The 120678-nt window shown below is 37.5% G+C and overlaps 2 protein-coding genes and 1 pseudogene across 13 annotated transcripts; 2 read left to right on the top strand and 1 right to left on the bottom strand.

The window, feature by feature from the left end:
* Positions 1–11839: 11839 nt before the first annotated feature.
* LOC103552489 (zinc finger protein 569) lies at positions 11840–77619 on the bottom strand. Of its 5 annotated transcripts, XM_070557481.1 has the most exons (6): positions 77151–77619; positions 75724–75894; positions 43438–43495; positions 22700–22826; positions 22301–22399; positions 11840–15118 (listed from the first exon to the last, which is right to left on the bottom strand). In XM_070557481.1, exons 2-6 carry the CDS (start codon positions 75726–75728, stop codon positions 13311–13313), a joined length of 2097 nt encoding a protein of 698 aa, XP_070413582.1. In that variant the 5' UTR covers positions 75729–75894; positions 77151–77619; the 3' UTR covers positions 11840–13310. The 5 variants fall into 5 exon arrangements, with proteins under 5 accessions (XP_070413582.1, XP_070413583.1, XP_070413585.1 ...); XM_070557482.1 differs by lacking the exon at positions 43438–43495; XM_070557484.1 differs by lacking the exon at positions 22700–22826 and having other exon boundaries at positions 77151–77521.
* Positions 77620–80319: 2700 nt separating this feature from the next.
* On the top strand, positions 80320–81284 carry LOC103558437 (small ubiquitin-related modifier 2 pseudogene; annotated as a pseudogene).
* A 5161-nt stretch (positions 81285–86445) lies between these two features.
* ZNF570 (zinc finger protein 570) lies at positions 86446–111237 on the top strand. 8 transcript variants are annotated; one of them, XM_008531423.2, is made up of 5 exons: positions 86446–86994; positions 87812–87895; positions 91408–91534; positions 91860–91955; positions 104993–111237. In XM_008531423.2, exons 2-5 carry the CDS (start codon positions 87863–87865, stop codon positions 106348–106350), a joined length of 1614 nt encoding a protein of 537 aa, XP_008529645.1. In that variant the 5' UTR covers positions 86446–86994; positions 87812–87862; the 3' UTR covers positions 106351–111237. The 8 variants fall into 8 exon arrangements, with proteins under 8 accessions (XP_008529645.1, XP_008529644.1, XP_008529643.1 ...); XM_008531422.2 differs by having other exon boundaries at positions 86561–86994; positions 87724–87895; positions 104993–108964; XM_008531421.2 differs by having other exon boundaries at positions 86583–86994; positions 87702–87895; positions 104993–108964.
* The last annotated feature ends 9441 nt before the right edge of the window (positions 111238–120678 follow it).

Genomic DNA, 120678 nt, shown 5'->3' with positions numbered 1-120678 from the left:
GAGTTCCCTGTATCTCTGTCTTTAATGCAGGGCCTTTCTTCCAACTGTACAGGTATAGGATGTCCTCAAATCCTGTCCTTCCCATACAAGAGATGAGAAACCTATCCTTGACAGCTCTTTGCTGTCACTTGTTTGCTCTGGAAACTTGACTCTCTTGAAATCAATAGGATATTTATGGTGGATTAAAAATTGGCTGCAAATCATTTGACATTTTTCCCATTGTGAAGAGATATCTAATTCATCACCTCTTGAATCTGGGATGCTCTTAGTGGTCTTCTTGACCAACAGAATATGCAGAATACTTCAGAATATGCAGAAGTAATTTTCTGGAACTTCTGAGCCTAGGTCATAAGAAGCCTGGAGCTTCTCCTGTTTGTCTTAGAACACTCACTATTGGGATGATCTATTTTGGAACCCATCATACTGTGAGGAGCTGAAGTAACACTGAGGCCATGTATAGGTGTTCCTGTCAACTGCCTCCACTGAGATCCTAGTCAACAGCCAGCATCAACTGCCAGCCACATGAGTGAGTCATAGCAGATGGCCCAAATTTGATGAAAGACATGAAACTACACATCCAAGAAGCTCAATGAACTAAAACAAGATAAACTCAGAGATCCACACTGGGGCACACCTCATTTTATTGCGGTTTGCAGATATTGTGGTTTTTACAAGACCCTCCACCAGCAAAAAGATTTTGACTCACTGAAAGCTCAGATGAGCATTTCTAGCATTTTTTAGCAATAAAGTATTTTTAAATTAGGGTATGTACATTGTTTTTTTCAGACTTAATGCTATTGCACACTTAATAGACTACAGCATAGTGTAAACATAACTTTTATATACACTGGGAAAGCAAAAAATTCATGTAACTTGCTTTATTGCAATATTCACTGTATTGTGGTAGTCTAGAGTCAAACATGCAATATCTCTGAGGTATGCCTGTATAATAAAATTATCAAAAGACAAAGAGAAAAATCTTAAATCTTGAAATCAGCAATAGAGCAGAGACTTGTCACAGACAAGGGATGCTCAATAAGATTAACTGCTGATTTCACATCAGAAACCATGAGGGCCAGAAGGCAATGGGATGAAAAATGTAAAGTGCTGGGGACAAAAAACCCTGCGAACCAAGAATTCAAAATTTGGAGCCAGCCATGATGGCATGGTGGTTAAAGTTTGGCACTCCTTCGGCCGCCTGGGTTTTCTTCCCTGTTGCAGAACCACACCACCCCTCTGTCAGTTGCCATGTTGTGGCAGCTCACACAGAAGAACTAGAACAACTTACAACTAGGATTTACAACCAAGTACTAGGGCTTTGGGGAGGAAAAAGAAAGAATTCAAAATTGGCAAAACAGTCCTTCAAAAATGAAGGAAAAATTAATATGTTTCCAGATAAACGAAAGCTAAGAGAATTTGTCTCTATTAGACCTGCCCTGTAAGAAAGACTAAAGGGAGTTCTTAAGGCTGAAATAAAAGGACATGAGACACTAACTCAAAGCCATACAAAGAAATAAAGATCACTGATAGAGGGAACTTCATCGGTGTATACATAAAAGCTAGTATTATTGTACTTCTGGTTTGTAACTCTCTTTTTGTTTTCTATGTGATTAAAAAGACAAATGCATACTATAAATCTATGTCAATGGGCATATGATGTATAAAGATGTAATTTGTGAAGTTAAAACATGAAAGTTTGAGATGGAGCTGAATAGAAGCAGAGTTAATGTGTTACTGAACTAAGGTGGTATCAATTCAAACTAGATTGGTATAAATTTAGGGTGTTAACTGTAATCCTCATAATAACCACTAATAAAATAACTAAAAAATAAATAAAAATGGAATAAAACTGGTAGACTAGAAAAAGGCATTATTAGAAAAATTGAGAAACAAAAATCATATAAGATGTATAGAAAACAAGTAAACAAGTAGCAAAGCAGCAGCAACTCCTGAATGATCAGTAATCACTTTAAATATAAATGAATTAAACTTACAAATTAACAGAGGAAGCAGAATGAATTAAAAAAATAAAAAACTTGATGCAACTATATGCTGCTCACAAGAGAGTCGTCTTATACCCAGAGACACAAATAGGCTCAAAGTTAAATGATGGAAAAAGATATTCCATGCAAATAGCAGCCAAAAGAAATCTGGAGTGGCTATAATAATATACAAAATGAGTTTTAGGTCTAAATTGTTACAAGAGACAAAGAGGAAATTATATATTGATAAAAGGGTCAATGCATCAAGAAAGTAAATTATGTAAGCACCAAACAACAGAGCCTCAAAATATATGAAGTAAACATGGACATAACTGAACAGAAAAATAGTTTTACAACAATAGTTGGAGACTTAAATATCTCACTTTCAATAATAGATAAAATCTTTAGACAGGAGATCCATAGGTAACTGGAGGACTTGAACAACACTAAAAACCAACTGGCCTTAACAGACAGATTTGGAACACTCCACCCAACAAAGCAGATACACATTCTTGTATCTTGTATCTGCACATGGAACCTTCTCCAGGATAGACCACGTGTTAGGCCATAAAGCCATTCTCTTTTAAAACAATTGAAAGCACACAAAGTATCTTCCCTGACCAAAATGGAATGAGGTTAGAAATAAATAACAGAAGGAAAACTGAAAAATTCACAAATATGTGGCAATTAAACTACCACTCTTAAACAACCAAATGGTCAAAGAAGAAATTACTGGAGAAATTAGAAAATACTTTGAGATAAAGGAAAATGGAAACACAACACACCAAAACTTATGAGAGGCAATAAAAAGCACTGCTCAGAGAGAAATTTTTAGCTGTAAATGCCTACATTAAAAAAGAAGACAATCTCAACCTAACTTTACACCTTAAGGAACTAGAAGAAGAGGAGCAAACTAAACCCAAAGCCAGCAGAAAGAGGAAAATACCAATGAAAGCAGAGAGAAACAATAAACGGAAAAAAATAATCAATGAAACCAAAAGTTCGTTCTTTAAAAAACTCAACAAAATTGACAAACTTTAGATAAACTGTTTAGGAAAATAAAAGAGAATATATAAATAAAATCAGAAATGAAAGTGGGGACTTTACCAACCTTACAGAAATTAAAAGGATTATGACAGAATAATACAAACAATTGTACACCAACAAATTAAATAATCTAAATTAAATATACAAACCTCTCAACACACACAAATTACCAAAATTGATTCAAACAGAAATAGAAAATCTTAACAGACTTAGAACAAGTAAAGATATTGAACTAGTAGTTCAAAACCTCCAAATAAGAAAAGCCCAGGACTAGATGGCTTCACCAGTGAATTCAAACATTTAAAGAAGAAATAAAACCAATCCTATTCAAACTCTTCCAAAAATAGAAGGCGGGGGGGAATAATTTCTAACACATTCTACGAGGCCAGCATAATCCTGATAACAAAGCCAGACAAAGATACCACTAGAAATGAAAGATGAATATGTTTTGTGGGTAGAGATACAAAAATCCTCAACAAAATAGCAAACTGAGGGGCTGGCCCCGTGGCTGAATAGTTAAGTTCGTGTGCTCTGCTTCGGCCACCTGGGGTTTCGCTGGTTTGGATCCCAGGTGAGGACATGGCACTGCTTGTCAGGCCACGTTAAGGTGGCGTCCCACATGCCACAGCTAGAGGGACCTACAACTAAAATATACAACTATATACTGGGGGGATTTGGGGAGAAAAAGCAGAAAAAAATATTAGCAAACCGAATCCAACAATACATTAAAAGGATTATATACAGCATGATCAAGTGGGATTTATCCCAGGAATACAAAGTTGGTTCAACATAAGAAAATAAATCAATGTAATACACTACATTAATAGAACAAAGGGGGAAAAACCCACATGATAATCACAATTGGTGCAGAAAAAACATTTGAAAATATTCAACACTCTTTCAAGATAAAAATGCTCATCAAACTAGGAATAGAAGGGAATTTCCTTATCATGATAAGGGACATTTATGAAAAACCCACAGCTAACATCATCCCCAATGATAAAAGTCTGAAAGCTTTTTCCCTAACATCAGGAACAAGACAAGAATGTTTCACCACTGGTATTCAACATTATACTGGAAGTCCTAGTCAGAGAAATTAGTCAATAAAAATAAATAAAAGGCATCCTAATTGGAAAGGATGAAGTAAAACTGTCTCTATTTGCAGAGACATGATTCCATACATAGAAAATTCCAAAGTAGCCATATAAAAACACTAGAGCTAATAAACAAATTTAGGAAAATTACAGAGTATGGGATAAGCACACAAAAATCAGTTTGTTTCTATACACTAGCAATTAACAATCCAAAAAGGAAATTAAGAAAATAGTTCTATTTATAATAGCATACAAAAGAATAAAATACCTAGGAATAAATATAACCAAGGAAGTGAAAGACTTGTAGACTGAAAACTATAAAATGTTGCTGAACAAAAGACATAATTAAATGGAAAGACATCCATTTTCATGATTGGAAGATGTAATATTGTTATATTGTCTGCTCGGGCCGCCATGACAAAATGCCACAGACTGGGGGGCTTAAACAGCAGAAATTTGTTTCTCACGGTTCTGGAGGCTGGATCTCCAAGATCAAGGTGTCCACAGGCTTGATTTCTCCTGAGGCCTCTCTCCTTGACTTGCAGATGGCTGTTTTCTTCATGTGTTCTCATGTGGCCTTTTCTCTGTACATGCACATTCCTGGTGTTTCTTCCTCTTCTTAAAAGAACCCTATTCCTACTGAATTAGGGCCCCACCTTTATGACTTCACTTAACCTTAATTGACTCCTTAAAGGCCTTGTCTCCAAATACAGTCACATTGTGGGTTAGGCCTTCCAAATAAGAATTTGGGGGCATGCAATTCAGTTCATAACAACTGGTAAGATGGCAATACTTCCCAAAGCAATCTACAGATTCAATGCAGTGCCTATCAAAATTTCAGTAGTCTTTTTTTTGCAGGTTGCAAAAACTGACTCTCAAATTCATGTGGAATTTCAAGGGGCACCAAATAGTCAAAACAACATTGAAAAAGAAAAACAAAAGTTGGAAGACTCTCTCACTTCCCAATTTCAAAACTTACTTCAAAGCTACCATAATTAAAATAGTGTGGTACTAACATAAGGGTAGACATATGGACCAACGGGATAGAATTGAGAGTCCAAAAATAAACCCACACATCTATAGCCAAGTAATTTTTGACAAGGGTGCCAAGACCATTCAATAGGGAACAAATAGTTTCTTCAAGAAATGGTGCTGAGACCACTGGCTAACTACATCAAAGAATAAAGATGGACCCCTACCTCATTGCATATACAAAAATTAACTTGAAATTCACCAATGACCTAAATTTAAGAGGTAAAAGTATAAAAGTCTTAGAAGAAAACATGGGGTACATCTTCCTGACCTTCGATTTGTCAATGGACTTTCAGAGTTGACACCAAAAGCACAAGAAACAAAAGAAAAGATAAATTAGAGTTCATAAAAATGATGAACTTTTCTCTACGAAAGGACTTTATCAAGAAAGTGAAAAGGGAACATACAGAATAGGAGAAAATATTTGCAAATCTCCTGTTTGTTTTTGTTTTTTGTCTTCTGGTTGGATTTTTATTTGATTTTGGTAAAGAAAGAACAGGGAAATCAAGCTGAATTAAAACTTAAAAGCATCTCCTAAAAAGGTCTAGACTCACCTGGATCATTAACTAGAATTCTTCCCCCTCCCCCCCAGTTTTCCTGATATATAATTATCAGACCACATTGTGTAAGTTTAAGGTGTACAGCATAATGATTTGACTTCCACATACTGTGAAATGATTACCACAATAAATTTTGTTAACATTCATCATCTCATATAGGTACAAAAAGAAAAGAAAAAGAGAAAAAAAGGGTTCTTTCCTTGTGCTGAGAACTCTTAGATATACTATCTTAATTGGAGTTTGTACCTTTTGACCACCTTCATCCACTTCTCTCTCTCTCCACCCCTCACATCTGGTAACCACAAATCTGATCTCTTTTTCTATGAGTTTGGGTTTTTTTGCTTTTGTTTTTTGGATGCCACATATAAATGATATCATACAGTATTTGTATTTCTCTGTCTGATTTCACTTAGCAAAATGCCCTCAAGTTCCATCCATGTTGTTGCAAATGGCAGGACTTCCTTCTTATTTATGGCTGAATAATATTCCATTGTGGTATATATAGATATATATACCACAACTTCTTTATCCATTCATCTGTTGGTGGACATTTAGGTTGTTTCCATGTCTTGGCTATTGTGAATAATGCTGCAGTGAACGTGGGGGTGCAGGTATCTCTTTGACATAGTGTTTTTGTTTTCTTCAAATATATTCCCAGAAATGGAATGGCTGGATCATATGGTAATTCTGTTTTTAATTTTTTGAGGAACCTCCATGCTGTTCTCCATAGTGACTGCACCAATTTACATTCCCACCAACAGGACATAAATGTACCCTTTTCTCCACATCCTTGCCAGCATTTGTCTGTCTTTTTGATGATAGCCATTCTAACAGGTGTGAGGTGACCTCTCATTGTGGTCTTGATTTGCATTTCCCTAATGATTAGTGATGTTGAGTATCTTTTCCTGTACCTGTTGGCCATTTGTATATCTTTTGTTCAAGAGATTCAAATCCTAACACAACTCAGCTTGGTTGTGTCTCTGGTTATTTCAATTAAAAAAACACATATATATTCTACCACCACTCTATTATGCTGTCAGAATTTTCTTGAAATTCCCTATGTTCTTTTCATACTATAGATTAGACCTAAAACTGATTCCTACTTCACCCCTCACTGCTTCAATTCATGTTTCCTTGTGTACCCAATAGGCTAGATCAGCAAAATTCACAAGGCTGACTTCAATGGTCAGTTTGTATATGTGCCATAGTACCCCTAATAATGGTGTTGTGGAACTTACACGTGAGGAGACCTTCTTGGATGGTGTGCATGGCTCATGAGAAAATAAAATTGATAAAGAGCTTCTTACTTGGACTCATTTTGCTCAGTATTTTTTCAACTGTGGTTCAAGGAAGTAATTGCTGGTTATATCCCACAGTATTTATCACTGATCCTTCATGCTGTTGGCTTAAGAGAGCAAAGTTCCTTCTAAATTATCAGTCTCCAATAAATTCTTTAGAACTCAGGCTGCTGCAAGAAAAGAATGATGGGATTTTTCTGTAAAGATCACAAATAGTCCAGTAATGGGCCAAACTAATTTCTCTCTTTAGTATTATTGCTTCAGCTGTTTTTGTTGCTTCTTCTCTTATATTTTGGCCTTTAATGATCACCTAACTTTCTTCCAGTATTCAGCTTTAAAATCCCATTCCAGAAGCTAACTGCTCAATCATCCCAGAGGAAAAAGGAAAACCTCTTAAGATTAGGAAGAAGGCAAGGATGTCTTCTCTCACCAGCACATCATACTGGAAGATTCAGCCAGTGAAATAAGACCTGAAAAGTAAATAGAATGCATGCAGATTGAAAAGGACAAAATAAAAAACTGTCCCTATTTGCAGTTGACATCATTTTCTACATAAAGAATCAAAAGGAATCTACAAACAAATATCTGCCCCACCCCCCGCCCATGTGAAACTTAGGTTTAAATCTAACAGTGTATGTACAGGAGCTGAATACTACAAAGCACAGATCAAAGAAATAAAAAAAGATCTAAATAAATGAAGAGACATTGTGTTTATGGATTAGAAGGCTCAACATAGTTAAGATTTCAGTTTTCTCCCAAATGATATAAAGGCTTAATGCAATTCCTATAAAAATCTAAGCAGGATTTTTGAAAAAATAGACTGGGTGATCCAAAGTTTATATGGAAAAGCAAAGGAATTAGGATAAAGCAATTTTGAAAAAGAATAAATTGAGAGGAATCACTGTCTAGCTACAGTGATCAAGACAGTGTGATATTGGTAGAGGGATAGACACATAAGTCAATGGAACAGAATAGTGTTCAGAAATAGACTCACACAAGTAGTCCACCTGATTTTTTTTTTACAAAAGTACAAAACAATCCAATAGAGAAAGGATAATGTTTTCAACAAATAGTGTTGAAACAATTAGAAATTGTAGGCCAAAAAAAAGAATCTCAACCTAAATCTTACACCATATTAAAAAATGAACTCAAAATGTATCATAGACTAGGTAATTTTCATATCGAACTTTAAAATGTTTGTGCATCTGAAAAAAATGAAAACAAAACAAAAGCAACATTTTTAGGATAAAAATAAATGACGAAAGATTTGTGTCCAGAATATATTACAACACTAAAAATAAGGGAAAAAAGTAATGACTCATTAGGGCCACACCCAGTGGCAGTGAGGTGAGGTAAGTTAGCTCTCTGCTTCACCGATAGGGTAGTATCAGCCAGGATGAACTTCCACACCTGCCCAGAGGCAATGAGGTAGAACTAGGTGGTTCCAGGCAGTGCTTCTCAGCAATCGCTTCTCACCCTCTTCCATGTTATCAGGGCACAATGGGGAGCTGAACTTCTATCCCCACCCAACAAACTCTAGAAAAAAGGTGGTGCTAGTCAGCACTCTGTTTCCCCTCCTTCATCCTCTCCACTCCTGTTTCAGCTGGGCTGGATGGGGAGCTGAACTTCCATTTCTACCCAGTGAAAATGAGGTGGGTGTCAGTGCTTCACTTTTGCTTGGGTGGAGTCAGTGGAGCCCGACAGGGCACTGAACATCCACCCCCACCTGAACCTTCAAGCTACACCTAAACAGGGTGACTGCCTGCAAAAAGAAAGGTTAAATAGGATCTAGAGTCTCACAACACAGCATCCAAAATGTGTAGGATACAATTGAAAATCATTTATCATATCAAGAAACAGGAAAATCTTACACTGAATGAGAAAAGACAGTCAAGACTCATCAACACCAAGATGACTAGACTCATCTGACAAGGAATTTAAAAGAGCAATCATAAAAATGCTTCAATGAACAAATTATGCACATACTTGAAACAAATAAAAAAAACCCAAAATCTTAGCAAAGAAAGGGAGAATATGAAGAACACAATGAAATATTTTGAACAGAAAAATACAGTAACCAAAATATAAGATTCGAAGGATGTGCTCAAGAGTAGAATGGAGAGGACAGAGGAAAGAATCAGTGAACTTAAAGATAGAACAGGAGGGAAAAATATGCTGAGTCTTAGAAGGAAAGAAGAAAGTGTGAGGCTGACAAAGCATTTAAATAAATAATGGCAGAAAATTCCCCAACTTTGGCAGTAAACATAAGCCCACAGATTCAAGAAGCTGAGCAAACCCCAAACAGGATAAACTCAAAGAAATTCATGTCAAGACACATCATAATCAGACTTTAGAAAACTAAAGACAAGAAAAACGTCCTTGAAAGCAGCTATAGAGAAAAGACACATTACCTATAGAGGAACAATGATTCAAATGTCAGAGACTTCTTATCAGGAAACATGAAAGCCAGAGGAAGTGGCACGTTTTTCAAGTGCTGAAAGAACAGTCAACCCAGAATTCTATACCAGCAAAAAATACCCTTTAGGGAAGAAGGTGAAATGAAGCCATATTCAGATGAAGGAAAACTAAGAGAATTTGTTGTCAGGAGATCTACTCTAAAAGAATGACTGCAGGAAGTTCTTTAAGCATAAGATAAATGATAAAGTAAGGAAAGGTGGAACATCAGGAATGAGGAAAGAACAACAGAAAGAGTGAAAATATGGGTACGTTTAATGGACTTTCTTTCTCCTGTTGAGCTTCCTAAATTATATTAGATGGTTGAGGCAAAAATGACAACACTGTCTCATGTAGTTCTTAAGGTATATAGAGAAAATATTTAAGACAGTTAGACAATAAAGTTGGGGAATTAAAGGACCTCAGTTGAGATCAGGTTTAATGGAGAAAGCAAAGTCTCTTCCATAAATGATGTTGGGAAACCTGGACAACCACATGCAAAAGAATGAAAGTAGACCATTATCTTACACCATACACAAAAATTAACTCCAAATGGATTAAAGACTTGAATGTAAGATCTCAAACCATGAAACTTCTAGAAGAAAACAGAGGCAGTACACTCTTCAACATCGATCTTAGCATATTTTCAAGTACCATGTCTGACCAGGTAAGGGAAACAATAGAAAAACAAATGGAAGTACATCAAACTAAAAAGCTTCTGCACAGCAAAGGAAACCATCAACAAAATGAAAATACAACCTAACAACTGGGAGAAGATATTTGCAAACCATATATCTGATAAGGGGTTGATATCTAAAATATATACAGAAGTCATTCAATTCAACAACAAAATAACTGACAACCCAATTAAAAAATGGACCAAAGATCTGAACAGACAATTCTTCAAAGATACACAGATGGCCAACAGGCACATGAGAAGATGTTTGACATCACTAATTAATTATCAGGGAAATGCAAATCAAAACTACAATGAGATATCACCTCACACCCATCAGAATGGGTATAATTAACAAGACAGGAAATAAGTGGTGGAGAGGATGTGGAGAAAAGGGAACCCTCATACACTGCTGGTGGGAGTGCTAACTGGTGCAGCCACTAAGCAAAACAGTATGGAGATTCCTCAAAAAATTAAGAATAGAACTACCATATGATCCAGCTACTCCACTGCTGGATATTTATCCAAAGAACATGAAAACATGAATTTCCAGAGATATATGCACCCCTATGTTCATTGTAGCATTATTCACAATAACCAACACTTGGATGCAACCTAGGTGTCCATCGAGGGGCAAATGGATAAAGAAGATGGTGTATATATACACAAGGGAATACTACTCAGCCATAAAAGGATAAAATTTTGCCATTTGTAACAACATTAATGGACCCTGAGGATATCATACTAAGTGAAATAAGTCAAAGGGAGAAAGTCAAATACTGTACGATCTCACTCATAAGTAGAAGATAAAAACAACAACAAACAAACATCTAGAGACAAAAATTGGATTGGTGGTTACCCAAGGGGAAGAGCAGATGGAAGCAGGTGAAAGGGGTGATTATTTGTATGGTGATGGATAGTAATTATATAGTAATGTACACCTGAAATTTATGTTATAAACCAATGTTACCACAATATAGAGATAAATCAGAAAAAAGTAAAAAATAAAAATATTAAGAATAAAATAAATAAAAATAAAAATAAATGAAATACTGATACATGCTACAATATGGATGAACCTTGAAAACACGTTCAGTGAAAGAAGCCACTCACAAAGGACCACATATTGTATGATTCTATTTATATGAAACGTCCAGAATAGGCAAATCCATCAAGACAGAACAGAGATATGGGGGATGGGGGAATTGGGTAGTGATGGCTAAAGGAAGAGGGTTACTTTTGGGGGGAATGAAAGTGTTCTAAAATTGATTGTGGTGATGGATGTACAACCCTGTGAATATATTAAAATCTATTAAATTGTATTCTTTAATTGGCTAAAAAATATTATCTCAACAATTGAGAATTTCTTTTGTTTCTTCACTGCTTTCAACCAGGGAAGAACTTGTATTTGAAATAAAAATTAAATTTAAAAATTGACCTCAAACAAATGCTATATACTGCTGATTTTTATTATCCTAATTAACATTATCAGAAGCAAATTATTATTTTAATTCAGGTTTGGTTTGTGTATTAGTAAAGATAACTTTCCATAAATATTAGTATCTTATCAAAAATAAGAATAAATTTTAAAATTGTTTCTATAGGTCCAGATTTCCTCCACCCATCTGATTCTTATTTTATAGAAAGACAAAAATAAAGGCAAGAATATTTTAAAATCAACATAATTTTGACAAGATTTGTTACCACTGTCATATTTGCTTTTTCTTTTATTAAAGAAATATTACAGATAAATATAACAACTCCCTCCAGACCTTTCCCAGTTCCTAAAAGGCAACCAATGTCATATATGGATCCAGGATCAATACACAGTACTGTTCTTTGCATTATTAAATTTATACAAACGTTATATCATGTTTCATTGTACATTTTGCTGTTTTCTCTCAATATTATATATTGTGATCTATCCATGTAATAATTTGTATCTCCCCTCTAAAACTGTATTCTACCATAGAAATAATTACATCAACTAACCTATTTCTCTACTAATAGAAATATGTTATGTCCAATTTAGAGTAATACAAACCATGATGCAGTGAACATAGTGATAGAGATATATCTCTGCGCACATATGTGGGTGCCTCTGAAGCCAATACACCAAACTAGAATGGATTGTTCCATATTCATGTGTTTTTAGAGAAATCCTGTTACTCTAAATTAATATTCTATTTCCATCATAGTTTTAGAATTTTGCTTTCTATATTCTGGTCTTCAATCTACTTGAATTTTACTTTTGTATGGCATAAAGTAGAGCACTAACATTTTGCTCACATGAATCTTCCATTAATTGAACAGGCTATGCTTTCTGCAATGATCTCAATAGCACTATCATACACAAAATTCCCATGTCTCCTTCCTCCTAACCTCAATTTGTTTCCACTGATTGATTTACTCATCAAGAACATTGTTTAAATGACACTAGCTTTAAATCAAGTATGTAATATCTAGTAAACTGTGTCTTCTCTTTTGTTTTTAACATTTTTTCCAGCTATTTGTGCTTCTTTACATTCCTATGTGAAACACTGAATGTTTGTGAAATTCTTAAACTATAACTAACTAGTGAAAACTTTGAGTGGAAGTACTTTAAACTTAAACTCAAAGGTGTGTGAGAGAATTTATGTTTTTTAAAATGTCAAATCTTTTCAGACAATGTCATTTTTCTCAGTGATTCAGGTGTTCTTTTGTGCCCTTCAAAATGTTTTATAACTTTATATATCTCTCTCTCAAAATTCATTGTTGTGTTTATTCTTAGATATTTTATATCAACACATTTTCTAATAAACTACTTCTCATATAAAAGGTTATTTTATAGTTTATCTTTCTTCACAATTTTTTCTTGCTTAATACATTGGCTAGAAGCTCAAGTATGCTGATATGCTGACAGCAGATACTTTGTTTCAGATTTTAATGAGAATGCTGAATAAATATCATCGATAAGATGTCTGCTGAAGGTTTTTGATGACCAGCTTTGCATTATACAATTTGTCAGCTCTGTAAGAATTCTCATGTTTCACAAATGTGTGACTTCTTTGAAAGACTTTCCCACATTCATAGTTTTTTCCTCTAGAACTGATTATGTAATGTGCAAGGAGGTACTAATTCCTTCTGAAGGCTTTTCCATATTCACAATATTCATGGGGTTTCTATTTCTAATGAGTATGAATTCTCTGGTGTCTAACAAGGTGTGACTTTTGGCTGAAAGCCTTACCACACTCATTACAATGATAAGGCTTCTCACCTGTATGTTTTCTCATATGAAGTGTAAGAGATGAGATTTGAGAGAAGGCTTTTCCACATTTACTACAGTCAAAGGGTTTCTCACCTGTATGACCTCGTATATGTATAGTAAGGGATGAACTTTGGGAGAAGGCTTTTCCACATTTATTACATTCATAGGGTTTCTCACCTGTATGACCTCTCATGTGTACAATAAGGGAAGTTCTTTGAGAGAAAGCTTTTCCACATTCATTGCATACATAGGGCTTCTCACCTGTATGACTTCTCATATGTAAATTGAGCAACGAGCACTGAGAGAAGGCTTTCCCACATTTATCACATTCATAAGGCTTTTCCCCTGTGTGACTTCTCAGATGAAGAGTAAGGGATGCAATTTGAGAGAAGGCTTTACCACATTCATTACAATCATAAGGTTTCTCTCCAGTGTGAACTTTCTGATGTGTAATAAAGTTTTGCTTTTGGCTGAAGGCTTTACCACATTCATTACATTCATAGGGTTTCTCTCCAGAATGAATCTTTTCATGAGCAATGAGATTTGATTTCTGGCTAAAGGCTTTGCCACATTCCTTACATATATAGGGTTTTTCTCCAGTGTGAATTCTCTGGTGTCTAACAAGATTTGACATCTGAATGAAGGCTTTCCCACATTCATTACATTCATAAGGTTTCTCTCTAGTATGAATCTTCTGGTGGGTAATGAAGTTTTTTTTGTGGCTGAAGGCTTTTCTACATTCCTTACATTCATAGGGTTTCTCACCAGTATGACTTCTCATATGTACAGTAAGGGCTGAGCTTTGAGAAAAGGACTTTCCACATTCATTGCATTCATAGGGTTTCTCACCTGTGTGAATTCTCACATGTATAATAAGCATGGAAAACTGAGAGAAGGCTTTTCCACATTTATCACATTTATAAGGTTTTTCTCCTGTGTGGCTTCTCATGTGAAGAGCAAGGGAGGCAATTCGAGGGAAGGCTTTACCACATTCGTTACATGCATAAGGTTTTTCCCCAGTATGAACTTTCTGATGTGCAATGAGGCTCTGCTTCTGGCTGAATGCTTTTCCACATTCATTACATTCATAAGGTTTCTCTCCAGTATGAATTTTTTCATGATCAATGAGATTTGATTTCTGGCTGAAGGATTTCCCACATTCCTTACATGCATAGGGTTTCTCTCCAGTATGAATTCTTTGATGCCTAATAAGATTTGACATTTTAATGAAAGCTTTCCCACATTCATTACATTCATAAGACTGCTCCCTACTGTGAATTTTATGATGTTTAACGAGTTTTTCCTTGTGGCTGAAGGCTTTTTTACATTTTTTACATTCATAGGGTTTTTCTCCAGTATGAATTCTCAGGTGTCTGATGAGATCCAAGGTTTGGCTGAATCCTTTTCCACAATGATTACACTTAAACGGGGTTACTACAAGATGGGATGAGCTATTGCCAAATGATTTCACAGGTTCATTATATTTAAGGATTCTCTCATTATTACAATAGACAAAATTATTATGTTCTAAACACTTTCCAAATAAGTCATAGCCATACAGATTATGACTGGAAGGAAAAAAGTCTGAATTCAGAGTAAATGCATTTGCAAATTTCTTATGACATTCATTGACTTTTTCTTCAGTCAGTGGTTTTGTGAATTTATCTTCAAGTTGTGTCAAAAGTCTGTCCTGGATTTTCTGATGCTCCTCAATTCCCCATATTTCTCCTAAAACAGATTGCAAATAAATGTCACTTGTAACTTTTCCCAATATTAAAATATCAAGAAAATTTCAAAAAGCATGCTATTATGGGATTGATTCTTGGCTTAAGGCCTAGTTTCCCATTATTAAGCAAATTCGAGGCACATATATGTCCTATTTCCTAAGCTTTAGGAGATTCCAGGAAAGGAAATATGAATAGACACAGATATTTATGAATACAAATAGTTTTGATTGCTTTAAATGAGATCTGAAAGAAAACAGATAAGTTGCTGGGTAAAAGGGAGAACGAAGAATGTACAAATAAAGAAAGAAGCAATAATGACAGAGAAAAAACAAAAACAGGAAGTTAAAAAAAATCATAGAACTGTTTTGTAAGACTCTATTGAAACACACTTTTATAAACTGTTTTCACAAGCAATTTTCTGGAAAATGTAAATTACCGAAAGTAACTATTAAGATGTAGAAAACCTATATAGACCAATTTCCACAAAATAAACAGAAAAATATGAAAAGCAGTCCCCTAAAAACAAAACAAATAGAAAAGGCCCAGAGACAGTCACATGGGAATTTTAACAAACACATTAGGGACAGCTCTGATGCTATATAAGATTTTTTAAAGGAAAAAAAGAGAATTCCTTATTTTGGGGGGTGAAACAAACAAAATATTAATATCAAAACCTGAGAAAGATGACTATTAAAAAAGCAAACCAGCCACCAATTTCACTTATGACTATCAATGCAAAAATTCTACATACAATATCAAAATGACCCAGGAATGTAAGTATGTTTTTCCCCCAGGAATATAAGTAGATTTCTCCTAGGAATATAAGTATGTTTCAATAGTAGAAAAATCTACTACTGTAAGTAACTATATTAATAGGTCAAAAGTGAAAAATCAATCATCTCCAAAGATATTAAAAAGATGATAAAACTCAACATCTATTTTCCATAAAAAAAACCCTTTATAAAATAGGAATAGACAGACACTCATTTAACTTGAGAAAAATCCCAAAGCACTCACAGTACAGTTAGGAATAAAAAGAAGATGAGTGCTTATCACCACTATTATTACAGTGCTGGATAGTGCATTAAGTAAGAGAAAGAAATCAGAGGTATAGAAACTTGGAAAGGAAAAGTAAAATTAGCATTATTTATCAGCAATAAAACTATTTAAATCAAGTCACCTTTTTGAAAAATCATAAAAAGAAATTAATTCACTATGTATAGTAAGTTAAAATTCAGTTTCAAAAACCTTCATATATACAAACAACTATTTAGAAAATATAACAGAAGATTACACTTACAATGGCAACAAAAAACATGAAAAATCTAGGAATAAATTTAATAAGAAATGCCAAAAAATTAGAAGAAAACTTTAAAATGCACATAGAGATTTGAACAAATGGAAGGGTGTTATGGGTTGAACTGTGTGCCATCTCTAAAAGATCTGTTGAAGTGCTAACCCCCTGGACCTCAGAATGTGAAGTTATTTGGAAACAGGGTCACTGCAGACACAATGAGTTAAGATGAAGTCATACTGGGGTCGGGTAAGCCTCTAATCTAATATGACTGATGCTATAAAAAGAATGTCACATGAAGAGACAGAAGCATGGGGAGAACACTATGTGAAGACAAAGACAGACTCGAGTCATGTGGCTACAAGCCAAGGCATGTCTGGGGCTACCACAGGCTGAAAGAGGCTAGGAAGGGTCCTTCTCTTACAGGTTTCAGAGGGAGCGTGGCCTTGTTAAGACCTTGATTTAGTATTTCTAGCCTTCAGAACTGTGAGAATAAATTTCTGTTGTTCTAAGCCACCCAGTTTGTGGTACTTTGTTACAGTAGCTCTAGGAAGCTAAGACAAAAGGCATATCACATTCTTGGAAAAGAACACTGAACAGCAAAGGTGACAATTATTCACTACTTAACCTATCAACTTAGAGTGGTTTCGATAAAAATGTTTGAAAATAAAAGTGAGTAATAACTCAAAGGAAAATGATGCTGGGGTTGCCACCATAAAGGGGAAATGGGTAAGAGAAGAAGAATTACTTTTCAATATATATCCTTTTGTACTTTAAAAAATTTGTACTACAAGCATGTATTATGTATTTTTAAAAGTAAATAAATTTTCTAACGCTGAAGTAATAAAATGAGAACAAACAAAGGAAGGAAAAATTGGATGAAAGAGTTGTGAGATAAAACTGGAAGAGCCTACCTAGCATGACTGGAGAGAAAGTAAGTATAGAGAGTGGAGGAGAAAACACAGATTGAGAAATTGAGCTTAAATATGGCATGATAAATACATGAATTTATCTTTGATGCTACCCCAAACCACACTAATATGAGATATAGAAATAAAAAGGTATAAACGAATGAAGACCACACCTCTACCCTAGAAAAGATGGGAGATTACCCTCTTAAGAAATGGAAGCAGAAAGGCTCTAGAATCAGTGACCCCAGGCAGAGAAATAGAGAGAAAGGAACTGGCTCAGTCACAGAGAAAGGAAGTGAAAGTCTACATACTGAAAGGTGAGACAGTCAGTCCTCTGGTGCTGCTTAGATCCAAGATGGGAAAATGGAGAATTTTCTCTCTCTGTTAGACTGAGAATAAAGTAAGAGGAAAAGTCCTGTGAAGCTGTAAAGCAGATAAAGTGAGAGACATGGCTGCAGATTATAAATGCATAAAAGAAGGCAGAGTGCTAAACTTTTGGGTCACCTCAGTTCAAGGAAAAGCAAAAGATGCTGAGGGAGAAGGTAAGATTAGGTTGTCAAGGTAACATCCAAGCAGAAGTGAAAAAGAATTCCAAGGGGAAGGTCAAAATGTGACAGAAAGGACCTCATGTTTTAAGATGGTGGAATGAAAAAGTAACTGATCTCTTTTCTTCTCTACAAACAATGAGAATGAAAAGTCACTGATTCTTCAATGATCCTGGGGGGTGCTGTAACCCCAATTATAAAGAGTTAGTGTTGACAAATACAGTGCAGGCTGGAAAAGGGGCAGAACGGAAGTAAAAGGAGACAGCTGAATCATGCTGATCTTGGGCAGAGCAAGCAGCTGACTGTCAAGATGGATGTCACACCTTGAAGAGCAGAATTAATTACCCCATGATTACAACATTGAAGTTTGGGAGTGTAGACCTGATATCCCAAGATATGTCAGGGAAGCCAGGACTGAACAAGGAAACACTCTGACATACTATCTTCTTAGGAAGAAGTTTGTTGGGGTGAGAGCACAAGTTTCAGCTATGAGAAGACTTACAGCTTATTTTTGGGATGAGAAGAAATAAAGTCTAAACATACTTACACACACACAGTCGTGCAGAATAAAGGGCTTCAATGTGAAGCACAGATGCATTCATTACATCAAGGGTTGGCAAACTTTTTCTTAAAGGATCAGATAATAAAAGTTTTAGGCTTTGTAGGTCATATAGCCTTTGACACAACTATTCAACTTTGCTGCTGTAATGTGAAAGCAGTCATAGACAAGATGTCAATGATTAGGTGTGGCTGTGTTCCAATAAAACTTTATTTACAAACAAGTGGCTGGACTACAGGCCATAGTTTGCTGATCTCTGCTCTAGATCAGAACACTCATTTTCCTTCCCCAACATCATCCTTCTTTAAAGCAGGTCAAGGAAGAACTATTCTCACTCAAAAATGGAAAGGTGCTGGAATCAGATCTATGAAAAGCATTATAAGAGAAAGAAAAAAGAAACATTATATTAAAAAGCAGACAAAATGAACAATTATGGCACATAGTAAATTAAAATCTTGACTAGATGTATTGACACGAATAAAAAACAATGAAAATTAAGTTTATAGCATCTATAAATCAAGAGCTCAAAATATAAATTAAAAATTAACTGGCAGAACCAAGGAAAGAAATGGAAGAGAAAAATAAAACCAACTGAAATGAAGGAGACCATGCAAGTGTGGAAAAAGAGAGAAAGACTAGATAGGACTTTATTATTGAAAATTATGGTAGAGTAACCTCACATTGCAAAACAAAAAGAAAATGGATAAAAGAGAAATTATGATGCATCGCTGGGAGCATAAATCTCCAAGAACACCTCAATACTGTGCACCAACCACAGCTGAGCATCATATACAAAAAAATAAAACAAAAATAAACAACTATTAGCCAAAACCAGGTCTGAGAGAGGGAATTACAAAGCAAGCTGGAGGATGAGTCTGACCTGAGTACCTATCCAAACAAAAGCCCTGTTACCTGAAGTACAAGTCCCAGGTCAGCAATACGGAAGCGAAGCTCAAAACTGAAGTTCCTACAAAAAGCCAGGACCTCCAAAAGATGTTCAGCTGGTCCTCACTTGCTAATGCCTGTTTACACCCACCAGGAGCACATGCAAATCATCTTCAGAAGACAGCAACTTTAAGTGAGGACAATACAATTATTCAAATTGGGGGCCAGCCCAGTGGCATAGTAGTTAAGTTTGTGCACTCTGCTTCAGTGGCCTGAGGTTCACAGGTTTGGATTGTGGGTAAAGACCTACACAATGCTCCTCAAGCCATGCTCTGGTGACATCCCACAGACAAAACAGAGGAAGACTGCCACAGATGTTAGCTCAGCGACAATCTTCCTCAAGCAAACAGAGGATGATTGGCAACAGCTTAGGGCCAATGTTCCTCACCAAAAAAAATCATTGTAAATTAAGATTTAAAAAATTTGAATTCAAATCAGCAATCATCAAGCAGGCGAAGAAGCAGGTACAATAAATGAGTCAACAAAAACAAGATATTTAAACCTGAGGACTTAAAATACTGGAATTGTCAGATACAAAATACAGAAGAGCTATGCAGAGTATTTTTAAAGAAGCAAAAGATAAAAACAAACCTGAACAAGCCACAGAAATTATTAGGAAGGACAAGAATGACATGAAAACAAAAAACAAACAAAGTAAAAAGAAAAGAGAGAGAGAAATTTCTAAAAATACAAAATACTACTACTGAGAATTTTTTAAAAAGTGGATGAGTGAAAAAGATGAATAAATACAGTTGAAGAGAGTTAGTAAACTGGAAGATATAGCTGAAATAATTACTGAGACGGCAACACAGAGAGATAGGGTGGTAGAAAATAGCAAAGGAAATGAAAAACAATGTGGAGGAAAAAACAAGTAGGTCTAGTATCTATCTAATAGGAGTCCCAGAAGTAGAATGCAGAGAAAATGAAGGAGAGCCAATATGTGATAATGCGGGCTGAGAAATTTGCAGAATTAATGAAAGACTTAAGAACAGAACACTAGGGTAATTTTATAACAACAGATTTGAAAATACAGATGAAACGAATTGTTAAATATAACAGATGACCCTGGAACATCAATATATGATAAACTTTTACAGACACAGAGGAAATTTAAATATTTGTAGAAATTACATTGTTCAACTCTGTGAAAATTAATTTTAAAACCAGGATTAAATGGATAATTTTCTGGAAAAATATAACATTATAAAAAACTAGTGCAAAAAGAGAGAAAAAACATCTACACAGAACAGTTATAAAAGGAACAAAGAAAAAAAGGTGTCAAAGAACCTTCCCTCAATAATCCACAGGGTTCAAATAGCTCAACAGGGAAGATAAACCAGAATTTTAAGGGAGTTATACACCAACGCTATTCTAAGTGTCCCAGAACATGAAGGAAAGCTTCCAAATTCTATTTATGAAACCAGCATAACATTGTCTTCAAAGCCTGAAAAAGTTAGAACAATTATTTAAATTCATAGCAAACGTGAGGATGAGTCATTATTAAGAAATATGTAAACATAATTCACCCATATACATAAAAGGGAAAAAAAATCATGATAATCTCCTATAAGAAAAGATTATTATTTTAACTACAGGAACATTAAAAAAACTCAAGGTGAGGGGCTGGCCCCGTGGCCGAGTGGTTAAGTTCGCATGCTCGGCTGCAGGCGGCCCAGTGTTTCATTGGTTCGAATCCTGGGCGCGGACATGGCACTGCTCATGAAACCACGCTGGGGCAGCATCCCACATGCCACAACTAGAAGGACCCACAACGAAGAATATACAACTATGTACTGGGGGGCTTTGGGGAGAAAAAGGAAAAAATAAAATCTTAAAAAAAGAAAAACTCAAAGTGAATAAAAGTACTTCAAAGAGGAATGACCAACTGCAAAAAAATAATGGAAAAACATATAACAAAGGGCTAATAACATTAATATGTTAAGAGTTCACAGAAATTAAGAACACAGAAAAAACAAGCAAAAGATACAAACTGTTCATAAAGAAAGAAAGATAGATTTAAAACATATGAAAAGATGCTTGTCTTCACTCACAATAAAGGAAGTGCAAATTCAAACTATAAGTTATATTTCACCTATCAAATTGGCAAAGATTTAAAAAATGCTAACAGACTATGTTGGTAGAAATTGTTAGTACAAATATAAATTGTTACAAACTCCTTGGAGGGCAAAAAAGGACCTGGCAATAGCTATCAAATTAGAAATACATGTATGTATGTGTATGCATATATACGTATATATGTGTATGTATATATACACACATACATCCATGTATACACAAACATGCGTGCATATATACATGACAATGTAGCAGAATATGGGAGCTAACAGAAAAGGAGCTCTGACTGTAAAACTTTTCTTGAAGTAAAAGGGTTGTAGCCATTACTGGGGAAGTATGAGAGCAAAAGCTAAACATTACAGTGGGAAGTATGACTATGGGCACAAAACACGATGCTAAGGCATTTACAATGGAAGGAAGAAAAGAAAGTGGAGAGTAAAGGACTATAAATGTCAATAGGTTTATTTGAACAACTACAATTCCATGAATATCTGAATGCAAAAAGAAAGAATCCTATGTGAAAAGGTGGGCAGAGACACCGAAGATGCTAAAAGCAGAAAGATTATCAAAGTAAAGCTGGAAATGAATTAGGAAATGTTGATATCTAGCACACAGGTGAAAAGGCCAACTGATCCTTTAAGTTCTGTGGAAAGAAGTTCTAAGGATAAAAGCTAAGAATGTTATCTAGAAATGACATCTTACGTTTATAAAGAATTCACAACAATTGTCACCATAAAAGTCTACAGTCTTTAGGAAAACATCTTTGAAGAAGATTTCAGAGAGATCAATTACTCATGGATTAACCATCAGAGGGTCTGGCCCCTCTTCACCTGTCTGGTTCCCTCCCACTAACCTGGCCAGTGTCTCCTTAACACATCCACATCTTCCTCCACCCATGGTTCTTCTTCTTGCTCCAACTTGAAAATCACATCAGGTTTGGTGAATGGACAGCCTGTCAAAGAGAAGTGACATACGATTTTGGCATAAATACTAAAACAAAGAATCATTCAAGAATTGAGGCTGGCCCAGGGAAACTGGTTTTCTAAAGGACAAGAAACGTATGTTTTCTGGAGATGCTGCCCCCTGAAACATAACAGATGACGTTTTGTTTTGAAAGCTGCTCATTCAAGTGAGCAAAGGCATCTAAAGGCAAATTCACTCTAACACTTAAAGGTTCCACACATTTCAGAAAAGTGGGGGAAAAAAGGTACTTTAATCTCAGAATTTGAGTTATATAGGAAACTACCCTTACCCACTGTGATTAAGTTGTTATAGTTTTCTAGCATCACATTCCGGTACAGGTTCCTTTGAGCAGGATCCAATTGCTGCCATTCTTCCTGGGTGAAGTCAATAGCCACATCTTTGAATGTCACTGTTCCCTGTAACAAAACACTCCTACTCAATCTGAAGTCATCCATCTTAGATGATATGGACAAAACATATTGAACTGTGTTCTCATGGTATGCAAAGGTAAGAAGTCAGAAAAAAATTTACCTGGTTTTGTTATTTTCTAAAAGAAAAAAACCTCATATTAGCAACATCCTGTTAGTTTATGTTCATTCACTGAATTAGCAAGCAATATCTTTAATAATGACCATGGTTAAAGAGATCTTGGGCACCAATTTATACTGCGTGTGGAAATGGGGGAGTATAAACTGTACTCAAGTTAACTGGTTTGGGAACTCACTAGATGCCTGTGATTCGCTGAGGCAGGAAAAATGAAAACAAGATTTGGATGGAAGCAGAAGCAGGGAGAAAACGATAGCAAAATTTGAAGTACAGTAGGATATCCAACTGGAGATATACATTGATTTAGCAGTTGGACATACTGTTCACTAGATTGGGATAAATCCAGAATGAAATGAGGATTTATTACTTATAAGCCTATAATAAGTGTCTACAGACATGAAAAAGGGATATGAATGCTTAGAGTTCATGTATCTTGAAAGATGAGGGCTTTCTTCAACTAGACAGATGAAGAGCCAGACAGATGACAGAATCATACAAATACCAACAGACAAAGAAAAAGATTCATTAGTAAGTTTTTCTAATGGTCTGAATTAGAATTACAACCAGAGCTATGAGAAAACAGTATCAAGAAAGCTTTAGAATAAGTTTCAGAAATAACATGATGGTGACAAATTTCTTCAAAGCAATGTGATTTGAATATTGAAATATAATGCACTTTTCCCAGTTAAAAACTGAAATGCCCAAAAGTATATAAACATAAGAAAAAAAACTTCAATGGTACTAGAACAAAGAGAGCTGTCCATATTTCCTACCCTTTGAGGAATTTCTACAAGAGATGGAGTGAGATAAAAAGAAATCACCAAGAGTTAATTCACAATCAACGTCTCTAAGAATTTATTTCCAGGTCCTAAAAGGACCCTATGAACATGAACACTTACTAACACTAACGGTTCAGAGTAGGCTGTGGGACTGATGAGGAATCCTCTTTTGGAACCCTTTTCTCTGAAGATCAAGGTCTTTGAAATAAATAGGTTTAAGAAAACAAAGATTATGGTTGAATAAGACATCCCTTATTTGTGTCCCCCCGTCACCACAATTTGGCATCCATCCATGGACAAAAGTGCCTTCATGGGAGCTGTGGGATCCAGCACCATATGCCAAGGAAACTACCCTTACCCACTGTGCTAAGGAGTCTCAACCACCCATATGCTGGGTAATAGGCAGACAGACTTCAGTCCTGGCTGCAGACCCTGCAGCAACCCATGAACTGACTCTAGCCCCTCTTGGTTGTGGTGCAGGAGCCCCTGGAAAAAAACCATCTTTGACAATCACCCATGAATGACAGAGCCTTTGTGGAAGTTCAGGTCTTCAGCAGAGAAGTTTCAGCACATCGCTGAGACTAAAAATACGAGCTTGAACTCATCAGAGAGGGTAAGATGAATGGTCTTACATTTTACTCACCTCACCTGTCCCCTGAGGCAGCACAGCTTAGGAAGATCTCACCTTGAGAGATCTTCTTGGCCTGTGATCTCATCCATGGAGGAAAGAGAGAGTGTGTGAGTGAGCACCTGGCTTCCTAGCTGTGCAGGACAGTGCCAAAGAGGCTCATTTCTCTCTCGCCCCACCCAGAGTACAGGATTCTGAACTGTATGACTGGGGGGGTGGGAAGACTCTGCGAGGGGGGCAAATAGGACTTTCATAGGGCATTAAAGGGATGCAGATCCCACTAACTGCGTTGTAGACTCTATCAAGAAGCCTGCTGGGTACACTTTACTTGTAGATACCCCCAACTGCCCCACAGCACCCCCAGAGCTCTGCAGGCTTGACACACACCCAGACCCCTACCCCGTAGCTGGGGCCCTGTGTGCACTCCTAATGGTCGTGGTGAGAGTGAGCTTTAGCAGATGGCTAGTGAGCATGTTGAGAGAGTCAGCATGAATTTGCAGGCCAGAGAAAGACCACAAACGTGAGCTCTACCACCACCTTTGGGAAAACAAAAGGGAGGCTGTCAGCAAGCACCCTGCCTGGTGTATTGCAGGAACAGGGAAGGAATACAAACTTTAAAAATCTGCTACAAGAGGGGCTGGCCCCGTGGCCGAGTGGTTGAGTTCGTGCACTCCGCTGCAGGCGGTCCAGTGTTTCGTTGGTTCGAATCCTGGGTGCGGACGTGGCACTGCTCATCGGACCATGCTGAGGCAGCGTCCCACATGCCACAACTAGAAGAACCCACAACGAAGAATGTACAACTATGTACTGGGGGGCTTTGGGGAGAAAAAGGAAAAAATAAAATCTTTAAAAAAAAAAATCTGCTACAAGAGAGCAAGAAGAGTGGAGCGGGTGGATCCACTGAAGCTCTGAGAAAGCCTCAGAATCACCAGCAGGACTGATGGGAGTTATTTCTCTCCTGAAAGTAGTTAATAAAGACTGAAGGAGGTGACTGCTATGTCAAATGCAAAGACAGCAATGCAAAACTTCAAGGAAGACAGAAAATCAAGGAAACATGATACCACAAAACGATCACAATAATCTTCGAGTAACTGATCCCAGAGACTTGGAGATCTGTGATTTACCCAGTAAAGAATTCAAGATAGCTGTTTTAAGGAAACTCAAAGAGCCACAAGAAAACACAGAAACACAATTCAATAAGATCAGGAAAACAGTACATGAACAAAATGAGAAGCTTAACAGAGAGAAATCAAAAAAAGAACCAAACAAAAATTCTGGAGCTGAGGAATACAATGAATGAAATGAAAAATGCCATAGAGAGCATCAACAGCAGAACGGATCAAACAGAAGAAAGAACTTGTGATTAGAAAACAGGAACTATGAATTATCCAGTCAGAGGAGAAAAGACTGAAGGAAGCCTATGAGAATTATGGCACACCACCAAATGAAATATATTCACATTATAGAGATCTCAGAATAAGGAGAGAGAGAAAAGGGGCAGAAAGCATATTTAAAGAAATAATGCCTGAGAACTTCCCAAATATGTGGAGAGATTTTAATATCTAAGTTCATCAAGCTCATAAGTCACCAAACAAACTCAATTTAAAGAAATCCTCTCCAAGACACATTAAAATAAAACTGTCAAAAATCCAAGACAAAGACAGCATCTTAAAAGCAGCAAGAGAAAAGAAGCTTGTAACTTACAGAGAACCCCTATTAGGCTAACAGAATTTTTGGCAGAAACCTTACAGGCCACAAGAGAATGGGATGATATATTCAAAGCACTGAAAGAAAAAAAAGCTGCAAACCAAGAATATACTATCCACCAAAGTTGTCCTTCAGAAGCAAAGGAGAGAGAAAGACTTTCCCTACAAACGAAAGCTGAGGCAGGTCATCACCACTAGACCTACCTTACAAGAAAGGCTGAAAGGAGTTCTTCAAGCTGAAATGAAAGGAGGCTAATTAGTAACATGAAAACATACAAATATACAACATACTAGAAAAGGTAAGTATATAGTCAAATTCAGAAAATAACTGTAATATGATGCTGTATTAACCACCTAACTCTAGTATAAAGGTTAAAGGACAAGAGTATTAAAAATAACTATAGCTACAATAATTTGTTAAAAAATACATAATATAAAAAGAGGTAAATTGTGACATCAAAAACATAAAAAAGGGAGTAAAATGGTAGTTTTTGTATGTGATCAAAGTTGTTAAGCTACCAGTGGAAAACAGAATGTTCTATCTATACAATGTTTTATGTAAGCCTCATGGTAACCACAAAGCAAAACCTACAGTAGATACACAAAAGAAAAAGAGAAAAGAATCAGAGCACACCACCACATAAAAGAATTCACTCACAAAAGAAGACAGCAAGAGAGGAAGAAAGGAATGAGAGGACTACAAAATAGCTAGAAAACAATGAACAAGATGACCTAAGTCTTTACCTATCAATAAATACTGCAAATGTAAATAGACTGAATTCTCTAATCAAAAGTCACAGAGTAGCTGGATGAATAAAAAAATAAGACCAACCAGTATGTTGTATACCAGAGACTCACTTCAGCTTTAAGGACATATATATAGGCTCACAGTGAAGGGAAGGTAAAAGATACTCCATGCAACCAGCAGAAAGAGAAGTCAAGAATACAATCACATTTACAGTCACAATAAAAGAATAAACTGTCTAGGAATAAATTTAACCAAGGAGGTGAAAGACCTATATAATGAAAACTGTAAGACATTACTGAAAGAAATCAAAGAAGACATAAAGAAATGGAAAGATAGTCCATGCTTATGGATTGGAAGAATAAACATAGTTAAAATGTCCATATTACCTAAGACAATCTACAGATTCAATGCAATCCCAATCAGAATCCCAATGACATTCTTCACAGAAATAGAACAAAGATTTCTAAAATTTATATAGAACAAAAGACCCCAAATAGCCAAAGCAATCCTGAGAAAATTTTCTTCAAAATATACTAAAAAGCTATAGGAATCAAAACAGCATGGTGCTGACACAAAAACAAACAGATCAATGGAACAGAATTGAAAGCCCAGAAATAAAACCACACATCTATGGACAGCTAATCTTTGACAAAGGAGCCAAGAACATACAACAGAGAAAGGATAGTCTCTTCAATAAATGAGGATGAAAGTAGACGTTTATCTTACACCATACACAAAAATCAACTCAAAATGGATTGAAGACTTGAATGTAAGACCTGAAACCATAAAACTCATAGAAGAAAATACAGGCAGTACACTTTTTGACATCAGTCTTAGCAGTATCTTCTTGAATGCCATGTCTACTCAGGCAAGGGAAACAAAAGAAAAAATAGACAAATGGGACTACATGAGACTAAAAAGCTTCTGCAAGACAAAGGAAATCATGAACAAAAGAAAAAACAACCCACCAACTGGGAAAAAATATTTGCAAACCATATATCTGACAAGGGGTTAATTTCCAAAATATATAAAAAACTCATACAACTCAAGAAAAAACGAACCCGATCAGAAAATGGGCAGAGGATATGAACAGAAATTTTTCGAAAGAAAATACATAGATGGTCAACAGGCACATGAAAAGATGTTCAACATCACTAATCATTAGGGGAATGCAAATCAAAACTACAATGAGATATCACCTGACACTCATCAGAATGGCTATAATTAACAAGACAAAAAATAACAAATGTTGGAGAGGATTTGGAGAAAATGGAACCCTCATACACTGCTAGTGGAATGCAAACTGGTGCAGCCACTATGGAAAACAGTATGGAGGTTTCTCAAAATACTGAAAATAGAAATACCATATGATCCAGCTATCCCACTACTGTGTATTTATCCAAAGAACTTGAAATCAACAATCAAAGAGGCTTATGCACCCCTATGTTCACTGCAGCATTATTCACAATAGCCAAGGCATGGAAGCAATCCAAGTGCCCATCAACTGATGAATGGATAAAGATGTGGTATATATATACAACGGAATACTACTCAGCCATAAAAAAAAAGACAAAACCATCCCATTTGCAACAACATGGATGGAACTTCAGGGTATTATGTCAAACGAAATAAGCCAGACAGAGAAAGACAAACATTGTATGATTTCACTCATATGTGGAAGACAAACATATGGATAAGGAGAACAGACTAATGGTTACCAGAGGGGAAGGGGGAGGGGTGGATGAAAGAGGTAAAGGGGCATATACGTATGGTGACAGATAAAAACTAGACTCTTGGTGGTGAGCATGATACAGTCTATATAGAAATTGATATATAATAATGTACACCTGAAATTACACAATGTTATAAACCAATATGATCTCAATAAAATAATTGTTTTTTAAAAAAAGGTACCCATGCAATTGGAAACTAAAAGAGAACAGAGGTAGCTACACTTACAACAGAAAAAGTAGATGTTAAGCAAAAACTATAACAAGAGACAAGGTCATTATAAAATGATAAAGGGGTCAACTCATCAAGAAGATATAACAATCATAATTATATATGCACCCAACATTGCAGGACCTAAGTAATAAGCAAATACTAACAGATCTGAAGGGAGAAAAAGACAACATACAATAATAGTAGGGGACTTCAATCCCACTTTTAACCATGGATAAATCATCCAGACAGAAAATCAAATAAGGAAACACTTGATTGACCAAATGGACCTAAAAGACATATGCAGAATATTTCACCCCAAAGCAATAGAATACATATTCTTTCCAAGTATATATAGAACATTCTCCAGGAAAGATGACTTGGTAAGTCACAAAACAAGTCTTAGCAAATCAAAGACTGAAATCATACCAAGTATCTTTTCTGGATACTGGAAACCAATAACAAGAGGAAAGCTGGAAAATTCACAAATACGTGGAAATTAAACAACACACTCCAACAACCAATGGGTCAAAGAAGACATCAAGGGGCTGGCCCAGTGGTGCAGAGGTTAAATTCGCAGTTGCGCTTCTCCGCAGCCCGGAGTTCGCCGGTTCAGATCCCAGGTGAGGACAAGGCACCGCTTGGCAAAAGCCATGCTGTGGTAGGCATCCCACATATAAAGCAGAGGAAGATGGGCATGGATGTTAGCTCAGGGCCAGTCTTCCTCAGCAAAAAGAGGATTGGCAGTAGTTAGCTCAGGGCAATCTCTGCACCCCCCCGCTCAAGAAGAAGACATCAAAAGGGAAATTAAAATGTATCTTGAAACAAATGAAAATGAAAACACAACATACCAAAATCTATGGAATGTAGCAAAAGTAATACTAAGAGGGAATAGCGATAAATGTCTACATTAAGAAAAAAGATCTCAAATAAACAATATAACTTTACTTCAAGTAACTAGAAAAAGAAGAACAAACTAAGTCCAAGTTAGCAGAAGGAAGGAAATAACAAAGGCCAGAGCAGAAATAAATGAAATAAAAACCAGAAAAACAATAGAAAAGATCAACCAAATTAAGGACTGTTTTTTGAAAGATAAATAATATTTACAAACCTTTAGCTAGACTGACTAAAAAAAAGAGAGAGGAGTTAAATAAATAAAATAAGAAATGAAATGAAAGAGGAGACATTACAATTGATACCACAGAAATACAAAGAGTCATAAGAGATTAGTATGAACAATTATATGCCAACAAATTGGATAACCTAGAAAAAAATGGATAAATTCCTAGAAAAAGATAACCTACCAAGACTGATTCATGAAGAAACAGAAAATCTGGACCAATAACAAGTAAAAAGATTGGATTAGTAATCAAAAATGTCCCACCAAAGAAAAGCCCAGGACCAGATGGTTTCCCTGGTGAATTCCACCAAACATCTGAAGAATGCTCACCAATCTTTCTGAAACTCTTCCAAAATACTCAAGTGGAGGGAACACTCCCAAGCTCATTTTATGACGCCAGCATTACCCTGATCCCCAAACCAGACAAGGACACTACAAGCAGACTATAGGTCAATATCCCTAAATGAATATAGATGCAAATTCTCAGCAAAATATTAGTGAACCAAATTCAACAGCATGTTAAAAGGATCATACATCATGATCAAGTGGGATTTATTCTTGGGATGCAAGGATGTTTCAACATATGCAAATCAATAAATGTGATATACAACATCATCAGAATGCAGGATAAAATCATATGATCATCTCAACAGATACAGAAAAAGCATGTTGAAAAAACCCAACATCATTTCATGAGAAAAACTCTCAACAAATTGAATAACACACTTCAATGTAATAAATGACATCTATGACAAGCCCATGGCTAACATCATACTCATGGTGAAAGACTCAAAATTTTTCCTCTAAAATCAGGAACAAGACTCTCAGCACTCCTATTCAACATAGTACTGGAAGTCCCAACCAGAGCAATCAGGCAAGAAAAAGAAATAAAAGGCATCCAAGTCAGAAAAGAAGTAAAACTGTTTTTGTTTGCGGATGATATGATCTTATATATAGAAAATCCTAAAGACTCCACCAAAAACTGTTAGAACTAATCAACAAATTCAGTAAAGCTGCAGGACACAAAATCAACATACAGAAATCAGTTGCATCCATATATTAACAACGAAATATCTGTAAAAGAAATAAAGAAAATAATCCCATTCACAATAGCACCAAAAACAATAAAATACTTAGGAATAAATTCAACCAAGGAAGCAAAAGATCTGTACGATGAAAACTATAAGACACTAATGGAAGAAGACACAGACAAATGTAAAGATATCCTGTGTTCATGGATTGGAAGAATTAATACTGCTAAAATGTCCATACTTCCCAAAGCCATCTATAGATTCAATGCAACTCCTAAGAGACTTCCCATGGATTTTTTCCACAAAAATAGAAAAAAAAGTCCTAAAATTTACACAGAACCACAAAAGATTCCAAATACCCAAAACAATCCTGAAAAAGAAGAACAAAGCTGGAGGTATCACCTTTCCTGATTTCAAAGTATAGTACAAAGCTAGTTATCAAAACAGTATGGTACTGGCATAAAAACAGACACATAGATCAATGGAATAGAACAGAGAGCCCAGAAATAAATCCACGCATATATGGTCAACTAATATTTGACAAGGGACTCAAGTAGACTCAATGGGAAAAGGACAGCCATTTTAATAAATGCTACTGGGAAAACTGGATAATCACATGCAGAAGAATAAATTGGACCCCTAGCTTATACCACTCACTAAAACTAACTCAAAATGGGTTAAAGATTTATAAGTAAGACCTGAGACTGTAAAACTCCCAGAAGAAAACAGAGGGAAACAGCTCCTTGACATTGGTCTTGGCAGTGATTTTTTGGATATGACACCAAAAGCCCAAGTGACAAAAGCAGAAATAAGTGCCACCACAGCAAACTAAAAAGCTTCTGCACAGCAAAAGAAACAATCAACAAAATGAGAAGGCAGTCAATGGAATGGGAGAAATTATTTGCAAACCATATATCTGATAAGGGGTTAATATCCAAAATATCTAAAAAACTCATATAACTCAAGAGCAAAAAAACAATCTGATTAAAAAATGGACAGACGACCTGATTTTTTCAAAGAAGACATACAAATGGCCAGCAAGTACATGAAAAGATGTTTGACATCACTAATCATCAGAGAATTGATGATTATCTCAAAATCACAATGAGATACCATCTCACACCCGTTAGAATGGCTATCATCAAAAAGACAACAGAAAAGCGTTGATGAGGATGTGGAGAAAAGAGAACCCTTGTGCACTGTTGGTGGTATGTAAATTGGTACAGTCACTATGCAAAACGCTATGGGGGTTGCTCAAAAAATTAAAAATAGATCCAGCAATCCCACTTCTAGGTATACATCTAAAGGAAATGAAATCAGGATCTGGAAGAAATATCTGCACTCCCATGTTGAGTGCACAATTATTCACAACAGCCAAGATACGGAAACAACCTAAGTATGTGTCTATGAATGAAAAGATAAAGAAGATATACAACAGAATATTATTCAGCAACAAGAAAGAAGGAAATCTCGCCATTAGTGATAAGATGGGTAGACCTTGAGGGCATTATGCTAAGTGAAATAAGTCAGAGAAAGACAAATACTGTATGACCTCACTTACATGTGGAATCTTAAAAAGCCAAACGCATAGAAATGAGAGTAGAATGATGGTTGCCAGGGGATGGGGGTGGGGGAAACGGGGAGATGCTGGTCAATGGGTATAAACTTCCAGTTATAATATGAATAATTTCTAGAGATCTAATGTACAGCATGGTGATTATAGTTAACAGTATTATATTATATACTTGAAAGTTGCTAAGAGAGTAGATCTTAAATGTTCTCATCACAAAAAAGAAATGGGGGCCAGCCTGGTGGTGCAGTGATTAAGTTCACACATTCTGCTTCAGGAGCCCGGGGTTCACAGTTCGGATTCCAGGTGCGGACCTACACAACCGTTTCTCAAGCCATGCTGTGGCAGGTATCCCACATATAAAATAGAGGAAGACAGCCATGGATGTTAGCTCACGGCCAGTCTTCCTCAGCAAAAAGAGGAGGATTGGCAGCAGATGTTAGCTCAGGGCTAATCTTCCTCAAAAAAAAAAAAGAAATGGTAATTATGTGACAAGATGGAGGTGTTAGCTAATGCTATGGTGCTAATCGTTTTGTAATATATATCAAATCAACAGGTTGTATACATTAAACTAACACAGTGTTATATGTAAATTTTATCTCAGTAAAGGTGGGAAAAAAAAGAAACCAAAGGCAAAGAGTTGGGGCCAGCCCAGTAGACTACCTGTTAACTTTGCACACTCCACTTCAGCAGCCCAGGGTTTGCCGGTTTGGTTCCCAGGTGCCAACCTACATACCGCTCATCAAGTCATGCTGTGGTAGCATCCCACATAGAAGAACTAGAAGGACTTACAACTAGGGTAGACAACTTCTGTACTGGGCCTTTGGGGAGGGGAAAAAAAAGAGGAAGATTGGCAACATATGTTAGCTCAGGGCCAATCTTCCTCACCAAAAAAGCATACCTAAAAAAAAGCAAAGCATTATTAAACAACTCCTGAAAATCCAGGAGGTTGTTGGGACTTTCCCTTAAAAGACCAAAATAAGCTTGGACAAAAGCACTTGGAGAGGAAGTAGGGCTAAGGAGAAAACAATGCAGAAAACTGGTCCTAGTATAATGGTTTTACTAGGTTTCAGTTATACTGAAAGACAAGAGCACATAAGATGAATTCTTTCCAATACTGCTTCAGCCTCAGATTTCTCCTCAGGAAGTTATATTTTCTCAGGAAGATGGATCAATAAACTAGTAAATAAATTTTAAAAACCAACACCACAGATTTGGCAAGAAAACCCTAATTGCACCCAGCTCAAGAGTGAGAGAATCCAAAAAGAAATCATTAAAATAAACGAATAAAATACTTAATAAAAATAATTTAGTAAATGTGAAAGCATAAATAACCTAAAAATGAGAAATCTAGAACTTAGATACATAAATCTCCATATTTAAAAGTTGATATTTTAACTATAAATAATGAATTAGGCGAATGTTTAATGAAGAAAAAGAAATTCAAAGAAATACAAAATTAGGAATAAATACTGAAACAAACTGAATCTCAATGAAAAATCTCAATGGAATGAATAATTTAAAAAGAAATAGGAGAACAACATTGATCTAAAAAGAAAAGAAAGAAATCCAGAAGAATGTGATACTGTAGCACAGACTATTACTCCTCTACCCCAGTATTTATGCTCCCCCTTTCCCAAAGTTTTGACTGGGCACATGGCCTCCTGGAATAAATAATCATTCTTTAACTCCTTGGAAACTAGAGATTTTTACATGTCCAAGGTTCTAGTCAATGAGATGAAAGCAGGAGTATTATGTACAACTAGCAGTAAGTGGGCTGAAAGGGATGAAGTATACCTTTTTCCCCAGCTTCCCCCTTCCTGTGGACTGCTAAGGAAACACAATGGCTAGGGCAAAGATAGTCATTTGGGACAAAGAGGTAGAAGGCACCTATTAGAGGACAATTAGGTAGAGAAACGAAATAGAAGGGTCCTGGTTCTCTACACATTGGAGATTTAGGACTAGCACAGTTTGTTGGTACCTGAACTTCTGTATGAGAGAGAAACAAAATTCTGTCCTGTTATCTGAGATTTCTGTCACAGGCAGTTAATAACACTAGGTAAATCCATATAGACATATAAAAATGTTCACACCAAAAAGAGAACATTTCAAAGTACCACCTTTGTGGCAGTCATGGAAGTGTGCTCTTAGATCCCCTTCAAGAAAACCAGCTGTGAGAAGCATAGTTGGTAAACATCCTCCAGCTGCTCCATCTTTGGTTCTACTCTTGAGTTCATGCTGAGACCATGCTATTCCCAAGCTACTTCCAGCCAAAGACTAAGCACAGTGAGAGTATGAGCGCCTGGACCATTTCTACTTGATGTGGGACTCCTCTAATCGGAAAGCTTTGGTCAGCAACTCTCCATTGGCCTGGCTGAGACTTTCTTGCAGCTTCATGATGGTCTGAGTTGGCAGAAGAAAGAATCAGTAAGCTTAAAGATCAACAGATTAACAGAAACTATGCAATGTGAAGAAAAGAAAGAAAAAAGAATGAAGAAAAATGAGCAGAGATGCAGAGAAATCTAAGACAGCAATAAGTGTATCAACACATGCATAATGTGAGTACCAGAAGGAGAGAAAGGACAGAAAAATATTCAAAGAAATTATGGTTGAAAACTTCCTGAATTTGATTTAAAAACACTAATATATATATCCAAGACACTCAATGAACCCTAAGCAGGATAAACACAGAGTTACAAACCTAAACACATCATAATCAAAATGCTGAAAGTAAAGATAAAGAGAAAATCTTAAAAGCAGCAAGAGAAAACCAATCCATTATCTACAAGGCAGCCACAAGAAAATTAACAGCTGACTTTTCATCAGAAACAAGGGAGGCCAAATGGCAATGAGACAACATATTCCAAGTGCTGAAAGAAAAAACACTAATAATCCTATATCTGGTAAAGTTATCTTTCAAAAATGAAGATGACTATACTAAGTTAAAGAAGCCAAACACAAAAGGTCATACATTTTATGATTCTATTATATGAAATGTATGGAATAGGTTAATCCATAGAGACAGAATGTAGATTTGTGGTTGCCAGGGCTGGGAGGAGAGGGGAATGGAGGAGTCAATGCTTAATGGGTATGGGGTTTTACTTTGGGGTGATGAAAATATTTTGGAACTAGACAGAGATTGTGGCTGCACAACATTGTGAACAGCATTGTGAATACCACTGAATTGCTGACTTTAAAATGATTAATTTTATGTCCTGTGAATTTCATCTAAAAATAAGTGAAATTTATTCCCAGATAAACAAAAATAGAGAATTCATTGCTAGCAGACTGGCCTCACAAGAAATAATAAAAGAAGTTCCTCAGGCTGAAAGGAAATGACAGCAAACATTAATTCAAATCCTCACGAAAAAATGAAGAGCTCAAGTAAAGCACTAAGCAGAATGCAGAGCACACAGTAGGCTTGTCAATTCAGTTTTATTTTCCTAGGCATTCTGCTCTATGTTTCTGAAGAAATGAACTTTTTATTTGCAGATGAAAACTTAACATAGCAACAAAAGAACAAGACGATGTGATGTTCTTCCTCTAGGGCTACTTTTCTTACTTCTGGATGGATGTCCTTTGTCATCAAGAATATCTCGAGACCTTCTGGGGCCATATTTTATATTACCTTGGGCCTAAAGTCAGCACTCAAAGACTCCAAACATGTGTGCCCAGTATACTAGTTAGGAAATGCTTTTTTAATGTATGTTTCCTTATTCCTCATGCCCCTTCTCCATTTTAGCTTTACTGAAAGAAGAAAGACAGAGGGTCAGATGGCAGGGGAAGATCATCTCCTTCGCCCTGGAGGATAAAGAAGAAAGGCTATGGAGATAGGGAGGTAGGCCGTGAAATGTTTGCTCAGAACTCCCCACTCCAGCACATTAACGTGGAATGAAAGAGAGGCAGTGAGTTAAGAGGGCAAAGCGCCATGGTCAAGTCGGGAGAAGGACTTCACTGTAGCCCTTGGTTCCCATATAGCATACATACTGAGTAGGGAGTAACAGGACGCTTGCAGAAGGCAAGGTGACCCCACAGGCTGCGGGCTATATGGAACCCTGGCACTCTTGGGAGGACATGACAGACTCAGAGAAGATTATGGAGGCAGCAAGACCCAAAGGAAGCCAGGTGAAGGGAGAGGCCCTTGGACCATGACTGAGCTGAGAAGTGTACCACAAATTCACCAGCTACAGAATGCCCAGAAAAAGAAACAAGCTAAACTACATTCATTAGTACTGAAAGCAGCCAGCACATATCCACGGAGGATCATAGGAGATCCCTTCCTCCCAAAGCTATGAAGCTCTTCTTCCATGTCTCAGACACCACCTTAGAGAGGACTGGGGTATGGAGGGGATCTTAATGACTGAGTAATTATTCAAAGAAACAATTTACGGATTGGACTAAGTTTTGAACCAGACTGCATTAAAAGTAGCTTTTTTTTTTTCATTCTAGTAATCAGAACTCATAAGGGATATCAGAAAAAATTTAAAAAATACACTATATTTTCAATGCACAGCTCAGTGTAGTATGAATAATTCTGTGATCCTTACACACATAAAATCATTAAAAACATAAAGTTAAGGGACAAAAAATTAGGGAGTATGTATGACATGAAGAAGTAAGTGACTTTCAGACAATGTTCAAATTCTCTAAAGAATTTATAATCACAAAATTTACTTTAATAAAACAGCACTGCCTTGGACAAGTCATAATTTTGAACATCTTGTCCAAAACAGCATTCACTGCGCACTTGTGGTAGGCACTGCAGGAAATCTGCTAAATAAAATAATAAGTGCTTACAAGACACTTATATCTTGGCTCCACCTTAACTTTTTTTTTCCGCTAAGGAAGATTCACCCTGAGCTAACATCTGTCACCAGTCTTCCTCTTTTTTTTTCGCTTGAGGAAGATTAGCCCTGAGCTAACATCTGTGCCAATCTTCCTCTGTTTTCTACGCAGGTCACTGCCACAGCACAGCTGACGAGTGGTGTAGGTCCCTGCCAGGGATCTGAACCTGCGAACCTTGGCTGCCAAAGCCAGTGCACCAAACTTAACCACTAGGCCCCAGCGCCTAAAAAGAAGTTTTTCTTTTTGAATCTTTTATCATTATCTTCCTATTTAATTGCATTGTGGAACATGTATAGTTTATACTTTTGAAATTTTCTGAATTTTATTCAGGCCCCTCCACCTTACCTTTTAATGCCAGAAGTCAACCTAACAAAAATCTGCTTTCAAGAAAGTCCTGGTGTCTGTCATGTATACCTTATTATAAATTAAATTAATGTATTAACTCTCCAGGAAGAAAAAAAGTACCCAACTGCCCCCCAACCAAGGTTACAGGGTTAGTTTAACACTCAAAAATTGATCATTGTAATTTACCACATTAATAGAAAAAAGGAGAAAATTGTTTGATCAAGATCGTATATAAAAGAAAGTACTTGACAAAATTTAACACCAATTTATGATAAACACTCTTAGCAGTCTAGGAATAAAAGGAAATTTCCGTCATCTGGAAGATTATTAACAAAAAAAACCTACAGCAAATATCATACTCACGAATGATTGAAAGTGTACCCCTAAGACAGAGAATGAGACAAAGATGACTGCCACCACCACAACTATTGCACAATATACTGAATGTTTAGCAATTCAAATAACAACAAAAGGGGGCATGAGGATTCAAAATGAAGAAAACTATTTGCAGATGACATCCTTGTAAACATAATCCAATTCAAAATAAAAATCTCAGCAGTTTCAACTGTGAAAATGGACTAATTCTAAAATTTATAAGGAAGTATAAATAGCCACAAATAGCTAAAGCAATGTTGAAGAAAAACAAAGATGGAGGAATCATTTGCATTAATCAGATATCAAGATTTATTATAATAAAGATATGATAATTAAGATAGAGTGATAGTGACATAAGAAAACAAATAAAACAATAGAAAAGGACAAAGTCAGGAATACATATACTAACATGAATTGTCCTGAAAACATAATGCAGAGTGGAGAAAAAGGGAGGTGCAAGACTGTAAGCCCATTAAGTTCCCAGTTATTTAAAATCCTAAAACACAGCAGCATTATGTAATGTTTATACATACAAATCTGTGTGGTAAAAATATAAAACCATGGACTCTACGGACATACTTAATATTCATGAGAGTGAGTGCCTCTGGGGACAGAGTATCTGCACTATTCTAATTATTTTATTGAAAAAAATTGAAGCAAAGTGACAAAATATTAACATACGCTAATTCCGGCTATTTATTCTACTTCTCCCTCTCTCTTCCTAGATTTTAAACCAATAAAGAAGGAAAGAAAGAAAAAGAGAAGACAGAGAGAGACATGAAACAGCAGCTCTGCATTAGCTCTCCTTTTCTGCGTTCTAACTCACTGACTTGAATTTTATTCTCACCAATTCCTTCTTCTATTTTCTCATTTTGTTTCTAATTTCTAGAGCTATATATTTTGTTCATTTTATGTTTATTAACTTTATTATTCAGCCTATAGGTTTTCTGTGCATTGATTTTTCTTTTTAGATGTTCTGTAACAAATCTTTATGTCCTCCTTAAGCTGAGTTGCTTATGATACTTTAAAAAGTGTCTTCTGGAAGTTTTTCTTTTTGAATCTTTTATCATTATCTTCCTATTTAATTGCATTGTGGAACATGTATAGTTTATACTTTTGAAATTTACTGAATTCTATTCAGGCCTAATATATGGTCAGTTTCTTAGTTTATTCCATATCTAAATAAGAGATATTAACTATTTCCAGGCTATAAGCTGTTCATTAATTAGCTCTATCAAATTATTATTGGTAGTTACATTCATTTTGTTGTCTACGTGATCCGCCTATCATGAGCTAAGACAGACCAATGAAAGGCCTCTATTGACACATTTCTTATTTTTCACGGTGTTCCTTATATGAATTTGCTGCAGTTTATTTGGTACAGAAGTAGTCCTAACTATTTATCTTTCTTATCTGCTGCTGCACTCATCATCATTTTAAAGCACTGTGCTTTTTGTTTGTTTAAAGCTTACTGTCTTGAATTTTATCTTACCTGACAGTAACGCATAGATTTTTCCTTTTTTTTTAACTGCATTTCCTGGCTTTACTTAAACAATGTTTAAAATTTCTCTGGGTCAAGAGCTTCCCATCTGTTAAATGAAAACGTTGGAATAGATGTTCTCTTAAATCTTCTTTGAATATTTAATCATTCTCAAAAGAAAAGGGAACAGCTAGGAAAGTGAGGAGATTCTTTAAAGAATCCTGGATTTTTTGACAGACTGAGAACTTAGAGAACTCTCTAATAGAAAATTGTGGTTTTCTAATTATCATACATTTATTTACTGCCTAGAATCCAGTTGGGAGTTTGCCTCTGATAGTTCACTATCTCAGGAAACATTACCTATTCCATAGTAGGCTTGTGAGGAATAATATCATACTCAGCATCTGCTATTAACTTTCCCATCTGGGTTAACAGCAACATTAACCACCTTTTTCCAAAAATGGAACTGTGGCAGTAAGTTTTGATTCCTCCTTCTTCTTCAACACCTAGGTAGAGTGTGTCAAGTTCTTTTAATGTAGTCTCGGTCAGCAACACCTCGTACATCTCCTATTTCACACAACATATTTTCACTATATGTTAAAACAATGGAACAGAAGGATTAAATGATTGAACCTTTTTTTGATAACTCAGAGGTGATTCGAGGGTCTTATAGGACTTGAGGTTTTCATTATGAATGTTAATTGTCACTGAGGAGCACGAGAAAATAATTCTTATTTGAGCCCTGGAGTTACGGGTTTTTAGTCAATATGTTACTGAGTTACCAGATGTGCCCAGCACTGGTTTAGGTCCTAAAAATACAGCAGTAAGAAAGACCTAAGTTCTAGCCCTCTTGGAACTTACACTCTACTTGGGAGAAACAAATGAAAACATAAACACGTGAATATGTCAGATAAGATAGTGTGATGGTTAATTTTATGTGTTAAACAGATAAACACATAAACACTGGGCCACAGTCTGGCTAAACATTATTCTGAATGTGTCTGTGAGGGTGTTCTACATGAGATTAACATTTAAATCAGCAGACTGAGTAAAGCAAATTGTCCGCCCTAATATGAGTGGGCCTCATCCAATCAATTGAAGACCTGAAGAGAACAAAAAGGCTGCGTAAGAGACGCCTGACTGTTTGACCTGGGATATTGATCTTTTCTAGTAGCTTTAATAGCATGTTCAAAGTTCCTGAAACTTGGTCTGTTCCAACAGGAGAAATATGGTAGCATCACTGAAAGACAGTGAATGAGGGAGGGTGTAGCATGAGATCATGGTAAAGACACAGGCAGAAGGCATATCATGTAGGGTTTTGTAACGGACAGTAAGGAATCTGAATTTTATTCCAAGTGTAATGGGAAGCCATTAGATGGTTTTAAGCAGAGAAGCGAATGCCTTAGGTTTTAAATGATTGCTTTGGTTGTTCCATGGAGAATGACAAGAATGGATGCAGGGAGACTAGTAGGCAGTTACTGAAGTACTTCCAGGTAAGAAACGATACGGCCTGAGTTACAGCAAGATCTATGGAAATGTTGACAAGTGATCAGATTCGAGACACGATGAACTTTTTAAAAACTGGACTAATCTGATGATTTTTTTAAAAAATCATTTTATTTGCATTTCATTAATGAGTGAGACACAGAGACAGCGGTTAAGATTAGAGGCTTCACAGTCATACTGCCTGGGACTGAAGCCTGATTCCACCACATCCTTCCCCTCTGCCCTCGAGCCAGTTTCTCAAATCTTTCTGTGCTTGCTTCCTCACTCGTGAAAAAAAAAAGGAAAACAGACTCCTTATGACGATTATATAAGGCAATCCATGTAAAGCTTTGATTAACAATAGACAGTAGTTTTATTATTATTTGCAATTTTCTTGGGCATTTGTTCTCTTTTATTTTTTCAATCATGAATTTCTTTTTCACCTCCTGTACACAGTTTCCTACTAGATTTTAATTTGGTTTGTAAATATGTATTTAAATACCAGACTGGGTCTGCCATATGTATTACTAAAATTGTTGCCAAGTTTTGCCAATTTACTTTATTTATGGTGATTGTATCAAAAAGGAAAATGTAATTTTTCTGAATGCAAATTTAGTTGAGCTTCTCTTTTATTGCCTATGAGTTTGGTATTATAAAAAAAGGCAGGCTAGTGAGCATAGAAAATACACTCGAGATGGTTGTCTTGGAGTAACTGGAGCTCTCATACGCTATTAAGAGTGTAATTTTGGACAACTACTTTGGAAAACTGTCTGGCAGTATCAATAAAAGCTGCTCTTATGAATAACCTACGACTCAGCAATTCTACTTTGGCATATATACAAAGGAATGTGTACATTTGTGCAACAAGAAAGTTCATAGCAACAATATTTGTAATTGTCCCAAAATAAAAACTACCTAAATGCCAATCAATAATAGAATAGATAAAGTTGTGGTTTATTCACATAACTAATATACAGCAATTCAATTAAATGAACTACAACTACCTGCAAGAATTCAACATGAATCTGACAAAGTATTAAGCAAAAGAAGCCACATACAGAATACATACATTATATAAAGTTAAAAGATAGGTAGAAGTAATCTATGGGGATAGAAGTTGAAGAGTGGCTACCCTTGGGGTGGGACTTATGACTTGCAAAAGTACACAAGGAGTTGAACGGGTGTTAGGGTAATGTTGTATTTCTTGATCAACTGCTTGTGCTGGTTACACAGGTGTATTCACTTTGAAAATTAACTGAGTTTGAGGAAAAAACTAGAGATATAGAAAAGCTGCTAGATAGGGACACATGGTCAAAGAAAGGTGCATCTTAGTATACCAAAGCTTTGAGCTGAGGGTAGAAAGGTGGTAAAATGAGATACGTTCAATAGCTAAGAGTGCAGGATAAATCTGAAAGAGAAAGATTTTAAAGTATGTGTAAAGAAAAAGGATGAATTTCTGAGGAAAAGGAAATATCCTTGAAGAGGAGGCAGACATTACTTATTCTAAGAGTAAAATAAAGAAGAAATAAGGAGCCATGGATTCAATGTATTAAAATGACAAGTATTCAGAAAAACCATGTATTGCAGGCATTGTTCTAGGGGCTGGAGATACAGCGATAAACCAAATAAAACATTCTCCCTGTTCACATTCTAGTGGACTAAAATTATAAGAATTTACAAGAAATTATTACTTTAGATTGTAGCCCAATCTATACCAAATGCCCATTAAAAAATATAATTATGTAAGGTCATTTGACAGAAAGACATCTCTTTATTTCTTCAGATATGCTAGTTTTTGTTTTTAAAAAAATGAGGTATGACACGCATAGAATAATGAGGCAAAATGTATTAATTAAGTATAAAATGACACATTTTTATACATTTATATATTTGTGTACCCACCACCCAGGTCAAAATACAAAACATTTTCAGCACTCCAGATGATTCTCTCATGTTCTTTCCCAGCAAATACTCCTTCAGGGGTAACCACTATTCTGACTTCTCTCATAGATTAGTTTTCCTAGTTTTCAAACTTCATACAAATGGATCCATATAGAATGAACTCTTTTATTTCTGGCTTCTTTCACTCCACGTGTTTGTGAGATTTTCCATATTGCTGTGAGTAGCAATATTTTATCCTTAAGTACAATGCCAATTATGCAATGAATTTCTGCTCTGGTTTGCTTTACCAATATAATAATGAAATTATTGAAATTGAAAGTGAAGCCCAGCTTTAATCTCTCTGAATGAATGCATTTCTGCATAACTATATTTCAACTCTTCCCTGGTCTTAATCTTCCAACTCTATTTGCTTTGAAAGTATGTTTTATCTATATAGGATTTTCCAATTTACTGTATGGATTACTCCAATCACCTTAAACTGCACTGTAGAATAAGGCAGGTAACAAATACACTATTAAAAATTTACCTGGGACTCAGTCATTTCCTCTTCTTTTTGGGAATGGACAGGGCCTGAGAAGGCAGCACTGGAGAAGAGAATAAAAGCCATTAGACCAGGGTGCTTTGTGGTTTCAGAAACCTGCACCCACAAGGTAAATTAAAGGTCACCCTGTAGCAAAATGATACTTGGATCCATCAGAAAAGCCAAGAATATTCAGACCACAGAGGTGCTAATAGGTAAAGGATGACTGGTATGCTCATGTGGAGCTTAGGCATAAGGTGGACAGAAATAGGAGTACAGGGGCTGGCCCCATGGCCGAGTGGTTAAGTTCATGCACTCCACTTTGGTGGCCCAGGGTTTCCTTGGTTCAGATCCTCGACATGGACATGGCACCGCTCATCAGGCCACGCTGAGGTGGTGTCCCACATGCCGCAGCTAGAAGGACCCACAACTAAGATATACAACTATGTACCGGGGGGATTTGGGGAGAAAAAGCAGGAAAGGAAAAAAAAAAAAAAGATTGGCAACAGTTATTAGCTCAGGTGCCACTATTAAAAAAAAAGAAATCTGAGTGCCTATGTGGGAAACATCCCATGAATTTATCAATAGCTCTGTATCAGAGAATGAATAGTTCACATGTAGCAAGAAGACACGTAGCTTCAGGAAAGCACATAACCAAGAAAACTGTGAAAATGCAAAACACCTAAGGTATTTTATTGTACTGAGACATTTAAAAAGATATATTAAGTAAATAAAATGGAAATTTATCCAAAATGGTGACACAATTGTATTTCAAGGAAGGAGTAAGAAGTTTGTGTGTGTGAGTGATGTGTGTCAGAGATATTGGTGGTGGTAAGAGAGTTAAATCTTATTTTCCATAGTGAAAAAAAGAAAGTCTAAATTTGAAAAGTGCCAAATGATAGCAGGATAAACATGTGACTTAGAAAATTGAATAAATAAATCAAGTCGCAGTTAAGGGTTGAAAGTGGTTCTTTCTGGGAACAGGAATTAGTGATGGGGGAAAAAGAAACAGCTATAGTTTTTCTTATTATTACGACAAGTCTAGTAGCACTAGCAGCACTATTCGATTTTTTTAAACCAACATTCACATATTATTTTTACCAAAATACACATTTAATCAAGAAAACACATACCATTGCAATAGATTCAAACAATACCACAGTGTGTAAGTAGCAACACAGATGTCTCCCCACCCCATGCTCAGCCCACTTCCCAGTTTTAATTTGATAGAGAAAAATTTATCTATTAATTTACTGTCCTGCTTTTTTTTGGTGGTTGTTTGTTTGTTTTAATGGTCACACATTTGAAGTTTTCTCCTAAGGCTCTTTTAAAAGAAACTTTAGGCCAGATGGATCACGGTGGGAAAGAACAGCGACCTGGGAGCAAAGAGATTTGCCTTCCAGTCCTCTCTCTGCCACTAACAAGCACTGTCGCCCTGGACAGTGATCCTTTAAGAGGACAGCAGAATAAGATGGTCTCTAAGTAGCTCCTCAGCACCAGGACTGTGAAATTCTGTAAAGGAGAGGTGATACATTCCTAAGGATGGAGAACCAGCATATGACTAGAGGCCAAATGTGGCAGATAATGTTACTGTCTAAAAATAGCCATTGCCTACACACTATTCCTTGAAAACTGAATCCCAATTTTATCATCATGGCAATGTACCTTCTCCCAAGGATGAATCACGACTGACCTAGGTCAATGAGGATAATCCCATTCCACTCAGCTGCCAGGTACTCACCTTCCCAGCATCCCTCACAGCTAAGAGTTACAGTGTGACGGAGTATTGGTCAACAGGAGTGAAGATGATGTCTACTGGGAAGGAGAAGGGGCAGAGCAAAATGGCGGGGTGAGCTGACCTGGGATTCTCTCCCCTCCAAAATACAACAAAGGATTGGAAAAACTGAATTTCAGAGAATAAGTCTAATGCCAACACGTTAGAGACCTACAATGCCAAGAAGGCAGAGAACATAAACCTGCGGATGGCCTCGGAGGCGCTGGAACAGTAGGAGAGAACATCGCTCCCTCCCCTAGAGTCTGCGATTGCTGCTGCGCGGTCCGGGAAAGAGTGGGAGAGGGGCTGCACAACCGGGGGATCATCCAGGACTCCTGCCGCTGATTCAGTGGAAACCCACTGACGGGGGGAAAGCTTCCATGCGCGGGGAGCCCATAAACCCAGGGCCTCGGGAGACCAGAGAATAGAACTGACCTGAATCCAGATCAGTGTACGAGAACAGCAGCCCCTCCCTCCCGGCAAAGCCACTGGCGCCACCATCTTGCCCGAAGGCGGAGAACTCAGAATGCGCAGGCACTCGACCTCCATCTAGTGGCGACAGGCTGTAACTGCAACAGAATTCTACCACCATGTGAAAAAACCGCTCCTCTACCATCCAGCAATTTATAAAAGCCCCAGACCAGAAGGAAAACAATAAAAACACAGAATTAAGTCCTGAGGACTTGGAATTAGGTAAACTAAGTGATAATGAGTTCAGAGCAGCTATAATCAAAAAACTCAATGAAGTAGACAGAAAGATAGAGAAACAAGCCAATGAGTTCTGGAGTTACTTCACAAAAGAGATTGAAATCATAAAGAAGAATCAAACAAAATTACTAGAGATGAAAAACACAATGGACCAGATAAAACAGAATACGGATTCCCTCAATGCCCGTGTAGACACCATAGAAGAGCAAATTAACATAATTGAAGATAGACAGGCTGAATGGCTCCAGAGAGAGGAAGAAAGAGACCTAAGAATGAAAAAAAACGAGGAAAGTCTCCGAGAGATAGTGGATTCAATGAGGAGTAAGAACTTAAGGATCATAGGAATTCCCGAGAACATGGAAAAGGAAAATGGAACAGAAAGTGTGCTTAACGAAATTACTGAAGAGAACTTCCCAAATCTAGGGATTGACAGAGAAATGTGTGTAGAGGAAGCTTTCAGATCTCCTAGATTTATCAATGTAAAAAGACCTACTGCAAGGCACATAGTAGTACAATCGGAAGAAAGAAAGATAAAGAAACAATACTCAGGGAAGTAAGAAAAAAGAAGAGAACCTACAAAGGAGCCCCTATCAGACTTTCGGTGGATTTCTCTACAGAAACCTTACAAGCTAGGAGACAATGGAGTGACATATTGAAAGCTTTAAAAGATAAAAATCTTCAGCCAAGAATACTCTATCCAGCAAGAATTTCCTTCAGATATGAGGGAGAAATTAAATCTTTTCCAGACAAACAAAAGTTAAGGGACTTTGTAACTAAAAGCCCTCCATTACAAGAAATCCTCAAGAAGGCTCTCATACCTGAAAAAAGAAAAAAGGGAGAGAAGGGCCACAATCCACAGACTAGGGAGACCGATGGATAGAACCAGAACAGGATAGCAAATATTCAACTATAGCATTAGGGTAAAGGTAAGGAAACTACCAAAACAAGGACGATCTTCTCACTCTAACTACAAATTCATAACACGAGCTGGAATAAGAAATGAAAATAATTATTTAGGAGGGGAAGAGCAAAGGGTCTAAATCAGTATTGGTCAAGTAAGTAAGAGACCACCAGAGAATAGACTATATTATACACGAGATTCTAAATACAAACTTCAGGGTAGACACTAAAATAGAATACAGAACAGAGTCACAAATCATAAATAAGGAAAAATCTAAGAAACCCAGCATAAGAAACTACAGTATTAAATGTGTAGGCTAAAGCACACAGGAAAAGAAACGCAGGAAAACAAGATAATGAGCGACAGATTGACAGCATTAAGTCCACATGCATCAATAATCACTCTCAATGTAAACGGATTGAACTCTCCAATAAAAAGACACAGAGTGGCAAAATGGATTAAAGAATGAGATCCACAATTTGTTGCCTCCAGGAAACACACCTCAGCCCCAAGGTCAAACACAGGCTAAGAGTGAAGGGGTGGAGGAGAATACTTCAAGCTAATAGCAAGCAAAAAAAGGCAGGTGTTGCAATTCTTAAATCAGACAAAGTGGATTTCAAAATAAGACAGGTAAAGAGAGACACAGAGGGACAATATATAATGATCAAAGGGACACTTCATCAAGAAGAAATAACGCTTATAAATATCTATGCACCCAACACAGGAGTACCAAGATTCATAAAGCAACTATTAACAGACCTAAAGGAGGATGTTAAAAGCAACGCAATAATAGTAGGGGACCTCCACACCCCACTCACATCAATGGACAGATCATCCAGACAGAAAATCAACAAGGAAATAGTGGAGCTAAATGAAAAACTAAAACAATTGGACTTAATAGACATATATAGATCACTCCACCCTGAAAGAGCTGAATACACATTCTTCTCAAGTGCACATGGAACATTCTCAAGGATAGACCATATGTTGGGAAATAAGGCAAGCCTCTACAAATTTAAAAAAATTGAAATAATAACAAGCATCTTTTCCAATCATAATGCTATAAGGCTAGAAATTAATTACAAGAAAAAAGCTGAGAAAGGCACAAAGATGTAGAGACTAAACAACACACTACTGAACAAGCAATGGATCATTAAAGAAATTAAAGAAGAAGTCAAAAACCACCTGGAAACAAATGAAAATGATAGCATGCCATACCAACTCATATGGGATACAGCAAAAGCTGTATTAAGAGGAAAACTCATTGCAATACAGGCACATCTTAAAAAACAAGAAAAATCCCAAATAAGCAATCTTAAACTACACCTAACTAAACTAGAGGAAAAAGAACAAATAAAGCCCAAAGTCAGCAGGAGAGAATTAATAAAAATCAGAGCAGAAATAAATACTATTGAAACGAAAAAGGCGGTAGAAAGGATCAATGAAACAAAGTGCTGGTTTTTTGAGAAGATAAATAAAACTGACAAACCCCTAGCCAGACTTACAAAGAAAAAAATGGAGAAAGCTCAAATAAACAAAATCAGACATGAGCGAGGAGAAATAACAACAGACTCTGCAGAAATACAACGGAGTATAAGAGAATACTACGAAAAACTATATGCCAACGGAATGGATAACCTAGAGGAAATGGATAAATTCTTGGACTCCTACAATCTCCCAAAGCTCAATCAAGAAGAGGCAGACAATTTGAACAGACCAATCACAAGGAAAGAGATTGAAACAGCAATCGAAAACATCCCAAAGAATAAAACCCCAGGATGGCTTTCCTGGGGAATTCTACCAAACTGTCAGAGAGGATTTAATACCTATCCTTTTTAAGCTATTCCAAAAAATTAGGGAAGATGGAACACTTCCTAATACATTCTATGAGGCCAACATCACGCTGATACCAAAACCTGACAAGGACACCACAAAAAAAGAGAACTACAGGCCAATATCACTGATGAATATAGATGCAAAAGTTCTAAACAAAATTTTGGCAACCAGAATTCAGCAATTCATCAAAAGGATCATACATCATGATCAGGTGGGATTCATACCAGGGACACAGGGATGGTTCAACATCTGCAAATCAATCAGCGTGATACACCACATCAACACACTGAGGAATAAAAACCACATGATCATCTCAATAGATGCAGAGAAGGCATTTGACAAGATCCAACAGCCGTTTATGATAAAAACTCTGAACAAAATGGGCATGGAAGGAAACTACCTCAACACAATAAAGGCCATATATGACAAACCCATAGCCAACATCACACTCAATGGGCAAAAACTGAACGCCATCCCCCTGAAAACAGGAATGAGACAAGGATGCCCTCTATCACCACTCTTATTTAACATAGTACTGGAGGTCCTGGCCAGAGCAATCAGGCAAGAACAAGGAATAAAAGGAATCCAAATCGGGACGGAAGAAGTGAAACTCTCACTGTTTGCAGACGACATGATCTTATATATAGAAAACCCCAAAGAATCCATCAGAAAACTCTTAGAAGTAATCAACAACTACAGCAAAGTTGCAGGGTACAAAATCAATTTGCATAACTCAGTAGCATTTCTATACTCCAATAACGAACTAACAGAAAAATAACTCAAGAACACAATACCATTCACAATCACAACAAAAAGAATAAAATACCTTGGGGTAAATTTAACTAAGGAAGTGAAGGACCTATATAATGAAAATTACAAGGCCTTTCTGAGAGAATTGGATGACGACATAAGGAGATGGAAAGACATTCCATGTACATGGATTGGAAGAATAAACATAGTTAAAATGTCCATTCTACCTAAAGCAATCTACAGATTCAACGCCATCCCAATCAGAGTCCCAATGACATTCTTTACAGAATTAGAACAAAGAATCCTAAAATTCATATGGGGCAACAGAAGACCCCGAATTTCTAAAGCAATCCTGAGAAAAAAGAACAAAACGGGAGGCATCACACTCCCTGACTTCAAAACATACTACAAAGCTACAGTAATCAAAACAGCATGGTACTGGTACAAAAACAGGTGCACAGATCAACGGAACAGAATTGAAAGCTCAGAAATAAAACCACACATCTATGGACAGCTAATCTTCGACAAAGGAGCTGAGGGCATACAATGGAGAAAAGAAAGTCTTTTCAACAAATGGTGCTGGGAAAACTGGAAAGCCACACGTAAAAAAATGAAAATTGACCATTCTTTTTCACCATTCACCAAAATAAACTCAAAATGGATCAAAGACCTAAAGGTGAGATCTGAAACCATAAGGCTTCTAGAAGAAAACGTACGCAGTACACTCTTTGACATCAGTATTAAAAGGATCTTTTCGGACACCATGCCTTCTCAGAGAAGGGAAACAATAGAAACAATAAACAAATGGGAGTTCATCAGACTAAAGAGCTTCTTCAACGCAAATGAAAACAGGATTGAAACAAAAAAACAACCCACTAACTGGGAAAAAATATTTGCAAGTCATATATCTGACAAAGGCTTAATATCCACAATATGTAAAGAACTCCCACAACTCAACAACAAAAAAATCAAACAACCCAATCAAAAAATGGGCTGGAGGCATGAACAGACATTTCTCCAAAGAAGATATACGGACGGCCAATAGGCACATGAAAACATGCTCATCATCACTGATCATCAGGGAAATGCAAATCAAAACTACACTAAGATATCACCTTACACCCATTAGAATGACAAAAATATCTGAAACTAATAATAACAAATGTTGGAGAGGTTGTGGAGAAAAAGGAACCCTCATACACTGCTGGTGGGAATGCAAACTGGTGCAGTCACTATGGAAAACAGTATGGAGATTTCTCAAAAAATTAAAAATAGAACTACCATACGATCCAGCCATCCCACTACTGGGTATTTATCCAAAGAGCTTGAAGTCAGCAACCCCAAAAGTCCTATGCACCCCAATGTTCACTGCAGCATTATTTACAATAGCCAAGACGTGGAAGCAACCTAAGTGCCCATCAACAGATGAACGGATAAAGAAGATGTGGTACATATATACAATGGAATACTACTCAGCTGCAAAACAGAACAAAATCATTCCATTTGCAATAACATGGATGGACCTTGAGGGAATTATGTTAAGTGAAATAAGCCAGCTAGAGAAGGATAATCTGTGTATGACTCCACTCATATGAGGAATTTAAAAATGTGGACTAAGAACAGTTTAGTGGATACCAGGGGAAAGGTGGGGTGGGGGGTGGGCACAAACGGTGAAGTGGTGCACACGAATGACAAACACTAATGTACAACTGAAATTTCACAAGATTGTAACCTATCATTAACTCAATAAAAAAAAATAAAAATAAAAAAAAGATGTCTACTGGGGGAAGGGTTATGGAAAATTTTTGTTTTCTGTTTAAAAAAAAAAAGGATAGACATGAGAATAAAGCTCAACCCTCTTTCTTGTCTTGAACATGGATATGATGCTTGGATATTTGGCAATCAAGTCTATACCTTGAGGTAACAAGCATGAGAACAAAAAGTGACCTGCTAGAGGTGATGGAACAAAAGACAGAAGCAGCCTAGGTTTGATGACATGAAGTAGCCATGGAAACAGTTTGGAATCAACCTCCAATCCTCCTGTTAAGGGAGATAATAAATGCCTTTATTGCTTAAGCTACTACTAGATTCAACTGAAATAATCATTCTAAATAAAAACATCAAGTTTGGTGGTAAAATGATACAGGACTCAAATCAGAATGACCCAATGAGGAGATGTAATAAAGTGGAGGGACATGTTTGCATGTTTAAGGGGAAATAACCGCATTTCCCCAGGTGTGGTTCTTGCTCCCTCAGCAACTTTCACTGCAGTGCCCATCTCCCTCCCCTCACCCATTTCCTTTCCTCAGCCTCACCTCATCTCTGAGCAAGGTGAATATATAAACAAACTGTGGTCCGTCGATATAATGAATACTACTCTGTGGTAAAAAGGTGTGAACTGTTGATTCACACAACATGGGTAAATCTTAAATACATGTTGCTAAGTGAACAAAGCCAGACCCAAAGCCAACATATTGCATGATTCCATTTAAACAATATCCTGGGAAAGATAAAACTGGTAGGAACAGAATACAGAGCAGTGGCCACCAGGGACCGGGGTCGGGGAGGCAGTGACTACAAAGTAGACTCACCCTGGAAAATCTGGGGTTACTAAACTTTTATATATGGTACTCTGCTGGTGAATACATGAAATTGTCAAAATCCATAAAACTATCCAGAACAAAGGATGAATTCTATTGTATGTAAATTTTTATAAATTCAATGAGAATGAAGGTGGAATCCAAAATGGAACGGATCATGCTTTTTGTCACACAAGGTCATGTTCTTTGTCTTACAGAGGTCATGCAGATTTTCCTCTATGTTTTGTCCTAGAAGTTTTAGGTTTGATACTTATGTCTATGCTCCATTTTCAGTTAATATTTGTAAAGGTGTGATGTGTGTGTCAAGGTTCCTATTTTTTGCATATGGACATCAAATTGTCCAGAACCATTTGCAGAAAAGACCACCCTTTTTCCACTAAATTGCTTTTCATTTTTATAAAAATAAAGCTGACCATATTTGTGTGACACTATTTCTGGGCCCTCTATTTTATTCCACTGATCTGTGTCTATCTTTTCACCAATAAGTATCATACTGTCTTTATTATTGAAGCTTTAAAGTAAATATTGAAGCTGGTACCGTGAATCTTCTAACTCTGTTCTACTTCAGAACTGTTTTGGCCACTCTATTTCTTTGCCTTTCCCTACACATTTTAGGATCAGTTTTGTGATATCTACAAAAAAGATTGCTAAGAATTTGACTGGGATTGTGTTTAATCTGTAGATAAAATTGAGGGGATATGAAAACATGAGTTTTCCAACCCATGAATGCAGTATATTGCTCCATTATTTTTTTCTTTCTTTTACCAGGGTTTTTTTTCCATTTTCAACAAACAGTCCTTGTACATATTTTGTAAAATTTAATTCTAAGTATTTTATTATTAGGTGGGGTAATAAAATGGTATTTTAAAATTTTATTTCAAATTCCAATTATTGATTACTCAAATATAAAAATGAATAAACTTTATACTGATTATGTAGGCTGGAACTATGTTAAAATTACTCAATAATTCTAGGAGCTTTTTTGTAGATTCTTTGGGGTTTTCTACTTAGAAGATCACATTGTCTTCAAATAGAAACAGTTGTATTTCTTCCTTTCCAGTTTGCATGTCTTTTATGTCTTTCTTTTGCTTTACCGCATTGGCTAGGACTTAGCACTTGGGACTGCGGTGAATAATGGTGGTAAGAGAGGACATCCTTGCCTTGTTCCCAGTCTTAGGGGTAAAACATTTAGTATCTCACCATTAACTACAATGTTAGCTATAGGGTGTTTTTTAGTTTGTTTTTGCTTTGTTTTGTCTCTTAAAATAACCTTTAGTAAAGGACATTCCTTTCTATTCCTAATTTGCTGAGAGTTGGTTTTTTCTGGGGTTTTCTTTTTGTGTGTGTGAGGAAGATTGGCCCTGAGCTAGCATTTGTGCCAATATTCCTCTATTTTATGTGGGATGCCACCACAGTGTGGCTTGACAAGCAGTGCTAGGTCGGCGCCCAGGATCTGAACCTGCAAACCCCAGGCCACTGAAGCAGAGCACACAAACTTAACCACTACACCACCGGGCCAGCCCCAAGAGAGGTTTGTTTTCCATGAATAAATATTGAATTTTGTCAAGTTTTTTCTGCATCTAGTGAGATGAGGATATGGTTCTTCTTCAGCCTCTTATTATGGTGAATTACAGTAACTGATTTTCAAATAATGAACTTGAAATTCATAATGCATTCCCAAGATAAACCCCATTTGGTCATGATATATCCTGTTTATATATTGCTAGATTCGATTTTTCAACTCAATATTGAGGATTTTTGTTTCTAAGTCCATAAGAAATATTGGTCTGTCGTCTTCTTGAAATGTCTTTGCCTGGTTTTGGTATCAGTATAAGGCTGGCCTCATACAATGAGTAGGCAAGTATTCTTCCTCTTCTATTTTCTGGAAGCGTTGTATAGAATCGTTATAATTTCTTCCATAGATGTTTGCTATTTCACCTGTGAAGTTATCTGGCTGTGGAGTTTACTTTTCAGAAGGTTTTTAACCAGAAATTAAATTTCATTAATAGATATACAATTATTCAGGTTATTTATTATTGAATAAATTTTGGTAGTTTGTGTTTTTAAAAAAAAATCTGTCCATTCATTCCCCTTCTTTCTATTTGCTTTGGGTTTAATATGCTCTTTTTTTCTCTCATGTCTTAAGGTGGAAGCGTAGTACTGATTCAAGCTCTTTCTTTTCTAATCATTTATAGTATTTAATGCTATGTATTTCCCTCCAAGTACTGATTTAGCTGCACACCACACATTGTAATATGTTGTATTTTCATTCAAAGTGTTTTTAAATTTCTTGTGAGAGTTCCTATTTGACCCATAGGCCATTAAGAAACGTGTTGTTTAATTTCAAGTATTTGAAGACCTTCCCACATCTCTTTCTGTTCTTGATTTCTTGTTTTATTCTGCTATGGTCTGACAACATACTTTGAATGACTTCTATTGTTTTGAAGTTGCTGAAGTTTTTTATGGCCCAGAATACGATCTATCTTGGTGAATGTCCATGAGCACTTGAGGAAGATATGTATTCTGCTGTTGTTGGGTGGGGTGTTCTATACCTGTCACTAACATTTGAACACCGAAAAATTGACACTGAATACCTCAATGTTAGTTGATAAATGTTTTCTAGGTCTTTTATAACCTTACTGATTTTCTGCCTCCATGTTTCATCAATTATTGAGAGGAGCTTTGAAGTCCCCAACTATAACTGTGCACTTGTCTATTTCTCCTTTTAGTTCTATCAGCTTTTGCCTCATATATTTTGAAGCTCTGTTGCTAGCTGCATATGCAGTTAGCAATTATGTCTTTTTAGAGAACTGACCTCTTTATCATTTATCACTATGTAATGTCTCTCTTCATCCCTGATAATATTCCTTATTCTTGTCTACTTTGTCTAATATTAAAATTGCTACTCCATCTTTCTTTTGATTTGTATTTCTGTGGTATATTTTCCTCTATAATTTATGTTTAATATATCTATCTTTATATTTAAAAAGGGTTTCTTGTAAATAGTATTTAGAGTATCTTTTATCCAATGTGATAAACTCCATCTTCACTTTTAACTGCTATATTTACATCAATGACATTTAAAATAATTATTGATATACTTGGATTAATATCTACCATCTTCTTAGCTGTTTCCTATTTGCTCCATTTGTTCTGCTTTGCTCCGTTTCCTGCCTCTGCTTGGTTTAACTGAGCACTTCAATTATTTTATGATTCTGTTTTGTTTCCTCTATTGAATTATTATTTATACCTCTTTTGAAAAGATACTTCAGTGGTTTGCCTAGGTTTTACAGTATACATTTCTTATTAATCTGAGCCTACCTCCAAATAAGGCTTCATGGCTTCACTTATGGTATAAGCATCTTACAACAATACATTCTAAATTCCTCCCTCCCATTCTTTGTGCTACCATCATATTTTTCACTTTTACCTATGCAATAAACACACAATAGGTAGCTACAATATTTACTTTAGATAATTTATCTTTTAGAGCAATTAAAAATAAGAAAATGAATCTTATTTTACCTGCATTGATTCCAATTCCGATGCTCTTCATTTCTTTGTGCAGATCCAAGTTTAACTGATATCATATTACTTCTACCTAAAGAACTTCCTTTAAGAATTTCCTATAGCGAAGGTCTGTTGGCAATGAATTCTCTTAGTTTTTTATTGTCTGAGAAAGTCTTTATTCTTCATTTTTGATGAATTTTTTAAAAAGATTTTTACTTTTACTTTTCCTCCCAAAGCCCCCCAGTACATAGTTGTGTATTTCTAGTTGTGGGTCCTTCTGGTTGTGGCATGTGGGATGCCGCCCAGGATTCGAACTGGCAAAACCCTGGGCCGCTGAAGCAGAGCACGAGAGTGAACTTAACCACTTGGCCACAGGGCCAGCCCCTGATGGATATTTTTTCTAGGTAGAGAATCCTGGATTGACAGTTTTCTTTCAGCACTTTAAAAATGTGTCTCCATCATCTTCTTGCTTGTGTGGTATCTGATGAGATGTCTGCTGCATGTGAATCTTTCCTTGTTCTTCAGTAGCTACTGTTTCATTTTCTCTTGTTGCCTTCAAGATTTTCTTCATCTCTGTTTTTCAGCAGTTTAAATATGATATGCCTAAATGTGTTTTTTGTTTGTTTTTATCCTGCTTGGTGGTCTCTGAGTTTGTTGGATCTATGGTTTGATGTCACTAAGTTTGGAAAAGTCTCAGCCGTTATTTCTTCAAATATTTTTTCTTCCTCATCTTTTCTCTTCTTTGGGATTCCAGTTATGTATATATGAGACTATATACATGCATAATTTTGATTTCCAGCATTTCTATTTGATTCTTTCTTATTGTTTCCACCTCTGTGCTGAAATTACCCATCTGATCCATTACCTTTTAGTCATGATTATTTTAAACTCCCATTAGGTTCTTCCAACATCTATATCATATCTAAGTCTGGTTCTGATGATTGCTTTGTTTCTTTGAAGTGTTTTTTTCCTTGCCTTTTCACATATCTCAGAATTTTTGTTGAAAGTTGGACATCTTAGGTACTACAGCAGATACAAAATTAAGCACTTCTTATGCTTAGAAATGAGCATGCCTTTCTCTGTCCTAGGTTTTCAGTGTGGGGTTTGTGCTAATCTAGTCAGCAGTTGGGTGGAGTCTGAGGTTTGTCACTGTTATGGCTACATTTGGTACACCTCAGGCTTCAAATTCCTCTATGTTTAAGGTATGGGTTGGTTTGCTAGGCTTGTTTTCTCAATGTTATGTTTCTCCCTTGGCTTTGGGTATTCCATTTGTGCTGCTCCCCAGAGAGAATCTCTCTTGCAGGTCTCTCAAGTGTATTCCATTATTATTTCTATTTGATGCTTGTTATCCTAGTTGGGAGATAGGTGAGTGGTGGAGAAAAGAGGTTTCTTATGTTCTCACTAAGCCTTAGCCTTAGGCAGGTACTATGTCCATGGGTCACAGGGATGTGGCATTCACAAGTGCTCTTGCTTCTCCTCCAGCTGTAGTACTAGGCCTAGCACATACTCCTTCCCCATTCCCAAAGGTAGAGCTTTTTTCAATTCCCTTTCCTAAACTGCAATAGGTTTCAACTTGTGCCCTAAGGTGACAGTTTTTGTCGCTCTTCATTATGCAGATTAAAGTTTTTGTACTGTAGGAAAAATAGGGAAATGGGTCTGGGCTGCTATTCTGCTCCCCAAGCCAGCACTACAAGGAAAAATTTCTCAGGACTCTCCTCCATCGTCCCTATGAGCATCCAATGGGATTCCTGGAAAAAAAGCCTACAAGAGTCTGAAAACTCCTCAAATTTGCAACTCCCTCAGTGGTTTTACACTCTTGCTAGTTGTGTCTTCTTACTGGCTTACATGGTGTCTGGCAGTGTCTACCCCAGGTGAATGAAGCCTCAAGTCCTCTTTCTCCCAGAAGGCATCTGTTTTTCCTCAGATTTTAGGTTACTTGGTTGCCCTGTAAATTCAGTTCCCTGACGGGCTCAAAAAAAGTTCTTAATTTGTCATTTTTCCAGTTTTTTCCTTGTAAGGGCATAAGCCAACCTCTTTCCAGCTCTCTATGTCCCTGAGTAGAAACCCAAAGTCCCTCCATTACAATAAACTTTTGAGAAATGCTATGTTTGGAAGGCACACAGCAAAAGTCCGCCAGCTGATTTTGGCACGGGGCTCAAAAATGTCTCCCACATGAAGTTAGGATTAAGACGGTATCTTAAAGTTAAGTAAATTAGCTATGTTGGAGTAGTAGGTGGAGAACTGTTATAGGCAAAGCAATAGCAGTTGGCAAGGCCTCAGGGAAAAGAGAATATAGTATATTGGAGGAATTCAAAGTTAAGCAGACTAATCAGGGAAATACCTTAGAAACAAATTCTCAGACTAGATGTTCTATTCATAGCAAATGTTATTTTTCTTTCTCCTTTGCAAAGAACTTACTGTGAGGTATATCAATTTGCTCAGTTTCTAAAGTACTATGCATAATTCTCTCCTGAAATGAGCTCTAATACAGTGAAAATACACATAACTTGGGCATCTACAACACCATCACCACCATTATCATTATCATTATCATCATCATCATCATCATCATCTATGCCTGACTGAATCCAAATTTTGCCAAAAACCCAAAAATCATTTAGAGCCCTACCCCTGGCTGCATTTCCCAAAGCAATTCTCTATACAGCCTGAGCTAACTTACACACTTGGGGATATGGCTCCCTGGTGAATAACTGAATATTTTCTTTTCACTACCACCCAAACTTCTCTCCACTATTCCCATGTGTCCCTGGATTCCAGGTCCTACCACTCCATTTGGCAATACGTTTAAATTCGGGGGGGGGGGGGGGCGGGGGGGGCAGGTATGCTATTTATAACTATGTATTTCTTAAAAAATACAGAACACTTGCTCCCTTAAAAGCCACTGCATATGACTGTCCCCTACCTGAAAACCATCTCCTGATTACTGATCAGCTCCATCTTTCATTTGACCAACGCCTTCTTGTCCTTAAAGAAGTCTAATTAAGAACTACTTTATCCCTTGATTGGGATACCCTTCTATTTTGATCTATCTTACTCCTATATCCCATGGGCTTACCTGATTTGTGGCATTTATCATTCTGCAATAGAATCTGTTCATTTGTCTCCCTAGGACTATGAACCACTTATGGCAGGGACCACTTACATGGCTTCTTCATGGCCTAGTACAATCACTTGCATATGAAAGGGTGCAGTAAAAGTTTGTGCAGTGAATTTAAAATAACTATGATTAATATGTTGAGGGCTCTAATGGAAAAATTAGGAGAACAGATGGGTAAGATGAGCTGAGAAATAGAAACTATAAGAAAGAATCAAAAGGAATGCTAGCAATCAAAACTACATTAACAGAGGAGTACCTAAATATATAAAGCAATTATTAACAGACATAAAAGGAGAAATAGGCAGTAAACACTCCACTTTAACACTGCACTTAGACTAATGGATAGATCATCCAAACAGATGATCAATAAGGAAACACTGGCCTTAAATGACACATTAGACCAGATGGACTTAGTAGATATATACAGAACATTCCATCCAAAAACCACAGAATACACATACTTTTCAAATGCACATGGTATTTCAAATAAACAATCTAACAGTGTACCTAAAGGAACTGGAAAAAGAAGAACAAACCAGCCCCAAATCAGTAGAAGGAAGGAAACAATAAAAATCAGAGCAGAAATAAATGAAATAGAGACTAAAAAAAAAGGAAAAAAAATCAATGAAACTGAGAGCTGGTTCTTTGAAAATATAAAGGAAATTGACAAACTTTTAGCTAGACTCACCAAGAAAAATGAGAGAAGGCTCAAATAAACAAAATCAGAAATGAAAGAGAAGAAATTGCAACAGACGCCTCAGAAATACAAAGTTTTTAAGAGAATACTACAAAAAGGTATATACCAACAAATTAGATAATCAAGAAGAAATGGATAAATTCTTAGAATCATACAACCTTTCAAAACTGAATCAAAAAGAAACAGAGAATTTGAGTAGACCAATCATCAGTAAGGAAAGTGAAACAGTAATCAAAAACCTCCCAAAAAACAAAAGTCCAGGACCAGACAGCTTCCCTCATGAATTCTACCAAACATTCAAAGAAGACTTAGGGGCTGGCCCGGTGGTGCAGTGGTTAAGCACACACATTCCGCTTCTCAGCAGCCTGGGGTTTGCCGGTTCGGATCCTGGGTGCGGACATGGCACCACTTGGCACGCCATGCTGTACTAGGCGTCCTACACATAAAGTAGAGGAAGATGGGCATGGACGTTAGCTCAGGGCCAGGCTTCCTCAGCAAAAAGAGGAGGACTGGCAGTAGTCAGCTCAGGGCTAATCTTCCTCAAAAAAAAAGAAGTATCAAAGAAGACTTAATACCTATCCTTCTGAAACTCTTCCAAATAATTCAAGGGGAGGGGAAGCTTCCTGACTCATTCTATGAAGCCAACATTACCCTGATATCAAAACCAGACAAGGACAACACAAAAAAAGAAAGTTACAGGCCAACATCACTGATGAACATAGATGCAAAACTCCTCAACAAAATACTAGCAAATCGAATACAACAATACATTAAAAAGATCATACACCATGATCACGTGAGATTTACTCCAGGGATGCAGGATGGTTCAACATCCACAAATCAATCAATGTGATATACCACAAAATAAAGAATAAAAATCACACAATCCTCTCAATAGATGAGGAGAAAGCATTTGATAAGATAGAGCATCCATTTATGATAAAAATGGGTATAGAAGGAAAGGACCTCAACAAAATAGAGGCCATATATAACAAACCCATAGCTAATATCATTCTCAATGGAGAAAAACTGAAAACTATCCCCCTAAGAATAGGAGCCAGACAAGGATGCCCACTTTCACCACTCTTACTTAACATAGTATTGGAAGTCTTAGCCAGAGTAATTAGGCAAGAAAAAGAAGTAAACGGGATCCAAATTGGAAAGGAAGAAGAGAAACTGTCACTATTTGCAGGTGACACGATTTTATATACAGAAAACCCTAAAGAATCCACCAAAACTCTTTTAGAAATAATGAATACAGTAAAGTTGCAGGATATGATCTCACCATACAAAAATCAGTCGTGTTTGTATATACTAACAAGGAAGTAGCAGAAAGAGAAATTAAGAATACAATCCCATTTACAATTGCAACAAAAAGAATAAAATACCTAGGAATAAACTTTATCAAAGAGGTGAAAATCTGTACACTGAAAACTATAAAACGTTGGAACAAACTGAAGAAGACAAAAAGAAATGGAAAGATATTCTATGCTCTTGGATTGGAAGTATTAACATAGTTAAAATGTCCATACTTCCTAAAGCAATCTACACATTCAATGCAATCACTACGAAAGATCCGATGACATTTTTCACAGATATAGAACAGAGAATCCTAAAATTTATACAGAACAACAAAAGACCCTGAACAGCGAAAGAAATCCTGAGAAAAAAGAACAATGCTGGAGGTCTAACACTCCCTGATTTCAAAATATACTACAAAGCTATAGTAACAAAAACAGACACACAGATAAATAGAACAGAATTGAGAACCCAGAAATAAACCCATACATCTATGGACAGCTAATTTTCGACAAGGGAGCCAAGAAGGTATAACGGAGAAAGCAAAGTCTCTTCAATTAATAATGTGGGAAAACTGGACAGCCACATGCAAAAGAATGAAAGTAGACCATTATATTACACCATACACAAAAATTAACTCAAAGTGGATTAAAAACTTAAATGCAAGAACTGAAACCATGAAACTCCTAGGGAAAAAAAAAAGGCAGTACGCTCTTCCACATTGGTCTTAGCAGCATATTTTCAAGTACCATGTCTGACCAGGCAAGGGAAACAACAGAAAAAATAAACAAATGGGACTACATCAAACCAAAAGCACAGCAAAGGAAACCATCAAGAAAACCAAAAGACAATCTAACAATTGGGAGAAGATACTTGCAAACCATATATCTAATAAGGGGTTAATATCCAAAATATATAAAGAACTCATACATCTCAACAATAATAAAACTAACAACCCAATTTAAAAATGGGCAAAAGATCTGAACAGACATTTCTCCAAAGATGATATACCAATGGCCAATAGGCACACTAAAAGATGTTCAATATCATTAACTATTAGGGAAATGCAAATTGAAACTACAATGAGTTATCGCCTCATGCCCATCAGCATGGCTATAATTAACAGGACAGGAAATAGGTGTTGGAAAGGGTGTGGAGAAAAGGGAACTCTCATACACTGCTGGATGGAGTGCTAACTGGAGCAGCCACTATGGAAAACAGTACGGAGATTCCTCAAGAAAACAAGAACAGCACTACCATAGGATCCAGCTATTCCACTGCTGGGTATTTATTCAAAGAACATGAAAACATGAATGTGTAAAGATACATGCACCCCTATGTTCACTGCAGAATTATTCACAATAGCCAAGACTTAGAAGCAACCTAGGTGCCCATTAAGGGATGAGTGGATAAAGAAGATGTGGTAAATATACACAATGGAATACTATTCAGCCATAAAAATCTATGAAGTCTGGCCATTTGTGACAACATGGATGGATCTTGAGGGTATCATGCTAAGTGAAATAAGTCAGGGAGAAAGTCAAATACTGTATGATCTCACTCATAAATAGAAGATAAAAACAACAACAAACAAACACACAGAGAAAGAGATCGTATTGGTGGTTACCAGAGGAAAGGGAGGAGGGAGGACAGAAAAGGGGTGATTAGGCATATGTGTATGGTGATGGATGGTAATTAGTCTTTGGGTGGTGAACATGAAGTAATCTACACAGAAATCAAAATATAATGATGTACACTTGAAATTTACATAATGTTATAAACCACTGTTACTGTAATAAAAAAAGTACCAAACAAAAATAAAATTAAAAAAAAATACATTAACAGAAATGAAGAATGCCTTCAATGGGTTCATCACTAGATTCAAAATAGCTGAGGAAACAATCAGTGAATTTGAAGATAGGTCAACAGAAACCCCCCAAACTGAAATGCAAAAAAAAAAAGAATAAAAAACAAAATAGAAGAGAACATCCAAACTATGGGACGACATCAAAAGGTATAACATATCCATAACCGGAATACCAAAAGAACAACTAAGCGAAACAGAAGAAATGTTTTAAGTAATAATGGCCATGAATCTTCCAAATTAACGACAGACATCAGACCACAGACCCAGGATGCTCAGAGAACACCAAGCAGGATAAATACCAAAAAGCCACATGTAGGCATATCATACTCGAACTGAAGAAAATCAAAAAAGAGAAAAATATGCAAAGAAACCAGAGAGAAATAACACCTTACCTCTAAAGCAACAAGGATAAGAATTACAGCAGAATTCTCGTCAGAAACCATACAAGCAAGAAGAGCGTAGAGTGAAATATTTAAAATGTTAAAAGAAAAAATCTACCAACCTAGAATTCTCTATCCAGGGAAATTATCCTTCAAAAGTGAAGGAGAAATAAAGACTTTCTCAAATAAGCAAAAACTGAAAGAATTCATCACCAATAGACCTATCTTGCAAGAAATGTTAAAAGTGAGGAAAAATGATATAGGTCAGAAACTTAGATCTATATAAAGGAAGGAAGAGCATCAGAGAAGGAATAATAAAGGTAAAATAACATCATCTGGTTCTTTTATTCTTAATTGATCTAAAAGATAAATGTCTATTTAAAGCAATAATTATAACAATGCATTGGGTAATTACAGCACATGGATAAGTGAAATGAATGACACAATGTCACAAGGAATGGGAGGGAAGAATTGGAAAATCTGTTATAAAGTCCTGGCAACATAGCATTTTTGGAAAGTGAACTCAGATTAGTTAAAAATATGTATTATAAACTCTAAAGCAACACTAAAATTTTTGAAAAGCATAAATGATACAGTAAAACTGAGATAAAATGAAAGCATATAAAATACTCAATGAAAACCAGAGAAGTTAGAAAAAGGAAGGGGAAAAAAGAAAGAGCAAACGGAACAAATAGAAAACAGTTATGAAGATGGTTGATGTTAATCCAATTACATAAATAATCACATGAAGTATAAATGGTCTATACATACCAGTTGAAAAATAGATTGCAGAATGGATAAAAACATCAACACCCAACAATATGTGTCTACAAGAAACTCACTTTAAATATAAGCACTCAGATAGGTTAAAAGCAAAGAGATGGGAGTGACATCAGTAAAAATGGAAAAGTAGGGAACTCTAGGGGTCTATCTCTCCCCAGAAACTGAAAAATCTGGCAAAACCTGTCAGAATCAACCTTACAGGAACCCTGGGAGATAGTGAAATGTTACAACAATGAAGTGAACACTTAACCAGGAGAGAGGCAACTTGAACATGGTAGGAGACCCGTGTGGCATTCTAACTAACCTCAATAGGTGAATACAATTCACAAAAGAAACAAAAACTCTAAGCCACTAGGAATAATTCGACCAACAGCTGTGTGAGAGCCTAATCAAGAAAACGTATTCAGTTTATTGAAGTTTAAAAAAGTGGTTCTAAATAAATACCATGCTTAAAAACAGGAAAAGTCAACATGGTAAGGATGCCAGTTTTCCCAACAGTATCTATAAAATTAATATAATTGCAATCACAAATCCCAAGAGGTTTTTTTCATTCAACTTGTCAAACCAACCTTCAAATTTAAGATGAAAGAGCTGAAAAAAGTGAGAGGAGGAAAGACATGGATAGTAAGCTACAATTTATCTAAGAAAAGTGACATGAATTTATACACAAAAACACATTTACTTCTATTAAAAAATGGAATATAACTCCCCTAAAACTAAAAAATGCTAAAAAAACAGTTAGTAATAGGAGTAGAGAAGGAATAAGGTGGTAGAGATACAAATAGAATAAAAATGTTTTGTATATTTGTTTTGCATATACTTTAATATACTTTGTTTTGTATATTTGATTTTCTAGCTACCTAAATATTTTACACAATTATAAGACAAAATTAAAACAAATGTTAAAACAAAAGCTATACCTAAAAATCAAAATCAAAATGAAACAAATGAACCTAATTATATATCACACTTGTGGCTTAACCACACAGAGAAATTAGTTCTAGTTACTACAAAGCACAATAATTGGACTGTTCTTCCCTAGAGGGCTATATGCTAAGGACAACAGATCCATAAAGAAATGTTAAATTACTTGCAGTAGGAATATTCTAAGTATTGATAATATTGCTCTGACACTATCTTATTTATATATGCATATACACATCTATAGATGGATGGATAGATGAACAAAAAAAATACAAAAATAAAACCAAAGTAAAGGCCCTGTAATTTAAAATTTTTTAGACTGGAAATAGCAGTTTGAACTGATGAAGCCTATTCTGCTAAAAATAATTCCTGCTAACTTAATGAATCTTGAAAACATGCCAAGTGAAAGAAGTCAGTCACAAAAGACCACATATAGTATGATTTCATTTATATGAAATGTCTGGAATAGGCAAATTTATAGATACAGAAAGCAGATTAGTGGTTGATTATTAAACTGGGGGGAGGGAGGGGAATATGAGATTGACTGCTAATGGGTATGACATTCCTTTTGGGGGGACAAAAATGCTCTAAAATTGTATTATGGTCATGGGGACACAACCCTGTGAATCTATTTTTTTAAAAAAACATTGAATTGTACACTTTAAATGTGTAAAATGTATGGTATGTGAATTATATCTCAATCAAGCTGTTAAAAATTTTTTTAAAATATATTTCCTAGCTCTCTACACACACACACAAAAGCCTAAAAACAATGACTGTGCCAGCAGCAATAAGCACTGTAATTGTGGTCTCAAAATACCATTTCCCAATAAAAGGAATCAGGCCACTGTAGGGAAATGCCTGATGCCATGCCCAGGGTCAGAAATGTTCGAAATGATCCTGAAATAACCTGTCACACTAGAAATGTTGTACACTCTCACAGACTTCTGGGAATGTGATAAAAAGACTCTGAAGCCATCTTGAAGAGATAACCAAAAATGGGAATATTTGAGCTTCAAAAAGAAAATAACTACAATAGTTTGAAACATATCAAACATGTTAAAATCCATGGCTATGTAATAGTAATAATAACAAGAACTCATTGGGAAATGCTAGGGAACCAATTCAATAGCCTGAAAACCTATAAGAGGGAAAGAATCAATTTATTCTGCCTTCCCTGTACAAACTGTACTTCAAAATAACCAGAGTTGATGAGGGAAATTTTTCTCTTTAGGAAAATATTCCAGGTAGTAATTGAAGAAGGAATGATAAAACTCTAATATCATCATTTTGTAACCCCTACTGAAATAAAGCTGAAATCATCCATGTTTTTTAAAACCAGTACGGTGGTAAAAAGAGGGATTGTTGTATTTTGAAAACATTTTACAACTAAAGGGAAAAATATCCTTCTTTCTCTCTACCTTACTTCCGCTAGTACTTCAACCCAACAGTCTTGCAACCCCATCAGGAACTTGCACTCCTTCATTCTGCCAATTTTTTTTTTTACCATTCCTCACCCGCTTCTTATCCTCATTTTCCAACTTACCTGGCCTAAAATCCACAATCAATATAATTAATCCCTGTCAATTTAGACTCCCCTGCCTCTCTCACACTATTCCTACTTATCTCTTGCAAGCAACACTTTGGTTAAACCCAACTCTCCCTGTCTGTGGCTACAACTGCACAGATGAACACTGTGGGAGAAAAATCGAACCACCACGTGGAATAGGCTCACTCTAAATTCACGAAAACTAACATCAAGTGGGTCTTCGGTGCTGCCTGGAAATCATATTATATTTCTCTACTCTATTCTCTGTCCCACTTTCCTAAGTGATTATTTTATTCTTTTCCTCTTTCCTCAAACCCCTAACATTTGCTCTTGTTATTTAAGGACATGTCTACAGTATTCCTCCCCTTTCGCTCCTGCATCAAGTTTCGCTCTCTATTGAATCATTTCAATCAGTATACAGAGTTACCATATACCTCCTAACTCCATCTACCATTCCATTTTACTCCTTCCATTTACAGAAAAACTTATAGAGCTGTCTATACTTGGTATGTCCAATTTTTCTTCTCCAGTTCTCTCTTTGGCCCCATACTCCACTCTTCAGGGTCACCAATGACTTTCACGTTGTTAAATTCAATGTTCCTTTCTCTGTCCTCATTTTACTTGGCCTATCAGTAGCATCTGACACAGTTCTTGTTAAAACCATTCTTCTCATGGTTTCCAGGTTATCACACTCATCTAGTTTTCTTCCAACCACTCTAGCTAGTCCCTTTCAATCTCTTTTGCTGGTTCCTTCTCACTTACCAGACTTTGTAATGTTGGAGTGACCCAGAGATAAGTCCTTTACCTCTACATTTTTCTATCTACTCTACCCTCTAAGTGATCTTATCAGTCTATGGGCTTTAAACATCATTTATATGGGGACTGGCCCTGTGGCCGAGTGGTTAAGTTCGCGCACTCTGCTTTGGCGGCCCAGGGTTTCACCAGTTCAGATCCTGGGCACGGACATGGCACCGCTCATCAGGCCATGCTGAGGCGGCATCCCACATGCCACAACTAGAAGGACCCACAACTAAAAATACACAACTATGTACCGGGGGGCTTTGGGAAAAAAAGGAAAAATAAAATCTTTAAAAAAAAATCCATTTACAAGATGGCGCCGTGAGTAGTCCTCTTTGTCTCTCGCCCTTCGAGTCTACAATTATTTGGACACTTATCGCTTGACAAAGGATATCCAGACAGCATCTCAGGACGTCTGAGACACCCACGCGACTATACATCGGAAGGCGGACGGACTTTCCTCCGGGAGGATGTGGAAATAGGTGAAAACTCTCCGACCCCGACGGGCAGCCTAGTACCCGCAAGCGGCTTTCTTCCAACGGACGCCCCCAGAGGATCCACACACATCTAGGGCAGGAGCGAGAACACAACAGAGGAGCGACGGTGGAAACAGGTGACCAGAACCCTACTTAAACCCCCTGCAATTACTCCTAAACGCAGAGGGAAACTTTGGAGTTGCACACCTGAGCCTGCGGGGAGAGTCTCTCCCCGCCATTGGCGGGGAGACCCAGCCTGGTGCTCGGGGCGCCCGGAGGGTCCCAGAGAGACGCCCGCCCCGGGGGACTAGGGATTGCCGGAGATCTCGGAGAGGACCGGGGCGGGGGAACTTTCAAAGGCGCATCCGGCGACCCGGTGGGGAAGCGCCGGAGCTCCGCCAGGCAGCAGACAAAACTCTCTGTCTGCCGGTAGCAGAGGGGCCACGCTGAGCACTCAGGGCTCCCGGCAGAGGCCCGGAGAGAAGCCCAGAGGGCGGGGCGACCCCCAGCTGCCATTGCCCGCCCCGGGGGACTAGGGATTGCCGGAGATCTCGGAGAGGACCGGGGCGGGGGAACTTTCAAAGGCGGGTCCGGCGACCCGGAGGGGAAGCGCCGGAGCTCCGCCAGGCAGCAGACAAAACTCTCTGTCTGCCGGTAGCAGAGGGGCCACGCTGAGCACTCAGGGCTCCCGGCAGAGGCCCGGAGAGAAGCCCAGAGGGCGGGGCGACCCCCAGCTGCCGTTGCCCGCCCCGTGGGACTAGGGATTGCCGGAGATCTCGGAGAGGACCGGGGCGGGGGAACTTTCAAAGGCGGGTCCGGCGACCCGGAGGGGAAGCGCCGGAGCTCCGCCAGGCAGCAGACAAAACTCTCTGTCTGCCGGTAGCAGAGGGGCCACGCTGAGCACTCAGGGCTCCCGGCAGAGGCCCGGAGAGAAGCCCAGAGGGCGGGGCGACCCCCAGCTGCCGTTGCCCGCCCCGGGGGACTAGGGATTGCCGGAGATCTCGGAGAGGACCGGGGCGGGGGAACTTTCAAAGGCGGGTCCGGCGACCCGGTGGAGAAGCGCCGGAGCTCCGCCAGGCAGCAGACAAAACTCTCTGTCTGCCGGTAGCAGAGGGGCCACGCTGAGCACTCAGGGCTCCCGGCAGAGGCCCGGAGAGAAGCCCAGAGGGCGGGGCGACCCCCAGCTGCCGTTGCCCGCCCCGCGGGACTAGGGATTGCCGGAGATCTCGGAGAGGACCGGGGCGGGGGAACTTTCAAAGGCGGGTCCGGCGACCCGGAGGGGAAGCGCCGGAGCTCCGCCAGGCAGCAGACAAAACTCTCTGTCTGCCATTAGCAGAGGGGCCACGCCCAGCATTCAGGGCTCCCGGCAGAGGCTCGGACAGAAGCCCAGAGGGCGGGGCGTCCCCCAGCTGCTGTTGCCCGCCCCGTGGGACTAGGGATTGCCGGAGATCTCAGAGAGGACCGGGGCGGGGGAACTTTCAAAGGCGGGTCCGGCGACCCGGAGGGGAAGCGCCGGAGCTCCGCCAGGCAGCAGACAAAACTCTCTGTCTGCCGGTAGCAGAGGGGCCACGCTGAGCATTCAGAGCTCCCGGCAGAGGCCCGGAGAGAAGCCCAGAGGACGGGGCGACCCCCAGCTGCCGTTGCCCACCCGGTGAGGCTAGGGATTGCCGGAGATCTCGGAGAGGACTGGGGCTGGAGAGAGTTCCAGAGACCCAGCTTAGTAGCCTAGGGGGAAACCCTACAGGCTCACAGAAGCCTTAGGGAAAGCCTCTGCACAGCACCAGTAGAAGGCACCCAGCCGCCAGCCACAAGGCTGGAAGACCCCAGGGCAAAAGCAGCATAGCTAGGTGTACTAACCACAGACTGTAGAAGATGCCAATAGCTCTCCTGCGACCCATAGAGGACAAGTGAGATTTGGTGGGTGCCGACAGCAACGGAGCGACAAATATAAGTGATCCCACCCCTGGCCGCTGGAAAAGCCCATAACACCGTTGCAGACCCCAAGGAGAGAGCGCATCTAGGTGGGCAACAACAGTAGGCCCCTGCAGCCTGAAGCCCCCCGTGACGGCCCCCACGGCAGAGGAGGGAATCCAAAGGGCCACTGTGGCTACGAAGAGGGGCCCAGGCCCAGTTAGCAACTACGGACAGGGTTCCTGGTTGGTGAAGTATAAACAGCTGCCCCCCCCACCGCAGCAGCTGAAACAAGTGAAAGGAGCAACTAAACTCTATCTCCATGCGGAGGCACAAATCAACATCATCAAGCAATATGAAAAAATACATTAAATCTCCAGAACAGAAAGAAAGTAACAAATACACAGAAAACAATCCCAAAGAAAATGAGATATATAACCTAAATGATGATGACTTCAAAACAGCCATCATTAAAATACTCACTGAGTTAAGAGAGAATTCTGACCGACAACTCAACGAGTTCAGGAGCTATGTCACAAAAGAGTTTGATACGATAAAGAAGAACCAAACAGAAATATTGGAAATGAAGAACACAATAGAGGAGATTAAGAAAAATCTAGATGCTCTGAACAGTAGGGCCGATAATATGGAGGAAAGAATTAGCAATTTGGAAGATGGCAATATAGAATTGTTGCAGGCAGAGGAGGAGAGAGAAGCAAGACTTAAAAGAAATGAAGAAACTCTCCGAGAATTATCAGACACAATTAGGAGATGCAACGTAAGGATTATAGGTATACCAGAGGGAGAAGAGAAGGAGAAAGGGGCAGAAAACCTATTCAAAGAAATAATGGCTGAGAACTTCCCAAATCTGGTGAGGGAGATGGATCTTCAGGTGACAGAAGCCAATAGATCTCCAAACTTTATCAATGCAAGAAGACCAACTCCACGGCATATAGTAGTGAAGCTAGCAAAAGTCAACGACAAGGAGAAAATATTAAGGACAGCCAGGCAAAAGAAACTAACCTACAAAGGAACCCCCATCAGGCTATCAGCAGATTTCTCAGCAGAAACTTTACAGGCTAGAAGAGAGTGGAATGATATATTCAAAAATCTGAAGGACAAAAACCTACAGCCGAGAATTCTCTACCCAGCGAAAATATCCTTCAAATACGATGGAGAAATAAAAACTTTCCCAGATAAACAAAAATTAAGGGAGTTCATTGCCACAAAACCTCCTCTTCAGGAAATCCTCAGGAAAACCCTCATTCCTGAAAAATCCAAAAAAGGAAAGGGGCTACAAAACCAAGAGCAGAGGAGATAAGTAGAAGGACAACAACAGAGAGTAGCAGCTCTACATCAGAACAGATTAAACCATGGGACGAGAAACAAAGGAAACTGAAGAAAACCGGAAAACAAGACACAAAATGGTAGTGGTAGGTCCCCACGTCTCAATAATCACTCTAAATGTAAATGGATTGAACTCCCCAATCAAAAGACACAGAGTGGCAGGATGGATCAAAGAACAAGATCCAACAATATGCTGCCTCCAGGAAACACACCTCAGCCCCAAAGACAAACACAGACTCAGAGTGAAGGGATGGAGAACAATACTCCAAGCTAATAATGAACAAAAGAAAGCAGGTGTCGCTATACTAATATCAGACAAGGTAGATTTCAAAGCAAAACAGATAAAGAAAGACAAAGAGGGACAGTATATAATGATAAAAGGGACTCTCCACCAAGAAGACATAACACTTATAAATATATACGCACCCAACACAGGAGCACCAAAATTTGTAAAGCAACTCTTAATAGAACTAAAAGAAGACATCAACAACAATACAATAATAGTAGGGGACCTCAACACACCATTAACACCAATGGACAGAACATCCAGACAGAAAATCAACAAGGAAATAATAGAATTAAATGAAAAATTAGACCAGATGGACTTAATAGATATATATAGAACACTTCATCCAAAAACAGCAGGTTACACATTCTTCTCAAGTGCACATGGAACATTCTCAAGGATCGACCATATTTTGGGAACCAAAGCAAACATCAATAAATACAAGAGAGTTGAAATAATATCAAGCATCTTTTCTGATCATAACGCTATTAAACTAGAAATCAACTACAAGAAAAAAGCAGAGAAAGGTGCAAAAATGTGGAGACTAAACAACACGCTTCTCAACAAACAATGGATCATTGAAGAAATTAAAGAAGAAATCAAATATTATCTGGAGACAAATGAAAATGAGAACACGACATACCAAATCATTTGGGATGCAGCAAAAGCAGTCCTAAGAGGGAAATTCATCGCAATACAGGCTCACCTCACTAAACAAGAAAAAGCTCACGTAAGCAACCTCAAACGACACCTAACAGAACTAGAAAAAGAAGAACAAACAAGGCCCAGAGTCAGTAGAAGGAGGGAAATAATAAAAATAAGAGCAGAAATAAACGATATTGAAACAAAAAAGACAATAGAAAGGATCAATGAAACAAAGAGTTGGTTCTTCGAAAGAATTAGCAAAATTGACAAACCCCTAGCCAGACTCACCAAGAAAAGAAGAGAGAAATCGCAAATTAATAAAATCAGGAATGACAGAGGAGAAATCACAACAGATACCAATGAAATACAAGAGATCATAAGAGAATACTATGAAAAACTATATGCCAACAAATTGAACAACCTGGAAGAAATGGACAAATTCCTAGACTCCTACAATCTCCCCAAACTGAATCAGGAAGAAATGGAGAATCTGAATAGACCAATCACAAGTAAGGAAATAGAAACGGTAATCAAAAACCTCCCCAAAAATAAGAGTCCAGGACCAGACGGCTTCTCTGGAGAATTCTACCAAACATTCAAAGAAGACTTAATACCTATTCTCCGCAAACTGTTCCAGAAAATTGAGAAAGATGGAGAACTCCCTAACACATTCTATGAAGCCAACATCACTCTGATCCCCAAACCTGACAAGGACAACACAAAGAAGGAGAACTACAGGCCGATATCACTGATGAACATAGATGCAAAAATCCTCAACAAAATTTTGGCTAACCGATTACAGCAATACATCAAAAAGATTATACACCATGATCAAGTGGGATTTATACCAGGGACACAGGGATGGTTCAACATCCGCAAGTCAATCAACGTGATACACTACATCAACAAAATGAAAACCAAAAACCACATGATCATCTCAATAGATGCAGAGAAAGCATTCGACAAGATCCAACACCCATTTATGATAAAAACCCTCAGTAAAATGGGTATAGAAGGAAAGTACCTCAACATAATAAAGGCCATATATGATAGACCCACAGCCAACATCATACTCAATGGACAAAAGCTGAAAGCCATCCCTCTGAGGACAGGAACAAGACAAGGGTGCCCACTTTCACCACTCCTATTCAACATAGTTCTGGAGGTGCTGGCCAGAGCAATTCGGCAGGAAAAAGAAATAAAAGGAATCCAAATAGGTAACGAAGAAGTAAAACTCTCGTTGTTTGCAGACGACATGATCTTATACATAGAAAACCCCAAAGAATCCACAGAAAAACTATTAGAAATAATCAACAACTACAGCAAAGTAGCAGGGTATAAAATTAACGTGCATAAATCAGTAGCATTTCTATACACTAACAATAAACTAACAGAAAAAGAACTCAAGAACTCTATCCCATTCACAATCGCAACGAAAAGAATAAAATACCTTGGGATAAACTTAACCAAGGAAGTGAAGGATCTATACAATGAAAACTACAAGACTTTCTTGAAAGAAATAGGCGATGACATAAAGAGATGGAAAAACATTCCTTGCACATGGATTGGAAGAATAAACATAGTTAAAATGTCCATACTACCTAAAGCAATATACAGGTTCAATGCTATCCCAATCAGAATCCCAAGAACATTCTTCACAGAAATTGAACAAACAATCCTAAAATTCATATGGGGCAACAAAAGACCGCGAATTGCTAAAGCAATCCTGAGCAAGAAAAACAAAGCCGGCGGAATCACAATCCCCGATTTCAAAACATACTACAAAGCTACAGTGATCAAAACAGCATGGTACTGGTACAAAAACAGGTCCACAGATCAATGGAACAGAATTGAAAGCTCAGAGATAAAACCACACATCTATGGACAGCTAATCTTCGACAAAGGAGCAGAGGGCCTACAATGGAGAAAAGAAAGTCTCTTCAACAAATGGTGCTGGGAAAACTGGACAGCCACATGCAAAAGATTGAAAATTGACCATTCTTTTTCACCACACACCAAAATAAACTCAAAATGGATCAAAGACCTAAAGATTAGGCCTGAGACAATAAGTCTTTTGGAAGAGAATATAGGCAGTACACTCTTTGACATCAGTTTCAAAAGAATCTTTTCGGACACTGTAACTCCTCAGTTGAGGGAAACAATAGAAAGAATAAACAAATGGGACTTCATCAGACTAAAGAGCTTCTTCAAGGCAAGGGAAAACAGGATTGAAACAAAAAAACAGCTCACTAATTGGGAAAAAATATTTACAAGCCACTTATCCGACAAAGGGTTAATCTCCATAATATACAAAGAACTCACACTGCTTAACAACAAAAAAACAAACAACCCGATCAAAAAATGGGCAGAGGACATGAACAGACATTTCTCAAAAGAAGATATGAATATGGCCAATAGACACATGAAAAGATGTTCATCATCGCTAATCATCAGGGAAATGCAAATCAAAACTACACTAAGATATCACCTTACCCCCGTTAGATTGGCAAAAACATCCAAAACCAAGAACGACAAATGTTGGAGAGGTTGTGGAGAAAGAGGAACCCTCATACACTGTTGGTGGGAATGCAAACTGGTACAGCCACTATGGAAAACAGTATGGAGATTTCTCAAAAAGTTAAAAATAGAAATACCCTATGACCCAGCCATCCCATTACTGGGTATCTATCCTAAGAACCTGATATCAGATATCTCAAGAGTCCGTTGCACCCCTATGTTCATCGCAGCATTATTTACAATAGCCAAGACGTGGAACCAGCCTACATGCCCAGAAACTGATGATTGGATAAAGAAGATGTGGTATATATACACAATGGAATACTACTCAGCCATAAAAAAAGACGAAATTGGCCCATTCACAACAATGTGGATGGACCTCGAGGGCATTATGTTAAGCGAAATAAGTCAGTCAGAGAAAGACGAACTCTATATGACTCCACTCATAGGTGGAAATTAGCATATTGATAAGGAGATCTGATCGGTGGTTACCAGGGAAAAGGGGGGGTGGGGGGAAGGTACGGAGGGGGAAGTGGTGTACCCACAACATGACTAACAAAAATGTACAACTGAAATCTCACAAGGTTGTAATCTATCATAACATTAATAAAAAAAAAAAATAAAAATAAAAAAAAATAATAAAAAATAAAAAAAAATCCATTTATATGCTGATAATTCCCAAATGTTATGTCTCTAGCCTAGATCTTAGATCTTTCTCTTAAACTTCAGACTTGAATATCCCACTGCCAACTTAATATCTGCACCTAAATGTCTAGTGAGCATCCCACACTTCACATAATATAGTCCAAACTGAAGTCTCACTATCTCCCTACGCCCCAAGTCAGTGCTTCCTACTTTCTTTCCCTTCTCAGTTAGTGACAACTCCATTCTTCAGGTTGCTCAGGTAAAAAATATCGTGTCATCCTGTCACACTTACACTCCACATCAGTTCTGTCAGCAAATTATGTCAGCTCCACCTTTAAATTACATCTGGTACATGACTACTACTCACCATTTTTACCACTCTGGTCCAGGTCGCCAACATCTTTTCCCTAGATTATTGCAATAGTCTCTTGATTGGTCTCTCTGCTTCTGCCTTTGCCCCCACCCTCCTCCTCCATTTTTCTTCCTGCAGTCCTCTCATCAGAGCAGCCAAAGCAATCCTCCTAAATTGTAAGCAGATATCACTCCCATGCTCAAAACTCTCCAACAGCTTCCCATCTCATTCAGAGTAAAAGCTAAGATCATCAACATGGCCCATAAGGCCCAACCTGATCTGCCCTCCTTCCGTCTACTCACCATTCTTCTCTCCTCTCTCACAGCTCTCCTACTCGTTTGCTCTACTTCAACCACCAGCCTCTTCATTGTTCCAGGCACGTTCCCACCTCAGGGCCTTTATAACTGTCGTTCTCTCTGCTTGGAATAACCTTCTCTCAATTACATGCATAACTAGTTCCTATACTTCTGTCACATCTTTATTATTACATTTTCAGGATGCCTCTCTGGCTACCCCATCTAAAACTCCAACTCCCATCCCAACTCTATATATCTTCCTGCTTTACGTTTTCTCTTAGAATTTTTCACTATTTAATATATGTTATATTTAAATTACTTACCTCATTTATTATCTGGCCCACGACAAAGTACCATGACAGCAAGGAGTTTCTCTCTTTTGTTCAATGCTACGTCCCAAGCATCTAGAATTGTTCCCGTCACGCAGACAGCATTCAATAACTGGCGCGTGGATGAATGAATCCTTAATATGTGAAGAACTCTGGAAAAGAAATCTGAAAATAGAACACTGCTTTAGAAAAACACTTCAGAAAACAATTCACAAAAAAGATTTTTTAAATGCTTGTCTTTAATAGTAATCAAGCAATTGCAAATTAAAGAAATTATTTTACATCTATGAGGTTAACAAAGATTACTAGTATTAATGATATCCATTGTTATCAAGGGTGTATGAATACAGGCAGTCTCATACTATGCCAATAATACTGTAGATTATTGGGAATTTACAGGAGAGTAATTGGATAGATAGGGAGCCTTTATAGTGCATATATTTTGACCTATCAGTTTCACTTCCAGGATCCTGGCCCCCAACAAAAACATAAATTAGGAAATTGCACTAGGAAACATGTGCCAAATAGTCGCTGATAAACACATTTTTTATAGTGGCAAGAAGTTGGAAAGAATCAAATTACCCATCAACGTGGGTAAATGCATTAAAATGTTTTCTATGAAAAGCTTTAAAATGATGACATAGATCTGTAATTGTTTAAATGGAAAGATAGTAATTGCGTATCGTTAAATGACAAAGCTGGGTTACAGAACGGTATGTATAGTCTGACTACAATTTTTAAGCTATTATGCACATAAATAATAACACAAGAATGCATGTGTAGGTATTCAAAGAGGGAGGGGTTAAAACATGGGAAGTCAATTTTGATAGTAGCTGATAGAATTACGAATGATTTTGGTCTTCCTTGAGCTTTTCTGCATTTTGCGATTTGGGGCAGGGAGTTGGGGGCAAGGAGCAAGAAGTCTGTACGCACACAAAACAACGTGGCTAATACACGAAAATAAGATTTAAAATAACCAAATATTAAAATAAAGTGCTGGGGCTATTGATGTCAAACATAAAAACATACTTCCAATGACCATAACCGAAGGAAGGAAGCACGGATACAGTCTCACAATCTACACACACAGCCGTACCCTCTCTTCCAATCACGGGGGTTCTCATTCACTCGCGACCCCGCCGTGATGCAAGCTCGCACCCACGTTCGTACCGAAACATAAAGGAAAAGCACATCCACAAAATCCGCTTACACACACCATCCTACGGCCACACTGAGCCACAGACAAATGTCTGGCAAATACAGGCACCTCACGCCACACGCCCACGGCCTCGGGCACCACCCGAGGGGCACAGCCCGCCCGGCATCCTCCTCCAACACCACAGCCGCCGGCTCCGCAGGCCCCGCTCCCACCCAGCACAAAGAGTCCCGGCCTGGGAGCTCGCGGCTTCCCGAGAACTCACCGCCGAGCCGCGGACACAGGCCCCAAGTCCACACTTCAACGCCCCCCGAGTGGCACAGCCGGCGCGGGCGGAGGAAGGGGCACCCCGGGGTCAGCGCCGGCAGCCGCTGAGGCAGCACAAGCCTCGGTCCGTTAGGCGCAGGACAACACTTCCCAGCGGCCCCCGCGGCTCACCGGGCGGGACTCGCCTTCCTGTTTGCGAGCGGCGGGAGTAAGCGACCGCGGCGGGCAAGGGCGCCCGGATCTGCCCAGGACGCTCAGCTTAGAGTTCTGCCGCAGCGGCCTCCCTAGAGCCCGGCCCTCGGAGCAGGGAGTGCAAGCTGGCGCTGAGAAGACTCCGACAAGGTCCGCGCCTTTCCTACCCCGGACTACATTTCCCAGAGGCCCTCGCGGCCCACGTCTGTTTTCTGCCGAAAGTCGCTTTCTCCCTGCAGTTGGCTGGAATCTTCGGGTTTCCAGGGTTATGGTACCTGATGAGTGAAGGAAGCAACGCAGAGTTGGTTTAGTTCCGCCTGGCCCGGGCTGCCCCGGGGACTGGACTTCAGCGGAGGAGTGGCATTGTGTGACCCTATGTGGGAGATTTTGGCTGTGGAATTTGGGCTGGGGAGTTTTACGGGGACGAGAGATTCTGTGGTCCAGTGACTCTTGGGGTCGTGCGAATTTGCGGCTATTTGTGTGACCATGGTCACGTCGTATGTTGTGCCCGTTTGATTCTGACCCTGCAGTTTTGTCAGAGACAGCGTACTTGTGTCAATTCTTTGTGTGTATTTCTGCTTTTCTGACTCGCCCCTGTTACAATATTGAAACTTATAAAGTTAAGTCAGTAAACCAAAACAAGTCTCCAAAATATTAACTGGGAGAAATTATAGGCATTTGTGAGTCTGTATTACTGAAAACACCCACACCCAGGCTTTTTTACACTGTTTTACTCCACATCGGGTGTATGTTATATGGACAAAGGTGATACAGGGAATTTAGAAAGATATTGTTGAAGATGGCGAAGACATTGAGCCATTAAATGAAAGTTCACGTCAAGAATTCAACGTTGCCTCAACATCAGGAATGAAAAATGTAAGTGGGAAAGTGGAGAAGTAACCAGGAGCAAATACCTTAGGATCTAGCAAACTAGACTATGTGTCCCTCCTGCCCTAAAAGACCTGATTCTTTCTTCGGCATTTCATATGGGTTCTGCTCCGACTTCAGAAGAATTAAAAAACAATTGACACAGTTGAAGACTCATTGCAATAGAGACTAAAATGGAGAAAGCATCTATGAAAACACTAGTGTACGCTTTTGTGCTATGGTGTGTTGGCAAAGAGAACAAAAAGCTACAGACCACGGCATGTGAAATACCAGGAACTTGTAGTCGTTGAAGGTATCACAAGGGCTTCTGGCTCCTAAGCTTCCATCAACCTACACGAGCCCCGAGGACTGAGTTATCTCTAGGATGCGGTAGAACTTAGTCTTCTCTTCCCAGCCTTCCTTTCACTAAATGATAATGATCACTGTTTCAGAGTAGTGTGAATCTTTGTCCGGGAAGGGACAAGAAACTCCCCATCAAACACCACGTAGAACATGTCTTCCATCTAAGTTTTGCTTATTTGTCATGTGTCTTTACCAACAGTACATATTTTTCTGTCTACTGTAAGAATTCTTTCTGCTAATCATTCTGTTCAGAAATGAGACAAGAACAGAGTTTGTTCTATGTCCATCCACCTTCCTGATTTCACTTTTTATACTTGTAGATGTCTATTTCTCCTTTTATTTCTGTTAAGCTTTGCTTTCTATATTTTGAAGCTCTCTTAATGGATGATACATATTTAGAGTTGTGATAGCTTCTTGTTGGATTGATCTAATAGGCAATAATGGAATTTACTCTTGATTTATAATATTACTTTTTGTCTTATTCTATTTCGATATTACTATATCTTCACCATCCTTTTGGCTAGTAGATGGTTTATCTTTCTCTGCTCTTTTACTTTTAACTTTTCTATTTATATATAATGAGTATGTCTCATTAAACAGCATTATTTTAAATAAATATGACAATCTTACTCTTTAATTTGACATGTTTAGTGAATTTACATTAAATGTAGTTGGATTTTGGTCTACCACCTTAGAATTTGTTTTCTTTTTGACCTAGCTCTTTAAAAAATTTAACTTTTTATTTTGAGATAATTCTAGATTTTCATGCAGTTGTAAGAAATAATTTAGAGACATCCATGTACCCTTTATCCAGTTTCCCCCAATGGTAACATCTTGCAAAACTATATACAGTATTGCAACCTGGGTATTGACATTGATACAGTAAAAATTTAGAATATTTCCATCATCACAAGGATCCTTCATGTTGTCCATTTATGGCCACACCCACTTCCCTCTTCCCCCCAGCCCCTTCCTTAAAGCCTGGCAACTCTAATCTGTTCTCCATCTCTATAATTTTTCCTTTCAAGAATATTACATAAATGGAATCATAAAGTGTGTAATTTGAGTATTGGCTTTTTCACTCAGCATAATTCCCTAGATATTCATACATCTTGTTACATGTGTAAATAATTCATTCCTTTTCTTGCTGAGTAGTATTTCATGTGGATATACCACAGTTGGTTTAGCCATTCACTCATTGGAGGACATATGGGTTGTTTCCAGCTTTTGGCTCATATAACTAAAGCTGCTATGCAAATTCATGTATAGTTTTTTTGTGTGAACATAAATTTTCATTTCTTTCGGGTAAGCATCTAGGAAAGTTTTAGAAGGAATTTGGCAATTTATACCAAAGAAAAGCACCTATCTGGGATTTTGATTGAGATTGTGTTGAGTATACAGGTCAATTTGGGGAGAGTCGACATCTTTCAAATAGTGAATCTCATGACTCTTGAACACAGTATATATCTCCATTTACTTAGGTCTTCTTTAATTTCTCTCAGTAATATTTTGTAGTTTTTAATGTACAGGTAATGCAATCTTCTGTCAGATTTACCCCTAAGTATTTCAGAGTTTTTGATGCTATTGTAAGTGGTATTTTTTTTTAATTTCAATTTTCAATCATTCATTGCCAATATATAGACTACCAGTGATTTTTGTACCTTGTGGTCTGTTACCTTGCTAAACTCACTTAGTATTTCTACTAGAGTTTTAGAGTTTCCATTGGATTTTCTACATAGATGATCATGTCATCTGTGAAAAAAGACAGTGGTACCTATTCCTGTCTATTGTGAATAGTGGTACCTATTCCTATTCCAATCTGCAGGTACAGGATGGACCCCCACCCAAAATTTGCTTGGGACGTTGAGACTGACGATGCACCGCGCGCGCGCGCGCGCAGACACACACACACACACACACACACACACACACACACACACACCCAAGAGAGTATGAAAAGTTTTATTATCCACACACTGAAGTTTTCTAGGGAAAGCAGGGCAGGCTTCCCTAGAAAGTCTGCAAATGGTTTGCAACAGCAAGGAAAAGACGTTGGCATGGAGTGTTTATGGCAGATGCTTACTTGGTTTAAATCTTCTGCTTGTGCCAAGGGAGGGAGCACCTGAGCTTGCCCAGATATGGGGCATAAGAGAAAGAAGAAGGAGTGAAGCTTAAAAGCTGTGAGCAGCTTCTGCGGCTGCTCCTAGTACTGTTTGTGTGCTCTTTCCGTGCAAACCTGGTGAAACAGCAGCTGAGGAAATTCAGGCCCTCTCCACGGCTGAGGAAAAGCCCAAGGAAGGAGTCAAAACTGACAACAACAACTGTAATAATTTGAGGGTGGAGGAGCAGGAGGGCCCTGTGGTGCAGTTTAAGATTAAGAGGCGTACGCCACTGAATAAACTAATGACAGCCTATTGTGAATGGCAGGGTTTGTCAATGAGGCAGATCAGAGTCCACTTTGATGGGGAGCCAATCGATGAAACAAACACACCTGCTCAGTTGGAAATGGGGGATGAAGATACAATGGATGTGTTCCAGCAGCAGACAGAAGGTGTCTGCTAAAAAAGGAACATGCTACTTTACTCCAGAACTCTGTCCTCTAGACCAAGAAGACATTCTCACTTAGAAAAACACTATTTGGTTCCACCACATCCTGACTACTACAGTATAGTTTTCTCTAGTCTTTCATTTTGCCTTTCCCCATTCCTTCATTGTACATAAAGTAACTGGTGTATGTGCACAAGCATACTGCTTTTTCAAAACATTGCTTTAAATAGCCAATGGTATGTTTTGATTGACATCAAATGGAGATGGGATGGGGAAAAATACTGGTTCTGTGAAAATACTCCCTTTCTATTAGTGGCATGCTCCTTCAGCTCTTATCTTTATATTCTGGTAACTTATTTTGCTCTCAGTTTAACAAAAAAGAACAACATAAGAATCCTTGCATACCTTGTTCAGTTGGAGAGTTTTAATGTTTTTATTTATCATTGTAAAACCAAGGGCAATTTTATAACTGTTTTTTGTACATAGCTGTTATATGTAGGGCAATCTGTCTTTGAGTAGGGATAAATTAAAAGAAATGAATCCTAGATAGCTTTACGTTCAAGTCAAGCATCTTGTTGTTTAAATAAAATTTTTTTTAAAAAAGCAACTATACATAACCAAACATCTAAAAATGGAATCAGACTCTTCATTACACTATCAAATCTGTATGCTATTTATTTCTTTTTCTTTCCTGATTTCACTGGCTAAAACCTTCCATACAAGATTGACTGGAAGTGGGGACTTTGCTGTCAAAGTGGATATCTTTGCTGTGCACCTGATGTTGGAGGGAAGGTATTCAGTTTTGTATTAAGTGAGATGGTAGCTGAAGGGTTTTGGTAGATGGCCTTCGTTGGGTTGAGAAATATTTTTTCTTTTTCTAGTTTGCTAAGTATACTTATCAGGAATGGATATTGATTTTTGTCAAATGCTTTTTCTGCATCCATTGATATGGTAATAATGTTTTTCTCTTTTAGTTTCTTAATATGTTGAATTACTCTGGGCTTCAAATCTTAAACCAATCTTATATTCCTGGGATAAACACTGCTTGGCCATTATGCCTTATCATTTTTATATATTGTTGGATTCAATTTGCTAAAATTTTATTAAGAATTTTTGGCAAATAGGTTCATGAGGGATATTGGTCTGCAGTTTTAGGGGGAGTAATGTTTCTGTCTAGATAACTCATAGAATGAGTTGGGAAGAATTTCCCTCTTTTCACTATTCTAGAAGACTTTATATAGCATTGTTATAATTTCTTCCTTAAATATTTAATAGAAATTAAAATTAAGTAGAAATGTTTAATAGAATTTCCCAGTGAAGACATCTGGGCCTGGTGGTTTTTTGTAGGAAGGTTTTAGTTACAAATTCAATTTATTTTGTAGATACAGGGCTATTCAGGTTGACTACTTCTTTAATACATCTTGATAATTTGTGTTTGTCAAGAAATCTATTTCACTAATTTGTTTAATGTATTGGATTTAAGTTGCTATGATATACTTTGTTATCCTTTTAATATTTGTAGACTCTGTAGTGATGTCATCTCTCTCACTCCTGATGTGGGTAGTGTGTGCTATCACCCTTTCTTTCCTGATCATTCTGGCCAGAGCTATAATCTTTATCAATCTGAAATAATTAGCTTCTGCTTCATTGATTTCTGTTTTCTATTTCATTGATTTCTGTTCTCATCTTTATTTCCTTTGTTTTGCTTACACTCTGTTTAGTTTACTCTTCTTTCTCTAGTTTCTTGAAGTAGAAAATGAAGTTATTGTTTTGAGACTTTCTTCTTTGCTCATATAGGTATTTAATTCTATATATTTCCCCCTGAATACTGCTTTAGTGGCATCCCATGATTTTTATACAATGTGTTTTGATTTTCTTTAGGTTCAAAATACTAATTTCCTTTTTGATTTCTTCTTTAGTCCATGGGTTATTTAGAAATGTGTATGTTTCTAAATATTGGGTAATTATCCAGATATCTTTCAGTTATTGATTTCTAATTTAATTTCATTGTGGAAAGAGGCTTGTTTTGCAGCACAGACTATGTTCTATCTTTGTAAATGTTCCATGTGCATTTGAAAAAAGTATTTTTTGCTGTTGTTGATTGCAGTGCTTTATAAATATCAATTATTAGGTTAAATGATAGTGTTTTTAAAAGCTTCTGTATTTTAACTGATTTTCTATCTACTTGTTCTAATAATTACTGAGAGTGGTACTGGAATCTATAACTTATAATTGTGGACTTGTCTCTTTCTCCTTCTGGTTTTATCAATTTTTGTTTCTTGTATTTTGATGCTATTATTAGGTGCCTAAACATTTACGATTATTTCACCTTGAAGAACTGACCACTTTATTATTATGAAACGATCCTCTTTATCCTGTAATATGTTTTTGCTCTGAAATCTACTTGTAGATATTAATACAGCCACTCCAGCTTTTTTTAAAAAAACAGCTTTATTGAGATAAAATTCACCACCATACAATTTACCCATTTATAGTATGATTCAATGATTTTTGGTATATTACATTATTAAATTTTTATATTATTGTAAAATATATATAACATAAAATTTGCCATTTTAACAGTTTTTACGTGTACAATTCAGTGGCATTAAATACATTCACAATGTCGTGCAATCACCACCACTATCTATTTCCAAAACTTTTCATCATCCCAAATGGATACTTTGTAACCACTAAGCAATAACTCCCAATTCCTCCATCTTCCCAGCCCCTGGTAACCGCCACCCTATTTTCTTTCTCTATGAATTTGCCTAATCCAGATATTTCATATAAGCAGAATAATACAATATTTGTCCTTTTATGTATGGCTTACTTCACTTTGCATAATTTTTTCAAGGTTCATCTATGATGCAGCATGTATGAGAACTTTATTCCTTTTTATGGCTGAATAATATTCCATTTTGTGTAAATATAGAACATTTTGTTTATCCATTCACCTGTCGATGGACACTTAGGTTGTTTCTACTTTTTGGCTATTTTGAATAATGCTGCAGTGAACATTGGAATACAAGTATCTGTTCAAGTCCCTGCTTTCAATTCCTTTGAGTGTAAACCCAAGAGTGAAATTGCTGGGTTATATGGTAATTCTATGCTGTGCTTTTTGTGGAGCTGCCAAACTGTTTTCCATAGCAGCTGCACCATTTTATCTTCACACTGTTGTTGTACAAGGGTTCCAAGTTCTACACATCCTCATCAACACTTGCTATTTTCAGTTGTTTTGATAATACCCATTCTAGTGGGTGTAAAGTGGTATCTCGTGGTTTTATTTGCATTTCCCTAATTACTAATGATGTCGAGCATCATTTTATGTGTTTATTGGCCATTTGTATATCTTCTTCAGAGAAACATGTTCAAGTCCTTGCTTATTATTGAATGGGTTCTTTGTCTTTTTGTTGTTGAGTTTTACGAGTTCTTTATGTATTCTGGACATTAAACCCTCATCAGATAAATGATTCACAAATATTTTCACCCATTCTGTAGGTTGTCTTTTTACTTTCTTGATAATGTGCTTTGTGTACAAAAGTTTTTAATATTGATGAAGTCCAGTTTATCTGTTTTTTCTTTGGTTGCTTATGCTTTTGGTGTCAGATATATCTAAAAATCCATTGCCAAATCCAAGGTCATTCCAGCTTTCTTTACACAGCATTAGCATAGTGTATCTGTTTCCATCCTTGTACTTTTAACCTATTGGTATAGGTATATTTAAAGTGAATTTCTCATAGGCAGCATTTGGTTGAGTCCTGCTTTTTTATCCCATCTAACATTCAATGCCTCTTAATTGGGATGTTCAGATCACTTATATTTAATCTTATTATTGATATAAACCTTCCATTTTGTGATTTGTTTCCCATCTGTTATTTGTTCCCTTTTGCACTTTCTGACTTCTTTTGGATTGAATTTTGGTTTTGTTTGTTTGTTTGTTTTTTTGCTGAGGAAGATTAGCCCTGAGCTAACATCTGTGCCCATCTTCCTCTATTTTATATGTGGGTCAATGCCACAGCATGGCTGGTGAGTGGTGTAGGTCCATGCCCTGGATCTGAACCTGCAAACTTGGGCCACCTAAGTGGAGCATGCCCAACTTGACCACTAGGCCACTGGCTAGCCCCTGGACTGAGTATTTTTTATGATTCCATTTTACTTCACTTGTTGTATTATTAGCTATAACTCTTGTTAGTTTAGTGGTTGCTTTAAGGCTTAGAATGTACATCTTTTACTTATCACAGTGTTTGTTCAAGAGATATCATATTACTTCACATAGACTATAGGAACCTTACAATAGTTTGTTTCCATTTCCTTCTCTTCTCCTGGTCTTTGTGCTATTGTTGTCATACAATTTGCTTCTATACATGTATAGATAGATAGATATAAAAACCCTAACTACATTGTTTTTTATTTTTATTTAAACAGTACTTTATCTTTTGGTAAGATTTATATAATAAGAAAGTCTTACATGTGTACCCTGTAGTTACCATCTCTGGCAGTCTTCATTCTTTTGTGTAGATCCAGATTTCTATTTGTTATCCAATTGCACATATATTAGGCCTCTTGAAGTCGCCCTTCCCCTCACTGATATTCTATTCACTATTTTTAAGTTGATTTTCTCTGTGTCTATCCCAGCACCGGAAACAACATCTGGCATATAGTTAGGAGCTTTCTAATCAGATACCACAGGGCAGAATTCCCCACAGAAACCCACATCCATTAGTCTAATCCTCAACGTGTCCCACGCACTATCACACTCCTACTCCACTCTCCACCAGTCATTCCCTTTCTATCGTAGCACATTCTCCCAGTTAACATCACAAATGTCAAACACAGAAGCACACACGTGGTCACAGGATCGCAGCATGCACACTCCAACGCACAGAAGAATTTTACATAGTTACTCTCACAAAAATACACATACAATCACAGAATCAAAGGGTCACGCAGCAACTCACAAAATCACAGGTGACAGAAGCTTGTTGTGAGGAGATAATAAACAAAAACTTAAAATGTAAACACTACTGTTCTAAGGGGATATAGAGTCAGATTAAGAAGCCATGGAGCCCCAGGGGAGAGGTGTGATGGGCAGGCCCTCTTTGGAGGTGCGACATCTGTATCTGAATGTAGGGAGTAACGGAACTTTGAAGATACCTGCAGAAGAGCCATTTTAGGAAAAGGGGACACACTCTCACCCACCACCGCCAAAACACAAAAACAAGAACCACACGCAGAGAGCGACACTCTCTGCCCCGCCCCCGTCCGTCTTCGAGGTAAACCAGTCCGGAACCTGGAACTCACCGGGGGAGGCGGGACTGGGCGGAAGTCTAATGCGCACCTGCGCACCCTACGCCCCGCCCCCTTTTTCGGATACCTCCGCTCCGCTAGAAACGCGCCCCACACCCACTTTGCGTAGGCGCGCGTGCACCAGCGTCCGCACGCAGACCCCGCCCCCTGCGGCTGCCCGGCGCCTGGAAGTTCTCCGCCCCGGTTGCTAAGGGAGCTGGGCCGAGCGCTTGTGCCTGCGCACTTGGTCTCAACCGGCAAGCGTCCGGCTCGGCCCCGTGCCTGTGGCGGACGCAGGCTCGGAGCTGAGAAGATTCCGGACTTCTGGGCTCCTGCAGGGCCAGCGAGAGGCCGGCGTTACGAACCCCCAGCGGCGGCGTTTTCTGGGCAGGACTACATTTCCCAGTGGCCTCTGCGAGCGCCGGGCCGGTGGCCCCTTTGTGTCCTCCGGAGGCCCAGTCGCTTCTTTCCGGGCCCACGGGGGCTGGAGCCCATCCGACTGCTAGGACTGGAGGTGGGCCGGAGTGGAGATTGCCGGAGCCTTCGGGGCGGGGCGGGGATCTGCCAGCAGTTCAGTCCTGCAGGTAGGGAGCGGGCTGAGGAGTGGCCTGTGGGTCGCCTGAACGCCGGCCCGCCGGGCCCTCTGTGTGACTCTACGTGTGACGCCGTGGTTGATGCCGTGCACTGTGAGACTGTCACCCGATGTGCGTGTTCACGTATCTGTGTGACTGTGGGTGCGAGTGAGTCGATGCTGCTGCAGTGTGTGAGACTGTGGGTGGCGGTGTTGCCGAGCCCTCGGCCTCTTTGTGACTGAGGTGTGTGAGACCGTCGGTTGTGACACCTAGTATTTGAGGCTTGGGGGTATGGGAGCCGGTGACCGTGTGAGACTTTGAGCATACCCGTGGCCGCTGACTGTGATGTGTGTAAGACGGTGGTTGGCGCTGTAGTTTTTCAGAATTGTTGAGTATTGGGGCCGGGGTCGGGAAGACTGAGTGAAACCGTGTGTAGCTTAAAGCTAGCGGAGTGATGACAGTGTGCGACCAAGTTTCAGAACCGCTGATACATTGGACAGGAGAAAGACTGTGGAGTCGGAAGGACCTTTATTTGATCTTGGTGCTGTTATTTATTAGTTGTGTGTCTTTATTGTAAATGATTACATTCCTGGGAGTTATTATTTGTAAAATCTAGAAAATGTATTGTTGTAATAATAAATTAGGAAGTGATTTAGGCACGGGTTAAATCGTATGCAGACAAATTCCTAGGTCTCCATTATGCTTTTTCTCTACTGGAGAGGATGCTCCTCTCTTTAACAGGAGGAAAGTGAAGCCGAAAAATTATAGGCTGGTGATTCTGGATGCTGCAAGGAAAGCCTGTTTTCTCATGTTCTCTTCTCCATCTCAGTCATCTAAGGACATTGCCATTTCCCAAGAGAAGAGCCAAGAGGAGGAAAGAATGGCGGTTGGACTTCTGAAAGCCATGTACCAGGTAGGCTGGTGTTTTCTCTTTTCTGAAATATTTTCCTGTTTATCCAAACAAGGCAGACATTAACTTTCCTTCTGCTGAAACTTTTCTGGGTAACCAGTCATGTTGCTTCTTAAAACTTTCCAGTGGATTCGTACGTCATTCAGGATAAATGCTTAAGTCCTTGCCTTGGCCTGCAAGGCCCTACATAATCTGGTCCCTGACTATCCCTCTGACCTTATCTAATTTTTCTCACCCTATCTGTAACTCACCCTCTCAGTTCCAGCCATGCCAGCTTCCTCGTAGTGGGTTGAGTATGTTCTTAACTGATGGCCTTGAACTTGCTGTTCCCTCTACCTGGAATGCTGTTCTACCAGATACAGACCAACTTATTCATTCTAGTCTCTGCCCAAACATTGTGCATTTATGTAACAAATTTTTATTAAGCACCTAGTAGGTAAGAGGGCTTAGTCCTTGGTCCTCTGCTCTGTCTACACTCACTCCTTTCGTGATCTCATCCTATCTTATGGCTTTAGGTACCATCGATATGCCAACAGCTACCAAATTGTATGCAGCCCAGACCTCTCTCCTGAACTCTCGACTTGTATATCTGTCTGCCTACTCAGCATCTTCATTTTCTTATGTGATAGATACCTCAAACTCAAACATCTCACACTGATTGAAATGAGCCATTGGAAGTTTGGGGGCATAGGAATGACGTGATCTAATTCTCATTTTAGTGGGATCGCTCTGGCTACTATTGAGAATAAAACAAATGGGACAAAGATAGAAACAGGGAAACCGATTAGGAAACTCACATCCTCCCCAAGCTCAGTTGCTCATGCTAAGTCTTCCATCAGGAGGTTCTGTTTATTCTGCCTTCAAAAATTATCCAGCATCTGAGCACTTTTTTTACTACCACCACTGCTTCCGTTCTGGTCTGAACTGTCATCTCTCACCTGGATTATTTCTGCTGTACTCTCCTAACTTGTCTTTCTACTTCCACTCTTACTCTCTTAGTCTATTCTGAGCAGAGCAGCCAAAGTGATCTGTTACACATATCGTATTATGTCATTCCTATTCACGGTGGGGATAGAAATAATAGAAAGTATAGATGACTCTTTCAAATAATTTAGCTATAAGGGAAGAAGGGAAATGGGTGATAACTGAAGGAGAAACTGGTCAACAAGGTTTTTTAAAGATGAATATATGTTGATAGGCTGATGAGATTCAGTAGAAGGAAATTTGAAGATGAAGAGGAGAGAGGAGGGAATTGCTGGAACACTGTGCTTGCCTAGGTGAGAGGAGCTGAGATCTAATGTACAAGTGGAGGCACTGGCCTTTGCTGGGAAAGTGGGCTGCTCCTTGATAGTAGTAGGAACAAGTTAGAGGATATGGGCACAGAAGCAGGTAGATGTGTAAATGTTGTGGGAGTTTGTGGAAATTTTCTTAGAATGACTTTTGTTTTTTCAGTGAAACGGAAAGCAAGGTCATCAGCTGAGAGTAAGGATGGAGTAGAAGTATCGTGAAGGGAAAGTAGCAAATGGTCATATAGGAGAGTGGTGTAATGAATGGACTAGAGAAATGTATCATGTAGGTAGCATTTTGGCCCACTTGAGCTTAGTGCTCATGAATCTAAAGTGAGACCAATTAGCATGGTTGGTATGATTTTCTACAGCAAAGTTAGCTGTTCAGGGTACTTAACTAGAGTATGCTGAGAGATGGCTGTGGTTTACCTAGGTGAATACAGTTAAGTGAGAGAGGGTAGGGAAGTTGAGGATGTATGCATAATGGTTGTGCTAGGAAGTGAGGGGGTGCAGGAATAAGAAGCAGTGAGAATGTGGTAAGATCAGTGGTTTGTAGGTTCTGAAGGTTCAAAGAATTATCCTAATTGGGGTAACAGAGGGCAAAAGTTAGAGTAGGAGGTGGAAGTCAGAGTGGGAGAGTTGAGATTATGGCGGGTTTGGTACTTCCTGGTAATGACAAGGTCTAGGGCATGACCATGGGAGCAGATGACTGTAGAAGTGTGGAGGACAACATATTGGAGGAGAGGGGGTTGGAGAACTGAGAGGCCAGGTTGTTGGGAGGATTATTTATATGGATCTTGAAATGACCAAAGATTATGATAGCAGCGTCATTGGAGAGAGTGACAGTGAGCCAGGTGCTGAAGTGTGCAAGGAGTGACGGAGAATTGGTATCTTCCTGGCGTTGGTAGATAACTGAAACAAGGAGGGATAGTGATGATATAGTCTGACTTCAGGAGATAGGTGTCTTTTAGGGAGGAGAGAGGAGCATAGTCTGGAAACAAGCATAAGGTGCAGAGAGGTCACCTGCCTCAGCTCCAGTGCTGTGGTACAAGGGAGGTGGGAAATAAGGCAGTCGGCAAGTGCTGGGGCTTCGGGGAAAGTAGTCCTCTCAGCTGGGAGCCATGTTTCTGTAAGGGCATAAAGGTGGAGGGAGCTTTGTTATGCTTCAGACTGGTTTGACTGTAATTATGAATGGATTTTGAAACTAAGTATTATTGTCATTTGTTAGAGGTCAGATATTTTAAGGTTAGAATTTAAGCTCCTTATAGTGACATTGTAATTGTTTTCATTGATGGTGTAAATTAACTTAAGTCAAAGAATCAGTTGAAAAATGTGTATGTCATATATAAAAATATACAGTTATTATATATATATATATATATATATATAAGCTAAGGCTTATATAAGAAAATTTTAAACATTTTGGAAGCATATACACCGTATGAACCAAACTCTAAAAAGGAACGTTTTTGCAGCATATGAGGGATGTTATTGCTAGGGCAGGGAGGGAGAGATTCACAAAACTTCATATAATTAAATAAGAAAAAAGGTTACTGAGTGTTGAAAAACACCTTTTTTTTTTTTTCCCTGCTTTTTTTCTCCCCAAAGTCCCCCGGTACATAATTGTGCGTTTTTAGTTGTGGGTCCTTCTAGTTGTGGCATGTAGGACGCCGCCTGAGCATGGCTTGATAAGCAGTGCCATGTCTGCGCCAGGATCCGAACAGGCGAAACCCCGGCCACCAAAGCGGAGCACGCGAACTCAACCACTCAGCCACGGGGCTGGCCCCTCTGGTCTCATTTTTAATCCTCTTATAGCTTCTTGAACTTTTCAAGCGACTCATTTATTACTTAAGTTTATTTGGCAAATATTTGAATGCCTCACGTGTGCCTGATACTGATCCATAACTGGGGACATGGCAGTGACCAAAACAAAAACGTACTCTGCCTTCGTGGAGCTTACATCTCAGTGGAGGTTGGGGAGTGGGCTATAAATAACAATTGAGTGCTGTGGAGAAAAATAAAGCAAGGTTAGGAGAATAGGGAAGTGGGGTAGGAGCATTGCTGTTTTTACACAGAATGATCTCAGAAGTAAAAGCCCTGAGGGGCAAGGTACTTGACAAATGCGAGGATGTAGTATCAGCAGGAGGCCAGTGTGCCTGGGGCAGGATGAAGGAGGTGAGTATGGTGAGAGATGAGGTCATTTCACTTTGTTTATTTGTTTCATTTCAGGAATTGGTGACCTTCAGAGATGTGGCCGTAGACTTCTCCCAAGAGGAGTGGGATTGTCTAAATTCTTCCCAAAGGCATCTGTACAGTAACGTGATGTTGGAGAACTACAGGATCTTGGTATCACTGGGTAAGGACATCTTCTCCTTGCATAATTGAGCTTCTGTGCACAGGGGCTCTTTCTGTCTATCGCCATTGTAATTTTTGGATAGCATCTACAATTCTTGGCTGAATGTCTGCCAAAGTAATGGTTTAATATTTGTAGTGTTAGCAACGGATAGGTCTGTTAGTAATCTACGTCAGAAGCTTCAGCTTCCCTGTCCTTTGAATACCTGTCTTTTCCACATTTTTTCTGGCTTCTTGTGAGCTCCATCTTCCCTTATGATCAGAGGATTGGATGTGAGTTCTGGGATATCCACAACATGACCAAATTCTGTTTCTTTACTTCTGTGCAGGACTTTGCTTTTCTAAGCCAAGTGTGATATTGTTGTTGGAACAAGGGAAAGAGCCCTGGATGGTGAAGAGAGAGCTGGCAAAAGGCTTGTGCTCAGGTGAGTGAAGAGGAAATGGGCAGGAGAAACCTTTGCAGGTGACAGCTCAGCTTGACTCAAAGGTATCACCTCTTCACTCTTCTTTGTTGGCATGGTCTTCTCAAATGTTCTAGGTATTAGTAGAAACTGTGGACCTTTTAGAATGTTCTCCCAAATTTGTTATTTTTAACTCTCTCCCCTTTCACACTTTGCCCCCTCCTTTCTAATAACTCATTTATCTATTCTCTGAGTCCCGTTCCTTTCCAGTTTCATAAGCGTCTTCCAGTCTTTAAAAAATCTTTTGCTAATCTGATAAACTTCTGAGCTCTACAGACAGCTGTAACTGGAGTACCACCGTGAAATCTTGACACTTATGTGCAGTAAAATTTTGGGCAAGTTACTTAACCTCTCTGTGCTTTTGTTTTGTCACCTGTAAAATAGGGTAATGCTTTTAAAGTGCTTTGATTAGTTTGTATCTCATGTTATGAACTCACTAGCTGTTAGCTGCTGTTATTATAGTCATGTGCTGCATAGTGATGTTTCAGTCAATGATGGACCACATCTGTGATGACGGTCCTGTGAGATTAGTGCAGTAGAGGTGCAGTAAGCTGTACCATCTAGGTTTGTGTAAGTACACTCTGTGAGGTTCTTACAACGATGAAATCACCTATCGATGTACATCTCAGGATGTATCCCCGGCGTTAAGTGACGCTTGGCAGTAGTGGTAGGAGTGTATGTCCAAATGCCTCATTTTTCTTTAATGGTTAGTTCATTCATTTTTCCATTCCTTTAATCAACATTCATCGAATTGGTACTTTAAACAGAGCACTTGCAAGATTCTGGGTGTATATAATATATATATACATCTATATAAATAATCAAACAACTGAAAGGCTAGTAGCAGATCCTATATAGCTGTAAATGGCGTATGTGAAAAGAAAGCTGACATAAAGGGAGCTCAGAGAAAGAAGTGAGAGGCAGAGGTGTCTGGGTAACTCGGGAGATGATGGTTTTTAACAAAAACACAGGTCAGAAGCTGGAAAACATTTGAAGGAGAAGAGATTCAGAGTTTAGCTTTGTCATATAGGAAGGATTTTCAGACAGACGTAGAAAGCATTAAGGTCAATGCAGGACTAAAGTTCAGAAGAAGATTGGGGTTAGGGTAAACACCTCTGTCAACCCCCCCACTCCCTCTCCCCAGTCTTTTTTGTCCTTGTGCAATTTTCTAAGAAAAAATTACGTGGAACTGTAGTGTCAAAGAATATATGATTAAATTTTATTTATTAATTATTAAATAAATCATACGCACATAAATGTATTTTAGCATATAAATGTAGTTTAAATAATAATAGAACAAAAGCCCATGTACCTACTTCTTAGCTTATGAAATAGAAAATTGTCAGTCATTTTAGGCCCTTGAGGGCCCCTGCCTGATGGCCGATCCCCACCTTTCCCTGGGTCACCATTAGCCTACAATTTTGCTTGTCATTTCTTGGCTTTTCCTTATAGTTGGGTCATGTATCCCTAAACAAAATACTTATATTTGCATATTTTCAGCTTTTTGTGCATGGGATCATATTGTACGTGTAATTTTGACTTTTTTAACTCCAAATCATATTCCTGAGATTCATCCACGTTGATTTTAGTAGCTGTGGTTCATTGAATTTTTTTTCCTGCTAAAGTGTAGCATATTCCACTGTGTAAACCACAGTTTATCCATTGAAGGTCACTTGAGTTGCTTCAGTTTTATGCTGTTATACATGTTACTGCTATAACCTTATTATATGTGACTACTGGTGCACGTGTGCTGGAGTTCATGTAGAGAATATAGCTAGGGATTTACTAGATAATGCTATTTTACTCTCCAAAGTGCTTGTGCTAATTTACATTTCTAACAGCAGTGTGTGAGAACACTTATTGCTCCACACACAGAATCGACAAATTGAAAAAACTTTTGCCAACTTGGTGTGAATGAAATATTACCTCCTTTTCCTTGCCATCTGAATGTCCGCGATAGCTAAAGAAATCAGGCATCTTTTCATATTTGTAATGGCCATTGGATTTCCTCTTCTGTGAAGTTCTGGCTCAAGTCTTTTGCCCATTTTTAGCAAGGTCATCTTTTATATATACATTTGTAGTTTATATTTTTCATTTTGTTTTAAGAAACCTTTCTGTATGCTGAAGTCCTATAGATATCCTCAAATTGTCTTCTAAAGGTTTTCCTTTTATATTTAGGGCCATAATCCAATCAAAATTGATTTTTGAGATTGAAGTAAGAATTTAATTTCTGTGCTTTATGAAAAACCAGATGTCCCAGACATTTTTTGAAGAAATGAGCTCTCTTTTGCTCATTGTTCGAGTGTTACCTCTTAATATATCAGGTTATAGTAAATTTATGGGTCTGATTTTGAGCTCTGTTCCATTTCATCGATCTCTGTTTCCTCATGTCAGTACCACACTGGCTTAATTAAAATAGTTTATTATAACTCAGTTATCTGTCTATTAGGGCAAGTCCCTATACCTTGTTTATGTTCTTTAGAATTTCTTGTTTGCCCTTTGACCATCTGAATAAAGTTTAGGGTCAGCTTGTCAGTTTCCACCAGAAAACAATGAAGAGCTATTAGCTTTCGATTCAAATTTTATTTTATATATCAATTTTGGAAATTTTTCTGTTTGTAAACAGGTTTCTCTCTCCATTTGTTTAGATTTTTAAATTTCCTTCAGTATGTTTTATAATTTTCTCCATAAAGACCATGCATGTCTTCTGTTAGATTAATTCCTAGGCATCTTAGTTTTGTTGCTGTTAAATGTTGTCTGTGTTTTCCATTTGTTGCTCATATATAGAAATGAAGTTACCTTTTATACATTGACCTTATATCCAGCAATGTTGCCAAGGTCTCCCATTAATGCTAGTAATTTTTAGATTTCTTTGGAGTTTTTTCTGTGGGCAGGCGTATCTGTGAATAATGGCAATTTCTTCATTTTAAATTTCTGTACTCTGAATTTCTTTTTCCTTTTGCGCTGAGATCTCCAGTATAGTGTGAATGGAAGTAGTGATAGTGGCATTCGTGTCCACTTCTGGTCTCAGTGAAAGTGCTTTAATATTTTGTTGTTAATAATTCTGATAATTAAAGGTTTTTGATAGATACCCTTTCATGACTGTTTGCTAGAGTTTTGATCGTAGAAAGCTTTTGAGTTTTATCAAATGGTTGTCTGTATCTGTAGATGATTAGATGGTTTTTAGTTTTTCATTTGTTAATGTGATTTACATATTAGGTTTTTAATGTTGAACCAACCTTGTATTCCTGAGAAAACCCATCTATATATCTTTTTCTTTTCTTTTTTTTAAAGATTTTACTTTTCCTTTTTCTCCCAAAGCCCCCTGGTACATAGTTGTGTATTTTTTTTTAAGTTGTGGGTCCTTCTAGTTGTGGGATGCCGCCTCAGCATGGCTTGATGAGCAGTGCCATGTCCGTGCCCAAGATTCGAACCGGCGAAATCCTGGGCTGCCAAAGCAGAGCACATGAACTTAACCACGTGGCCATGCCGCCGGCCCACTATATCTTTTCCATTCATAACTGGCTGCCATTTGTAATATTTTTAAGTTTTTTGCATCTGTGTTTATCAGTGAGGTTAGCCTTCAGTTTTTCCTTCATGTACTTATCTTGTCAGATCTTGGAATCACGGTTGTCCTAGCCTCGTAAAATCTGTTGGTAAATATTCTTCTTTTTCTTCCTTAGAAGAATTTGTGTAAAGTGAAAATTATTTGTCTTTTGAATATTTGGTAGAACTGTGTTCATCTTGGCCTAGGATTTTTCTTGTGAAAAGAATTTAAACTAATAATTCAATTTCTGTTGTTAGAAGATTGTATGTTTTCGGGGCTGGCCCCGTGGCCGAGTGGTTAAGTTCGCGCGCTCCGCTGCAGGCGGCCCAGTGTTTCGTTAGTTCGAATCCTGGGCGCGGACATGGCACTGCTCATCAGACCACGCTGAGGCAGCGTCCCACTTGCCACAACTAGAAGAACCCACAACGAAGAATACACAACTATGTACCGGGGGGCTTTGGGGAGAAAAAGGAAAAAATAAAATCTTTAAAAAAAAAAAAAAAAAAGAAGAAGATTGTATGTTTTCCATTTCTCTGTAGTCATTGAGTTATGGTATTTTTTCTAAAAAATTATACTTCTCATATAAGTTTTCAAATTTACAAGGTAAAGTTGTCCATTGTTTTCTCTTATCTAAAGTTGCTAGTATACGTAATTATGACCTCTTTTTCCTTCCAAAAAGGGAGAAACAGATCTTTCCAGGGGTTTAGCAATTTTTAGTTGTTTTCAGACATTTTTCACTTCTCTGATCCTCTCTGTCTTTTTAAAAAATTTCATGTATTTCTCCTCTTTATTATTTCGTTCCTCTTACATTTATGTATGCTATTCTCTCTTTTTAACTTTTAAAATTAGATAATTCATTGTTTTTGAGGCTTTCTCTTTTCTATTATAAGCATTTAAGACTGTATTAGGAGTATATTCTGCATGTTTTGATATGTAGTATTTTTCTTATCATGTATATCTAAGCATTTTCTACTTTCTATTCATTTCTTCGTGACCTATGAATTATTTGGAAGTTTTAAGTTCCAAATTCAAGTTTTTTGTTTCGTTTAACTACATTGTGGTTAGAGGATGTTGTCTGTTTAATACATATTCTTTGACATTCTTTGAAACTTGTTTTCTGTCTTAGGGGTTAATTTTGGTGAATATGCTGTGTGTCCTGGAAAATAACATCTGTTTTCTGGTTGTGGAGTTCAGCATTTGATATATGTTCATTGGACTAACTTCATTAATTTTACTGGTCAAATCTTTTGTGTCTCTATTGATTTTTTAAAAAATCTCTTTGAGTCAATTACAGGGAGACGTTAAAAACTTCTTCCCTAATGGTGAATACATACATGTTTTTGTAATTCTGACCACTGGTTCTTTATATTCTGACAGTGTTTTATTAGGTCATATATTTTTGGAATTGTTTTGTCTTTCTGGTGAATTCTTCCATATATTGTTATTATCCTCTTTAAACCTAGTGGTGATTCTTCCCTTAACTATTTTGCTTAGTGTTAATATAGCTATATTAGCCTTTTTTGGTTAATATTTATTTGGTATAGTTTTTTCCACCCCTTCACTCTCTTGCTTTTTATGTCTCTTGTAAACAGTATATAACTAAACATTTTTTAGTCCAGTCTGATAATCTATATCTTTTAACTAAATGATGGTAGTCAGTTACTTCTTTTTGGTATTACTAATAGGATTAGATTTATTGCTACCATCCTATTTTCTTTTATAAATTCTCCTTTTTCCATTTTTTCTTGTTTCTTGACTTTTTCTCCATCTGCTAATTTGAAAGTTATACAGTCTGTTTCTATGCTTGTATTGGTTATCTTAGAAAATTTAACATTTATAATCACCTTACCAAAATCTAAAGTTAATCTTTATCTTTATTTTCCTCCCTTTGAAAATGTAAGAACCCTGGAATAGTTTAACTTCACTTAACCTCATTTCAGTTCTTATTTCTTTTACTCCCATAAACTAATGTTTTGTTTCATGAGGTTATAAAATTAGACCATTATTTTGTTTAGTAAGTGCTATTTAGATTTACCCACATTTCATTTTATTTGTTCACAGTTCTTTCCTATGTCCCAAAACTTTTTCCTGAATCAAATCCTTTATCAATAGATATAGTATTTCTATAAGCTGTTTTGTTATTATTACTGTGCTCATTTGTTTTGTAATTTATTTTGCTATGATGCAAGAACCTTTTTTTATATATACAATCATAAATTGATGGTTATTATTTTTATCAGCACTTTAAAGATATCATTCCCGTTCTTTTCTGGCTTCTGTTGTTGCTATTGAGAGGTCAGTTCTCATTAATATTGTCTTCCTTGCTACTTTTGGAAATGTCTTTCTTTTGTCCTTGTTATTTTATATTTTCACTATGATGTATCTAAATGTAAACTTCATTTTAGCTGCTCTAGTTGGGATTTATTATGATTTTTGTGTCTGACATTCTAGTCGTTAGTGGGTTATGTGTAATTATCAGTGGTTGTTTCTTCACATAGTGCCACTCCCCTATTCTCTGTATTTTCTTCCTAAAACTCCAGTTAGATGTCCCTAAGACCTTCTTACTCTCCAGGGATAAATTGATGCTCCTAGCTTCAGTCCTCCCTTACTTACTTGAAAGTGCCTTCTGGAGTCTTTTTGACTCTGGAAGTTTACCTTAATTTCTTACCAGCTTTGCAGCGCATCTAAAAATATATTTTCTATATTTTATACAACATTTTAAGTTTATTTTATTTTTTATTTTTCCTTTTTCTCCCCAAAGCCACTCAGTACATAGTTGTATATTTCTAATTGTGGGTCCTTCTAGTTGTGGCATGTGGGACACCACCTCAGCATGGCCTGATGAGCAGTGTCGTGTCCGCGCCCAGGATCTGAGCCAGCGAAACCCTGGGCTGCTGAAGCAGAGCCCACAAACTTAACCACTCGGCCACTGGGCTGGCCCCTTAAGTTTATTTTTAACCAGGCAGGTTTGTCTTTATTACTAATCTGCTGTATTGCTGGATAGGGATCCCATGCACTACTGAAAGGATCTGGCTACTCACTGCTGTGTTGCTCCCTCTAATTTTATACCCATATACATTCCCTCTGAATGAGAAAGAATACATCCACACCTTTTGATAACGTGATAGATTAAATATAATATCACAGTGTATTTTCCTGATTTACATTTCTTTGAATAGATGAGGTTGTCATTGTTACATGCATTTATTACCCATTTTTAAAGTTTTGTGTGTGTGTGTGAGGAAGATTGGCCCTCAGCTAACATCTCTTGCCAATCTTCCTGTTTTTGCTTGACAAAGATTGTGGGTCCTTGCCACAATTGTTTGTTGTTGCCACAGCTAACATCTGTGGCAAGCTTCCTCTATTTTGTATGTGGGATGCCACCACAGCATGGCTTGATGAACAGTATGTAAGTCCACACCCAGGATCTGAACCAGTGAACCCTGGGCTGCCAAAGCAGAGTGCACGAACTTAACCACTCAGCCACTGGGCTGGCCCCTAAAGTTATTTTTAAAGTTGTCTTTTTGTATCATTTCCCTATTTTTAATGGACTGTTTGTCCTTTTTGCTTATTTGTAAAGTTTGTTCCTTATTAAGGATTGTATTCTTTTTCTTGTGTTAAAAACAGACTAAAAATTTTTTTAATTATGGTAAAATACATGTAATAAAATCTACTCTCTTAACCATTTTTAAGTATATAGTTGAGCAGCATTAATTACATTGATATTGTTGTGCTACTGTCACCAGCATCCTTCCACAGAACTCTTCATCTTGTGAAATGGAAACTGTGTACCCATTAAACAATAATTCACCATTCTCCCCTTCCCCCTGTCCTGGCAACCACCATTCCATTTTCTGTCTATGAATTTCACTACTCTAGGTATCTCATATAAGTGGAATCATACAGTTTATCTTTTTGTGACTGGCTTATTTCCCTTAGGATAATGTCCTCAAGGTTCGTTCATGTTGTAGCATGTGTCAGAATTTCCACCTTTTTTAAAGCTGAATAATATTCCATTTTATGTATATACCACATTTTGTTTATCCATCTGTCTAATGATGGGCAGTTTGGTTGCTTCCATCTTTTGGCTGTTGTGAATAATGCTGCTATGAACATGGGTGTACTAATATCTCCTTGAGACCTTGCTTTCAGTTCTTTTGGGTATATACTCAGAAGTGGAATTACTGGTTCTTAGGCTAATGCTATTTTTAATTTTTTGAGGAACTACCATACTGTTTGCCACAGCAGCTCTACCATTTTATATTCCCACCAATAGTGCACAAGGGTTACAATTTCTTCAAATTTTCACCAACACTTCTTTTCTTTTTTTTTAATAGTAGCCATCCTCATGGCTATAAAGTGGTGTCTCATGGTTTTGATTTGCATTTCCCTAATGATTAGTGAAGTTGAGCATCTTTTCATGTGGTGGTTCTCCATTTGCATATCTTCTTTGGAGAAATGTCTATTCAAGTCTTTTACCTATTTTTAATTGTGTTTTTGTTGAGTTGTAGTTTTTTAATTATTCTGGATATTAACCCCTTTTCAGATTTGTCATTTATAAATATTTTCTCCCATTCTGTGGGTTGCCTTTTCACTCTGTTGATTGTGTCCTCCAGTGCACAAAAGTTTTTGATTTTCATGAAGTCCAATTTGTCTACTTTTTCTTTTGTTGCCTATGCTTTTGGTATCATCATAAAAAATCATTGCCAAATCCAGTGTCATGAAGATTTTCTCTGTGTTTGCTTCTGGAATATTTAGGTCTTAACATTTAGGTCTTTGATCCATTTTGGGTTAAATTTTGTGTACGGTGTAAAATAAGGGTCTAACTTTATTGTTTTGCATGTGGATATCCAATTTTCCCAGCACAATTTGTTGAAAAGTTGTTCTTTCCCTATTGAAAGCTCTTGCATCCTAGTCAAAAATCATTTGATTGTATGTGTGAGGGTTTATTTCTAGGCTCTCTGTTTTCTCTTCCATTGGTCTGTATGTCTCTCTTTATGCCAGTACCACACTTTTTTGATTACTATTGCTTTGTAGTAAGTTTTGAAATCAGGAAGTGTGAGACCTCCAACTTTGTTCTTCCTTTTTGAGATTATTTTGGCTATTTAGGGTCCATTGAGATTCCATGTACATTTTAGGATCAATGTTTCTGGTTTTTGAAAAACATCTTTGGGATTTTGAGAGGTATTGCCTTGAATCTGTAGGTAGCTTTAGGTAGTATGGACATCTTAACAATATTAACCCTTCTGATCCACGAACATGGCATGTCTCCATTTACAAGCATACCTTAGAGGTATCGTGGGGTCAGTTCCAGACAATCACAGTAAAGTGAATATCGTAATAAAGCAAGTCACATAAATTTTTTGGTTTCCTAGTGCATATAAAAGTTATGTTTATGTTTCACTGTTGTCTATTAAGTGTGGAATAGCATTATATCTAAAGAAACAATGTATATACCTTAATTTAAAAATACTTTATTGCTAAAAAATGCTAACCATCATATCTGAGCCTTCAGGGAGTCGTAATCTTTTTGCTGGTGGAGGGTCTTGTAAAAAGCGCAGTATCTGCAAAGCGCAATAAAGCGAGGTATGCCTGCATTTATGTCATCTTTAATTTCTTTCAGTGGTGTTTTGTAGTTTTCATTGTATGTGTCTTTCACCTCTTTGGTTAATTCTTAAGTATTTTATTTTTTGATGCTATTGTAAATGGAATTGTTTTCTTAATTTTCTTTTCAGTTTGTTCACTGTTAGTGTTTAGAAATGCAACTGATTTGTGTGCGAACTTTGTATCCTGCTACTTTGCTGAATTTGTTTATTAGTTCTAACAGGTTTTTTTTGTGTGGAGTCTTTAGGGTTTCTGTGTATAAGATCATGTCATTTACGAACAGGTAATTTTACTTGTTCCTTTCTAATTGGGATGTTTTAAATTTGTTTTTCTTGCATAATTGCTCTGGCTAGAGTGTCCAGTACCATATTGACTAGAAGTGGTGAAAGCAGGTCTCCTTGTTTCGTTTGTGATCTTACAGGAAAGCTCTCAGTCTTTCATCATTGAATATGATGTTAGCTATGGGGTTTTAGTATATTGCTTTTATTAGGCTGAAGTAATTTCCTTCTATTCCTAGTTTGTTGAGTGTTTTTATCATGAAAGGGTGTTGAATTTTGTCATATGCTTTTTCTGCATCAAGTGAAATGATGATATAGTTTTCTTTGCTTCATTCTGTTAATGTAGTATATTACATTGGTTTTCATTGAACTATCCTTGCCTTCCAGGAATAAATCCCACTTGGTCATGGTGTATAATCCTTAGAATGTGCTGTTGAATTCAGTTTGCTAGTATTTTGTTGAGGATTTTTACATCAATATTCATAAAGGATATTGGTCTTTAGTTTTCATATACTGTCTTGGTCTGGCTTTGGTATCAGGGTAATGCTTGCCTTGTAGAATGAGTTTGGAAATCTTCCCTCCTCTTCAGTTTTTTGGAAGAGTTTGAGGAGAATTGGTGTTAATTCTTCTTCAAATGTGTGATAGAATTCACCACTGATACTGTGTGGTTCTAGCCTCTTCTTTGTTGGGAGGTTTTTGATTACTGATTTAATTGCCTTACTAGTTATGGGTCTGTTCACATTTTCTGTTTCTTTATGATTCAGTCTTGGTAGATTGTGTGTTTCTTAGAATTTGTCCATTTTATCTTAGTATTCAAAAGAACACTGCCAACCAGGCAGCTCTCTTGAGCTTCAGTGTCCAGAGTGTTTTTGTTTGTTTTATTATGTAGGCATGATTGAGTGAAACATTACCCAATGTGACTCAATCTCCAGCACTCCTTCCCTTTCCAAAAGTCAGGCTGATATCATGATGGCTCAAAGCTCCAACCCTCTAATCATTTGGTCTTTCTGGCATGGCTAGCCTCCATCTGAGTCATCTCATTAGCAAAAAATATCTCAGGGTGCATAATGAGTCACCTTATTAGTATAAACTGTCAGGTGTGGTCCAAGGGGCTCACTATGAATAACAAAGACACTCCTTCCATGAGTTTAGAGGTTACCTCCTGGGAACCAGAGACAAAGGCCTGCTAAATTCTTTATTACACAGTTCCTTAAAAAAATCACAATGAGGCTCTGATTATAATTGAATGAAAAATAGATAAATTTAGTGAGAATTAATGGCTTTACATTGTTGATTCTTTATATGTGAAAGCAAAGTGTGCATTTTCTCCCTTTATTCAAATTTTTTGAGGTGGGCCCCTCATTAGAACTGTAAAGCTTTTGCTCATTTCTTGTAAAGTTTATTTCTAGGGTGTTTTCCCTCTTTGTTTTTGTTGTCAACGTTAAAGGTATCTTCTGAGGTTATTTTCTTTATGCTTCCTTCTATTGCTTTTTAAAATTGGTTCTATGGGGCTGGCTCCGTGGCCAAGTGGTTAAGTTCTCGCACTCTGCTGCAGCAGCCCAGGGTTCAGGTCCTGGGTGTGGACATGGCACCGCTTGTCAGGCCATGTTGAGGTGGCGTCCCACATCCCACAACTAGAAGGACCTGCAACTAAGATATACAACTATGTACGGGGGGGTTTGGGGAGATAAAGCAGAAAAAAAAAAAAGATTGGCAACAGTTGTTAGCCCAGGTGCCAATCTTTAAAAAAAAAAAAAAGTAAAATAAAATTGGTTCTAAAATTGCAACATACTACATTCTTATTTGAAAAAAATAAAGATGTACAAATAGTATATCTCCCCGAAAGCCTCTACTTTGTATTGTGTGCCTCTTATTTATCTAATGATTCATTTGTGGTGTTTTGCAAGTCATAACATATACATAATTCTTTTTAATGGTTACTTTTATTAGCCATTGTTCTTAGTATTAATTATTTTTGTGACTTTTATTGACTAATGTATTCCAATACTATTTGTGTAATTTTGGTAGTGTATTTTATTCTTTTCAGTATAAATCATCAAACAAGTTGATTTTTATTATAACCGTTAATTTAATATCACATGGTATTAATGTTCTCAGTCCTGATTTTTTTTGTTGTTTACATTTATTCCTTCTTAATCTCTTTTGCTTTCTTCTCTTTTCCCAAATATCTTAATGTTGGAGTGCTCTAGGGTTCGTTCCTGGCTCCTTTCTCTTCTCTTTATCCACACTCATTCTCTTGGTAATATAGCCTCCTTAAGTACATCTATATGCTGGGAACTCCCAATTTAAAATCTCTAGTCCAGAGCTCTCTCTTAAACTCAGTCTTATGTGTCCATCTGCCTTCTCAACATTTCCATTTCAAAGTCTAAGGATACCTTAAGTTTATTATGTTCAAAACTGAACTCCGCATCTTCCCTACCTCACCACCTAAACCTGCTGTTCCCATCACTGTTGATGCCTGTTCCATCTTTCTGTTGCTCAGACCATAAACTTGGAAGGCATAATTGTCTCATCATTTCTGTTCCATTCCATATCTAATCTGTCAGAATATTTTCTTGTTTTTTCCTACAAAATACACCTAGAATCTCACTCCCTTGCTATACCTTCATTGATATCTCTCTAGTTTGAATCGTCATCATCTCTCACCTGGATTACTACAACAGTAGGTCCCTTTGCTTCTCCCCTTGCCCCTACCTTCCAGTATTTTCATTAAACCATAACTAGATATCACTCCTCTACTCAAAACACTTCAGTAGCTCTCCATCCCACTCAGAGTAAAAGCCAAATTCCTTAAGAAGCTTAAATAATCTGGTTATCCTTTGCCTCCTGACTTCATCCCCTACTACTCACTCCTCTCCAGCTACGCTCGTCTTCTGGCTATTCATCTAACAAATCAAACTTTTAGGCTATTTCTTCTGCCTAGAATGCTCTTTCTCCAAATATCTAAGTGACTAACTTCTTCATTTCCTTCAAATCTTAGCTTAAATGTTAACTTATTAATAATTCCTACTTTGGACTTCACCAACACTCCTGATCTCTTTTACTTTGCTTTTCTTTTTCTGTAGCACTTAGTACCTTCTAACATATGATAAAATTTACTTATTAAGCGTGTATTTCCTGTCTCTCCCAAGAAGTAAGGTCCATGAAGGTGTAAGGATCTTTGTTTTGTTTACTGTGATATCAAAAGCATCTAGAACAGCACAAGGCTCAGTGAATCTTCTTGAAAGAAGCAACTAGAAGAATGGAGGTTATTGCAGTGCCTGTATTATTCATTTATGCACAAAATTATAGCTGAGTCCACCCCCTTCCATAATTCCTTCTTGACTTGAGATTTACCTACTGATTTTCTTATAGTTCTGATCATTCCTCCTCAAGTTTGTGTCTGACCTATTTTCAATTTCTGTTCTTGTACACTTCACAACTATGAAAGCCAATGTTCTTGTGGGTTTTATTTGCTATTAAATTCACGTACTTCACTTTATGAATGTACATTCGTAAATGTACCTTCTGGTACATCAGAGAGGAGACATTTTTTTCTTATTGTTTTTCAGGCTGGGAATCGGTGTGTGAGACTGAAGAATTAACCCCAAAGCAGGACATTTATGATGCACAATCATCTCAGAAGATAATAGAAAAACTTACAACCTGTGGCCTTGACTACTCCAGTTTGAGAGAAGAATGGAAATGTGAGGCCCGTTTTGAGAGGCAACCATTGATTCAGAAGGCATGTTTCAAGGAAGAGACAATCACTCGTGAAGAAGCCCTTATTGATAAAAGAGGACGAGAATATAACAAATCTTGGGGAACTTTCCATCCAAACACACTGCTTCATACACAAGAAATAATTCCCAAAGAGGAGAAAGTACATAAACATAATACACATAAGAAAAGCTTTAAAAAAAATTTAATGGCTTTTAAGCCCAAGAGTATGTATACAGAGAAGAAACTTTTGAAATGTAATGACTGTGAAAAAGTTTTCAGCCAGAGCTCATCCCTTACTCTTCATCAAAGAATTCATACTGGAGAGAAACCCTATAAATGTGTAGACTGTGGGAAAGCCTTCAGCCAGAGATCAAATCTTGTTCAGCACCAGAGGATTCATACTGGAGAGAAGCCCTATGAATGTAAGGAATGTAGGAAAGCCTTCAGTCAGAATGCACACCTAGTTCAACATCTGAGAGTTCATACTGGAGAAAAACCTTATGAATGCAAGGTATGTAGGAAAGCCTTCAGCCAGTTTGCCTACCTTGCTCAACATCAGAGAGTTCATACTGGAGAGAAACCCTATGAATGTATTGAATGCGGGAAAGCATTTAGCAATAGATCATCCATTGCTCAACACCAGAGAGTTCATACTGGTGAGAAACCTTATGAATGTAATGTCTGTGGGAAAGCATTTAGCCTTCGTGCATACCTTACTGTACATCAGAGAATACATACTGGAGAGAGACCCTATGAATGTAAGGAATGTGGGAAGGCCTTCAGCCAGAATTCACACCTTGCTCAACATCAAAGAATTCATACTGGAGAAAAACCTTATAAATGTCAGGAATGTAGGAAAGCATTCAGCCAGATTGCCTACCTTGCTCAGCATCAAAGAGTTCATACTGGAGAGAAACCCTATGAATGTATTAAATGTGGGAAGGCTTTTAGCAATGACTCATCCCTTACTCAACATCAGAGAGTTCATACTGGAGAGAAACCTTACGAATGTAATGTTTGTGGGAAGGCTTTTAGTTACTGTGGATCCCTTGCCCAACATCAGAGAATTCATACTGGAGAGAGGCCCTATGAATGTAAGGAATGCAAGAAAACCTTCAGGCAGCATGCACACCTTGCTCATCATCAGAGAATCCATCTTGGGGAGTCACTCTCACCACCCAATCCAGTCAATCATCAAGTCCTGTAGACCCTATCTCATCAATATTTCCAGAATTTATACTTTTTCTCCATCTCTAATGTTGTCACCCTAATCTAAAATTCATCTCACCCAGATCACTGCTATAACTTTCTAACAGGTCTTCCTGTATCAACTTTTAGTCCTGTTAAATTAATTTCCCACGACGCTGATCTTTTTGAAGTGTAAGAATACATACATCATTGCCTCCAGTTAAAACTTTTTTGGCTTGCTATTGTTCTTAAGCTAACATCCACAGTCTTTTAAAATTACCTGTGAGGTACTTCATTATCTGGTCTTATATACCTTTCAGCCTTGTTTTATTCCAGTCTCCCTCTGTGGGCACTAGGCACTTCCCAGGACTGAGAGCTTAGATTTGGAAAATCCTAGCTCTACCACTGCTGTGGCATTGTGTGACTTTGAGTAATTTGCTTGACTTTTCCAAACCTCAGGGGTTTTTTAATTTTTAAAATAGGGATAATAAAGGATACTGTATTATAGAAATGTGAGTATTAAATGAAATAGTGTCTTGTAGATTGATGCATATTAAGTAAGAAATTTGCATGTAAAGTACTTCACATAGTGCATCAAATATAGCAGCTATCATTATAAATAATAATAGCTCGTATGTATTGAGTGCCTACTATGCACCAGGCACTGTTCTACATGCTCAGCATATATTAACTCGTACTCCTTACAGCTAAAACAAGATTCCTTAGTGGACAAAGAACATCCCTGGGAAGCAGCAGGTCAGAATTGAGAAAACCTAAAAATTTTAGAACGTAAGTGAGAGCCTTTGTATTCTAGGTGAGTAATCAATATAGACACAAGTAGTAGAATTAATAACACTTATAATGAGTTTTAGGAAGTTTCTAAAGAGAATCAATTGAATAAACCAATTAAAATGAGGATTCACTGAGAAGAATACAGAACTTATATTTAGATCAAGAAATGAATAGAGCATATCACAATTAACTCCAAAAAACCAATAAACATGGAAATTCATACTGTCCCATAAAAAGGCACCAGGCCTAGGTAATCATATGAGTGAATCTAGGAAATGTCAAACGGATTTAAACTGTTCCATACCATAGAAAAAATATAAAGTTTATAAATTTTTTATTCAGTTTTTGTAAAATTGAAACCAAAAGGGGATCGAGGGAAGAAAACTGCAGACAAATATATACATATAGGTTTTCATTCATTCAGTGATTTTGAGTAGCTGCTATTTGCCAGACACTGTTTTAGGCATGAGGAGACAATGGTGATCAAAGACCCTGTCTTCATGGAGTTAAGCTCCAGAGGCTGAGATAGTTAATACAGGCATACCTCATTTTGTTGTGCTTCGTTTTGTTGTGCTTTGCAGATATTGCATTTTTTATGAGACCCTCCATCAGCAAAAAGATTACAACTTGCTGAAGGCTCAGATGCTGGTTAGCATTTTTTAGCAGTAAAGTGTTTTTAAATGAAGGTATGTACATTTTTTTCAGACATAATGTTATTGCATGCTTAATAGATTACAGTGTAGTGTAAACATAATTTTTATATGCACTGGAAAACCAAAAATTTCATGTGACTTGCTTTATTGCAATATTTGCCTTATTGTGGTGGTCTGGAACCGAACCCGCAATATTTATGAGGTATGCTTGTACTTAAATATAAAACAACAGATTTTCTAGATCCAGAAAACTGAAGAGTAATAAAAAAAAAGTTGAGGAGTATTATATAGCCTAGGTTGAAGAGCTGCAAGATAATTATCAGTTATTCCTAATTCACAAATTCATTGCAATTCAAACCAAAATTCCTCAGTGGGCCTTTTTGCCCTTGAACCTAACAACTTTGTTCCGAAATTCATCTGTGAAGTGTGAATTCTTAAGAACAGCAAGAAAATGATTGAATCTGATCTATGTGTAGAAATTTTGCATATGATAAAGATGGATCATATCAGTAGAGAAAGGATGGATTTGGGGGTGTTAATACAGTACTATTGGAAGTAGTTGTGTTTAGGATAATTTGGCAATATCTGGTGACATTGAAGATGTGCATACTCTTTGACCTAGCAATTCCACACCTAAACCTCTACAGAGTCTTTCCTCCTGTGTTCAGAGAGATGTACAGGAAAGTCCACTTCAGCTTTGTTTGTGAGAATGAATTTTAAAGCAATCAAAATAACCATGAGGGTGAATATATTAGAACCCAAGTTAAAATGAATGAACTAGAGACACTTCTATCAACATGGATAAATCTTAAAAACAATACTAATGAAACTGAACCAGAGAGTGTTTTGTATGATATGATACCACTTATTTATATAAAGTTTAATGACATGCAAATCGATGCTGTGTACATTTTCCATGGCTAAATACCATATAGAAGTAGTGTAATAACATTCATGGAAATTGTCATCTAATTCAGAACAGTGGTGACCTCTGGGGAGGGAGAAAAATGAGGAAAAGATGCAAAGGGAGATAATCTTTTAATCATTTATTTCTTTAAAAAATAAGCAGATATGGCCAATTCTTATAAATCGATAAAGCTGGTTGTGGGTTTATAGGTAGGTTCTTATTCTTTGTATTTTTCCATATATTTAAGCTATTTCATAATAAAAAAATAAGGAACATTTAAATATTTACTTTTGTCAGTTATTTCCTCCTTATACCTCAGGCGTGCCACTGGTAGTCTCATCTGTATTCACCATTCTCTTCAGAAAGAAGCTCACATATAGTAGACTTCCAGATGCAATCATTGTTTTTTTTTTTTAATTGGCACCTAAGCCCACATCTGTTGCAAATCATCTTTTTTTTCCCTTCTTTTCTTTCTCCCTGAAGCCCCCCCAGTACATAGTTGTATATTCTAGTTGTAGGTCCTTCTGGTTGTGCTATGTGGGACACCACCTCAGTGTGACCTGATGAGTGGTGCCATGTCCATGCCCAGGATCCAAACTGGCAGAACCCTGGGCTGCCAAAGCGGAGCACACGAACTTAACCACTCGGCCATAGGGCCACCCCTAATCAGTTAACAATTTGGTGACTATCTTTCAATGTGTCAGTGTTTGAAAATGACTGTATTTTTACCTTGGGGGTTTTATAACCTACTCATTATGTATTTTTCCCCATCATTTTTTTCTCCCCCCAGCTTTATTGAGGTAGATTGACAAAATTGTGTGTATTTAAGGTGCACAACGTGATGTTTTGATATATTTATACATTGTGAAATGATTACCACAATCAAGCTAATTAACATATCCATCATCTCACATAGTAACCATTTTTTGGCATGTATGGTGAGAACACTTGAGATCTACTCTCTTGCAAATTTCAAGTATACAGTACATTTTTAGTAAGTGTAGTTACCATGCTGTATATTAGGTCTTCAGAACTTATAACTGAAATTTATACCCTTTGATAAATATCTCCCCTTTCCCTCATCCCCCAGCCTCTGGTAACCACCATTCTCTCTGTTACTGTGAGTTCAACTTTTTTCAGAGTTGACATATAAGTCAAGTCATATGATATCTGTCTTTCTGTGTCTGGCTTATTTCTCTCAGCTTAATGTCCTCAAGGTTCATCCATGTTGTTGTAAATGGCAGGATTTCCTTCTTTGTTAAAGGTGAATAATACTCCATTGTATATATACCCGTATTTTCTTTATCCATCTGTCTGCAGGCACTAAGTTTGTTTCCATATCTTCGCTACTATGAATAATGCTGCAGTGAACAGAGGAGTGTAGATATCTGTTCGAGATCCTGATTTTATTTCCTTTGGATATATACCCAGAAATGGGATTGCTGGGTCATTTGGCAGTTCTGTTTTTAATTTTTTGAGGAACCTGCATACTGTTTTCCATAATGGATGTACTAACTTACAGTCCTACCAAAAGTGTACAAGGGTTTCCTTTTCTCCACGTCCTGGCCACACTTATCTTTTGACTTTTGGATAATAGTCATCCTAACAGGTGTGAGGTGATACCTCTATGAACTTTTTGTAGTTTTGATTTGTATTTCCCTTATAATTAGTGATGCTGAATGAACATCTTTTCACGTATGTGCTGGCCATTTGTCTTCTTTTGAGAAAAGTCTTTTGAGGTTCTTTGCCCATTTTTAAATTGTATTTGTTTTTTTGCTTTGGGTTGTATTAGTTCCCTGTATATTTTGGATATTAACCCCTTATGAGATACATAAATCATATATTTTTTTTAAAGATTGGCACCTGAGCTAACAACTGTTGTCAATATTCTTTTTTTTTTTTTTGCTTTTTCTCCCCAAATCCCCCCAGTACGTAGTTGTGTATTTTAGTTGTGGCATGTGGGACGCCGCCTCAACATGGCCTGATGAGCGGTGCCATGTCCGCGCCCAGGATCCGAACCGTGGAAACCCTGGGCTGCCGAAGCGGAGCATGCGAACTTAGCCACTCGGCCACGGGGCTGGCCCCAATATTTTTAATATCTCATAAGGGGTTAATATTGCCTCCCATTCCGAATATTTTCTCCCATTCCATAGTTTGCCTTTTTGTTTTGTTGATGGATTCCTTTACTGTGCAGAAGCTTTTTAGTTTGATGTAGTCCTACTTGTTTATTTTTGCTTTTGATGCTTGTGCTTTTCGTGTCAAATCCAAAAAGTCATTGCCAAGATCAATCTCATGGAGCTTTTGGCCTATGTTTTCTTGGAGTTTTATGGTTTCAGGTCTTACGTTTAAGTTTTTAATACATTTTGTATTAATTTTGTGTGTGGTGTAAGATAAGGGTCCAATTTCATTCTTTTGCATGTGGATATCCAGTTTTCCCACACCATTTGTTGAATAGACTACCTTTTCTCCATTGTGTATTTTGGGTGCCTTTGTCAAAAATTAGTTGATCATACATGCAGAAATAAATCCATCATCATTGTTAATGTTTACAGAGCACCATTGTGTATGCACCATGATTTATTAATTCCCTGTTTCCAATCTAAATGCCTAGCATTTTCATGAGCTAATTACTATCGTTTCGGAACTCAGTTTTCTCAGCTGTTAAAGGGAGATAATTTTACCTTTGTCATAGAACTGTTACATGAATTTATGATACCACATATTAAATGCCTAGCAGTACTTAATGCTGGCTATTCTTATATAAAATGCACAGGGGGAAGGAGAAAGGAAACTGGAGAAGGGAAATGGTGTGAGGTTATTACAGTAGAAATGGGGTATAGACTGAAATATACTTATAGGTATGTAGCATTCGGGAACAAAGGTACACAGTAACTCCGGGTTAAAAGATGTATGCCTACATTAATTTAAGTCCTTATGGTTATAATCAGTATACAGAATTTTTGTTTTGGTGGTTTACATTTTTTAAATTATATTTTCATTATTTACAAATCAAATGGAAACACAAGCAATGAAAAATAAGAAAGAAATTGTTTGTCTTTGTCAGAACTTGAGAGAGGCCCCAGACCTACATACCTGCATGATTGAGAGTATCAACAGGAAATAGGATGGCAGAATGGAGGGGAGCACTTGTCTACCACACTCCAACCCAGTGGAGAGAAAGTTAGTAAAAGCAGTAGACAGGAGATATTGCCCTCCTCTGCTCCCCTCTTACCTCCACCCCTTAGACTGAGATGTATAGCTGTACAGCGCTATAGCTCAGGGCCTTCCAGTAGTTAAGGAAATAAGTACTGAACTTAAATACTTTGGTCATAGGTCCCTAGGATCTGCAATATCACTGTGCTGCCTAAATGCTATGCACATAAACAGCTCTGAGGTGGGCTGTACTCACCAGGCAGCCAGGTATTGAACAGGAATATGCTCCATAGATTTTAGACTGACAAGTGGATACAAACAAGAGACTTTCCAAATTTAAACTTCCCAGTTCCTGAGGCAATTCTCTCTTCATCTACCTCTGTCTCTACTGAATGAGAAATATATTGGATCAGTAATTGTCAGAGAATAGTTAAAATAACTCTAAGCTCTTGGCTTTTGTTTGGGGTCTCTGAAATCTCTGATGGCTTTCTTAGCTATACTGAACTACCTGGATCAGCACTGCCCCATAGATAATGAGCCATATACTTTAACTTCAGATTTTCTGGTTGCCACGTTAAAAAAGTAAAAAGAAGTTGAATTTAACTTTTAAATATTTCATTTAACAAACTATATCTAAAATATTATTTCAACATGTAATCAATATAGAAAGTACTGAGACATTTTACATTTTTAAATTCAAGCTAACCACCTTTCAAAGTGCTCAGTAACCACACGTGGCCAGTAGGTACCACATTGGACAGGTGGAACCTTTAACAAAAGGAACAGGCTGATGGAGAAAAAATGCTAAATATATGAAAACACTCCAGGGATATAAAAGATGGAGGCCAATCAGAACAAGTGACACCCAATGAAACAATTCAAAGAAAAAAGGAAAGAATTTTTCTAAAAATCCTAATTGTATTCTCAGTGCAGTAAAAAGGGAGAGTGCTGGAAATTTAAAAAAATCAAAGATATGACTCAAAGGAAAAAGAAACAGAAAATGATGAGCAGAATGGATATTGTAGACATTTTGAATATCTATCTGAAAATCAAATGGCAGGAGTACCAACAACCTCATTTGAAGAAGTAAAATGTCCGATACTATCAGGAAGGGAAGGGAGCTCAACCTCACCAATGAGTGCAGGATCCTGTGTCTGTCTGTCACTCACTGTTTCTCTGGGTGCCTTGCTGTTGTGTAGGAAACCAGTGAAAGAACTAAAAGCAGGAACAGGTAAAAGAGGTTGTCTCACAGAGTCAAGAGTGTAAATAAAATCCCTTTGAAGAGTAATTTGGCAATCTTCAAAAATATGAAATGCAAATACTGCAATCCATGTCCATATGTGCGTATATCTTGTATGTTATAAATAAACATAAGGGAAAATTCACCCTTAGCAGTGAAAATTAAATATAAATTGATATAAAAAGCACATGAAGAAAGAAAACTGGATAGATAACCAAGTATAATATGATTAAAATAGTATTTTTAAAAATAAAGGTTTTCATAATTCTTCATTTCTCCAAGAGGAAACTTCCCGTCATTCCTGCTTACACTCTTCTGTTCTTGTCATTCTACAGAAATATTTGTCACCAAGGACCATTTTTCTTTTTGTAATTCCAAAGGTCTAGGCTCTCCCTTTCTAAGTCTGGTTCTCTTCTAAGTCTCTTGCATGTGCCATTTTCATCTTTCTTCTTGACAGCTAAAACCATATTGTCTTAGTTCTTATATTTCCTTAGAAACCCTTAGCTCTTCTCTCTCAGTGTTCTCTCTTCATAACTGATTTCATGACCTCTCAGTGTTCTCTCTCCATAACTGATTTCATGACCTCCCAAGATGTCAGCCACCACTTCTGTGTGGTCGACGCCACAATCATAGCTGTTGTCCCGAGGGTCTTCTGATATTCACTCTCACTGATCTACTTGGATTTTTCACCTAAATCTCAAACCTTAAACGTTCCAAGCCAATTGCATCATATATATGTATTTTACGAAACCAACTCTTCTGATTTGTCTTTATATGTAAATACCACAGTTTCCGTCCAACTCAATCAAACTTAAAACTAAAATTTCATATATTCTCTAGACTCTCATCTGTAGTATCCTTTTGAAAATTTATTGTGGAAATTTATGTGAATACTACTATGTGGGCATATTATTATTCTCCATTACCTTAGGTGTTATTTGAAGTTTTTGATCAAGTTAATGTTCTCCATAAAGGTCAAGCACATTTTTGCTGGGTTTATTGCTAGGCACCTTATTTCTTATTTTGTTGTTTCTTTTGTAAATTATGTTTTTTGAGGTACATTTTCTTCTTTCTTGCTGATACATAAAAATACAATGGGTTTTTGTTTAGTATTATATCCCATACCTCCCATCTATAATTTTCTATAGGTTTAGATTCTCTTGGGTTTTCTGTATCCTCTCTGAATAAGGACAAGTTCTTTCTTAGTAGTCTTTTTATTGTGTCTTCTGGCCTTCCCTTCCCTCTCTGCCCTCCTCTCTCTCCCTCTCCCTCCCCACCTTCCTTCCCTTCTTTTTATACATCCATTTTATTTGCCTTCTAGAACTCAGTATAACGGTGAATTGAAGTAGTAGTGCTAATTATCCTTGTCTTGTTTCTAATTTTTAAGGAAAGATAATTCTGATATGTTACCTTTTAGTATGATGATTATTGTAGGTTTTTAAGGTAGATACTCTTTTGTCAGATTAAGGAATTTACCCTCTTTTTATGGTTTTCTTTGTTACAAAACGAACAGTTTTGAATTTTAATGATTTTTTTTCTGAGACTCTTGAGATGATCATATAATTTTTATTCTTTAAGCAATTAATGTGGTAAATTTTGTCAGTAGATTTTCTAACGTTAAGCTAGCCTTACCTTCCTGGCATAAACCAACTTGGTCATGATGTGTATGTATGTGTGTATAAAAACTGTATTTAATTTCTAATATTTGATTATTATTTTTAAACAATCATATTTAAGATTGATAGCTAATTTTTCTTTCCTTTTCTATTTGTGTCTGTTGTTGCCTGTATGGTGGTATTGGCTTTGTATAATGAGTTGATGCTCATTTTCTCCTATTCTCTGGAAGAACTGGTTCACAAATGGAATATTTGTTTTTTGAAACTTTGGGGAAACTTGCTGGTAAAACTGTCTGGCTTGATGTTTATTTTTGGAGTTAAGTTTTAAAGTAGTTATTCAGATTCTTTATTGTTTATTTAATTTTTCTATCTTTCTGTAGCTTTGGTAAGTTGTTTTTCTGAAACAAAATCTTTATTACAACATTTTCCCACTTATTAGTGTGGAGTTTTCCGTAATAGTCTCTTATCCTGTCTATCTCCACTGTATCTCTGTTGTGTCCCTACTTTCACTTCTAATATTTGTACCTTCCTTTTCCTTTTAAAAATCAATCTTGTCAGCAGATCTTATGTTTCATTAGTCTTAATGAACCCGCTTTTGTCTCTATTGGTCCGTTTTTGTAGTTATGCTTTCTAGTTTATTAATTTCCACACTTACTTCCTTTCTTCTATTTTGGGTAGTTTTGTGCACAGACACATGCACTGAGGTCAGCAGCCTGCACACGCCTCCCATGCTGTCCAAACTAATCCTTTCCTTGAGTTTGCATTGAGCCGCCTCCTACTTCAGCTTCCATTCCATCTGGTGATGGAATACCCTTGAGGTCCTGCCTTCCGTGATGTTATTATACTGCGACGGCAGATAGGCTAAGCTGCCCTTGACCACTTTAATCTAATTTCCTATTTATTCAGTCTCTTAAGGATTCCACAGTTTTATGATCGGTGATATGTTTGTCTTCTTGTTTTTGAGCATGACTATATTTCCAATATACTGGCCTTTCTCAAGCACACTAGTGTGTTATTTTTTCTGACCAGTTATCATTCCCATTATTTTTTAACTAGTTGTTATTCCCCAGTTTACTTTGTATCATAGCATATTTGTTTCCTTCACAGCACTTCAAAAGTTGTATTTTAAAAATTATTTATTTGTTTATGAAGCAGCTGGTCTGAAATTGAAGCTGACTTTCTCCCTTCATCCCTCTCTCTTTCTTTATCTCACTCAGGAAAATGCCTTTTATCTTCATTAAGTCCACAGGCGTCTCAGTCCAAGGTGAATTTTTAATATTGAATAAGGGTTAACTACGTGTAAAAACCTGCAGTAAGCGACCGTCGCTATCCGTCTCCTGATCTGAATGGATTCTTATGACAATTACCCATATTCTAACACGTGGACCATCACTTATAAGTGGGGCATTATTGCCAGTGTGATAAGCCTGTGGGGCAAGGGAAGTGATGTGCCATCGTGAGTCTGATTCCTGAGTTTGACCACTTTGGTGCTGTGGAGAAGAGATGAGCTAAGGCATTTTCTCATCTGGTACTTACAATAATGCTGTCAGAAAGGGACTAATGTTCCTATTATACAGATAAAAATCTGAGGCTCAAAGAGCCTCTTACAACTCTAAAACCAGTCTTCAAAATGAAATACCAGAAGTCTGATGGAAAATAAGAGAACAAAATTATTTTACTGCTACCGTTATTTTTTGTGAATGTGATGGGATCATTTTAAGGACACCAGATGATATTGGAATAAGGGGAAAGAACTGTACAACTTCTTGAGTTGCATTTTTTAGATAGGTAATTAGTAAAACTGCTGCAAGACTTTTTAACGTGGCACATTCTTTTCTTCTAATCTATTTTTATTGAGATGTAATTCACATGCAATAAAATTCACCCCTTTAAAGTGTACAATTCAGCATTTTTAATATATTCACACAGCTCTGTGAACATCACCCCTGTCTAAATCCAGAACATTTTATCTTCCCACGTGATTAACAATCACTCCCTATTTCCCTGGCAACCACTGATCTACTTTCTGCCTCTGAATTTGCCTATTCTGGATATAAATGGAATCTTACAATATGTTGTCTTTTATGACTGGATTCTTTCATTAGCATACTGTTTTCAAAATCCAACCATGTTGTAGCATGTAGGAGTACTTCATTCTCCTTTTTTTTTAAAAAAAAAAATTTATTTTTTGGAGAAGTTTTAGGTTCACAGCAAAATTGAGTGAAAGGTACAGAGATCTTCCATATTCCCTCTACCCCCACACATGCATAGTCTCCCCCATTATCAACATCACCCCTCAAAGTGGTACATTTGTTACAGTTGACCAGTCTGCGTTGACACATCATCAACACTGAACGTCCATAGTTTATATTAGGGTTCACTCTTGGTGTTGTTTATTCTATGGGTTTGGATAAATTTATGATGACATATATCCATCATTATAATATAACACATAGTAGTTTCACTGCCCTAAAAATTCCCTGTGTTCCATTTATCCCTGCCCACCCACTAACCACTGGCAACCACCAATCCTTTTACTGTCTCCATAGTTTTGCCTTTTCCAGAAAGTTATGTAGTTGGAATCATACTGTATGTAGCCTTTTCAAATTGACTTCTTTCACTTGGTAATATGCATTTAAGTTTCCTCCATGTCTTTTCATGGCTTGATAGCTCATTTCTTTTTAGCATTGAATAATATTCCATTGTCTGGATGTACCACAGTTTATTCATTCACCTGCTGAAAGGACATCTTGGTCGCTTCCAAGTCTTGGCAATTATGAATAAAGCTGCTATAAACAGCTGTGTGCAAGTTTTTGTGTGTACATAAGTTTTCAACTCCTTTGGGTAAATACCAAGGAGCATGAATGCTAGATCATATAGTAAGAGATTCATTCCTTTTTTGTTTGGTGAGGAAGATTGGCCCTGAGCTAACATCTGCTGCCAGTCCTCCCCCCAAGACCACTCATGTTTTGTGGCTAGAGGAAGATGGTCCCTGAGCTAACATCCATACCAATATTCCTCTATATTCTATGTGGGAAGCCTCCACAGCATGGCTTGACAAGCAGTGTCTAGGTCCATACATGGGATCCGAACCTGTGAACCCCAGGCCGCTGAAGCAGAGTGTGAGAACTTAACCACTATGACACTGGGCTGGCCCCCTTCAATCCCTTTTATTGCTAAGAAATAGTCCATTGTATGGCCCCATCACATTTTATTTATCCATACATCAATGGATGGACATGTGGATTGTTTCCACATTTTGACTATTATTAATATTGCTGCTATGAACATTTGTGTACAAGATTTGCTTGGACATATGTTTTCCTTTCTTTTGGATACATAACTAGGAGTGGAATTGCTAGGTCATATGGTAATTCTATGTCTTTCTTGTTTTAGATTTTAGATCTTCTTTGTTTACTGTAGATGTTTATAGCTATAAATTTCCCTTTTAGCACTGATTTGTATGTATCCCATAAGTTTTGGTATGTTGTGTTTTTATTTAAATTTGTCTCGCAATATTTTCTGATTCTCTTGTGATTTCTTCTTTGATGCATTGGTTAAGAGTGTGTTTAATTTCCACATATTTGTGGATTTTCCACTTTTCCTTCTGCTATTGATTTCTAGTTTCATTCCACTGGGCTCACTGCATCCCATAAGTTTTCATATGTTGTGTTTTAATTTTCATTCATCTCAAGGTATTTTCTGATGTAAATTTTGATTTCTTCTTTAATCCATTGGTTTTTTAAGAATGTGTTGTTTAATTTCCTCATATGTGTGAATTTTCCCATTTTCCTACTGTTATTTCTAGTTTCATTCCATTGTGAGTGGTAAAGATACTTGGTATATTTTCAGTATTTTAAAATTTATTAAGACTTGTTTTGTGGCTTATTGTATCATCCATCCTGGAGAATGTTCCATGTACACTTGAGAAAAAATGAGTATTCTACTGTTATTGGGTGGAGTGTTCTGCATATGTCTGTTGGTTTATAGTTTTGTTCAAGTACTCTATTTCCTTACTGACCTTCTGTCTCATTGTTTTATTCATTATTGAAAGTAGGGTATTGAAGTCTCCAACTATATTGTGTCAGTTTTTGCTTCACATGTTTTGCAGCTCTGTTGTTAGATGCGTATTATGGACTGAATGTGTGACCCCCAAATTCATGTGTTGAAGCCCTAACCCACAATGTGATTCTAGTTGGAAATGTGGCCTTTGGGAGGTAATTAGGGCTGGATGATATCATGAGGGTAAAGCCCTCATGATGAGATTAGTGCTCTTATAAGAAGAGACATCAGAGAGCTTGCCCACTCTCTTTCTCCATGCTCAGACAAAGAAGTGGTTATGTTAGCACACAGCAAGAAAGTGGTGACCTGCAACCCAAGAGAAGAGCTCTCACCAGAAACTGATCATGCTGGCACCCTGATCTCCAAGTTCCAGCCTCCAGAACTGTAAGAAAATTAATTTGTATTGCTTAAGACACCCAGACTATGGTATTTTGTTATTGCAGCCCAAGCTAAGACAGTGCATATATGTTTATAATTGTTATATTTACTTGATAGATTGAAGCTTTTATCAATATCTTTGCCTGACCTCAGAGATAATGGAACAGAAATTTCAGTGACCACACACAACATGGAATACACACTTTGCAAAAATAGCTTGGAAGTCACTACACAAATGGATGGCTGCAGTCCTCAACAAAAATCAGCAATCCCTGAAGAAGGGAAGAATCTGATTTCCAAAGTTACATTATATTACTCAAAATGTCCAGATCTCAAAATTAAATTACAAAGCATGCAAAGAAACAGGAAAGTATGTCCCATTCATATATAAAGAAAAGAATTTGACAGAAACTATCCCTAAGGAAATCCATTTGAAATTACTAGTTAGATACATTAAGCCAACTATCTTACATATGCTCAATGAGCTAAGGAAAATCATGGACAAAAAGACTAAAGGAAATGAAGAAAGTAGTATATATACAAAAATGAATGTCAATCAAAAGGTAGAAATTATACAAAGGAACCAAAAAGAAGTTCTGGAGCTGAAAACTACAACAGCTCATGTGAAAAATTCATTAGAGGAGTTCAATGGCAGATTTGAGGAGGCAAAAAAACTTAGTGAACTTGAAGATAAGGCAAGTGAAATGATCTAGTCCAAAAAGCAGAAAGAAAAAAGAATGAAGAAAAATGAAAAGAGCCTGAGAAACCTGTGGGACACTATCAAGGATATTAATATATATATAATAGGAGCCCAAAAGGAGGAGAGAAAGGGGCAGAAAAAATATTTGAAGAAATGACTCCCCAAATCTTCCCAAACTTGATGAAGACATGAAATATAAACATCGAAGACTCTCAATGAACTACAAGCAGGGTAAACTCAAAGGGATTCACACTGAGACATGTTATAGTTAAATTATTGAAAGACAAAGACAATCTTGAAAGCAGCAAGAGATAATCAATTTGTCATGGACAAGGGAGCTTCAATAAGATTAACAGCTGGTTTCTCATCAGAAATCATGGAAGACAGAAGATGGTGAGATGATATGTATATTTAACATCCTAAATGAGAAAAAAAAAAAAAAGCCTTGACAATTGTTCTATATTTAGCAAAACAATCCTTCAAGAAGGAAGGAGAAATTAAGATATTCCCAGATGAACAAAAGCCAAGGGAGTTTGCTACTAGTAGACCTTCTGTTGTGACTTTGTTAAATTAACATTTGTTAACTAGAGCCCCAGGGTGTTGGATAGTGAGCTGCAGTTCAACAAAAGGCCACAAAGGAATTGAAGTTGAGAATTTTTATTACTCGTAAGTCCTGGAGGAGGTACACAGCACGCTTTGAGGGGCCATTTAAGAAGGTTACGACAGGGTGCAGGCAGAGAGTGCAACAGGACCTAGGACACACGTGTCTGTCAAGGTCTGTGGGTGGAGTGTTTTGGGGTTCCCATCCTATGGCCAGATTGCTTAATTCAAACCAAAAAGAACAGG

This window comes from Equus przewalskii, chromosome 9 (assembly GCF_037783145.1).
Source record: "Equus przewalskii isolate Varuska chromosome 9, EquPr2, whole genome shotgun sequence".
In the NCBI taxonomy this organism is placed as follows: domain Eukaryota; kingdom Metazoa; phylum Chordata; class Mammalia; order Perissodactyla; family Equidae; genus Equus; species Equus przewalskii.
The sequence above is the reverse complement of the archived record's forward strand: the minus strand, read 5'-3'. Positions and strand labels throughout refer to the sequence as shown.

Bases quoted from the DNA above. Each gene is read 5' to 3' on its own strand.
- LOC103552489 (XM_070557480.1), bottom strand. From the start codon at position 23,984: ATGTCTTATTCAACCATAATCTTTGTTTTCTTAAACCTATTTATTTCA. The intron at 22,827-23,855 runs GTAAGTGTTCAT...GTTTTGTTACAG, and splicing joins ACTCTGAACCGTTAGTGTTA to GGAACAGTGACATTCAAAGA. The intron at 22,400-22,699 runs GTAAGGGTAGTT...TCTCTTTGACAG, and splicing joins TAACAACTTAATCACAGTGG to GCTGTCCATTCACCAAACCT.
- ZNF570 (XM_008531422.2), top strand. From the start codon at position 87,791: ATGTTCTCTTCTCCATCTCAGTCATCTAAGGACATTGCCATTTCCCAA. The intron at 87,896-91,407 runs GTAGGCTGGTGT...GTTTCATTTCAG, and splicing joins TTCTGAAAGCCATGTACCAG to GAATTGGTGACCTTCAGAGA. The intron at 91,956-104,992 runs GTGAGTGAAGAG...ATTGTTTTTCAG, and splicing joins GGCAAAAGGCTTGTGCTCAG to GCTGGGAATCGGTGTGTGAG.